This window comes from Antennarius striatus, chromosome 5, assembly GCF_040054535.1.
Source record: "Antennarius striatus isolate MH-2024 chromosome 5, ASM4005453v1, whole genome shotgun sequence".
NCBI classification, from domain to species: Eukaryota; Metazoa; Chordata; class Actinopteri; order Lophiiformes; family Antennariidae; genus Antennarius; species Antennarius striatus.
In genome coordinates, this window is record NC_090780.1 from 12,997,946 (window position 1) to 13,139,206 (window position 141,261).

General features: G+C 41.9%; 11 protein-coding genes and 1 non-coding gene across 19 annotated transcripts in view; 5 read left to right on the forward strand and 7 right to left on the reverse strand.

The window, feature by feature from the left end:
* Positions 1–1,340, forward strand: part of capzb (capping actin protein of muscle Z-line subunit beta) — a 12,108-nt gene extending 10,768 nt beyond the window's left edge. For both annotated transcript variants that reach the window (XM_068314651.1, XM_068314652.1), the window contains one exon: positions 155–1,340. Coding sequence is in view for 1 of the 2 variants with exons in the window: in XM_068314652.1 (XP_068170753.1) it covers positions 155–242 (88 nt within the window). In the remaining variant the exon portion in view is untranslated. The remainder of the gene's footprint in view (positions 1–154) is intronic.
* A 1,982-nt stretch (positions 1,341–3,322) lies between these two features.
* On the forward strand, positions 3,323–60,394 carry celsr2 (cadherin, EGF LAG seven-pass G-type receptor 2). 5 transcript variants are annotated; one of them, XM_068314646.1, is made up of 34 exons: positions 3,323–7,079; positions 22,727–23,434; positions 32,105–32,327; positions 37,259–37,374; positions 37,474–37,562; positions 41,892–42,049; positions 42,410–42,573; positions 42,857–42,982; positions 44,564–44,724; positions 45,426–45,605; positions 45,694–45,807; positions 46,338–46,494; positions 46,982–47,123; positions 47,203–47,323; positions 48,407–48,590; positions 48,675–48,776; positions 48,912–49,006; positions 49,595–49,804; positions 49,933–50,116; positions 50,298–50,616; positions 51,519–51,686; positions 51,770–51,893; positions 51,978–52,178; positions 52,258–52,432; positions 53,148–53,260; positions 53,382–53,464; positions 55,231–55,357; positions 55,436–55,546; positions 56,063–56,193; positions 56,268–56,353; positions 56,427–56,591; positions 57,123–57,314; positions 57,468–57,687; positions 58,861–60,394. In XM_068314646.1, exons 1-34 carry the CDS (start codon positions 3,548–3,550, stop codon positions 58,883–58,885), a joined length of 9,006 nt encoding a protein of 3,001 aa, XP_068170747.1. In that variant the 5' UTR covers positions 3,323–3,547; the 3' UTR covers positions 58,886–60,394. The 5 variants fall into 5 exon arrangements, with proteins under 5 accessions (XP_068170747.1, XP_068170748.1, XP_068170751.1 ...); XM_068314647.1 differs by having other exon boundaries at positions 58,864–60,394; XM_068314650.1 differs by having other exon boundaries at positions 58,916–60,394.
* On the reverse strand, positions 56,908–56,980 carry trnak-uuu (transfer RNA lysine (anticodon UUU)). The gene has a single exon. It is a non-coding gene; the product is annotated as a tRNA-Lys (tRNA).
* Positions 60,395–62,535: 2,141 nt separating the features above from the next.
* Positions 62,536–81,157, reverse strand: dstyk (dual serine/threonine and tyrosine protein kinase). Of its 2 annotated transcripts, XM_068316305.1 has the most exons (15): positions 80,660–81,157; positions 80,123–80,368; positions 78,791–79,200; positions 74,116–74,610; positions 73,822–74,017; positions 69,616–69,854; positions 69,047–69,130; positions 68,790–68,966; positions 66,524–66,653; positions 65,682–65,838; positions 64,883–65,015; positions 64,629–64,742; positions 64,024–64,138; positions 63,730–63,864; positions 62,536–63,391 (listed from the first exon to the last, which is right to left on the reverse strand). In XM_068316305.1, exons 2-15 carry the CDS (start codon positions 80,319–80,321, stop codon positions 63,204–63,206), a joined length of 2,772 nt encoding a protein of 923 aa, XP_068172406.1. In that variant the 5' UTR covers positions 80,322–80,368; positions 80,660–81,157; the 3' UTR covers positions 62,536–63,203. The 2 variants fall into 2 exon arrangements, with proteins under 2 accessions (XP_068172406.1, XP_068172405.1); XM_068316304.1 differs by having other exon boundaries at positions 80,123–81,157.
* A 5,985-nt stretch (positions 81,158–87,142) lies between these two features.
* nuak2 (NUAK family, SNF1-like kinase, 2) lies at positions 87,143–96,098 on the forward strand. The gene is made up of 6 exons (XM_068315004.1): positions 87,143–87,873; positions 90,907–91,027; positions 91,530–91,681; positions 92,783–92,848; positions 93,131–93,383; positions 93,522–96,098. The coding sequence occupies exons 1-6, from the start codon at positions 87,646–87,648 to the stop codon at positions 94,577–94,579; spliced, it is 1,878 nt and encodes a 625-aa protein (XP_068171105.1). The 5' UTR covers positions 87,143–87,645; the 3' UTR covers positions 94,580–96,098.
* Positions 96,099–96,433: 335 nt separating this feature from the next.
* ccnd3 (cyclin D3) lies at positions 96,434–99,301 on the reverse strand. The gene is made up of 5 exons (XM_068315006.1): positions 99,069–99,301; positions 98,771–98,986; positions 98,061–98,223; positions 97,184–97,320; positions 96,434–96,995 (listed from the first exon to the last, which is right to left on the reverse strand). Exons 1-5 carry the CDS (start codon positions 99,258–99,260, stop codon positions 96,834–96,836), a joined length of 870 nt encoding a protein of 289 aa, XP_068171107.1. The 5' UTR covers positions 99,261–99,301; the 3' UTR covers positions 96,434–96,833.
* Positions 99,302–99,600: 299 nt separating this feature from the next.
* bysl (bystin-like) lies at positions 99,601–107,067 on the reverse strand. Its single transcript, XM_068315005.1, has 7 exons — positions 106,696–107,067; positions 106,247–106,391; positions 106,001–106,139; positions 103,537–103,670; positions 103,285–103,445; positions 101,000–101,102; positions 99,601–100,831 (listed from the first exon to the last, which is right to left on the reverse strand). The coding sequence occupies exons 1-7, from the start codon at positions 106,955–106,957 to the stop codon at positions 100,477–100,479; spliced, it is 1,299 nt and encodes a 432-aa protein (XP_068171106.1). The 5' UTR covers positions 106,958–107,067; the 3' UTR covers positions 99,601–100,476.
* A 217-nt stretch (positions 107,068–107,284) lies between these two features.
* med20 (mediator complex subunit 20) lies at positions 107,285–110,379 on the forward strand. The gene is made up of 4 exons (XM_068316327.1): positions 107,285–107,326; positions 107,592–107,737; positions 109,688–109,941; positions 110,024–110,379. Exons 1-4 carry the CDS (start codon positions 107,313–107,315, stop codon positions 110,243–110,245), a joined length of 636 nt encoding a protein of 211 aa, XP_068172428.1. The 5' UTR covers positions 107,285–107,312; the 3' UTR covers positions 110,246–110,379.
* Positions 110,380–111,250: 871 nt separating this feature from the next.
* Positions 111,251–118,441, forward strand: usp49 (ubiquitin specific peptidase 49). The gene is made up of 7 exons (XM_068316326.1): positions 111,251–111,361; positions 112,940–113,062; positions 113,197–114,668; positions 115,299–115,506; positions 116,032–116,140; positions 116,283–116,488; positions 116,565–118,441. Exons 3-7 carry the CDS (start codon positions 113,262–113,264, stop codon positions 116,666–116,668), a joined length of 2,034 nt encoding a protein of 677 aa, XP_068172427.1. The 5' UTR covers positions 111,251–111,361; positions 112,940–113,062; positions 113,197–113,261; the 3' UTR covers positions 116,669–118,441.
* A 1,162-nt stretch (positions 118,442–119,603) lies between these two features.
* On the reverse strand, positions 119,604–125,889 carry tmcc2 (transmembrane and coiled-coil domain family 2). Its single transcript, XM_068315679.1, has 5 exons — positions 125,860–125,889; positions 123,758–124,153; positions 123,028–123,650; positions 122,173–122,308; positions 119,604–120,514 (listed from the first exon to the last, which is right to left on the reverse strand). The coding sequence occupies exons 1-5, from the start codon at positions 125,860–125,862 to the stop codon at positions 120,215–120,217; spliced, it is 1,458 nt and encodes a 485-aa protein (XP_068171780.1). The 5' UTR covers positions 125,863–125,889; the 3' UTR covers positions 119,604–120,214.
* A 3,584-nt stretch (positions 125,890–129,473) lies between these two features.
* On the reverse strand, positions 129,474–132,346 carry cdkn1a (cyclin dependent kinase inhibitor 1A). 2 transcript variants are annotated; one of them, XM_068315419.1, is made up of 3 exons: positions 132,169–132,346; positions 130,217–130,682; positions 129,474–130,132 (listed from the first exon to the last, which is right to left on the reverse strand). In XM_068315419.1, the coding sequence occupies exons 2-3, from the start codon at positions 130,674–130,676 to the stop codon at positions 130,077–130,079; spliced, it is 516 nt and encodes a 171-aa protein (XP_068171520.1). In that variant the 5' UTR covers positions 130,677–130,682; positions 132,169–132,346; the 3' UTR covers positions 129,474–130,076. The 2 variants fall into 2 exon arrangements, with proteins under 2 accessions (XP_068171520.1, XP_068171519.1); XM_068315418.1 differs by lacking the exon at positions 132,169–132,346 and adding an exon at positions 130,950–131,049.
* Positions 132,347–135,678: 3,332 nt separating this feature from the next.
* srsf3b (serine and arginine rich splicing factor 3b) lies at positions 135,679–140,050 on the reverse strand. The gene is made up of 6 exons (XM_068316269.1): positions 139,925–140,050; positions 139,085–139,295; positions 138,850–138,984; positions 136,941–136,979; positions 136,458–136,544; positions 135,679–136,247 (listed from the first exon to the last, which is right to left on the reverse strand). Exons 2-6 carry the CDS (start codon positions 139,285–139,287, stop codon positions 136,220–136,222), a joined length of 492 nt encoding a protein of 163 aa, XP_068172370.1. The 5' UTR covers positions 139,288–139,295; positions 139,925–140,050; the 3' UTR covers positions 135,679–136,219.
* Between the last annotated feature and the right edge of the window lie 1,211 nt (positions 140,051–141,261).

The following is a 141,261-nucleotide window of genomic DNA, read 5'->3' on the forward strand; positions in this document are numbered from 1 at the left end:
TGTGTGATAACTCACGTCTTTCGCACACAGAATAGGATGATTGTTGTGTCTGACACTACCAAAGGTTGTGTTTCTGACTTAAACTCTCACCGATCATATTGGATCTGAAACACACTAATGTTTGTCCTCTTTTTGTGCCCCTCCACCCCCACAGGAGTGTTCAATGTCTGGACGATAAGGCACAGCACGACGCGTTTCGATCTGACCTGCTGGTTGCAATCAAACGCAAGCACAAGCAATAGAGATGCCACCGTTGTTTTTCTTCTCTCTCTGTCTCTCTCTCTCACTCTCGCTCTCTCTCTCTCTCTCTCTCTCTCTCTCTCTCTCTCTCTCTCTCTCTCTCTCTCTCTCTCTCTCTCTCTCTCTCTCCTCATCTTTTCTGTTTCTCTACACCTCTCCCTCCATGCCTGTTTCAGTGCTGCACTCTTTGTTTATTTGTGGAAAAAACAAAAAAGGAGAAAATGCTTAGCTTTTTATTTTTTTTTTCTGTTCTCTGTCAGGTTTTGTTTTACGTGCATCTCATCTGCCATGAAGCCATTCACTCATGCTCCTGCTGTCTCTCTCCACCCTTCTCTCTGTCTCTTCTCTCCCATGTTATGGATATGATTATAGTATTACCACGGTTAATGCTAATCTTACAGTGTGAGGGTCATTGTAGTAATAATCCCTGATGTTCTCACATCTGACGTGTCCTCGATCGGTTTCAAACAAGCCGTCTTGGCCCTGCTCTTCCTCTGTGACGAGGACCCAGACCTTGCTGTGGGGGGTGTGGGCTTGACGGGGCTGTATTATGGACGTCAAATTTATACGTTACATCTATTTTTGTCTACAATACCCTCGTGATATATTTGTAGGAATTTATTACTGTCTTAATATACCTGACATTATTCTGGGCAATGTAAACGGTAAGAACACGACGGCGGCCTTCGTCCTGTGGGTTAAGGGTTTTCCTCTGTATTCCACTCTGTCCCTGTGCATGTGAGCCTGTGTGGGAGCATGGGCATGCAGTGAGTGAAATTATTGACTCATCAAACTTGGGGATGAACTGTTATAATTACGGGGTGATTAATTACACCCACGATATGAACCCCGGCCCCCGGCACCCTGTCTAACATGACACTTCACCTCCACCTCTGTTCTGTTTACTCGTCTCTCTCTCTCCTCACCCACTAAGTCTTTGTTGGGGGTCACAGATTTCGTTTGTGTCCCGGTGGAAACCTTTGACTGTTTCCATCTTGGAGGGGAATCTTCAGTTGTATTTTTGTTTGTTTTTATTTTGTAAAGCTTATGATTCATATTGTATTAGAGCCTCCAGCAACAATAAAAACAGTAAAAAGCTACTCTTGTTCTGACTTTTTTGTGTGTGTGTGTATGTGTTGGTGTGCTGCACAATGCAGGTAGTGGATTATATAATCCAACACTGCTAATTAAAATACAGCTAGAGTTCAACTTTATATCCTGGAATTACTTGTCAGTCATTCAAAAGTTATATCACGAAATAATTTTGACCATTTTAGTGTAGCTGTGATCAGATAACTGTAATTGTCAACCCGTGTATGCAGGCTGGTTAGGAGGTATTGAATGACAAGCATTGGCTTTAAATAACATTGCTTTGCAAATACTATTTGTAGACGAGTCTGTTTAAATTGTTAGTTACTTAAGGGGAAAGTCATTAGGATTAGTTCCTGTGTCCTGCTTTATCAGCTTCAAGTCATTTTATGTCATTTATTTCATGATACTGATTTTATAGAGTAAGTTGGAGCCGACTATTTTTACTGTTTTGCACTGTTTCTACTGAAAACTGCAGATAAGGCTGTGATGTTGTACCTGCTGCTAACTCAGTGACACGTCCATATCTGGGGCAAATTCTTATTGCAGTTACAGTCTTTATAGGTGTAGGGAATTACATTTTCAAAGTTTTTCTTTAAAACCCCCTTTTCTAACCTCTGATACTGTAAATGGATTTTGTTTGAGAACTTGGAGAAATAACTTAAAGAAGAGAAGAGAAATGAAGAGAAATAGTCCATTCATTCATGCCTTGGCACCGTTCTTTAAATACAAATATAATAATGTGATGTAAACACAATTGAACAGGTGCTAATGAAAAAAAGATGACATTTTGACCAGGTTTCATATACAGTATACTAATTTACAGGTTCCGAACAGTTATGCTTTAAAAAAGAAAAGCTGATTATGACAGGACTGCACGATACTCAGAGCACTGAATAAATATCTGCAAGGAACACATTCAGCATTGTTAAAAAAATCCCAACTAAAATAAATGTTAGAATTGAAGCCATTAACTACAAGAATGGCAGGATTTTAAATTTTGAACATACAGCGTCGTCTGGTGGTAGGTTAGCAGGTCGGCAGGGTTTACTGTGTTCTTGACAAAACAACCAACCAACCAGCCGGTGTTCAGGGAGGGAGGTGGAACCTGTGTGACTCCGGTTCAGCCGGTAGGGGGCGGTAGAACCCAACACATTCACAGAGCTCCAACCCTCACATGAAACTTCGTTTTTATCTGAATGATGTTCAAATTTCATGAACATCCCACCGATGTGCTTTAATGAATCAGAAGGACAGATGAAGACGTCAGTAAACTAAAGAAACGTGGAAACAGAAGAGCTCAACAGCTGACGTGAGTGGAAACCAACTGAGCATCATTTCAGAATGTTGTTGGTTTGAAAGATGTTTGAATAATGTTCAGCGAAAGAATAAAAAACACTCTTGAGTTTTGAGTGAAACCACTCTAATCCTTGAGGTTAGTTCCATTTAATAGGTGATGACCAGTACTGTGTGTGTGTGTGTGTGTGTGTGTGTGTGTGTGTGTGTGTGTGTGTGTGTGTGTGTGTGTGTTTGTTGCTGATGCAATGGTAGGTCGTGGTTTGAGGTCGTTTTGTACTAAAACTTTATAAAAACTCATCACCTTCCCTTTCGCCATTTGAGGTCTTACGTTGTTGGATAAATGAAAACGTTTGTAATAACAAAACTCTTTTTAAAAAAAAACCCCCATAGTGATCTCTGCAGAGATACAGGTTTGTGTTTGTGGTATTTACTTCTGCAGAAAACATGTAAATAAATCATTAAATGAAGTGAAGTAAAACGAGTCTGATGAAAGTTTAGCTGTTAAAAATTCATCCTGGGATCGCTTCGATCTCTCTCTCTCTCACACACACACACACACACACACACACACACACACACACACACACACACACACACACACACACACACACACGCACAGGTTTATGATAATGAGGAGCCTCAAGGCGCGGGGGGCGCAGGAGCCATTTTTCTCATTCAAGCGAAGTTCGGCGGACGGAGTGGAGGCGCTGCGTGTGTGGATGAGTGTGCGTGATCCGCTCCGGCCAAGGTTACTGCGGGTTTACGTTTCCCAATCCACCGGAATAACCCGAGAGAAGCGCTTCTGCTGCCGGCATGGCTCCTCCACCACCAACACCAACTCATCGGCGGAAAGTTTAACGGATTCAGGAGCTGCAGAGATTCCCATCAGGAGAGCCGAGCGGACACAAAGTGAGGAGCGATGCACTTCGTTAAATGGGATTTGTTGATGATTTCCTGCTGGTCTACACTGGTTTGGCTGGCGCATTGTTTCACCGTTCACATCGGTGAGGATGCGGGGACACGGACAGTGGTGGCCGCCGTGGAGCGGGGCGCACGGTGCGCCTTGGATCAGGTACTCGCTCCGAAATTCACGGAGGGATTTCTGGACACCGACGCGTCGGCGGGCTTTGTGTTTCTTTCCGGCACTCCTAAGTGTCCATCACTGCCCTCCAACCCATTCACCGTTTACACTGTGGCTGACTGCTCGGGCTCCGGCTACAGGCACCTCCTTATCAGTCAATACGAGGTGCGTGTCCACGGCAGGAACTGTTCAAACACGCCTAAAAGGAAACCTCTGTGGGACATGGAGGTCCTGAGTTTGTCAAACAGCCACAGTCAACACCTCTCAGAGTGCCACCAAACAGGCTCTGCTCTATTTTCAGTGTGGGGTCTGCTTCCAGGAACCCCTATCAGGTGCAAAGTGACCAACAGCCGAGACTTTTACTTTTCTGAAGGAGACTTGTTTGTATCAGAGACGCTGTGCTGGAGGCAGGACACACTCAGGGAGCTCGATCTCCTCTGTGATGTAGTTACAGATAATGCTGAAGTCAACCACATCTCAATCCACTGGCGTGTGGGAAGGGGCCCCTTCAGGCAGGGCCACCTGGGGAAGTTATTAGCCAAGGCAGCTCAATCGGATTCAGGGATTGTGAGCAGGAGGAGAAGAAGCATCAACAACAGCCCCCAGTTTCAGCCTCCGATGTACCAAGTGTCGGTGGCAGAGAATAAACCCGCTGGGACCCCTGTTGTTATTCTAAAAGCTGTGGATGCAGATGAGGGAGAGGCTGGAAGGCTGGAGTATTTCATAGAGGCTCTTTTTGATAGCCGCTCCAACAACCTCTTTGCTGTGGACCAGGATAACGGTGCCGTGTCCACAGTGGAGGTGCTTGACCGGGAGACTAAAGACACCCACGTATTCCGTGTGACTGCAGTCGACCATGGCACACCTCGACGAACAGCCATGGCGACTCTCACTGTCACAGTCAGCGACACCAATGATCACAACCCTGTGTTTGAACAGCAGGACTACAAGGAAAGCATTAGGGAAAATCTAGAAATAGGTTACGAGGTGCTGACTGTGAGGGCCACAGATGGGGACGCACCTGTTAACGGTAACATCCTCTATCGCATCATCAACAGTAACGGTTCCAATGATGTGTTTGAGATCGATTCCCGGTCTGGTGTGATCCGCACCAAAGGTTTAGTGGACAGAGAGGACGTGGAAGCCTTCATGCTGCTAGTGGAGGCCAACGACCAAGGTCGAGATCCCGGGCCCCGCAGTGCTACGGCTACTGTTCATATCGTGGTTGAGGATGACAATGACAACGCTCCCCAGTTCAGTGAGAAACGCTACGTGGTCCAGGTTCCAGAGGACATGTCCCCCAACACGGAGATCCTACAGGTCACTGCCACCGATGAGGACAGGGGGAGTAACGCTGTGGTCCACTTCAGCATCATGAGTGGAAACACCAGGGGACAGTTTTACATTGACGCTCAGACGGGTAAAATGGACTTGGTGAGTCACCTGGATTATGAGGCAAACAAAGAATACACCATAAGAATCAGAGCCCAGGATGGGGGGCGCCCTCCCCTTTCAAACATCAGCGGCCTGGTCACTGTGCAGGTCTTAGATATTAATGACAACGCCCCGATTTTTGTCAGCACACCGTTCCAGGCGACCGTATTGGAGAACGTTCCGCTGGGCTACTCCATCATCCACATCCAGGCGGTGGATGCGGACTCTGGAGATAACTCCAGGCTGGAGTATCACCTCACGGAAACCACACCCAACTTCCCCTTCAGCATCAATAACAGCACAGGGTGGATAGTCGTGGCTGCTGAGCTGGATAGGGAGAGTGTGGACTTCTACAACTTTGGAGTGGAGGCCCGGGATCACGGCTATCCCATCATGTCCTCCTCGGCAAGCATTAGCATGACCATCCTAGACGTCAATGACAACAACCCGGAGTTCACTCAGAAAGCATATTACATGCGACTGAATGAGGATGCAGCCGTGGGAACTAGCGTGGTCACGGTGTCAGCTGTGGACCAGGACATCAACAGCGTGGTCACCTATCAGATATCCAGTGGAAACACACGCAACAGGTTCTCCATTACCAGTCAGAGCGGAGGGGGGCTCATTACCCTGGCACTGCCGTTGGACTACAAACTGGAACGGCAGTACGTTCTCACAATCACCGCCAGCGATGGGACGCTCTTTGACACCGCCAAAGTGTTTGTGAATGTCACTGATGCCAACACACACCGGCCTGTGTTTCAGAGCTCACATTACACCGTCAACATCAACGAGGACAGGCCTATGGGCACTACTGTGGTGTTGATAAGCGCTACTGATGAAGACACAGGTGAGAACGCGCGCATCACCTACTTCATGGATGATAGCATCCCTCAGTTTGACATCAACCCAGACACTGGAGCTGTCACCACGCAGATGGAGCTGGACTATGAAGACCAGGTTTCCTACACTTTAGCCATCACGGCTCGGGATAACGGCATCCCACAGAAGTCTGACACCACTTATCTGGAGATATTAGTGAATGACGTCAATGACAACTCCCCCCGCTTCCTCAGAGACCACTATGTGGGCTCCGTCATGGAGGACGTGCCCGTCTACACCAGCGTGGTCCAAGTTTCTGCCATCGACAGAGACTCTGGGCTCAACGGCCGTGTCTTCTACACCTTCCAGGGTGGCGAGGATGGCGATGGGGATTTCATAATCGAATCCACGTCAGGTATCGTTCGCACACTGCGCAGGTTAGACAGAGAAAATGTGCCGGTTTACAACCTGCAGGCTTTTGCTGTAGATAAAGGAGTTCCTTCCCTTAAAACACCTGTGAAGATCCACGTGACAATTCTCGATGTGAATGATAACCCCCCCGTGTTTGAGAAAGATGAATTTGACATGATGGTGGAGGAAAACAGCCCCATAGGACTGGTGGTTTCACATATTTCAGCCACAGATCCAGATGAAGGCAGTAATGCCCAGATAATGTACCAGATAGTGGAGGGGAACATCCCAGAGGTGTTCCAGCTGGACATCTTCTCTGGAGAACTGACTGCACTGATAGACCTGGATTACGAGACCAGGTCTGAGTACGTCATTGTGGTTCAGGCCACCTCGGCCCCTTTGGTCAGCCGCGCCACGGTCCACATCAAACTGGTTGACAAGAACGACAACGTGCCCGTGCTCAAGAACTTCCAGATCATCTTCAACAACTACGTTACGGACAAATCAAGCAGCTTTCCCACTGGAGTGATCGGACGCATCCCCGCCTTCGACCCTGATGTTTCAGATCAGCTCCATTACAGCTTTGAGGTGGGGAACGAGCTGAACTTAGTCCTCCTCAACCAAAGCACCGGGGAGATCCAGCTGAGCCGAGCCCTGGATAACAACAGGCCCCTGGAGGCTTCCATGAGGATCTCAGTGTCAGGTGAGACAACTTCTTTGTAATTGTACACCACACTCAGTGAGAGAAAAAGTGTATACCTGCTCTAATTCCAATTACTGTTCACCTATTCATGTGGTACCTTATTGCTTCACTTTGTGATGGAAGTGAAGACACAAACAGTGTGACTACCAAATCACAAAACATGAATACCACAAGGTAAATGATTTACTTTGGTAATTGTCAGTGTTTGGCGCCTTCATGTGTACAGGATCCTGATTTAGCTCTGTCCATTGTGGAGATTTAAATAGCTGTGTGTCTGAGAATGAGACGCTTCACTCCAGTGGGCAGACTGATCCTACCCGTTAATTACCCAGATCCCCCATATACAATGAAAGGCCTAATTCAATTATGGTCTATTTCTACACCTTGCACAGAGTCAGTTAAATGTTGATGTTCTGTGCTGTATTTTTCTCTGCTAATGATTTGATCAAAATAACTCACTTTAAAAGCTCCCAGATTCTTGCTGTCAGACTGTTGAATGCTGAGAATTCCTGTTTGATAGTAGTTGTATGGAAAGACAACAAAAGATGTTGTTTGAGAAGTAATCACTATTATTTTCTATAAGTTTGGATGTCATACGGAGAGAATGGAGACAACACTGATGCTCCTCCTCACTGCTGCTGATGTCTTTCAAACAATTGTTTGCTGACCTGTGTTCCCTTCATTTAGTTTTGTATGCCTTTAATGTGACTGAACTTGAATTGCCCCCCGCAGTGTCTAGAGTGGGATTTTTGTTTCCCTCTGTTGGAGTTTATTTGACTCAGTGTGATCTGCTGTAAATCTGTGTGCTCTGTGACCTTGGTACAGCCTGAGACAAAAAAACACAATCAGAGACATTTTGAAGAGATTGAAACTCAAGGTCAAAATGGAATCAGATGCTTCTCTTCTGAGTCTGACATTAGAACAATGATACAGTTATGCCTGAACCAATAATATTCTCTGTGCTCATTGAAAATTTTGTATGAAGAGGCAGGCCTGTCAGTGTGGATTTTGATAACACAAATATTTTGAATCCATGAGTATGGGAGTGTAATATGGAATCTTACTGCTTGCAGTACTTATATATCAATACTTTTCAAACTAATCTGTACTGATGTTTTAATGTATTTAATTTTTCTTTTCTGCAACAAACAGAGAAAACTCAATCTGTGTACATGCATGCGTGAGTGGAAGGGATTTGTTACTAATGTTAAGGATAAGATAATTGTCACATAGGACATGTCAGCTGACAGTCAGCCTCATGTTGTTGTTCCTGAGTGATGCTGATTGCCCTGATAGCCAGTGCTTAGCGTGGGCAGTCACTTGGATGGATTGGAGTTGAGCTTTGCCTCTCTGGAGAACAATGGTGAGATGTCAATTTAGGGGCAGGATCTGGAGCTCATACCAGGTTATGGTTGGGGGCAACAGCTGTGACTCCACCAAGGACCAATTAGAGGCTGTGACTCCCCAGCGAGTCCAACACCTGCTGCTGCTCATGTGTCAGCACCCCGCAGAAGACGGCCAGAGATTGAAGGGGGCAGCAGAATGGAGGGGGAAGAGGTGCAGAGTTAACTTGGAGTTGTGTAAATTGAGAAAATACAGTCAAACGTTGGGAGTGTTGTCAGACAGGGGTTGCTGGAGGAGAAGATGGGGTGGGACGATGAGCTCCTCCTGCAGATCATGCTGACCCCAATTTTCAAAGGCTTTTCCCTCCAAGGACCTCCCAAGTCCTCTCATTATCCTTCTCTTTATGCTGCTTTTTTGTGAGGCCCCATATGATGGACGATTTTCTGATGGGCTCTTTTGTATGCGCTTGGACTGTCATTAACATCGTTCCTGAGCACCACTCCTCACACTGGTGTGGATGTAATGGTCCTGACATAGACACACGCAGCTTTGAGTTTGAACTGTTTGGGGGGGGGGTTTCCAGTTGCTTTGGAAAAGCAACCTTTAAATAATTCACAAAGGCAATTCAGTAACTTTATTCCTTGTATTTCCACAACTCCCTTAGAAAAAATTACCATATAACACTGGATCCCAGTTTGGCTAATAATCATTACAAATATGGTGTAAAATTGTCCATTTCAATTAGACTTATTTTGATCATTTTTAAATCACTTTACACAATGTTCCTTCTCATATTAATTTAAATACAGCATCTGTTGTTGACACGTCTGGGTCCTCAGAAGGGAATGTATGTAAATCCCAGTTATCCTCCTGTGTGTGTTTTTAATCCTTATTTATACCTCATAATGTCAGAAAGAATAACAGAAGATGTTGATATAAGTTTTGAGGCCAAATGACAAGAATCAGTTTTAAAATTTACTTACTTTTATACTTCTGTATTTCATTAGATATGTTTATACTTGTTTATATAGTGTGTAATATCACTTCATTGTTTGCCTTCTCTGTAGAGCCTTTCCACATGTGCTTCATATTCCTCCTTTTTCTTACACAAATGGCCTATAAAGATAACTGCTAACAATCATGCTACCCATCATGCTACCTGACCTGCACATAAAACAAAGTTAAGTGATTTTTGGACTATAGTTAAAATAAGACGGAGTCATTTCATTTAAGTTTATTACAGTGTAATTTATCCCTCCTGAAGCAGCTCAGTTTTCCTCCAGGCCAACAAATAGACACAGAATTAACTCATTTCATTACAGTTTACTTCCCCTATAATCCATCTGTTGAAATGGTCATTATAGATAAGCAATATTTTTCAAAAAGTCCCTCTGGAGTACTGCTGGCAATTGATCCACGTAAAATGTGTTGATAAATATGGAACAAATATCTTAAATATATATATAATTTTAATAAACACATTGTTTCCTTCCAACAGGTGGATCATTTGGGAGAGAACAGAGATCACTGCTGCTCAGATTGGCTCTATATAATTCCAAACCATAAGTAGGCACTTAAAAACCCATCTGACAACCACAAAAATGATTCTGCTCGTGCGTTGCCGTATGCACCGGCATAAAATAGTGCATAGAGCCATTTAATGGTGTTAGATAGTGACTGACATTTGTAGCATTGAGTCTGCCTTTGTGCTAAATGGAAAAGAGAATGATAATAAAATAAATCAAGACTGTATGAATTATAAACCACATCTGTTCAACACCAGCTTTCCTTCAAACTGTGATGAAGCCAAATCTGACATATGTGATGATAATAGCCATCATCTGCTACTTGTGAACATGATGGTCATGCTGTAGAGTCAGGAGCTGTTTGTGATCTGTGGGATTAGATTTGCTTTATCTGCATCCTGAGATGTGTCAGACCTGTGTGGACATACTCAGAGCTGATCTACTGTTCCCAGGCAAGCGTGAGCCTGCATAAGTAGGTGTTTGCATTTGATGGCAGAGATTCTTTTCTTTGATCTGTCATTCTGAAAACCCAGTTAATTTTTCAGTAGGAGGCATGCCTAATCCTTCATTATCCCTAATTTCCGAACATGTAATTATGCTTGGTTGTTTGACTGTGAAGCCAATATATTTTGTTATTCGTAGTGTGTCGTTGTCATCTTAATTTGTGGGTTCTCACACATTTCTTGCATCACAAAGTCCTACAGGAATGACGTGATAATTCTGAACTTCCTGTGTGGCAAACATACAATATATACACGATTACCGCCGTGACGTTTAGGAGACTTTGTCCTTGTTTTGATTAAATTCTGAGTCCAAGACAATATTCAACCTCATGACCACTTTGCCAAAGCAAATACAGAGGTTCAACAGAAACACATCTGCTTTGCTAAAAAACAACAATATTATTAACTTACATCACATCACAAGTCGCACAGAAGCTAAAGTTACATGGTAGATATAGATACGGTCTTTGTCTCCTATTTCAACTGTGTCTGAAGTGCCTGTGGACGCTCCAGGGAGTAGCTGTCAAGCTTGTCTGTGCCAAACCTGCTTGGCTTTAGCCCACTATAGGTTATACTTCAGCAAACAATGAATACGCGTATGCAACAGGCTCTTTTTGTCTCAAAGTTGATTTGGTCACACGAAAAAGTATTGAAAATATTTAGATGCTCAGGATGATTTTCCTCCTCTCCAAGGTTCAGTATTTTCTTTGGTCCACTTTGTTCCAGCCCTTCATATCATAGCATAAGATTATGCTACATGAGTGTAATTTTAATGGAGGGAATGTTCTGCTTTCCTGTGTAAGTAAGAGCCAAGACATTCGAAGTCAGCGTAATTTTATTATAATCTATTAAACCTTTAAGCTGTCTGTGGATGGAGGGACTTTCTGATGTAACACAAGCTGCACAAATCTCTCATATTTCTGTTTGTGTGTGGCCTCCAGCAGTCAGACCACTCAGATTGCTTTTGTCCCCACCATCGTATAATTATTTGACTCAAGTGGAGTCTACCTCAGATTTCTGAGTTCTGTATACCTGATTAATTCCTGTTTGCCTTATGGTTGATTCATGTGACTCAAAGTCACAGCTTGCAAATGTTGGCTCTGTAGTTTGCTGGCTGGAGTCACCCATAATGCACTTCTTTCATTCTTCATGCCTCCCTGGATGGCGTTAGTCACACTTGCCGGCTTGCTTGGAATGTCTGTAGGATCGTTTCTCTTCTTTCTCCTTCTTTAACATCACCTATCACCTTGATCCTGTTTCTCTTTCCCTCTTTTTGTTGGCCTGTCACTGTTCCCCATTTTTCTCCTATCTGCCCGGGTCTATAGTTCTCACCCCTACAACCTCTACCATTCCCATCCCATCATTTCAAGCTCGTCCACCACCCCTCCCTCTGTCTCTCCCTCCTTTGACTGTTGTCCCCCTCCCGCAACGCTCCCCTGTGAAAGGAAGAATGCCTAAGAGAAATGCTTTGTTAAGCACCCAGTTGTCATGGTGAACCCAGCAATGCCTGAGAAATTCCTTGTGGGTGGGGACAAGGACAAGGGGTAAGGTCCCTTTTGTGGAGGGAAGATGGGGTGGAAGGGGAGGGGAATGGAGGCACATAAAGTTCTAAAGAGCAACTGTCCTCCTTCTCTCCTTCCAGTGAAGCATGCAAAGGTTTCTTTAACCTGTAATACTCTCGTCCCGTTGACAGTTTTTACTCTGTAAGCATTTTCCTGGCTGTGCAGCACGTCGCCTCACACCTGACAAATTTTACTGCCATTGTGTTTTTGTCTAGTCTCACATACGTAGACCATCCACAGGGTTAAAGCTCTCTAGGTGGCGATTGTGTCACCTGTAAACTCTGGTATTTGTCACACACATACATTGGGAGGGTGTCCGATTTCATGTCTTGTATCTCAGCAGAACATCCTGTCGTGGGCCTCACTCCTCTACGCTTGGTCGTGTTGGAGATCCCAGGGAGATGAGGTGGGGTTAGAATGCGGGTGAGGTGGGGAGCTGGTATGACATCATCTGTGTTTCAGGAGGGGAAATGATGTTTTGGATTAAGGGTGGTGCATCGCTGGGGTGAGACCTTATGGTGCTCGCGTATATCTCAGCGTTGTCCGGCATTGTCCTGGCCGTCCCGGCAGACAATGGCAGTTTGCTTTCTGGGGCTGCCCCCCCATCTGTCTTTGTGTCCCCTCAGGAGCTTGAGTCCTCACTGACCCTGTTATTCATTTATATGTCATCCTATTTACAGTATACAGCCTAATCCAGACACTCCTCAAACTCTTACCTTCCACCCTATGGGAGCTGCAGTGATCTTCAGCCAGACTTGATTTTGTGTATAACATCAAATGAGTATTTAATTTGGAAAAATAAAAATAATGACTGAGTTCTTTAAAAACAGGCGTCCATTCCTTGAGGCAGGAGGCTTAGAGGAAGACCAAAGAGGAGGTTTATGGATGTAGTGAAAGAGGACATGAAGGTAGTTGGTGTGAGAGAAGAGGATGCAGAAGACAGAGTTAGATGGAGGCAACTGATTCGTTGTGGCGACCCCTGAAGGGAAAAGCCGAAAGGAAAAGAAGAAAAAGATTCTTTGAGTCATGTGTAAGACATAAAACCCAAGATTGGTTGATACCAAAAAACAAAATAGACAAAATCACAAAATCTTTATGTCACAAAATCTGAAGAACAGTGGAAGAATTGTTTTAGAAAAATTTTAATCTAATAGTTAATTGTTAAACAGCTGTGATGTTACTGGATCTGATCAGAATGTGTTCTAGGAATAATTTACTTGAAATGATTCACACCTTATGTTGTCAGAATCAGGCCCCCTCCACACGATGACGTATTTTTTTGAAAACACAACTTTTTAAAAACACATCGGAAACTATTCGCGTCCACACGACAGCGTTTTCAAAAAATCTGCGTCCACACGTAAACACACCAGTGCGTTTTCGAAGACGGCTATAAGCATGCCAAACCATGTGGTGGCAGTATTGAGTAAAATTTTATCCAATAGGAATCCTCCGTGTTTTGTTGACACAACACAAGGGCCCATAAATATGACGTCACAGCGGTTTTCGTCGCATCAAGACGTCAGTGTTTTTAAAAAGTTGCGGCTATACCGTCCACACGACAACGCAGACCCAGCGTTTTTAAAAAAATCCACCTCGGCCAGCGTTTTTAAAAAGTGGTGTTTTCGTTCTGGATATCTGTCTTGTGGACGGAAGGCGTAAACGCAACAGAAAAGTTGCGTTTTCAAAAAATCCGTCATCGTGTGGTTAATAGTTTAGTTAATAGGTAAGCCCTTTGTATTCTTAGCACCAATATCACTCCTGAAATATGACTCGTGAGTTCTTGCATTCCATGTTTAGACTACTCTGATTAATGACTAAGAATTTATTACTGTACTAGATGTTCACTATCTAATATCTATCAAAGATTGGTGTGTTTGCATTGAATGGCCTTATGCTTGGTCCCATTTCTGCATACTAATGTCTCTTTACTTCTGCACTGACAGCAGTTTTCCTTTTGATATGCAAATGTCTGATTGGAAGAGCTCAGATCCTTTTCTCTTGCTCTAAAGCTGTTTCACTATAGAGAAAGAATCTGTGGAATGTCCTCTTCGTGCAGTTTTTAAATGCAGCACAAAAGTGTTATCGGAGAACTGTTATAGCATTAGCAGGGTCTGCAAACGAGTATGAATGTCTCCTCCAACATAGTCAGCTTTCCTTTCAATAGAGAAATCAGGGGCGGGACTGTGGTCTCACTCTGACTCCTCTGGATGCAAATCCGTCGGCTGAAATTGAGCCACACAAGTATTAGAAAACGTCACCGACTTCACAGTCAGCGCAGGAATTGTAGAGGTTTTGTGTTGATTGTGTCATGAAAGCAGATGTGTTTTTTCAGTCATTACATTTGAATTCCTCCACAAAAGAAAAAGTCATAGTCTTCTGGATTTTAAAAAAAAAATCATTTTCAAATCAAGGTCAGAACACATAAATATTTATTGAGTCTTAAGTCTTCCTGATCTGGAACAAAGAACAAACAGGATCATACATGCGTATACCTGCACACAGTGGAATTCATAACTGCTCATTATGTTGTTCAGTGTAATTGGTATAGCCAGCTATGACAGCCTCAACAGTTCTCAGATAATCTGCTGCGTAGGAGTTTGAGCATGCTCTCCGTTCTCTCCTTTTGGAGTGTGATATCCATGAAGGGTTTCTCTTGTGCACGAGCTTTCGTGATGAAGTGTTTCATTTTATGGTTCAGACGTTACAACAACAGAACCGGCAGAACAGTTTTCAACTGGGTAGAAGGGAGGAACCGCAAATTATATGTCATCATTGTGAGCTGAGCATTTCCCAAGCATTGGTCTTTGACAGATGATGTAGATTATATTTCACTCCAGACTACACTATTTCTTTTAAATTATTTTGGGTCTAAATTTTCACAGCGACGTCATATGATTCTGGTGCTTTTTAAGATGATTCTTTGTCGTTAAACTGACGTTTAAAATGACACTTGTATAGATTTTGGTGATTTGGAGAGTTAATATTACCAGTTTTAGTTAATGGCCTGTCATAACTTTGTAGGTGGGGCTACGGACAAGCCTGGGGGCCGGTCTTGATGGTGGTGCAATCCGCCTTAGGTGGATGGATTCCTGGCAGTCATTTAAATATATCACGCACAGTGTTGTGGTGGGCTGTTTCTTGTCTAGTGGGGGACCAAGAAGAGGCTTGTTGGTGTAATGAGATGAAAAATAGTTCCCTCCTCTTGCAACCCTAACCCCACCCCCCAAACCAGTCGTCATCTCCATTCAAACAGCAATTGAGTGTATTTCTACTTTCAGCCCTAGTTAACTCCAGTAGGCTGCTGCATGGTCACATTTTCCTGCATCTCTTTTCAGAAATCAGGAGATGAGATTCAGCCTCTTAACATAAATCAACCCCAGACAGACAGCATTTAGAGGGTTTAAAGAAGGGGGCAAGGGCTGGGCAGTTTAAACGCTAGTTAAAAATTTTCAACACAGTCAGAGTTAAAAGTTTCTACAATTTTCTAAACTTTTTTTTCCATTGACACCAACAACAATGAATCTCCAATATACTAAGCCTCCAATATTCTTTACCAAACCTAACTTTACTTTATGGGAAAAAATTTATCATATCATATTTTTACATTTTCCATGAAAATAAAGTAAACTATTTGAACAAGCCACTTACTTATTTTGCACTTTACCAGATCACATGGTTATTAGGGTTTAGTCTCCTGTAGGGTTTAGTCTCTATTGTAGCGTTTAGTCTCCTGTGGGGTTTAGTCTCCTGTACGGTTTAGTCTCTCTGGAAGGGTTTAGTCTCTCCTGTAGGGTTTATTCTCCTGTAGGGTATAGTCTCTTCTCTAGGGTATAGTCTCGCCTGTAGGGTTTAGTCTCTCCTGAAGGGTTTAGCCTCTCCTGTAGGGTTTAGTCTCTCCTGAAGGGTTTAGCCTCTCCTGTAGGGTTTAGTCTCTACTGTAGCGTTTAGTCTGCTGTAGGGCTTAGTCTGTCCTGTAGGTTTTAGTCTTTCCTGTAGGGTTTAGTCTCTCCTGTAGGGTTTAGTCTCTCCTTAAGGGTTTAGTCTCTCCCTGTAGCGTTTAGTCTGCTGTAGGGCTTAGTCTTTCCTGTAGGATTTAGTCTTTCCTGTAGGGTTTAGTCTCTCCTGTAGGGTTTAGTCTCTCCAGTAGGGTTTAGTCTCCTGCAGGGCTTAGTCTTTCCTGTAGGTTTTAGTCTTTCCTGTAGGGTTTAGTCTCTCCTGTAGGGTTTAATCTCCTGTAGGGCTTAGTCTTTCCTGTAGGGTTTAGTCTCTCCTGTAGGGTTTAGTCTCCTGTAGGGTTTAGTCTGTCCTGTAGGGTTTAGTCTCTCTTGTAGGGTTTAGCCTCTCCTGTAGGGTCTAGTCTCCACATAAAGCGTCAGGAGAAACCAAAACGACCTCTGTGCAGAGGCAAAAGCTTCAGGAGGAACAAGTGAATTGTCATAAATTAACCTGTCACACACACACACACACACACACACACACACACACACACACACACACACACACACACACACACACACACACACACACACACACACACACACACACACACACACATGGTCATTAATGTATGTGATTGAAGGCTCCTCCAAGGTCAGTGTTTAATCCTAATTAGATTGAAGTGTGTGTGTTGTTGTCCCGTCTGTGACTGTCCTCAGGTCAGCCCTCTGTGGTGTGTGTGGTCGGATGAATGTGTTGACTCTCTCTCTGAGACAATCAGTGCTTTTTCTCTATTGTGACACCAATTGTAAGGACTAGACAACTGTTCTGCCAGTTTCAGTGTAGAGATTTACAATCACCAAAGTTGTGTTTTGGATTTACGTGAAAAAATTAAAATAAAATATAGGTTTTACTCCAACTTACCTTTGCTAACTTTTCTACAAAGAGCTATTTGTTGGGGATACTCTTTATCTGTAAATAAGATGATGTCTCTTCATAAATAAGTCAATCTCTAATTTCAACAAATCTTTTTTTTAACCCCAACAGATCTCTTAGATAAATCCGAGCCCGGATCTCAGTGTTTGAACTGAAAGTAGGTCTTTGCTTGCTCTGTTCATAAACTCATTAAAAGTCTATGAGTTTGCAGAGGGGCCCACTGGTTGGAGCTGTAGAGACTGTGAGCTGCGGAGATCCACCGACCGTATCCCTCCAAAGTGATTTTTAATTCATGATCTCCCTATTGATCTTGGAAATGGGACCCCAGCTTTCGCTCTTTGATGTAGTGAATCCACGGTGTGCGCTGCACATGCTGCAGCGTAGTGATGCTGACAAAATAAGACAAGCTCTGTTCAACCTTGTTACATTCTTACTAGAACACCCCCCCCCACACACACACACACATACCCACAAAGTGATGCACTTGCAGGGACACACACAGCCGCTTCTGAAGGAACGTCAACCTCTCTAGATCATAGAATAAACACACCTTGTTTGATTGTACCATTCTTAATGCCGTAACATCAGATGTGTGGTTATTTATTGGCTCTCTATTTTTCATGATGGTAAATAATGTGTTTCCTCTCACCACACAAACTGGAGGGTGGTCTCATTGAACTAATCATCAGGAGGTGGAGTCAGAGAGGTTTCCATCCTATAGAGTTAGCCTCATCGGCTACCTAGATGAATTACTCCCCTGTCTTTTAACCCCTTGAAGAAGAAAAAGTGTGATTTTGAAGTATTTAATCAACAATAAGGAAATTTTTGTCATTCTGCAAATAAGCAGTTTATTCTCCACTTAAAGACTGCCTCTGATTGGACCGCGGACATGCAGAGTAAAACCGCATTCATTGTGCACTTCTCTTTATGTCTACTATTTCTGAACAGAGATCATGATCTCACATGTGTAAGCAGATTAAATATCTCACCTCTTATCTGCAGCGTTCACAGCGATGTGAATGAAGTGTGACATCGACAGGATTCTCTGCAGGTTTCCTCAAACCCATCTACGATGCACGTGTTTGCTGCTACATCAGGCTCAGCTTTGCCCAGCCTCTTTCCATCCCTCCTTATCTTTTAAATTCCATTCTTGACACACACACAAAATATTTCCCACTCTGATCTTTAAACAGAGAGAACAGCACATCTTGCTGGTGAACTCTCCAGTAGAGCTGGAGGTCATCGTGCTGTTCATGCCGATGGCTCTGCCCTCAGTATTTTGGTCACACACTCTGTCTGATCTTTATCCACCAGGACTCAGTTGGAGTTTTCTGGATTGAGCTGGAGGATTCAATGTCAACTTTGTGTTCTAATTAGGCCGACCTCGTCGATTTGTTTTTCGGTCTCTGCTTCTCTTACAGCAGCCCCAAAGGCTCGTCACAGGCTTTATGCCAAAAATCCATATATGTTGCTTCAATGATTGACATTTTTTTAATTTCATTTTTGTGTCTTCCTTCTAATAAATTGTTGTACAACACTTGACACTGAGTATCATAAATATTTCAAAAGGCAGTACATTTCCTTTCTCCAAACTTGCAGGCTGATGATTGATGTTTTCTTTGCAGAGGCTTCAGCATCTCTGTAAATCATAATGAGTCAGCTGGTCTACATGCCTGAGACGTGACGTAGAAGATTTCTTGTCTCAGTCGATCTGCCTGTTCTTATATCAGGAAAAGTAGCTGCGTATTAGAATATTAGAGTTTGATTTTTCACAAAGCATCACCCCTTTCAGATGAGAGCAGTCATCCCACAGCCTTGAGCCTCAAGTTTCTCCCAAATGTGTGGATTCTGCCTTTTGATGTGAAGATCATGAAGCTGTTTCCCTCAGACTCAATGGTTCTGTAATGATTAAACCTCCAGAGCTTCAACATACTCTGCTTATATTGACATTTAGTTACCCCACCCCCACCCATCCACCCACACACTCACCCACCCACACGCACACACACACAAGCTCACCAAAACACATACAATGCCGTACACAGCTTGCCAGTCCTGCACCTCAGTGTGTGTTTAATCTTTTCCCTGGCGCCGCTTCCTAGCTGAGAGCATTCCTGGCACCCGGAGGCCCAGAGTGGGTCACACTCTGGGCTGAAAACAGTGTCACACTTCAAAGTTGGCACTTCTTCTCTTTACCAACTAAGCATCCCTCTTTTCCTCCATTTTGGCCCATAGTGGCTTGCTTACTCCCCGTTTCGGAGTGAAGAATCCCTCCATGGAGAATGACCTCTTTGAAGGATGGTCTGGTTCCTTTCAGACCAGATTCTCCTCGCACCCAGTTTCCCAGCGCTGCATCTACAGGATCTCTGCCCAAACTCTCATCCAAGTATGTGGATTGGCCGAGGATGTAATTTAGGCAATGTCTGCCCATACATGTTGCCTAATTTTTAAGAGCTTCTCTTCAATACCAGAAACATTTTTCTGGCTACAGAAAGAGGATCCATTTTAATATGACCTGAATGGAAGGACCTGCACCTGATTATTTGATCAGTCTTCAGTTTGTGATCTTTAATCCGTTTTTATGCAAACATGTCAAAAATATTAATATATAACTAAATTGTCTTTTGGGTTTTTTTTTTGACTGTTTGAACATATAAATGTCATTTCAAGCCTCAGGTGAACTTTGATGTTAATTTTTCACTACATATGTGTCTTGGCTATTTTGTGATCAAACATTTAATTGGCCGACAAAATTACAAACAGAGCAATTACTTACTAGTGACCATGAATAAAAAAAATGGGTGTTTAGTGATCTTAAACACATGTAAATGTTGCTTGGCGAAGTATCCAAGGAATCTACTGTTATATAGGTTTATAACTGATATATAATTTTAATAGATTAAATATTTAAATAAATGTTTCTTAAATTATATTGTTTTCAGTTTGAACACCAGTCTCAAATTGCCTTTTAAAAACTTGCTGTCAGTCTCTTACTGGTGGACCAACCAAACCAATTGAACACAAAGTCTTGACTGCTGCAAAACTAATCCTGACATTTTTATTACAGTTGTTTTCCAACCATTTTGCTCCAGAAGTTAATGAGGCTTGTTTTTCTTTCTCCCTTATCTGGTTAATCAATCTGTGAACACCTGAAACGTTTGTGACTCCCAACGTGGAGAATCATTGTTTAATCATTGATTAATCAACAGATCAATGATCAGTAGACTGACTGATAGTGAAAGTAATTATCAGTTATCAGCGTATCCTGGTGTAAACGTCTTGTCTCCTGGAAACCCTTCTGCTTTTGTCCTAGCTCTGCTATGTTGTATGTTTTCACTTGTTACCGTGTGTACGCAGGTGCGTGTGTGTGTGTGTGTGTGTTTACAGTACAGTGTGAACTGGAGGAGCGACCCTGTTTGTCTCCGTCTTTTGATTTTCCTCCACTTCCTCCACTAAGGCCTGTATTATTACTGAGCTGGAAGCACTTAACTGAGAGCTGGAGGATTAAAGCTGTGTCGAACATGCTCCTCTGTCTCACTTCCTCTATGACCCTCCCTCCTCCTCTTCCTCTTCCTCCCCCTCTCTTGGCTCTATGTGTTTAAACTTGCCTGGTGCCAGAATGGGGATCTGGTAAGTTGGGCAGCGCTGTTTGTTTGTGTGAGTTGTGCTCGCAGGTTCTGCCCTCTGGCCGGCGTCCAGACGCCTGAAACAAAGCGTCCTATTGATGTTTGGAGGGAGTGGTCGAGGCTCGTTATCGTGACACATTTAATTGTGGTTTGATTCTGTTTTGTGTTTGCTCTTCAGACTCTAGAAACATACATAAAATGAGGTCTGCAACCTCAAAGTGAGACATCTGAGAGAAGCATATTTCAATTGCATGAAGGACTTTCACAACGATGCTGAGCAAATGCATCATTGATTCAGATTACAGTATGTCGATAACCTTGTTAGTGACATTCAGCAGCATCCCCGTCTTACTTGTGTTTGTATGGTTTAAGATCAAGCGTGTCTCCATTATAATTGGACATTTCAGTCAGCAGGGCTCAAACCGAGAGGCAGAAAACCAAGCAAGAAAACAGAATTATGGAAGACAGCAGAACCATTTGTGGCTTATTTAGCAAGAGAAACATCTACATTACAAATGGTTACTCCAGGTCTCAAACAGCAATCAATGTACAGTCCTCCTGTATAATAATAACAGACACAACACCGTGGGATTCTACATGACTACAGTCAAACACCACCTCACTACAATGAAAGCCAAAGAAAATAATTGTTCAGAATGTAAAACCTGTGTAGGATCTGCCATCAAAGCATTAAAATGAAACACAAGAAGGTTGTTGTTCAAAGAAATGTTGTAACTGCTGAATGTGAGACTCTAGGGTTCCTCTATGCCCTGCATTATTAAGTAGCATTGCTGCTTCCGGACGAATAAAAGAAAGTGGTGGCGTGAATACAGGCGTGAAATCGCTGATTAGAAACTTGGAATGTACCGAGAGAAAGCACTTGGCACATATTTGTTATCTGTTCTGAAGCATGAGAATAAAAACTAGTTAAAACTTGTTGAAGCCAAGTATATGTGTCAAAAGAAGTGTTATCCATGATAATGTCCATGAAAATATCAATTTGCATATGATTTGTACCATTTTGTGCTTTGAGTCCTTCGTTTCCAGCTGCATTCAGATTCGGTCGCCACATTGTCTGAATCAGTGATCCTGGAGCCGCTGTCCTGTAAATCCTCCAGCATGCACCTACCTGCATCCTGCATTTACTGTAGTAGCAGCTGCTGCATGTGTTGATGCTTCAGTGCTGGGGACTTTGATTTTTTTACACTATACTGAAAAGGATGAAAACATCCTGTCATTTAAAGTGTAGCTCTGTTGTTTATTGGAGGACTACAAGCTACTTACAAGTGGTTTGTGTCTGTTTAAAGCTGGCTGTGTGTTGTTTTCTGTGCCGTGGAGCTCCAGCCAAAAACTATTTTAAACAGTTTTCACATGCTTACACTGATTATGTGTTGCTGTATTTCCATCAATGCTGAAACTGTTTGAAGCATGTATTACTTCATATATGTATGAGTGGCATCACAGAAAAAAACAGGGTTTCATGTGGGTGAGTTGCAACCAAATCCCCGAAATATTTATTCTAAATATTCTTAACTTTAACAAACTGCCTTTGTCATAACTTACGAGTCTGCCTCTTTTTAGAACGAAGTTGATCTCATGCCTGAAGGCGACGCGACGAAGCCAGGCTTCTGTTCTAGGACTAAGTCCTGCTTTTCTGACACCAGTCAGAACATATCATGTATAGTCATCCTTCTAGACGTCATCATCATGACGACGTTGTATGTGGTTGCTTCTTCTCAGTGCTGGCAGGAACTGGCTGACCCTCACCTATAGGTCTCCTCTATGACCCCTCCATTAATACCTGTCTTCATGTTTACCAGCAAATTAAATCTACAATGAGCTGCACTCACTAAATGTCTTGCACTTGTCTGCTCCATGTGGTCACACTGAATTAGGAGAAAAGTTTACCCCCCCCCCCACTGCTTGGACCATCTCACAAAAGGACATAAAGTTGGCGGTTCTCATTTCTGCAAGTGATTTTGCTGTAACCTTTAAAGACTTAGAATGTAAAAGCATAATAATTAGTAAATAAAGGTTAAAAAAACAAATGAAATCAAATAAAAGTAGTCCTGTATGAGTGGATCGCTGATGATTTTGAAATTTGTTTACCAAATTAAAAGTGTTAATATCATTATTGTATTTATTAATCTCTTCCTCTTGTATATTATTCTGGCAGTAATCATTGTTTTTCTCTTCTTACATGTATTTTAGACGGCGTGCATTCAGTGTCAGCCCAGTGTCTTCTCCAAGTCACCATCATCACAGATGAGATGCTGTCCAACAGCATCACACTGAGGCTGGCCAACACCTCGCAGGAGCACTTCCTGTCCCTGCTGCTCGCTCAGTTCCTGGACGGCGTGGCCCGCGTCCTGTCCGCCGCCCCTGAGGACGTCGTTATCTTTAACATCCAAGATGACACCGACGTCAGTGCTCGAATCTTGAACGTCAGCCTGTCCGTGGCTGTGCCTGCGCTGGGTGAAGGACACCAACAACACGAAGGCCCCGGCCCAGCGGGGGCCAGGCCTGGGAGAGGGGCCGAAAGCGGAGGTGGGGAGTACTTTGGGTCGGAGGAGCTCCAGGAGAGGTTGTACCTGAACCGCAGCCTCCTGGCTAAGATCTCCTCCCAGGAGGTCCTTCCCTTTGATGACAACATCTGCCTTCGCGAGCCGTGTGAGAACTACATGAAGTGTGTGTCCGTGTTGAAGTTTGACAGCCTGGCGCCGTTCGTCTCCTCAGACACCATCCTGTTCAGGCCCATCCATCCCATCGCGGGGCTGCGCTGCCGATGTCCTACGGGTTTCACTGGAGACTACTGTGAGACGGAGATCGATCTGTGCTACTCAAAGCCGTGTGGATCACACGGTGTGTGTCGCAGCAGAGAGGGAGGCTACACCTGCGAGTGCTTCGAGGACTACACAGGTGAGATTTACCAAACTGAATGACGGATGAAGTGCTTTTTCTTTTACAGTCTCAGCTTCATTAACCAGTTGACCTCCCACAAATATGATTGTAAAGATCTCCATGTATCAGTAAAAATACGCTGACAGGTCTCTCTTTCACTTTTTATTGCAAATAATAGCAGACATAAGCTGGCTTCTAATTTATAGCAGCAAGAAGTCAATTTAATCATCTGAAAAAAATAGAAGGATGAAGAAGGAATTCGCTTTAAGTTTCTGCTGCATGATAAGACATTTCATCAGGAAAGGAAAAACCAGTGCTGCAACGATGGGAAGGAGAATTGCTATAGGAAATAGATTCTTGTGAGGCTAAGAGTTAATAACATGTGCAATGTAGATATAAGCGTATAATTTTTTTTTAAAAATGTGGTTTGTGTTAGTGTAATCAGTGTGTTGATCAGACAAGTTGCCAGTCAGATCTGTAACAACTGCAAATAGTAAATGCTCACAATTTAATCACTCTAACCTCAGGCTGGTTGAGAAGCTCATCACCTTCTGATTTAACTGAGAACCATGTAAAAAATTCTCAAAAGTCTCAATTTATGGCCACCTTCTGCCTAAAGGCTGAGGCTCAAGTAATCCACAGCCGTTGAGAATTTGTGAAGCACATGCAGATGAGCAGCCGCGTTGTTTGTAGCGGAGTAGATCTGATTTGTCATGACGTTGTTAATCAACTTTGACGAATGCCTTGTCAGACATGCAAATATTCTAAACAAAAATTACATTCATTATATGCATTTTTGCCGTAGTGCTTTTAATTTTAGTAAGGCAATAAAAAACACCAATCATAAATCATAATCAAAAATCCTAATATAAAGAAAATCACCCTTATTGTTACATACAGTAGTCCTTTAACATGTGGAGCCTGGTTAGCGTAAGCCTTCTACGCTCTGTTTGGACAGTCATTGTTTTAGGTGTCTTTCCTAAATGATGTCCAAATAAAAATGTTCCTGTCAATAAGTCTATCCCAGCTCAAAGGTGAAAGGTCATCGGATTTTCATCTCCTCCACAGAGCTCCCATGAGAGCGTTTACATTTGCATCTGTCGTGTTGGTCTCCTTCACAGATTCTTTATTGGACCTGACTCTTCATAGACGTTTCTGTTCAGTGATGACTGTGGCCCTGCAGACAAAGCCTGAGTGTCAACTTATTGATTTGAGAATACGTTTTGCAGTCAGAGCACAGGAAGTGGACAAACAAGCAGAGTCGCTCTGAATTTCTTTAAATATTAGAAGTATTTCGCCTCATTTGAAGGTGTCCTTAGCCCACTTGTTTTTCTTTATTATTTATCAAATGGTGTTGGAATTATTTTAGTCTGGCATCTTTATGCCACACATACTTCACCTCTGTTTTGCTGCCATTGGATAACTGCATACCTGCTTTGTTATTCACTTACATCTTAATTCCCATAGGAATGGGAAGGTTTTGTATCGATGATGAAAAAACTTCTATTTCCTATTTAATTGTTGGACATTCGCAGAGAAATCTTTATTTTGCGTTACTTGCAGTGCATTGCAGTGTTTCTGTCCGGAGTCGTATTGCTGAATGGAACAACAGAAGGAAACGATGAATTATAGATCTCTGCAGATTGGAAAATTGTCCGTTGGCCCTAAAATACCCTTAATATGAAAATGTGGGGCGGCAGTGGCTCAGCGGTAGAGCAGAGGTCTTGAAGACAGATCGCCCAGCCATCGGTGGATCGATTCCCGCTCCCGCCAGAACATCTCCGGAGTGTGAGCTGACGGTGGGAGGCGTCAGCTCACCTCCCAGCCACTGCCGAGGCGCCCTTGAGCAAGGCGCCGTCCCCCTTACAAGCTGCTCTATTAGGGCGCACTCCAGGAAGCTGCTGCCCGTCACTCTGCCTCCCGATGTACAGCTTGATGTTGTGTTTGTATACTAACTGCATGATTCCAGGCCCCTTTGTGTGCTGTGATTGTTTCAGGGGCCTGTACATACATAGTGTGTGAAAAACTAACACAAAAAAATGTAACAAATGTACACCTGAGTGACAAATGTAATTTCCCCTAGGGGATCAATAAAGTGTATCTTCTTCTTCTTCAAATGGATAGAACACAAGCTTCTAGTTGTAGTGATTGTTGGATGCAGAAATGCTAACCACTTGCAAAAATTATTATTCAGGCTCTGCTCCAAAAATTATTCATATCGTCAAAGGGTTAAATTCTGTCTGCTCATTTATTTTACGGTTAAAGGATGGAAAGTAGGGAGCAGTTGAAGGAGTTAGATGAGAGGAATTAAATTTGCTAATTTATACAATATAATATGAGGGAAGTTGCCCTATCTTTCTGTGTGTAATAAGGTTAAGTGGGTCAAACCCTGAATGTTTAATGTGATTCTTAATGTGATTTAAAGTTTCATCTTGTCCCTGAAGCAAAGCTGGTTTATGATATGAACTGGTACAAAGTAGTGAAACACAGGAAGCGGGTTCTTTTGACTTGTGCTGCTGGTGAATGACCACTTCACTTTTCTTTTTTTTTTTTTACAAATTCAAATTTTTATTAAGTACTGATCACATTTGTACCCATTATCAAAGGTCCTCAGTTAAATTGAAATATATGAACAGCAGAACCGTCAGTTTCCACGTCAGTCATCTTTGTCTCGGTAATGGCCTCGCTTCTGCTCTTACTCATCAAACGCTAAAAGGTTTTCGCTTCTGTTTATGAAGACTGAAATAGTGTCTGTGTTTTGGAATGTGTGGGTTCAGTCATTCAGGGCTCAGGTTGAGTGGCACTCACACGTTCTTGTGCACAGCTGTGGGTGTTGAAGCTGAACTACAGGTGCTTTTAGAGTGAATTGGCAGAGATGTGAGTGAACGCGTGAGTGGGTGATGTGGGCGTACTTCCATTTGCTTACACTGGAAGCAGCATTAAGTACTAGTAGTAGATACAGACTCAGGTGCTATTAGATCCAGAATGTCGGCCCGTTGAGAGATTTTGAACGTAGGTATGAAGTTAATGATTTTTAGATAAGCATCTATTTTCCTCTGTGACCTAAAACTTCCACTGTTCAGCTCAGTGACCGTTGAGTTCACTGGTCATACTGGGGGGGGGGGGGGGCTTTGGGTGTGTGTGTGTGTGTGTGTGTGTGTGTGTGTGTGTCTCGTGGACTGTGGGTGTTGCCAGATGGTAGCAGTAAAAGCCTGCTCCATCTCCTGATGAATGATTTGGGTGTGTTCCAGCCATTCTGTGGATGAGCATCTTGTTACGTATGTTCCTGTTGAAGACGTGCACCAGAAAGCATTTGATCGTTTCTATTAAAGGCTCAGACTTTCTTTGTGAAAACACACAAATCGTCCTCCACACGTTTGCGACGTTCACCAGAGACCCACTGAGTTCCACGTCTCTGTGACTCATTCACTAGTCGTGAACATTTCTATGCAATTCTGATGTGCAGAAGTGCTTTTGGAACAAACACCGGTGAATAGTCACACCTCCGCTTTTCCCCTCATGTCTGTGTTTGATATCCACACCCACAAGCATGTAAAGTCACTAGAATCAGCCTCTGAGAGACGACATGAATATAAATATCTTTGCCAGACACATGGAGTGTTTTTAATATTAGTGCTTAGAGCCTGTTGTTTGTAATCAGACACACCAACCTCCACCGCTTCAGCCTGATCCCCACGCAGGTGCAGAATTCAGATGTAAAATGTATGGGGTGTTAGGATCATTTTAAACACTTAAAAATCTTATAAGTTCGTTGATGAGGATCCTGCGTGTAATGCTGATCTGTCACATCTGGACACCTGAGCAGGTTTATGAGTCAATAAAGTATTTATTTGAAGGTTTTATTCCTTTTTTTAGTTAACAGTAGGGGTGTGTGATAAAACTAGTGTACCAATTTGCACAAGTACAAAATAAAGAGAAACCATTCTGAAGAAATTATACTATTTATGTCCAACAAGACCAGTATAAAAGTTGTCAGCATATAATTTTCTTTACTTGTGTGAGCTCTATAAAAACATTATTTTGAAGAGTATCTTAAGGTAAAATCAGAAATAGTACTTCCATTGATGGCACCAGGATATCCTCTTATGTATTTTCTGCAGTAATACTGTGATACTGAGTGTATTTAAGATTTACAGCCTTAGAAGCAAATCACTTGTAAGTTAGTAAACTCAGATTGTGTGTGAAGAAATATTTCAACAGAAAGGTGCATCTGTTGTTTTGGGCACTAAATGAATCTGACTGATCAGCTTTTGAACGCCTTGTGTGTCGCTGGTGGAGATTCTGCATCGTTCAGTGTGAACCCTCCTGTCAGCCTCCCTGAACTTTTTATTGTCAGTGTGTTTGGGGTGGATCCACTCACCCGATGATGTCATCTGTTACCTAGCAGCCCAGACACACCTGGTCAGGTAATGTGAGAGGATTAGAGGAGTGTTACACCTTCTGATAATGATGTCCTAATGTTAAATTATAGAACATCTGATGACTGAGCAACGCTTTAGAATGTTAACTGGTCTAGTATGAATTTATGCAGCAATGGATTACTGATGTTTTTCGTTCAGTAAGCCAAATAAATGCATGTTGGGTTTATTTGTCACAATTTGTTCATTCTCTCTCTATGTGAAGGTCCTCTGAGATCAATCCATGATTAGCTAGGAGAGCCAGTAAATTATACAAATACAATTATACAAATTTTTATATGTACTACAGTCTGCTTGTAGGATTGATGTTTGAGAAAAATAAACATTTGCTAATGGGTAGGCATGGAGGTTATCTTAATTTATGTTCCATAAATGGATTTGTTTTAATGCTTTGTGATGCTTTTAATTTACATTTACAAATTGATGTTTGTTCATCCAAACCAAAGATAACCAAAGAATAGATCTCAAATGTGAATTACCTTTATGAATAATCTGCATTTTCATATAACGGCTATGTGTGTGTGTGTGTGTGTGTGTGTTGTGTGTGTGTGTGTGTGTGTGTGTGTGTGTGTGTGTGTGTGTGTGTGTGTGTGTGTGTGTGTGTGTGTGTTCATAGAGTATATACATAGAGCAACAGAAAGATTTACTGAAATGTGAACCTTTTGTTCCTGTTGGAATAAAAATGGGATTTTAGTTTTTGATTTGCTGCATTGATGATTCATGCTGGCAGTAAATCCGGGGCGTGGGCACTGGGATGGACTTACAGAGATGTGCAAATAGAGCAGAAATGTGTTTAAATTATTGATCGGGACATTCAGTAGAGTTGTGACTGTGAGCCCATCCCTGCCCAGCGATGAAGCTCACCTGGCAACGTAGAACTGTTGCTCCTGAGGATCCGTGGAGGAGACATCCCAGAGGGACAAACAGTGTGTGGACGGGTATCAGAGTGTTAGACGGTAACTTCTTTTTACCATAATGTGGTGTTTAAAGTGGATTTTCCACAGTAAAGCATATCTCTGTTTCATTGCGACTCCACACATTATGTTCAATGCAGCTGTTTGCTGATGTAATGTTTGACCACTTCTTTAAGAAACATGTAGGTTTACTGCAAACAACAGGCTGATGAATTAACAATGAGCTTCACAGCTATGTAACAGCAAAGCTTTTTATTTTGCAGCCAGCTGGCCTGCAGCACGTGTGCATCATCAGAGCACAAGAGAAAGAAATAGCAGCAAACTGCTTTGGGATAATTTCCCTCTCTGCCATGTTGTTTCACCATGTAGGTGGAAATGTCATGTTTAAGCTTTAACTCCACTTCAAAACAGAGCGTACCTGTAAAGTCATCGTAGGTGGGCTTATGTTCACATATCAGTAATTTGTGTTTTATATATCAGTGGGTTGAATCACTGGAAATCAAATCTAGCAAGGCCCTCAGGGATGTGAGACTGAACATACAAGTCAAAGAAACTCATTAATAAAACCTTTAATAACAAAAAGTTCACCGTATTGAAGTTAAACAATAAGCTGTCAGTAAATCTTTAACAGGTTTGAGCTCGATGCTCCGCTGCTTTCTTCTGGGAGGTCAACAGTTCGTTGAAGGTTTTGTTTCCTGTGAAATTAAGCTCTAAGCAGGCAAAACAAGCTTCACTAATGGAGGACACCAACCAGCTGCTGGCCGACATGTTAGTGTTAATATAAAAAATTTATATTTAGACCCTGATGGTGTCTGAAGATTAAAGAACAATATATTTAAACTGTCTTTGGCGTTTTTGACACAGAGACAGGTGATGATATGCTTCTGTTTTGAGATATTCATGTTTCATCTAGCGTTCCAAATGTATGTATATTATGTACCCATCACCACTACTATAATTAAAAGTTTACTATCAGAAAAACAGAGACGTAGACCAGTGGTCCCCAACCCCTGGGCCGCGGACCGGTAGCGGTCCGTGGGTCATTTGATACCGGGACGCACAGAAAGAAAAAATAATTTACATCCGTTTTATTTATTTCGGAGTCTGAAAGATGTTTAATTTTGAAAAGTGACGTCTGTGTGGAATGACGCACAGACGATTGCAAGCGTCTGTCTTGCTTGACAGGTCCTGGTCATGTGACAGATTACCCGTAAATTAAGTGCCCACAATTGCGCCAGTGCTCTGGATTATAGTCAGGGCAGATTATCCCGAGATCGCCCAAAAAGTATCAATAACCCTGCTTCCATTTCCATCCATTTTTATGCTTTATAAAACATCTATGTCGGAATTTTTGTGGGTTTGGAACGGATTAGGGCATTTGCATGGAAAACTTGTCTCTACTTACGTAATTTCTTCCGGCACCAATTAACTGACTTGGTAGAGTGGTACCTCTACAACTTCGTAAGTAGAGGTACCACTGTATTTCAAAATAAACCTCATCAGTGCAGTCACTGGAATCGAGTTTTTAATATATAATTATTTCTTACAATTATTTCGTTAACAAGGATGTTGATTATCAATTCATGAAAAAAAGTTTTTTATTGTCTGTTGATGTCTGCATTTTACATAAAACCACTGCTGATGATTTATTATTAGTCTACAGCTGTCCTGGTGTCATTAACGATTATCAAGCAAATGAAGACCGGTCCGTGAAAATATTGTCTTAGATGAAACCGGTCCGTGGTGCAAAAAAGATCGGGGACCACTGACATAGACCATATCCTTCACCCTGGTCCAAAAGTCTCCTTTGTTAAAATAAATCCAAATTCTAAATATTAACCTAACTTAATGTGTGATGTTCCCAACCTACCACTAAGTTTCACGAACAGAACAAAGAGAATAACCCTTGAACTGGTTCCATGAAGGTCGGTGTGTTTGTTTTTGTGGAACGTATGAACAAACAGACAGACGGTAGGGAAAACCTACTAGAACTCTCTAGGAAAAGGTAGTAAATGTTCTGTGTGTCAGTGGTGTGTGTGTCAGTGTTACAGCAGCGCTGTAACACACTGACAGAGATCTCACTCTGACTGAGTGGCTTTGACACAGATTCCTGCTCATGCATGGAGGACTTTACAGTCTGGCCCGAACAACGACTGCAACCTCCCAAGTGGAGCATCCAGAAAAATGGGACAAGTGTGATGGAGGAGGAGGAGGAGGATGAAGGCCCTCCATTGTCTGCACACCCCTAGAACACTACTGCACTGCTGTTTGTTGTTTTAGTCGTTGTCGCCTGTCACACTCACAGCTTAGCTCGGTGTGCTCCGTTACTGCGGATAATGACTGATTATTGTGTACTTGATCCTTTTCAGTTAATCTCTATAATCAATCACCTCATCATCAGGAGCTCTCAGGAGAAAGCATCAGTGGAACCTGAGAGGACATTAAACTATTATTTGTTTATAAGATAAATACAGGTCTGAACACCTGCAGCCATGAAGTGGTTTTGGTCAATAGATAAAAGACTTTGCATGCTATTTTGTCAGTAGTTATTAAAGTCATATTCCAAACACAGATGCCTCCAGCTTCTAAAATGTGAGGTTTTGTTGTTACCTGACGTATTGATCAGCTAAACATTATTAGGGTTTGGTTTGCTCGGCCAAACCCCGATAAGTTGCATAAGTTGCACTGACTGACCTCTACCACTACATTGTCTTAATTTTCTTGTTAAAAGGGTTAATTGGGAGACAGATTCTGCGTTTGAGTTGCAGACACAACTTCTCTTTATGTATCAAACATCTGTCCAATGTGAACAAACTGAAAGCCATCATCTGGAGACACCACCTTATGTGGACTGCAACTATTTTTTCAAAGTCAGAACACTTCAGCTCTTCCAACCCTCTGCTTTGAGACATCCCATTTTCCCATTGAATTTTAGATGAAATACTAATTGCAACCGTGTCCTCAGACGGAGGATTTTCACATCAGACTGGTGTGAACAGAAAATCTGAATTTAGACTGTTGTACTCGCTGTACAGCTGAATGTGAGATACCGATGTTAGAATTATTTTCATCCACTTGCATTATACACACACACACACACACACACACACACACACACACACACACACACACACACACACACACACACACGCACGCATAGTGTATATCTATAGGTGGATAATGTTACACCTCTATATAGTCAGCTCCTGTCGGTAGCTAACAGCACAGTCCCTGAGGAGACAACCACAGGGAATTCTGAGGTGATGCTTCTTGTCACAGAAAATATTAGTCCTCATTTCTTCCTCCTCTTCCTCTTCCTCCCTCTGTGTGTACAGGTGAGCGCTGTGAGCTGTCGTCTCGATCCGGACGTTGTGCTCCAGGGGTGTGCAAGAATGGCGGCTCCTGTGTCAACCTCCTGGTCGGCGGGTTTAAGTGTGATTGTCCTCCGGGCAGCTACGAGAAGCCCTACTGTGAGATGACCACTCGCAATTTCCCCCCTCAGTCCTTCCTGACCTTCAAGGGCCTCCGCCAGCGGTTTCACTTCACACTCTCTCTCACGTAAGCACCTGCTACAAGTTAGAGCTCAGCTGCATCCACTGCACCGCTCCATCACCGATCCGATCCACTCTTCAGATGCCCACACATCTCCACCTGTACTCCCTCATCTCACATTTATGTAACCAGTAGGGTGTTTAATAGCAACAACTGGCCCACTTTGCTGTAAATACACATCTTTTGCTCAAAGCTGTAGCCTGTTGGAGGTGTGTGTACTGTATTGATATTAACATCTGAATTCAGGTGAGCTGCAGGCTCTGTGTTTTTGGAGAGGAGCTTTACATAACATGAGTCAGAGCCAGAACAGGCTTCTTCTCCAAAGGGACGCCTGCAAGAGGTTGAGTGTCAGCAGTCATTATATGTCTAATAATGTTTATGTAAAGCATCATTCTACTAGGTCTGTAGAAACATGAGATGTTTGAATGGACAGGACCCTAACAATCAACTCTGTATGGAATGGAGTTCATTTGTCTATAGAAGAATATAAGTATCCAACATCAGTGTGGGTTAAACTATCCAGCCCGAAATCACAGGTTATTCCCAAATGATTCACCTTTAATGCCGCAACATATGACAGATGATACTTTGATCCCAAATTTTTGTATTGAAAATTAGCATAAAGATAGTATAGTAGAAAATAATGAAAGCTCAGACAATATTTTCTTCTCTTAATTATACAATTAGCAAATTTTATTTAAAAAGATGATTAAATTTGTCCCTCATGTCCAACATGCTGCTGGAGCCGATGACTAACTTGCTTAATTTAACTCAATACACACAACATAGCTGTATTTTTAAAAAAACTTTTTATTATGATTTCTTTTCAAAACAGACCGACATGAAATTAACTGAAGAACTTACTGAATAGGGGTATGTTGCTGCTGTTGCATTAGCATTGTTGCTAATGCAACAAGTTAATGCAAGTTAAACCAACACACTGCTGGTTGTAGCTTCATATTTACAGGCTTGAGAGTGGAATCCGTCTCTTCAGCTGACATTGGGAACTTATTTCCCAGAATGTTAAACTACAGTATTCCATATTAGAGGATTATTGGAGGTAATACTGACTCCCTTTTATTGTAGGTCCAGGTAAAACATCAGCAAATGAAAAGTAAAGGTCAGGTATTTACAGACAGAGCACTCCCTGAGGAAGTGATGCAGATTGATGCAGCGACATCACTGCAGACACTGGTGTTTAGTCTGAGAAATGGAGGCGGAATCTCAGAGTTAGCAATCAGTAAAAAATAAAAAAAGATTTCACGCCATTTTCCTACATCAAAAAAGCCGCTATCTGACTCATATATATTAATTTAATCAGTTTTAAAAATTGTTAATTTTCTTTTATTTTCTCCTCCAGTAGCGCCAATAAATTCAATCATGATCCAACATTTAATAATGGAAGTGAAACAGGTTGAGAAACTGAAGTTGAAGCTTTCAGTGTGGTTGAGGTGTGTGCTGACAGGAAGGACTTCAGGAAGGAGCAGATGAGCTGTGAAGACTCAGCACTTGTAGAAGAGCAGGCCTCACAATCTGCATCGCCTCTCTATGTGATGAAACTCAATCAATGATAAAAGCGATCTGTTTTGTTCGGTATCTATCACAACAAGTGACAACAAGTATCATCACTCCATCGGTATCACAGGGAGTGAGTTCTGCCATGTTGTTGTGATCTTTGTCGTTCGTGTCACCTGAGACGGGCTTGGCAGGAGTGAACACTCACAATAACTGCCAGTGGAAATAATATCCCTCTTGTGAGCTTTATGACCTCCGTCTTTCAGCCAGGTTCAGATGACAGTCTTTTTTGATTGGGAACTGCTCAAACCAGTTTTGTCAGTGGTCTATATTTCACAGGCAGGTCACAGGAGCAGTGAAGGTGTTGGTGTGTAAAAGGTGCCGATACTCAGAGCCTGAGGTGGGTGAGGTCAGCGGCTACCTGAGCCTCACAGATCAGGTTCCCTCAGTAACAGCTTCTGTTATGACGAGCCACTCAGGACGTGGATCTTGTTCACTCAGAGTGACGGATAATTTTAGGTCTGTGGCCGTTCAGCTCTGCTGCTAACATTGAGATTTCACAAAATGTGAAATGTTGTGGGATCAGCACAAGCTATGTTTAAACTGTGTGGAACTGTGTTAATGACTCGACTTAGACAGGAGCACATGTTGAATAAGACGAGTCTGTATCCGTTCCCGTGATAGACGTCAGCATCAACATGCTAATAGACTACATTAACATACTACATTGTGACGCTGATACGCTCACGTCAATCATATGCTCTTTTTACCCTCTATCCTGTCATGTTGCCATAGGTATTAGTTTTCAAAGCTGTGTTAAATAGTACAGATGATGCTGATGGATTGTGGGTTTTCAGTTATGATACCATATACTGTACCAGAATACTGATAAAATAAAAATGTTGAACAGATTATTTTAAACAGTTATTAGAATTTAATTTATTTGGAACATAAATGTCTGACAGATATGATTCCAATGTAACAAACACTGCAGGAATTTTAAGTACTGTACATTATTGGAAAACCTGGAAAAAAAATTCAAATTAAATTGGATTCTCTACTGTTCTGTGAATATTAGGCATTGATGAACTAATCTTGGCACTATATTGCCAGGTTTAAACAGAAGAGGAAAGTGTAACACCATGACATGAGCAAACCCCCAGTGAAACCTTAAATAACATAAAACTATGTGGAAGACGAAACAGAAACAACAGGCATTAAAGCAAAAAATGTTTTTTTGTTCATCATTTATCCATTATTACAATTATTGGCTACAAGAAGAAAGACCGAGCTGCTGGTGATGCTTCATCCTCTGTGGACCGTGATTGTTTTTACATTAGTTGTTCGGAATTTTCGGTCTGTGTTTTTAAGTATTAGACCAAAGGCAGTTAATTCCATGTAATATAAATTTCATTTCAAAGAAACTCTGTATCTTTATTTCATACGTAAAGCTGTGAAATCAATGGGGGGGGGGGTCTTTTTTTTCCTCTTTGCTGCACACATATTATGCTTGGCAGCATGCTCGCATAGCGTGACATGGTATCCTAGATAAGGGCAGACTGGTTGTTATTTTAAGTGATGGGTGTCTAATATGTCACACACAGTCAGTATTTAGCTCTGGTTGAGTACTCTCATAGTTCAGAGCGCTCAAGGGGGCAATCTGGACAAGCCTTTTAAATTGATCCATCACAAAGTAGAACATGAGCACCAATAGACACCAGATCATAATTCTAGTTGGCATTCAGTATTTCTTAGCTGATATATTATCTCCAATTGCTCTGTCTGTGCTCTGTCTCTGCTGCTTGAGCATCGGCATCCTCTTCCCTCTGAGGCTGTGATGATAGTTTTTCTCAGTAAGCAGGTCAGCGGTTCCGTGCCCCCTGGCTCCTCTCCAGCTCAAGAATTCTGCAAAAACAGCATCATTTACAGTAGAGCCTCAAACCATCAAGGCTGAAAAAGGGGTGGGGGGTGTTGCTCACTCAGTCTGAGAGTGTGGATAGATTTTTGGATCTAAAAAATGCTTAGCAGGAAATTGCAGCTTTGTTTGATTAAAATAAACGAAGACATTTGTTCTAATGTTGCAAAATACGAATTCAGTAGTCCTTCTGATAAAAATGAAGCTGGAACAACAGAGTCCAGGAAGTCACACATGCCTCTCAGTCAGCAGATGGGCACAACATTGTTCGGTCCCCTTGAGGATGGATAATGAATAAATCTGGGAATTTGTGCTGATTTTTTTTTTCTTATAACCCATTTTTATTCAGAATCAGATTTATAACCACAGACCACAGATGACAGGTAAAGCTTGATATTTTTAAACCATGTGCTTTGCCACAAAATGAGATTTAGGTGTTGTTTACCACCTGGTTCCAGAGTCTGAATCATATGTCTGCAGACATATTGAAACATACATTAATATACAATGATCATGCAATGCGATGCCTCTGGATGATGCGGTTGCAGCTTCAAGGTGCAAAGAGCAATCTGCCGCTGAGGCTGGGGATGCAGCAATAGCAGCTGTGTTTTCTCTACCATAAGAAAATGAGTTTTGAAGCTGTCATTGTTATTCTGAACGTCCTTTCTGTGTTTTTCACAGCGATGCTTCGACATTGCCCCAGTTTTCTGTCTCTGTGTCGTTGTGTGTTGCACTGTGATTTCTATTCATAGCATGCAGATTCGACATTCCTTCATTATTTTCCCTCTGACTTGGCCTTGTGCTCATGATTAAGCTCATTATCTGTTCAGTGATCTTTGGTAGACCTTGGTATTGTTAAATGTTGAGCACATCTTCATGATGGTACGCTGCACCTGACACTGTATCGCAGCGTGGGGGCAGGAGCACAACATGAGCACAGCGTGAGAGAGAGGCAAGGTGAACGTGAGTGGATGTATAGATATGTTTAAATAGGTCAAAGCAGACTTCTGCCCTCTTTATTTCCTGTTTGTTTGATGTACAGGATGGACTGATAGAATACGCTGCTTTACATTAGATCGTTGTGTTAAAAACTGTGACCATGCTTTAATTTAAATAATTTAAAGTAAGATTCTGATTCTGATTTGTCACTCATGTATTCCTAATTCATTAAATTTCATTTCCTAAAATCAAATCACAATTTTTTTACATATATTAATTTTTTTAAAATTCTATTTTGAAAGGATTATCAACAAATACACCCAACATGTCCTGTACTTACAGTAAACCGTGCCAAATTATATCACTGATTTATTACTGTTTTAATAGTCAAAGGACAATAAATTAGCTACTTAGACAATTCCTGTACTGTATTGCTATAAAATAAATCCAGATTTTAATTCACAAAAGGAACTAAGTACCTGAATAGAGCAATGATGAAATTGTGGGATGACAAATGTAATTCAATTCAAATGTCTTGGGGTTTTTTTGGGGGATTTTTTTTCTTCAGATTTGCTACCAAAGAGCCCAACGGTTTGTTAATGTACAACGGCCGCTTCAATGAGAAACACGATTTCATCGCCATGGAAATAATCAACGATCAGATCCAACTCACCTTCTCTGCTGGTAGAATATTTTTTATCATTGTAATCTGAACTTCAAATGCTTTATGCATTAAATGTCATTGTTGTCCTGATTGTTCACTTTTTTTTCATTGTTACCCAGGAGAAACCAAAACCACAGTTTCACCGTATATCCCTGGAGGTGTGAGTGATGGCCAGTGGCATGTGGTGGATGTACACTACTACAACAAGGTACCAGCTGGAATGAAAGAGTTTCAAATGTGTTTTAAATGAATATATACAGTATATATTATAAATAATATAAACCATCTACAGCTGCTAATACAGAAACATAAATGTTGAGCGCTCAGTGCGTTGCGACCCTTCATGTAGCAGCAGCTTATTTGTATAAATCAGTTTTCTGCTGCCGATGACAGACGGACGTTGGCTTCAGGACATTCATAGAGAACTAACTAGCAGTGGTGTGTGTGAACCAGACTGCAGACAGGAAACTCTTGGCTGTGTGACGGCGTTGTGCTGCTGCTCTGGTAGATTAAAGAACCACCGCTGACAGGCCGGTGATCTAGAGAAGAACCAATGAGGGAGGGCGGGCATGAATGCATTGAGGCTTCAGAGTGGAATGGAGGTGTTTTTCCAGACATGCTCTGACTGGACTGTGAATTGTTAATTAACTGTTGATTAATACTTGTCTCTATAAAACATCACAACAGCTCAATCACTGTAGAAATGTGTGGAGATGTTGTCTCTATCAGTGCTTTCCCAACCAAGACCAACACACAGGATGTCACATTGTACTCTACTGAGGAAGTCACTTTGCATCATAAAGATGTTGCCAGGCAACTCCCCCGCTGATCACATTTTCTATTCAGTGTCTGTGATAGCATGGCTATGTCAGATTTTAGCCAGAAGAAGTGTTGCAGGCGGGGGATTGTGTCAACTTGGAGATAGAAAATAGTTGTCAACGGCAAGAAGATGGAACAAAACTGTAAAGTCAACTCACTCTTTAGTGTCGATTGTTCTGGATCTTAGACGACGACTGTGTGTTTTACGTGTACAGTAGAGATGTTAAAGAAGCAACATGTACATGTTTGCATCTGTCTTCTGCAGGTTGGTATTAATGCAAAAAAGCTGGATTCTCACTGATTGTCATGTCACATGGTCTAGCTGTCATAAACTCCTACTAACTGGATTATTTATTACTGTCTTCATACTGAGCTAAAGGAATCCTTTGTCAGCAACATCACCAGTATGGTGCTGATGGTCTAACTGCTCCAATGCTCCACATCCTGTGAGCCTCTGAGGTAGAATCATGGCTCCTCCCACTGGAGGTATCCCATGGTAGCCCATTCTGACCCGTCCCTGTCCGCAGGGGGTGGGACAGGGTGAGTCGGGGAAGGGAGGGAGGCATTTTAGATTGAAATGTGGCTTTCAGGATGGCGGGGGACTGTGGAGAATGGCAATGACCGCTGCCTTTGTGTTTGTCTCTGCTTCCTTTGGGATCATGGGCAGTGAATGATGCGGCCCCGGGGTAGGTGCCCCTCATTCTCTGTTCTCCAGTCAGGACAGAATTGCAGAGCAGGAGAGGAGCGAGAGGAGGGAAGAAAAGCCAAGAGAAGTATTGACTCAGGCTTTGAACAGGGACGCGGCGCTTCAGGGCCGAGCCCTCGTGTTGCTATGGTTTTTCCAGCCAATCTTAGATCCCATATTTGTGTTCCTTGCCGCCATCGTCCTCCCGCCCGACCAGTGTCACCCTCTGTGACATGCAACTCATATTCCCAAAATCCCCTGTAGTGGCGAGTGAGAGCACTGCTCAATGTGTGCTTGAGTCAATATGTGTGTTCCAATCACCGCTGACAGGACAGGGTTTTGTGCAGCCGAGAGACGTCCTGACAGACGGTCATTATTAGAGAGTCAACAGCCGTGACTGATGACAGCAGAGGTCAGCGAAAGGAGCGTCCAATCTGGAGCCATGCCTGTTTCACAGCTCTCACAACACAAAGGGAAAACTGTGGAGAAAAAAAGCATGTCGGCTGTTTTTACCTTTGGGAATTCACATTCCGTGTTTGCTTGTTTCATCATCAGCAAATTTGTAACAAACCTGCTTCAATGAACATTGGCTGAACAGTCTGAACCACCTTCAGCGTCTCTTTGCACCTACTTAACATTCAGTGTTGACCTGTAAGTGATGGGATTTCCTGTGGGAACAACACTTGATAACAGTTCCTGTTGTCCAGGAGCTGGGTTCAGTCACCTGAACTTCACAATCTGGCTCCTTCATAATGAAGAGTGAAACATCTCAGCTGTTCCCATCCTTACTTTATTCAGTCTAGAGTCCAGGATGTAGCCACAAATCTCCATCCACCTTGTCTTATTATGGATAAATTATTTTTCTTTGTCAAATATCATATTGTTTAGTATTCAGTTTTGCATAGACCTGCAGGAGCCTCATAGTACTGACACTAATGACATGTCATCAGGATGTCCATGTGTCTGTTTGTGTAGAAATACATAAAATGTAAGAAAAGGTCTCAGGAAGAGAGTTCCTTAAAACTTGGCTCCATTAGATAATCTGATTATATTTTGGTGGTCAAAGGTCAAAACTGTTGTGAGGTCCCATCCATTGAATGCGATATCTCAGTCCGCCTGGAGGGAGTCACATCTGCCACAAAAGTCTGCTTGGACTCAGTAGTCAAAGGTCAAGGACGCTCCGACCACAGAAAGTACATTTTGGGTAATAATACGAGAATTCATACATAAATTATGATCATTCTCAAAAGAAAGTGATGGCATTTTACTTGCAAAAGTTCAGCTTCGCTGAGATGCCGTACAAAAAAATCTTCTTTATTATTCTGAGCCATGACTCCAGAACACAAAGTTCAGTTAGGACCATATTTCATGTTTGGTTGGCAACTGAACCGGTAACAATAATCCACGTTGAAACTGTAGTGATCCTATTTATCTTCTTTGTGCCGCCATCCTGCAAACAACAATACTAATACCTTTTTAGTAAATTCTTTCCGTCTCAAACTGTCTTGTATCAAGAAGTGTTTACATGATGATTTTGCTCACATAATCAGATGAAATTTTATTCCTCTCATTCACGTCTAACAACATACTGTATAGCGATCACAGGACGCAAAGTGAGCCAGAATTTTACTGACTTCACTCCTTATTTTAAAGAGTCATTTTATTAGCGGTTCACAGATATAATCTACTCAATAAGAAAACCATGTGAGATTCATTTAATTGCAGCAGAGCCTTGGGCTTGAGTTATATTTGTCATTACTGTATTGCTCCTCAAGGAGTTTATTCGTTTTAATAGATGTTGCACCAGCCACTAAATTTACACTAAACTATAAACTAACCCAAGCTTTTTGAGCCTTTAAATGAAAGGACAGACAGTAGACCAGGCAAACATCGTTCCTGATGCTCATATTAATTTTATCTGAGTAATTAACAGATAAATATACGATTAATGTCTCGTTTTCAGGCCATCAGCTGTACTCCAGCTCTCTTAGCAACCCCTTCTCTAATTCCTGTCTTAAACCTTGTCACCGGCTGACGGCTCGCGGTCCGTCCTCGCCTGCAGGCAGCTGTGAGTGGAGATGTAGGCTCACGACGCCAGCCTGAACCTACACTAAAGGTTAATGTGAGCCCTACGTGACCTCAGAGCAACGGCCCACTTTGAACAAAGGTCACAACCTTTTATTGACAGGATGATCTTTTTCTCCCCCGCAGATCCCTCCCCCTTTTCTTGCACCCCCTATTGATTTCTCAGACAATGGAAAAGATCCTTTGTCGATGGGGACGATGTCCTGCAGAGAGCAAGCTCTCTCTCTCTCTCTCTCTCTCTCTCTCTCTCTCTCTCTCTCTCTCTCTCTCTCTCTCTCTCTCTCTCTCTCTCTCTCCCTCCCTCCCTCCCTCCCTCCCTCCCTCCCTCCCTCCCTCCCTCCCTCCCTCCCTCCCTCCCTCCCTCCCTCCCTCCTCTCTCTCTCTCTCTCTCTCTCTCTCTCTCTCTCTCTCTCTCTCTCTCTCTCTCTCTCTCTCTCTCTCTCTCTCTCTCTCTCTCTCTCTCTCAAATATATTTTCTTATCACCAGTCTATTTATAAATGCTGTGTGACAAAAATAACTTAATCTTAAAAATAGAAGCACATCATTTGCTGTTTTTTAGTAACTTTTTCATTATTTTATTATTTAATTTGGTGTCTACACTGACAAACCTTTTCGGAATTCTCAAAAGAAATGACACAATAGGGTGATGACAACTTTTCACTTATCTAAATTAAACTATTTTATTCCTAATCAATGCTCATTCAGTGGAAATAGTGGTATTATTCTGTATTATTCTGCTCATTGTTTCAATGCAAAAGGGCTAAAATACTGAAGGGATGTTTAATTTGAGTGGCTAAGAAAGATGAAACACATTTCTTCAGGTTGTCACGTTTCCACAGAGACTTCAGTGTGTCTAATATAACAGGACGTTATTGTCTGACCAGAGGCTCCACTGAGGCATCCTGTAAATTCTCTTGACGTTCATGAGATTGTTTTTCAATTCACAGCCCATCTTAAACCAGGCCGGTCTGCCGCAGGGCCCCTCAGACCAGAAGGTCGTCGTGGTAACGGTAGACAACTGCGACACCTCTGTGGCCCTCAGGTTTGGCCACATGATTGGGAACTACACCTGCTCAGCCCAGGGCAGCCAGACAGGATCCAAAAAGTAAGGACAGGAATTTCCTAAATAACCTTTTGGTCTTGACCTTACTTCACTCCCGATTACGTCTGTATTGAGTTCAGTATTATTCTGGGTCACGTTCATTGCAGCGACTCAGACAACAAAAGAGTAAACTTGTTCTGAACTGAAGTTTCACATCTCGTGGGTTTTGGCTAATCTTTGCTTTTTCCTGTTATTGGGATGTTTATCCTTGTTTTCTGTTTGCCTGCCCATGGGGAGAACTAACACTACAAAATGAAGTCTGTGATGAATTTTTCATAACCTTCCTCCCCCGTAGTGTTGATGATGTAAAGGCAGAGATAAACATGGAGCATAAACACGTGTTGGTGGGTTGTGTGTTTTCAGATCTCTGGACCTCACCGGTCCCCTTCTGCTTGGAGGCGTCCCAAAACTCCCAGAGGACTTTCCAGTTCGCAACCGACAGTTTGTGGGATGCATGAAGAACCTGCGCATTGACAACCAGCACATAGACATGGCCGGCTTCATTGCTAACAATGGCACTCTGCCGGGTATGTTTTACCCGCTGTTTGGCATCCAAAGCTTATCCGACAGTAAATCTTTTAAATCGTCCTCTGGTAGCAGTCAGACATGTTTGTTAGTCCACACGAGTGAGAGAGACTGGTAAGGAAATAACAAGGAGAATAATGAGCTCAGCAGGGAAGTCTAACGCAGGAAGTGATCATTTTTCCTGATATGAATATTTAATTAACCTTTAACGCGTTGCTAATACAATGAAATTAAAGATGATGAGATCAGATGCGTAGATTGAATCTTATTATCTCAACCTCTCAGGATGCTCTGCCAAAAGACATTTCTGCAACAACAACCCGTGTCTGAACGGAGGAACCTGTGTGAATCTGTGGGGCTCCTTCAGCTGTGACTGCCCTCTTGGATTTGGAGGACGAAGCTGTGAAAGAGGTGAGAGTCAAGTGGGAAAAGCTGCCAGCGTCAGTGGATTTGTGCAGTCACAAGACGAGATCTGACAGTTTCTCTGTCATTTTCCAACAACTTTTTGCCACCTGAGAATGAATTTGTAATTTTTTTATGAAGCCATTCACTGTAGGTGAAAATACGTAGAGTGTGAACAGTGGCAAAAACTCACCTCTGCTTTCGTATTTCAAAATAAGAGTGTTAGTTCTTTCAACTTTGGATGAACACCTGACTTAATTTCAGACATTTATCATCAAAAAAATTTGAATCTGCTGTTTTAATATTTTTTATGACAGAATATCACGTGACTATTCTCTGGTTTGTGTGTTAAAATGTTTATGATGACTCGCCTTTTGTCTTTGGAGAACATACATACCCTATGGTGTGTGTGTTTCTGTCTCGGGTTCTCCAACCATCTGTTTTTTGTTCCAGCTGATCCGCTGCAACTGTTCTCTCTACTGATTTATCGTTCACAGGAATCTGAGAAAACGAGTCACATCTTCTTTTACCTCATAAAGTAATTCTTGAGTGTAAAAGTAAATGTGTTGCTTAGATATGAGTGGAGCACATAATGCAGTGTGATCACATTTAATGAGCTTTGAGCTTGGGTTTATTTTTCCCAACAGCAGCCTTGAACCATCATCTCCATTAGAGGCACATTTTAATTTGCAGTTCTTTATGAGTGTGTGGGAATGGAGAAGAACTGATGGTGAATGAATTTAAAATTAGTATTAGCAAGAATTTAGACAGCCAGGTAATAGTTTGTAGGAAAAATGCTAAAGAATAATAATAATAATAATAATAATAATCTGAATGGGTCCTATTTTACTTATCAAATTGAATTAATAAATATAGAGTAAGCACAATTTAATATGCAATTCTGTTTAATTCAATTGGATAATTTTGCATCTTTATTTTTTGGAATGCACGCGTCTCCATTGGTGCGTTGCTGTCTGGTGGTCATACACAGGTTAGCAGGTGTACGTAAACATCTCCATTAAAACTCAGCTAGATTCTCTCTGCTTGTCAGTCCTCTCACCGGCCACTGGTGACGGCCAGACACACCAGGTTTATTTGCCATTACTGATCATTCCAGCTGAATGCTTTTCCTCATACAGAGGCAGAGTAATGAGAGGCAAACAGTTTCACACCAGACAGACTGTCCTTTTGTGTCCCTCTGTTGATGTGGACGAAAAGAAAGCTTTGGTCTGTTTGTGCACTTAAACGGTTTTGTGATTCGCCAACAACTGAAGCTCTAATTGAAATTTCACTGCTTTACTCAGAGAGAAGTCACAAAGGTTTTGAAATCCCCTCCAAATTTGCTTTAGATACAAAATAATCTGTTTTAAATAATAGTTTGTGTTTAATGGTGTCCTTTTAACCAATTTCCCTACCGAGCAGTAATACCAGCATTGATGACGACTGACGTTTAACTTTAAAATCATTTCTTTGAAGCTGAGGGATCATGCTGGACTTATTATTTTAGGAAATCGCTGTAAAACACTCGTTCATCTTCCTCACTCCACACCTTCTACTTAAATCTCACCTGGTTCTTCACCTGTGCTGCAGTGATGGCGAGCCCGCAGCGTTTCCTGGGTAACAGCTTGTTGCAGTGGAACAACATGGCAGCGTCGGTCCCCTGGCATGTGGAGCTAATGTTCCGCACACGGCAGGCCAGCTCCACGCTGCTGCACATCTCCTCCGGCCTGCAGCACAACATCACGCTACAGGTGAGAAAGCACGTAGTTACACCTTATCTCACATCAAAACACTCACACACACACTCACACACACTCACTGGCTGCAGACAGTGCTGCTGCCGCCTGAGGCTTGAGCTATTCCATACATACTTCTTTCCGCTGACAGATTTACAGTCGCTGAAATGCTGCAGTAAATTCTCATTGTAGTATTTCCGTTTTCTAGAAACTAAATAAGATAAAAAGTAAATGCATTAATAAATAAATAATTCACTTGAAATGTTGGCTGCTACTTTTTCAGAACAAATAAAATAAACTCTGTAAAAATTAAACATTTCTGTTAATAAAAGGCCGTCCTGAACAAAAATGGAACTACCAGAGAGTTGAGGCTCCACCTGTTGGCGGTCTGAGTCACAGCTGAGTGTTTAAACCAAACTCAAACCATCACACACTCCTTGTTGTATCTGAGACATTCGCAGCCCTGTGATCGGCTGCTTTGTGAACTCGTCTAGACTGACGCCTCTGATGTTACATAACTGTCTGATCATCTATTTCCAGCTCTGCACACCTATGATGTGCAGCAGTTCTGGGTTTGAACTTTGAACCCTGTGGGAAAAGAAAGCTGGATGTTTCTGACTGTCATGTGATGCGGTTCCTATTCTCTGTGTTCTCTTCTCCTTTGTTGTTGTGAACATTCTGTCCTGCTGTTCGCTCACCCTCTCCTGTCTGGGCAGCTGCGTGGAGGGAGCGTTCTGATGGGGCTACACAAAGGAGAGGACTCCACTCTGTCCCGCGTGGAGGAGGCGCTGGTGAACGATGGAGACTGGCATCATTTGCAGCTGGATATCAGTAGTTTAGGAGGAGTGGCGAGTCACCATAAGGCGGTGCTGTCTTTAGACCAGGGCCTCTACCTGGTGAGCTCTTGTGTCCTGGATTATGTAAATGACCGTGGTTACTGTTCAACGTTTTTAAGACGAGTCAGTCGCTCTGTGTTCTTTTCAGGCCAGCATGGAGGTGGACAGGAAGCTGAGAGACTCTAAGTTCCAGACTGTGAGTGTTGGTGGTTTAGCGCGGCCTGATGGGAAGATTCAACATGGATTCCGTGGCTGCATTCAGGTCTGTAGATAATGTTCACATCAGCATCTGTAGTCATGTTTGAAACTGTTTCAAGCTTCAGAAAGCATCGTCCTGATGGCTGGCATCTGGATGTAATCAAATTTAGTAAATTATATTTAGAAGTTGTATTTGATAAATGTCATTTATGCTCTTTTTAAGTGACTGTAGCTCAAGATAAAGAATCCTGTAGATGAAAACAATAATCTTTAATCAGATTGGATCTCATTTCAATAAAAATACTTGTCTTTTGACTTTAAATTTATGCTCACTCACAATGGTCGCAGCTAATTTTGGACTTCTTGAACTTCTGAGGGACTGCTGGAAGACTTCTACTACATAAAATGTAGAGACTGGAGCAGCAGCATCTCTCTTCTCAGCACTATCCAACTTGCAGTCTGCAACATTTTTCCTCGCACTTATTTTTGAATCTTTTGCTTTTCAAAGCAAAAACAATCCCTGTAGAAATGACTCATGTACTGTATCTCTGTGCATTCATACATTTTTTTGTTTGTTTGTTTGTTTGCCTGCAGGGCTTGCGTGTGGGCGGAGCTCTGAGTCTCTCTCAGGCGAGGAAAGTGAACGTGGAGCCGGGCTGCAGCGTTCCTGACCCCTGCAGCTCCAGCCCCTGTCCTGTCCACAGCTACTGCAGCGATGACTGGGACAGCCACTCATGCACCTGCCTGGCCGGTCAGTCTGCTTACCTGTCCAAACCACAGTAGCAAAGTTTTTCAGGACTGAAAGAACACTGAAAAACTATAAAAACCCTTCATTTTAACTAAATATGTCCAGTGGTTCAAATCCTAGCATTACCAACATGACGCTTTCTGTGTAAGGCTTACATGTTCTCTCCGTGTCTGAATGAGTTTTCTCCAAATACTTTAGTTTCCCCCAACATCAAAAAACCACATCTTTGGAACATTTGAATATGTTGGCCCATTGCAGCAAAACTCTCCAATCTAACCTTGTAATTTCATTGTACAAATTCTATCATGACAAATGAAGCTGTTTCTTCTTCCTCCGTTAAAATTTTTAACACTCTTATGTAAATTATTTCTGTCACATGCTGTAAATCTTTGTGATTGTTTGTCTTCCAATCACTGCTGTTTAATCGAAACATTCATGTTGAGCAAATCTGAGCAGCACGTTCACATTTGTCACGCCTTTCTTTCCACAGGCTACTATGGCACTAACTGCACCGATGTGTGCTCACTGAACCCCTGTGAACACGAGGCGACGTGCACCAGGAAGCTGAGCTCCTCTCGCGGTTACACCTGCGACTGTCCCAGAAACTTCTTTGGACATTATTGTGAAAAAAAGTATAATTTCAACCGTTGTTCATCTTACCTGGTTTTATCAGTCTGCAGCGAGATGCAGTAACATCTTGTATTTCTGCAGGACTGATCTGCCGTGTCCCAGAGGCTGGTGGGGGCACAAGACTTGTGGCCCCTGTCACTGCCAGACTGAGAAGGGCTTCGACTCCGACTGCAACAAGACGACAGGAGAGTGTCGGTGTAAGGTGAGCCCACACACGTGTTGATCAGGCTGCAGCTGTGTGTCCTACTACAACCAAAAGCATGAAGACATTCACCTGCTGACTAAATGCAGTACATGTAATCATGAGATTTTTATAAGTAATGAACATTAATCCATGTTTTTGTGTTTAGCCTGTCCTGGGTTGATGCCTGCATCAAAGTCAGAATAAACGGGGGTTGTTGTTTTTTCTAAGGAGAATGAAGTTGTGTTGTTTTGCCTTTGTATCGTTTTCTATTGAAAGGAAAGTAAGTTACAAGAATGATCAGGGTTGTATCATCAGTTGTCAAATGTATTCCATCCAGTTTCCATGTTATTCTCTGATCCTCATGTCACAAAACTGTGGATGTTTCTTTAGATAGTTAATTTTTAAATTTCAGTTCTAATGCCATAAAGCGTTTACAATTTTGGCTTTACAGAAGTAGCCATAAGCATGCATTTCAAGTCTGTTTGCATTACGTATGTGATCTTCACGGCACATTCACTGTCTCAAAGAAACAAATCTCCCTCACAGAGCATCGACGACGTGTAAATGTCAGTGGACCTTCTAGCTGAAAAGTAACTGAATAATCCCACACTTGAACCCTGTGCTATGAGACATGAATGCTGATCTAATGAATAGTTGTCCACAAAATTTTAAGTCTTAAGAATTTATGTATTCCTGAAGAAACAAATAAACTTGTCTCTTCAGGGTTTCTTACAAGCCACCAGTCACATGTCCACACTTTATTTATTTCATCTCTTACCAGCAGCTCCTGCAAAAAACAGCTGAACTTACTTTGCATTGTGACTTTTTGGAATCGTTAATGGTGTCACTTACCCTGAATGAGCTCATCCAAAACCTGCTGAGTCGGTATGTAGTGTGACAGAGGAACTGTGGGCCGTCGAACCAGGAAAGGCAGGAGTGATAATTGAGAAGCTCTTCCTTCAGCACCATTTATTCTGGAACGAGCAGCTGCGGCTTGTCAGCTCCTCAAGTGCTGATGTATAAAAATAAGGAGCGGCTGGTGTGAAAAGACTGATTTGAAAATAGTCCATCAGCGCCTCCCTTCTCCCATCCCGTTTCCAGGACAACCACTACCGCCTTGAAGGAAGCGACACCTGCCTGCTGTGTGACTGCTACCCCGTGGGCTCCTTCTCCAGAGCGTGTGATCGAGAGAGCGGCCAGTGTCAGTGCAAACCCGGCGTGATCGGACGCCAGTGTGACCGATGTGACAACCCGTTTGCTGAGGTGTCTCCTAACGGCTGTGAAGGTCAGAGCAGTTCGTATAATCAATATGATTTAATTTTTAATTCACGTTTTTATAGCTACAAATCTTTCTATCGTCTCGTCTCAGTGATCTATGACAGCTGCCCTCAGGCCAAAAAGGCTGAGATTTGGTGGCCCAGGACTAAGTTTGGTCTCCCGGCGGCAGCACCCTGTCCCAGGGGAACCCTCGGTATGATGGTTTTACAGACATATCATCAAATTACCGTAAAATAATGGCAACACGTGGAACTTGCCTCCAGCTGTTTCTGCACCACAGCCTCTTCCTCACCTGTCATGTGATCAGCTCCTCTCTCCTCTGTCTCAGGCACGGCGATCCGACACTGTGATGAACACAAAGGCTGGCTGCCTCCCAACCTGTTCAACTGTACCTCCATTACCTTCAGCCAGCTGAAGGCCCTGGTGTGTCTCTTTATGCAGTTTTAAAATAAACCCAGCTATTCTGAAGGATGTAGATGACAAAAAGATCATTATGCCCCTGGCTATCATTTGGCACCGTGCAGAGAGTGAAACACTTTCGTCTGTGCACAAACATGCTCACAATGGGAGTGTTAACATTTGAATGTGTTCATGTTCATCATAATTTAGCATGCTAATATTTGCTAAATAGCTCATAACACAGAGTAGAGCAGAGGCTGATGGGAATGTCTTTAGTTTTGCAGGTAATTAGTCATGAATGAAGTAATTGGACCCTCTGAAGCTTTTAGATAATTGTAGTTGCAGCATTAATGATTCATCTGGAGGACGTTACTGTCAGAAGTCATTTTTGATCTAAATCTATCAAATAGTCACACAGAATCTCCTCTGTTGTTATCAGAAGGTCTGGAGATCAATAAAATCACAAGGAGGCTTCATTTCAGCTGTTAATCCAAATGCTGAGATCTTTACTCTGAATAAACATTTACATTCCTTGAGCCACAACTTAGCAAATACAACAGAATATTTTACATCTACAGTCTAAAAACTTTTTTTTCCTTTTCTTTTCACCAGTCTGATAAATTTTCCCATAATGCATCACTGCTGGACTCTGGGCATGTTCAGCAGATAGCGGTTCTGTTGGCCAATGCCACTGCGTACACAGAGCAGTACTACGGCAGCGACGTGAAAGTAGCGTACCGGCTAACGCAGAGTCTGCTTCAGCACGAGAGCAACCAGCAGGGTTTCAACCTCACCGCCACGCAGGACGTCCACTTCACTGAGGTGAACAGGACACACAGTACACAGCATGAAACACCATGGAAACGCAGGTCGCTGTGTCTGCAGTGAAAACATCCCAGCTCCCCGTGGAGGGGGTCTCTCCTCACCGATCTCTCCCTGTGTTCTGACAGAATCTGGTCCGAGTGGGCAGCGCCATCCTGTCCCAATCCACACGGCCGCACTGGGAGATGATCCAACACTCAGAGGGGGGAACAGCAGTGCTGCTGCGTCATTATGAGGAATATGCAAACACCCTGGCTCAGAATATGAGGAAGACCTACCTCAGCCCCTTCACTATTGTCACACCAAACATCGGTGAGCTGATGACTTCTGGGAACAAACATGAGAGCTGTAGAGCGTCTTTAATGAACGAGTTGATGCGGGGCAGCAGGCGGGGGCGGTGTAACTGTGACAAGATGGTTATTTTAATCTTAAGGCTCTGAAGCAGAATTAGAACTCGGTGAAGAGAAATAATATTCAGTGTTCTTCTCTCCAGTAATCTCTGTGGACCGACTTAAAAAGATGAACTTTGCCGGAGCCAAACTCCCTCGCTACCAGTCCCTCAGGGGCCCTCGGCCTGCGGACCTGGAGACTGCCGTCACGCTGCCCGATTCTGTATTCCAACCACCTGTAGATATGAAGGGCCACAGACACCTGGACGTCTTCCCAGAGTCCCCTCTGAGGAACCGCTCATCCAACAGGAAGAGGCGCCACCCTGACAACAACCAGCCGGACGCCATCGCCAGCGTGATCATCTTCTACAGCCTGGCCTCGCTGCTCCCGGAGAGCTACGACCCCGACAAGAGAAGTCTGAGGTTGGAAAGATGAAGTAACATCAAACGTAACCAAACAGTCAAATCTGTGTTCATCCACTGCTGAGAAGAGACCCAACACTCCCTGCTGTGTTTGAGTCGCCCTGACTCACAATCCCAATTCCAAATAAGTTTTAACTATACAAAATGGCCTAAAAACAGAATGTTTATGAATATAGACTATAGAATATGGCATAGAAATGGTTTTGAATGAACTCAGTTGATTTCATAAACGAACAGTATGAATTTGATCTTTTCTGTAAATTCAAATTCCTAAAAACCCTGCAAACATCCTCTGAAACAATTGGATTATTTTCAACATGTTTTCATCAAGCATCGACTCACTCCTCACCCTTGCTTATGGATGGCTGAGTCTTTTGAGGCTATTTTGTTCTTCCTCAGTCATGATACATCACCCATCACCACAGTGAACTCATTTACCTGTGGGAAGGTCCAGTCATTTGTTTTCAATCAATCCACAACTTCCTCAGTCTTTTGTTGTCTCCCTTTTAACTTTGATGAGACAAGTTTCTGGCATAAATTCATAATTTCCATATTTTCACAAAATTCAGTCGAGTTGATGTGACTCAGCTGTAGATATATTGTCTTTGTGTGGTTATGATTTTGGTTATAATATGGTGTAATTAATATAATTATAATTAATGTTTTGTTTTTTGGAATTGATCTGAGGATGTTAAGTCAATATCTCGGATAAAATGCTTGTGACCTGATTTTGTAAATTGAAACCCTCAGTAGGAATCAATAGACTTTAGGCAAAAAAACACGTTATGGAAAGGAGAAAGTATTGGGTCTACAAAAATAGAGAAAACCGTCATGTAGGAATAATTGAATAGTCACAGACATCACTGAAGGTTTGCTTTTACTCTGTGTTTTACTGTCCTCAGGGTGCCGAAGCGTCCGGTCATCAACACGCCTGTAGTCAGCATCACAGTCCACGACAACGACGAGCTGCTGCAGCACACGCTGGACAAACCTATCACTGTGCAGTTCCGCCTGGTCTCCACTGAGGAGCGCTCTAAGCCCATCTGTGTCTTCTGGAACCACAGCATCCTGTGAGCAGAGACAGAGCAGCACCACACCGACCATCAGACCACAGCGGGGCTGTTCTCACCCTGCCCTCTGCTCTGTGTTTCAGCGCTGGGAGCGGCGGCTGGTCTGCGAAGGGCTGTGAGGTGGTTTTCAGGAACAGCACCCACATCAGCTGTCAGTGTTATCACATGACCAGCTTCGCCGTGCTCATGGATATCTCCAGGAGGGAGGTGAGTGGGGCAGAAACACTGAAGTAAAACCACACGTCATTTCTCTGTTTGGTGACTCAAAAGTCCAAATCATGTTTGCATCAGAACGGAGAGATTCTGCCAATCAAAATCCTGACATGGAGCACCGTGGGAGTGACTCTGAGCTTCCTCTTCCTCACCGTCATCTTCCTCTTCTGTCTGAGAGCCATGCAGTGCAACAAGACGAGTATAGTCAACAACGGGGTCACCGCTCTCTTCCTGTCTGAGCTCATCTTCATCCTTGGCATCAACCAGGCAGACAACCCAGTAATCAATCAGTTTCCATCGATTTAATCAGTTCAGAATGTTTCCTTCCATCTGGTTTTAACCCGGCTGCTTGTTGCAGTTTGTTTGCACAGTCATCGCCATCCTGCTGCACTTCTTCTACCTCTGCACCTTCTCCTGGCTCTTCCTGGAGGGGCTGCACGTCTACCGCATGGTCAGCGAAGTGAGGGACATCAACTATGGACCCATGAGGTTCTACTACCTGATTGGCTGGGGAGTGCCCGCCTTCATCACAGGTTTGAACTCTCATGACTTCAATAATCACAGAAGTAAACCTGACATGAGGAAGAACAAGTCTGGGAAGTCACTTCACTTGTCATCACGTCAAAAATATTCAAAATTGATTTGCAACTTTTTCAACACTCTCATGTTGTTGAAATCAACAGTTAGAGCCAATAAATGGAAATGAAAGTTTTTTCAACGTATTTTTATTTGCTTATAGTTGGTTTTTACAAAAATGAATTTGCAAAAGCATGTGCAGATATTAGACAAACAAAACTGACAATAAAAGCAAAAAATAAACATAAAGAAAGTAAATAATTACAGATAATTTTTCATTGATAATTCAGGTAAAGTTGTTTTATTGTTTTAAGGTGATACAGTTGTGAACTTCCTTGTTTCATCCGAGATTCACAACCAAAACCTTTTTGTTTGGCACGTGTTCGATCCTTCGGTTATAGTTGGTCAATAATTTTTATCAGTGAGGTGATCTCATGTTGCACCGTAGTTAAGAATCCATCATTATCAAACATCATCTAAGTCTTCCTGCGTAATTTCTGTGAATCAAGTTGGGACAGTGCTCTGAAGTCAAAATAGAAATTTGTACTTGGAAACTAGGGTTCCCTTTGAAATAGAAATTCCCTTTGTATTTGTATGAAACAGATAAACTGTGAATGTGACTTGGAACCCAGCAGACATTGAAGATGTTGTGTGGTGCTGGTTTGTCTCCAGGGCTGGCGGTGGGACTGGACCCTGAAGGCTACGGGAACCCAGATTTCTGCTGGCTGTCTATGTACGACACGCTGATTTGGAGCTTTGCAGGACCCATCGCCATGGCAGCATCGGTGAGTTTTAGCAGTCGACTCATGGAGATGTTGTTTCATTCATGATTCCGACAGGGCAGTAGTGTGATGCTTCATAAACTCCTGCCATGGTGTGTGACGCACTTTGACCTCCTGCCAACAGATGAACATCTTCCTGTACATCCTGTCGTCCAGAGCCTCCTGCTCACTGAGACACCACAGCATCGACAAGAAGGAGTCTCGTGTGTGAGTGTCCAACATGTACATCACATGTACATGTAGATTAGATTATTGTAATACCCTGCTCTCTGGTCTTCCAAAAAAGAGCATTAATAATCTACAATTTTTACAAAACTCAGCCGCACGCGTGCTGATGAGGACCAGAGGGCGGGAGCACATTACACCAGTTTTAAAATCTCTGCATTGGCTCCCCGTCCGCTTCAAGATCGATTTTAAGATCAAAACTCACCGTTTTAATTTGGCTTTTAACTGATTTCTTTTACTCTCTTATTTCCCTTATCTTACTACTTTTATCCCTTTAATCATTTTTATTTTATTTATTTCTATTTTTATTTTAAGCCTTGTGCATTTTATTACTTTAAAATTTTCTAAACCCCAACATTTTTATACATTTCATCATTATTGTCTGTTTTTATTCCACTGTCTTAATCTTTTAGTTTTTAGCTCCACTGTTTCCTCTTGGGGGAACCTCCACACTGGGAGTTTTGTCTGGTCTGCCCACAGGGGCGTCGCCCTGGCGATCCCTCGGGCCCGGGGGACTGGGGCAGCTCTGCAGTTGGTGTGGTGTCTGCCCTGGTCTGTCGGGGTTGAGGGGGGGTTGAGGGGGGGTCTCTGTGGCGGTGCTTCCTGTGGCTGTGGACTGTGGTGCCTCTCGGTGTGGATGGCCCCCCATAGGTGGCTTCTCCTCACCTGGATCCTCGGTGCCAAGCCATGTTAACAGTCTGCTTACTGTGTGTGTGACTGTAGGCGTGCGTGTGTGTGTGTGTTTGTGTGTGTGTGTGTGTGTGTGTGTGTGTGTGTGTGTGTGTGTGTGTGTGTGTGTGTGTGAATGGGGGCGGGGGGGGGCTATGTGTGTCACTTTTTATTGTTGTATGTTTCATTATTTTATCACATTTTATCTTGTGAAGCACTTTGAGTTGCATTTTTTTATGTATGAAAAGTGCTATATAAATAAGGTTTGATTCGATTTGGTATAAACACCAGCGCTGTTAAAACACCGCCTGCTTTTAGAGTCAGAGCCTCTGAACCAGGGACAAACAGGTTTAGTGTGAAACACAAAGGGGACAAGTTTCATCCATAAACATGGAAAAATAACCACAGCAGCTGCTCTGGTATGAATGTTTATTACAACAAAACTACGGAGTGAGGAGGAGGATAGAGGATCTTTGACATATCTGTCAAAGATCTTGTAGATTAGATTTTTGTTAGCAGTTCTGAATCTTTTCCTGAAGGAAAGTAACAAATCTAGAACATCTATCTGTTATTGCAGTAACAATAGTTCTCTTTTAATTTGTCCCGTGTTGTGATTTCTATGAAAAAGTAGAGCTGAAATGATTAGCTAATCAATCAGTTACTCAAATAAGTGGAGTATAATGCTGAAATAATCATTTCACACATTTTTCAAACAAACACAGTCAATAAATTATGAAGAAATCCGCATCTGACAAGCAGCAGGTGCAATAAAAGTATTAAATACATTTGTTTGAAATATCGACTGCAGACATCGCTCTCTGTACAACGTTGTGATTGGCTGCTACAAACCTTTTGACATTTCATGTACCCAGTAGTTTACTAACAAAGAAAATGATCATTATTAATATTGATGCATTTTGTGGGCACAAAGCTGGGATTTCTAAATTAAAATGTAGTTTAAACTATAATAATAAAAAAAGTAAAAAGCATTGATAGAAAGACGACGTTTGTGAAACTTTGTGACCTCTACCGATCCTCCGTAACCATCTCTATTCTGTGTTCTGACTCGTGTTCCGCAGCTCGGGTCTGAAGACATCAGCTGGCGTTCTCTTCCTGGTTTCAGTCACATGTTTTCTGGCTCTGCTGTCCGTCAACAGCGACATGATCATTTTCCACTATCTGTTCGCCGGGGTCAACTGTGTGCAGGTGAGCCTCTCGTTCCTCTGAGTCTGTCTGACGGCTGGATTTCTGTTTGTCTGACCCGTTCTGTCGTCATACCCCCAGGGTCCCTTTGTTTTCTTCTTCCGCATTATTTTCAATAAGGAAGTGAGGAACGCCATCAAATATTGCTGCAGCCGCAAGCATCCGGATCACATGATCAAGTCCAAGGCGTCTGTGAGTCCCTCATCACAGTCTGAACAAAATTTCCATTCATTTATTACAGAAACTGCTCCCAAAACCCAAAGAACTGCCTCTTTTAAGAAGTCGGGGAATGATTCATGTTTCACTAAGAAAGCTAAAGGGCAAATAAAAATTATGGTTGTTTTTTTTAAAATCTGTCAATAATGTGAAGGTTCAGAGTAGTCCAGCCTTTTCTAAGATTTTGTCATTTGGAACAAAAACATCTTAAAATTTCCACAAATTAAGTTTCCTTTGGAGAATTTTTAGTTATATAAGCCACAGGAAGATGTAACACAAAGTATTGATTATTGATTCAGGATTAGTTGTTGATTTGCTTTTAAAGCTTTAATTACCATGACCTTCTTCTACCAGAGAGTAAAGAACCACCCATAACTTACACGTTCGATTCACTACATGTTTTTTGACAGCAAGAAAAAGAGACTAAACAGTCCAGAGCAATTTTTAAACATTTAAATTTAGCATTTAATATTTAGCCTTTAATATTTCTAGGGCTACAAATGCAACACTAACTACATGGACGGCCGGTTGTACCACCTTCCCTTTGGGGACTCCAGCGTGTCTCTGAACGGCACCATGCAGAGCGGCAAGAGCCAGCAGAGCTACGTCCCCTTCGCCCTCAGGTAACGTGAACGAAGCTGCGTCGCCCGACAGAGAGATGGACGCAGCTCTGATCTGATTCTGTGTGTCCTTCCAGGGATGAAGGTTTAAGTACCAGTCAGGCGCACATCGCTCTGAACGATCATGCGTCGCTCTTCACGGAGACTAAAGAGCGGCACGAGGGTAGGTTTGGCTTCAGGCTGAATCAGGTTTGGTCTCTGCAGCGATATGAACCCCTCCTTTGGTGTGTGTGCAGACGGCGACAGCGACTCGGACAGCGATCTGTCACTAGAGGACGACCAGAGCGGCTCCTACGCCTCCACACACTCCTCTGACAGCGAAGACGAGGAGGGTCCGCTCCCTCCAGAGGAATGCTGGGAAAATCTGGCATCTAATGCGGGCAAGAGACCCCAACCACAGGGTACAGTGACTCAGTTTCATCCTAACTCCAATCTGTCCCTCTCATCATCATCATAATCATCATCATCACTATCTACTCATTCTTCTAAACTAGGTCACAATACAGCCGTTCTGCTTTGTTTTAACTGTATCGTGGCTTTTAATGGTGGTTAAAAAATATTTAATTTTCACCTTTTCAGCAAAAAAACCCCAGAAAGTTTGACTCCACTTTTTGTGTTTTATTTTTCTTTTCTGAATACTTAATATAATATCAACATGTATGGAAGCTGGCTGAATGATACTCTTACCACCAAAGCCCCAGCCACCCAAAAGTTTGACGCCTGAACAGGGACTTGAACCCTGGACCCTCAGATTAAAAGTCTGATGCTCTACCGACTGAGCTATCCAGGCTCTGCTATGGTTGTGTAATGACTTAGTATGCCTGTAGCACACTACAATGACACGTAACGTAATCAGTAGTTTCTACACCACCAGTGCTAATATTATACACCTTCCTCCTGTGTTTCCTCATTTGCTGGTTTCTGTTTCCCAGACAACCAGATACTCTGGCCTGCAGACCACGCAGCAGCACTGAGTGCTGACAGCGACCTGAAGCCGGACGTGTTGGTCAATCCAGAGCAGGTTCTGGGTCGGGACACGCGGACATATTCAGAGAGCAGGACGCAGGACCCCATGACGGTCCTGCTGCCCAGTGTGACAAACCTGAGCACCCACCCCCACAAAGGTGACGTTCAGCTCAAGACTTCACAGTTTAAGATGAAAAAACAAGCAAGCAGATTAGACTTAAAAACTTATATTTCTATAATGATTCTGAATACTTTTCCAGTTTATTGTGTATTTATACAAAGATATCCCATCTTGGCTTTACACTGTACAGGGATACTGAAGAAGAAACAGCTTTCTCCCATTGTAGAGAGAAACAGTCTCCACTACACTCCCAGTGAACACTGTGGGAACGTCTCCGGCGCGGCGTCTCCACAGGGATCGTCCTCCAGTGACAGTCGAGCCCCGTCGGCCAAAGACGGCCTGGATCAGCTGAACGGCGTCGCCCTCAGCATCAAGGCAGGGACGGTGGACGGAGACTCGTCGGGATCAGAGTGAGTGTTCCATCAGATTCTACATCATAAATGTGTCACATCACTGTGTGTCAGATGTCATTCAATTGTCAGCCAATGTTTTCATTATTTCCACCTAATTATCCTAAATGTTAAAGTAACACTGAATGAAGACACCCGTCCTGCTGCGACCCACAGGATCAGTGTGATGGGTTACTGATTGTAGTTCACGCTCACTGCTCACATAGACGTTTTACTGTCATCCACCTTTTGATTTGTTTCGGACGTGCAGTTCAAGCTTTTTACCTGTTTAAATGCTGCTGATTGATTTTTTGTGTAAAACATAGCAGCCAGGTTTTTAATACAATTACAGCTCACAGAAATGCATTGATTTTTGGATCATCTACAGGACTTAAATCCTAGCATCTATTACATCTGTTGTAGATTAATCACAATTTCTCAGACTACAGAAAAGTCTTTAATTTAAATAAAGAGTCTGACTGGATTCAAAGTTTTGCCTGACGTAGCAGTAACTACTTAAATCTTACATTATTTACATTATTATTATAATAGTTTCGCTTCTGCATGTCCAATATGAAAAAAGTGGTGCTTCCCATTAACTAAACCTCAGCCTCTGTCTGTATTTCATTAGTAGTGAGTGGAACGCAGTGAGACAGGAGCCCTACATGTTTATTTACAGGGTGCATGAATAATCATTTATTGTGTTATATTAAGAGAAATACATACTGTTTATATACAGTAAATATTAATGTAAGTACAGTAATATAAATATAGAAAACAATATATAGATATGAAGATATAAATTGTAGTTTACTAATCAAATCTCTTTGCTCCTCTCTTTCCAAAAATCATAATAGTTTTTTACTCTTTAATTTTATGCCATGAAGCTCTGATCCTCATTCAACACCATCAGGATCACCGTCTTCAGATTGGTGCATAATTTTACTATCGTGTGTGTGTGTGTGTGTGTGTGTGTGTGTGTGTGTGTGTGTGTGTGTGTGTGTGTGTGTGTGTGTGTGTGTGTGTGTGTGTGTGTGTGTGTTGTGTGTTGTGTTTCATCTCTTCACATGTATTTTCTTTTCTTTTTGTGTTCTCGTGTTGCGCTGCATTGTGTTCATGGTCAACACATTCCTCCCCATCCACCTTCCTCCTGTCTGCTCTCCTCTTCCTCCATGCCCCATCCTGTTTTACTAGCAGCCACTGCAACACCTCCGTGTGACTACACTGATGGAGGGGTGTGTCTTTGCAGGTCATAGAGCCTCCATCCTCAGGACTGACTGCAAACTGGAAGCACCAGACTTCCCCTTTAAAATGTGGGAAAAGAAGGAATTCGTCCTCATCACCAAGATCCTCTGAAGAAATGTGTGTGTGTGTGTGTGTGTGTGTGTGTGTGTGTGTGTGTGTGTGTGTGTGTGTGTGTGTGTGTGTGTGTGTGTGTGTGTGTGTGTGTGTGTGTGTGTTTGTGTGTGTGAGAGCGAGTGTTCATACATGTGTGCCAAATGTCAGAGTCCGTGCACTGGCCCCGGTCACACACACCGACAGAGCGAGTCTCCCCCTCCCCTTAATTAAATCATTTTGTTTACATACTTGAAGAAATGCACTTTTTTTAATTTACCGACCAGATTTATTGGCGGTTGATTCTTTTATTTTATTTTTTTATTTTTAGTGTTTGTTTTGTTACCGGATGTGTGTTTTGTTTAATGACTGTGGAACAGCAAAGAGTTTGTTTGTTTGTTACTTTGTTAGTTTGTTTGTTTGGGAGGGGCATTTAGTTGCAAAGATTCAGGGAAGTTCGTTTTTGTCATACAGAACTACTTTGTGACGTGTTCCTGGTTCCCTCGCTGACATTACTGTTGGACACGTTTGTGTCGGTGCCTGAAGGAGGATCCACTATTTCAGATTCATGACATCGGATTCATTCACACGCCTGAAATGTCCAAAAGGCACAAACCGCTGAGTGCAGGTCATCTGCAGAGGCTGGGTGGGGTCACGACCTCTGAAACCAGGACCTGCCTTTGACTGATGATAAGCTATTAGTGATGAATGAAGGATGAATCCAGAGGCCAGAGCTCCGGTCCCACAGTTTCCGCTGTCCTCACCAAGACAAACCTGCATGGAAATTCCTGAGAAGGACTTGAGGACTTTTGATACATCTTTTTTTTTTTTTTTTTTGTGGTTTTTGAGAGCACATTTTGTATGGACATTAAAAGCTCTCCTGTTTTTCTCTGAGGGATGAACATATTCATTTGAGTTCAGTGACTTAACAGCTGTATTTTAGATTAGCTACAAAGCTTTTTGTTATTTGTAAAATAATGAGACAGATGTAAAATTGTACTGTAATACTATTTGAGCTGTAATCCATTTTTACTGTACAGAGTGGCCTGTATGTCAATCCAGAACATCAAGTGTAAGTTAATACAGTATATAAACCTGTTTTTAGAAATCAATTAAATTGGGAGGAATTCTCTTTTATCTAAGTTACTACTGATGTGATATTTGTGGATGCCATGTGACCAGCCATATGAAGTCCTTATATAAATGTCATGCCATAAGAATCAACACTAGCAGGTCAGTCATACCAGCTCTGGAGGTCCAGCTGAAGATTGTGTCGCTCATGTTTCTACTGATTAAACTGTTTTCTACCATTTCCATCTTACCCCAAATTTTTTGGACTTTTGGACTGACGACAACTTCACCTTTTGAATTTCCGTTGTGATGTAATTGCTTGAACAGCTAAGAGGATGGAAACATCCTTCTGCTGTGCAACTGCTACAATCGGATATGCTGCTATAAAAGAAACCAGCTGTTAAAAAGAATCTGAAGCCTTTTTTATGTTGAAGTATTAATTTAACGTGAATCTATTGATCATACCTGATTATAAAATCTAAAGGGTTTGAAAACTAAGCTCACTCTTCTTTCTGGAAGACAGTTGGATGATAATGATATCAGAACCATATCTAAGTACTGTAACTTGAAGGCTTTGCTGTGTCCAAAGGTGAAGTCCACTCACCAGTTCCTGTTAGTCACACATATTTAATTGGTTTTAGTTCTTCAAGAACCTCCGTTGGAAAAATTTCTTTTCCTAGTTTTATGGGAGAATGTACCAAAATATTTTTTCTTCGCAAGCATTCAGTGTGTGAAGACTGACAAAAAAGTCCATCACATATGATCCATTAGTAAGCTTAATGTTTGGATTAGTGTTGGTAGGATGATCGTAGTGAGACGAGCTGCCGGGTGGAATCACATGAACCCAACAGACCTAAAAACCGTATCGATTTTATCATCCGTCTTTCGAGAAAACAAGCAGATTTATTTACTTTGAAGTTTTCCTTCATGAAACCAGCCGCTGAGATACGAGTCTGGAAACAACAGCAGGTGAATTTTAATGTAGAATAACTAAATGCAAATTATCTGATCAAAACAGAACCAACTAAATTGTGTTGATGGTTAGATATCAATGCTCACAGGTGATTCTTCTGGTAAAAGTATTATTGGATCAAATCAATAAAATTATTGCAATCATGAATGAGCAGCAACAAGCTTTTGTATCAGTATGGGGAATAGTTTTGTTAGCTGATTCCATGTATTACTCTATTTTTGGTGAGGTATGTTAAATATTCAAAGAGTTGCTATAAATTAGCACCTGAAAAATTTCGCAAATGTCACTAATTTACAGTAAAGCGTCCCCGGACGTCTCACCGGGGACGCTGGCAGGATCTCGAACTGTTGGGGATTTGGTGGTTTCCTTGTCACACCTTCACAGGTTTCATGGGGTTTGTAGATGTCACTGCACATTTGTCAGCTTGAGTGGCATTTACGGGTTCCACAGTCATTTCTCTTGCTTTCCTCATTGTCATTCCGACTCTTAATCATGTCATTAAGACTCACATGATGATCCAGGGGATTAACAGATTCCTTGTGACCTCAGTGACCTTAAAGACCTACTAAAGTGCCTGATGGGTCAACAGCACACCTGACCTCAGCAACTCTCGGGGTGTTAATGGCATCACGAGGGGTTAAGATGCTAAAACTCCCCCAACAGTCACTGACGGATGAGGAGAGTCGTCTATAAACCCTACACATTATTTTTACTTATCATTAACGCCAAGAGAGAAATTGTTTTGAATGTGAATGGTGCTGATTGGAGGTTTGTCAGATTTTAACTCCTTCAGCTTTGAGAAGGAATACCATTCCGTCTTATTTTTGGCAATTACAATGTGAACATTTCAATATATTGAAAGGTGGTAATATAGATTTTGTAGATATTATTTTAGGTGGTAATGTAGATTTTGTAGATATTTTAAGGTGGTAATGTAGATTTTGTAGATATTATAGATATTATTTTAGGTGGTAATGTAGATTTTGTAGATATTATTTTAAGGTGGTAATGTAGATTTTGTAGATATTATTTTAGGTGGTAATGTAGATTTTGTAGATATTTTAAGGTGGTAATGTAGATTTTGTAGATATTATAGATATTATTTTAGGTGGTAATGTAGATTTTGTAGATATTATTTTAAGGTGGTAATGTAGATTTTGCAGATATTATTTTAGGTGGTGATGTAGATTCTCAAACAACGTGCAAAAACACCTTCGGGTTTGGTCTTCGGTTTCCATTGTAGAGGAGCAGGACTGATCTGATGAGTGACTTGATGTCAATGGACTGACTTCACACACACTTCTTGTACCCTGGCAACATTCTGCAAAGATTACTTCTAGACAACGTCAGGAGAAAAGAAGGCATATCAAATCCACTAGATGGCTAAAATGCAGGTTATCGTTCTTTATCATTGAAATCCTCTTCTGTATTCCTTAATCTGAACTGTATTTGAATATATTCCACTGATGAAATTAATCATTACCCACTGAGAAAATATTTATGTTTAATCAATAAATACTTAGTAAAATGGTCTCTTAATTAAAACCACATTTACATGACATTCCTTAACACAGAATGCAGACAGAAGTACTTTCCTCCGCACAATGTGTCCTGAACTTGTGGTACTATGACACTTGACATCGGCCTTGAGGTGGTGCAGGAAGACGATTCTTTTTAAGGAGTCATGACGTTCTCATACCTCAGACCGGCTCAACAACCTGTTTATGACACACTTGTGTTGTAACAGATCGTTTTATTAAAAAAAGATGTATTTGTATAGATGCAGACATGTTCACTTTAAATACAATCTAAAATTAATCTTTTATATATTTATATTTTTTTCCGTAATACTGCGAATGGACCGTGTTTAAAACAATCTGCATCTAGTAACAATCCTATAACCAAGTAGCAATGAACATGGCACCTACAACAAAAGAATTTGTAGTTTCTATACAAATAAACAAAGCACAAACAATAAAACAAACACATTTGCGCACCTCTAGTATCAACTCTTCATAAATAATGAAAATCCAACATCTGTGAACACGGAGGACAGTTTGAGACTGTAAATCTGTTCTCTGTTCATAAATACAAAAGTCTTCACTGATCAGAATCACACACACACACACACACACACGTTAGTCTGTCTGAAGTGTTTTCAGTTTGAGTCCTCAAGGCTGCAACTTTTTTGTTCCGAGTTGCCGTTGCAGAGCCGCACCATGATGCTTTGCAGGCTGGGCTCCACTATTCCAAGCAGGGGGCGCTGAGAAGGGTCGCCGTTCCAGCAGGCCTCCATCAGCTGCCAGCATTCCTCATCGAAGCTGGGTAAACGCTCCGGTCTGGCTCCTGGAGGACAGATGAGCACGACTGAGAGTCTCAAATGACGTGTTCGTCCTTCTGAAGGAGACCGCCTGAAAACTAGCTCGTTCACAGACGAGTACTCCGCAGAAAAAGACAAAGAACCACATGCTTTGTTGTAATGAAGACGAATCAAGAAATACTCTGCTACAAATATGAAGCTGAGATCCTTCAGCTTCGTAACCAGAGCGCAGACACATGAATAACTTATCTGTACACGTTAACACCATTCTGAGGTTGTTGAATGAAGTTTTTTTCTGTTATAGACAAACCCGGAGGTATAGACAAGAAGTCGTGTGTGTGCAGTTTTGTTTTTTGTTTTTTACCTTTCTTAACATTATTCCAGAGTTGGTCCTTACTGGAGCATTTCTCAAAGGCTTCTGGGAGTTTCACTGATCCAGTGCACAGGTACCAGAACAGGATCCCAAAGGCGTAAACGTCCACGGAATTATCGTATTTTCCTGTCAGCAGAGGGGTCGCAACAAAGACAAAAACCTCAGAGATGTACTTATTGATGATCCCCCATCGCTGACAAGAATTATTATACAAAGTGTGATTCCTGTTGTTCCTTGACATTCATGTAACAGGATATTCCTCTGAAAGTAAAGAAAGACCTGTACCTGTAAACAGCTCTGGAGCCATGTGGATGGGGGTTCCCACGATGCTGCCGGACATCATGGCTTCTGGTTTACAGAAGCCCAAGTCGGTAATCTTGGCACGGTTTTGTTTGTCCAACTAGGGGGGAAAAATAGATAAAAAATGAACCCCTGTTTGTGAAGTTTTTTACTCTACTAGTTTTCTGTGATAACAGGATAAACCATCGGTTGGAAAAATGTCATTTTCACTGTAGAGACTTTTTACAAAAATCTTTCATGAAGGAACAGAACAGGTGAAATGCAGCTCTGAAAAGTTATCCTTCATGAATGATCAGAATCAGAACACCTTTATTGTCTAGGCTATAAGTATACCTTTATACATTGGCGTCCCAAACTATACGGTCTTATGGATAAAAGTTATCCGATAGAAAACCCTTCCCTAGATAAATTCTTCCATGTCACTCTATTGTCTGAAAAACGAAAATTAGAGTTGTTGGGAGTTTGTTAAAACCAGACTGATCTCTGCTTGTTCATATTTAGACTTTGTCAGCTTTTTCTCTGCTCCTCTTCCCATGATATCTACTGTACATATATAGTGCTTGCAGAGTTACTATTGGGTCTGAACTTACCAGAACGTTCTTTAGCTTTATGTCTCTGTGAAGGAGGCCCTGACTGTGCAGGAAGCGGATCCCCTCCACCACATCCAGAGCAATCTGAAGCCTCTCCTTCAGCAACAAACCAGCCTGATGCAGACAGGCAGAGTCAGACAGAACCAACCAAAATGTAAGACAAGAAAAACAAAATTAACTGGAAGATGAAGATGGCATTCCTTATGTGGTAAACACCGAGTGATCTGGTTGTTAGCTCGGCGCTATGGGCTCACCTTCAGGCCCGTGTACAGGTCTCTGTGGAGTCGCTCCATGATGAGCAGCACGGCGATGCTGGAGCCGTCGGCGTAGGTGTGATCGATCACAGAGCCGTGGAGGTCGACGAGCCGCTCGTGTTTAGGAAGAGTCCTGAAGCAAAGGAGAATAAAAAAAATAATACACAATGTTATCTGGTAGTGAGGGTTCTTTGAGTAAGAGCTAAAATCCCATAAGGCCGTTCTGACCTGTGCCCCTGATCAAACTCAAAGGACTTGACCCACGCTCACTGACCAAGAGAAACCTGACATCGGTTTACGTTCCCTGACAAACCACTGCATCCGATGCAGAATGTGTGTGTTCTGGCATAAAATGTGTCGTGTGTGAAAGTCACCATCTTGTGGTGGGGATGAAGTACTGAAGGACTAAGATCAGGATTACTTTCCAGATTTCTTTAATGGCTGTTTAATCCTACACTGAGGGGTCTGCAGCCAGGACCTTGATTTCGGGCACTGAACAGACATCCTTCATCAGAACAAACTGACACCAGGTTAAATCCTGGATGGAGTATTTGGCAGTGAGAGAAGTCAAGCATTAATAAATAACTGGTATGTTCAACATGCACACACAGCATTGCTCCAAGGCGACAACAGGTAGAACTGTTTTCAACACACTGGGTGGAGTCGTACTTTGAAGTGAGTTCTGCCCTGAACAAGCATCTGGCTGAAACGAGTGTCGGGTTCTGGTGCCAGCAGAAGTTTGTTCTGAATTGTTAAAATACTTCCTTTGCATGTGTGTGATGTTTCCACACTCACTCACCTTGTGTAGTGAAACTCCAAAGCCAGGTCGTTCCAGTGTTTATCATCGGGTGGGACCACGGACTTTAACGCACATGGGTAGCGTCCCCCCCAGCTGTCACACAGATACACAACTCCGTACTGGCCCCGGCCCAGCTCACGCCCCAGCTTAGGCTTACCTGAAAGAAATGAAGTGGAGTCACTTTTAAAATACCTGAACCCAGGATGAAGAGTAGAAAATAGGTCAGATGCTCTGTGTGTGCTGAACTGATGTTTGAGCTTCACTCTGCAGGAAGGTGCAGAGTTTAAAACAGTGGCACTGTGTTCACATTCGATGCTGAGGAGTTTCTCTGTTCTGAGGTGAGACCTGCTTTCACACAGTGACCAGCGAGGACCACCCCCCGAGCTGGAAATCCTCCATGTGCAGATTCCTCCACATGTCCCTGGTTTTACTCTACTAGAGTTGACAAGTTGTGGAACTCATTTCTGGGTTGTTTGCAGTTGAAATGTGATTCACGTGAATTTCCAGTTGGGAAAAAATTAAAACTAAGCATTTTTTGGGGTTTTTTTTTAATTAAAAAACAAATAAAATTGAAACTAAAGCATGTCAAGTTGACAGTGAAGCCTTCTTGTGTTTTATAGCAGATGTATTTTAGATGAGCAGTACACGCGTCATTAGAGACTCTTTTACTACCTTAACTAACCCTAACTAAATAATATTCCAAACAAGATGTTTTTAATTGTCACATGGAAACGATCCAAACAAACAAGTGTAACAAAACTTCAAACAGGTTTGTGTTAGAGTAGTGGATGCAAATCTGACTGGATGTGTGTGAACAACGGGAGCCTTTGGCGGTGACTCACCGTGCAGTAAGACGTCACGCAGGGAGCGGCTCTCCAGAGACAGGCGGGCCAGCCGGGGGGCGTGGTCCTTCCTCACACGCAGCCATAGGTCCTCAGTGCGCTCCAGTCGCCCTGTGTGTCCTTCCTCCAGCTACGAGCACCAACACATGACGAGACGTCTCATGGTTAGTAGTGTGAACGGCTGCATAAGAACTGGTGCTGTTCACCAAATCACTGTAATGTGAATTGTTAAAGCTGTTCATTCCCTTTGGAGGGAGGGAAGGGGGTTGGGGTCTTCGTCATCGGCTACCATGGAACCTCAGTGGTTCTCACTGCCTACAGGCCAGGGGTCGTGACCTCTGTGGCCATGTTGTTGTTTATCTGACTGATTAATGCAGAGTCTGAGGCCCACGGTTACCCACGTTCCCATGTGTTCTGTTTTTGAGCTCTCATTGCCGCCACTAGCTTTTCTCTCAGGCAAATTAGAAACCTGATAGACTGTAAAGTTTGGGTCTTTCTCTATGTGATTCACCATCTGTCTGCAGAATGATAATATAATATCCTTAAAAACGTGTGGCTATAATTTTTCTCTATTCCTGTTATTAAATTCATGCTTTTAGTCACATTTGCTTTACTTGTCTCCAGTTCCACAGATTTCTAAAAAGAGGAAATGTGGCAAATTAATTAGAAATTCATGCATCTTTCACTTTTAGTAATCTGTGAATTAAAAAGGCAGAGAATAAGAGAAAATATTCCTGCTGCATTAAAATAAAAAAGGATTCATATGGATGCATGTTTCATCTCTTAGGAACTGAATTGCTATATCTTTTCAATGCAGACAAAAATGACTCTGCCCTTAAATTTCAGGGACAAGAAAAGCTTTCTCCTGACAATCCCCCCTTTGCCTCCTTCACACGTGTTGCATTCACATTCATAGCACCTCCTTTATGGCAATAATGCATAGCAACATATTAAAATGACATTTAGTAGAGCACATAACCATGCGTAGGTCCATCAGTCCTTGTTTAGATCATGGCTTTGGAACAAAAAAATGTAAGATTACTGATAATAAGCCAAACGTTTTAAGATGGTGGATCCTGGTATTTATTTGGATCCATATCAAGTTCTACAGATCCCCACGTTAATCGCTGAGAAATTACATAAAACATAAAAAAACACTCAAAAAAATGTTAAATTAAGAAAAATCAAATATCCTGTAGTACTCCTCTATCCGATCTACTTAAAGATTTTATCAGGACTCTGCCCTAAATTTACCCCCCCACTAAGTATAATGTAAACCCAGTAGTTCTTTGCGTAATCCTGCTGACTGACAAGTAAAAAAACAAACACAGGAATGAGGGTGGGAACATAACCTCGCTGATGGACGTGACAAGACTGCCTTAGTTTATCAGTGTGTTTGTGTGACTGCATGATGAGAGAAGAACAGAAAACATCTTATGTGCACTACGCTTTCCGTCATGTGATAATCATCATCAGAGCGATCTGACTGACACCGACTGGTCAGGGACTTCATGACAGCAATTGCAGCCATCAGTTTGTGCACATTAGCACTCAGAGGACCAAACGGTTCAAGTGAGGAAGGAATAAAGATGCTGAAGCAAGGCTGCACCTGAGAGCACATAGACATGATCTGTAGATGGAACTGGACATTTCATTGGGCTGTCAGTCATCTTAAAGTGTGTTCAGAAAAAAAATATGAGGAAAGAACAAGCAGCCACAGATAGAGTAGATTAAAAATTTGAATCTATTAAGATGATTCAGCAGGACAGCAGTCAGGTAACTGAGGTCATATTCAATAGAAATCAAAACAGCAGTAAGGTGAAACCCCTCTAGGATGTTCTCTTTGTGCGAAAAAAGCTGAGCAAAAAAAACAGCAACTAACGATCATCAGTCAATTCATTGTAGAAGTTATCATCTCATTCTCCCATCTGTCTTGTGCCACAGGTGTTTTAAGGTATTGGATTTCATTACACACACAGGGAGAATCTTCAGATATCATCTTCTCTTCGAACAAGATTTTAAAAAAAAGGAATGTAGCTTGCATGCACTGCAGGATTTTATTCAGATTCTCAGGAGGGATCTGACTGCACCTCCTCAGATGATCTCTAGAGAGGCAGCTGTGAGTACCGACACAAAGAACAACAACCGTGGTGATTGGCCCACTTGAGGAAAAGTGAAAACAAAAGAAAGGAGTGTAGATGAGGAATGGATGAGAGGTGTCTATCTGTAATTTTACAAGAACGCAATAAAGAAGTGATAATGTCACCTGGCGCAAGGAGGCTGCAAAGGCCTCGTGGGAGCTGTTGAGGCGAGTTCTAAACTGGGAGCAGATGCTTCTGGCCAGTTTAGCAGCACTGAGACTCTCGATGGCGTCCTGTGCCACCTTCCTCTTCCACTCCGGTGTGATGGAAGGAGGGTTCACAAACGTTATCCTGTGAATTATCTGGGAGAAGGACACAGAGTAAGAACTGCTTCTTTACAAGTTCTCTTGATTTGAAACCTGTGTCACTTTCCATTACTGACCTGTTTGATTTGCTCCCAGAAGAGTCTCGTGACAGAGGATCCTGAATGAAAAGTGACCTCCACATGGTAAGCAGCATTTAATAACTGTGACAGATGAGAAACAGAAGCATCAATATGTAGTATTATTATGCAGGAATCTACACACACACAGAGGTAAAGGCCACAAACAGTTAAAGAGGATTGTAAAACGTCACCCAGGTCTGTCTGTTAGCAGGATTACACATATCCTGACATGTTTGTATGAAACTTGGATTTAGATAAAAGGGCTGGTCGTGGAATATTTCTTCCCACTTCCCTAAAACTTTTTTTTTAATCACTAATACTTAAACTAGTTGAGGGATTTCTGATGTGTGAAATGCAGAAAACCATTACACTTTGGAGTGGATTTGAAAAAAGGACCTGTGAATTTTTCCTCTTTCATTTTCTTTAACAGCCAGTTTCATGTTTCATATGTCGGAAATGATATTTGGGTTTAACTTGGATTGCTGTGTGTTGTGATGTCATCATGTTGAAAATGAGGAAATATAGAAAACACTGTTTGTTTCTTTCCCATCACAAAGTGCACCCACCTGTTTGAGGTGATTGGACGTGACGTTGTGGACAGAAGAATCCATGTTGGACTTCTCCAGACTGTTGAGGCATCGCTCCAGAGTTCCCACAAAGCTCTCCCTCAGATAGTCCACAGAGCTGATGAGCTTGTTCGCCACTGCCTGGTTCAAACGAACCACGATAAGTTCCTGGATCTGGTGGATGCAAGATTTGATGTCCTTCGATGTAACAGGGTCTCCGTTCGTTGTTACGATGACGTCTGTGGGCACAAGAAGAGTTTGGTCAGCGAACATGTGGTGTGTGTAACCTCTAAACAAATATATGTAGTCTAGAAAGTATTTATGAGGTTAGTATTTTACCTTGTGTTTATATTTAGAGAGTTTGAATTAAGACAGTTGTCAGTTTCCTCATTAAAAATTTAAGAGAGAACAGAGAAATATGGAAATATGCAGTCCTTTAACAGAACGGGTCCGATCCCACCATCAGCCCTTAGCTGAACGCATTCAACTTTCTCCCTTATTTCCTGTCTCATTCTCAGCTGTCTCTAACAAGAAAGGCTGGAAATGCCCCAGAAATTACCTTTTTAAAAGAAAAATAATCAAAGTTACTGTGGTCCATTAAACCACATCCCATTTTCTAGGAACCAAAACTAATTACATAAGTGCGGAACATGCTTTTACTTGACTAGACATCTCTCATTGTGCTATTGAACAGGAGTTTAATCTGTGAGATGAAATCATCTTTATCACATGTTCATGTACAGACATGAAGGTCTTCTAGAACAAACTGGCACATTTGATTAAAGCATCTAGAGAATCATAGCTCCTATTCTGAAATCACAATTTGAAGCATGTGAGAAAAAATAAAAGCATGTGTTTGAGAAACACATGAAAAGTCATCTGCCAGCAGCAGAGTTATCCTCACAGAGATTTAGAATTCCTGAGCTGAGCTCAGAGCGTGTGTGAAAGCAACTACTATCCCAAGAAAAAAGTGTAGATAGTTATCTTTTGACCTGGGCCGGGAGCCCCTTAGTGTCCTCTGTTATTTGGTGGGGGCCCAGGGCACACTTCACCAACATTATCTGGGCTTGCACTAGGAGCTAGTATGACGAAGCCACTGTGGCTCAGTGTAAAAGAATTGAGTAAGCCACAAAAAGCCACATTCTGTGTCCAAGACAGTGGCGCAGCGCACTGACGACCAACGCTTGTCGCAGTGGGGTGTAGGGGGGATACCCCCCCACAAGGTGGGTATGGGGGGCCTCCCCAGGGAAATTTTTTAGAAAATGGGGTTGTTTTCCTGCATTCTGAGGGCAAAATCTTCTGTTCAGTTTACCTACAAAAATACACTAAAGTCAACAGTTCAAGCTGAATTGTCTTTATTTCTGTCCTACTTTATACAGGCATAAATGTGAGAGTCAACTATTGAAAACTTCCATTCACTATGTGAAGATACAGTCATACAAAATATTACTCAATGTTTACTTGTAAGTTTTACTTAGACTAGAAGACATTTTAACTTCGACCACCACCACTGGTATGCCATAGTTTAGTTTAGTTTGTTTTCTTTTAATTCGATACATGATTTTTTTAATTTTGATTTAAAAAGGAATGAAAAGTAGTAAGCGAGGTGAATACCCATTTCCATGCATCACTGGTTATTCCTGCCGGTCATAGGGATCAAAAGTCTAAGACTACAAAAAAGTATTGATAATATCTTTCATTTACCTTCTGATCGGTCTGTCACCACTCCTACCCCCTCTCAGCATTCACCTTTTGTTGTTTAATTAGGATTTTAACACAAACTCTACTATATAACACTGTATTCTTAATTTCTTTCAATCGATCGTCTTTGCCTTGTCTTACACCAATTCGCGGGTTCAGCTTGTAAAAATAGAATCTCTTTGTTTTTCATTGGACGAAAGGAGGTCATGACCCGAGTGCATATTTAATGATTGGGAGCGATACCGGGAATTTTGGTATCGATCCGATACCTAGTAAATACAGGGTAGTATCGGCCGATACCGATACAATACCGATACTTTTTGCTTAGAAATGTCAAAATCATTGAATAACTGAGTGCTCTTCTTCGACTTTTCGAGTGCCTTCAACACCATCCAGCCCCAGCTCCTGCAGGATAAACTGACCTCCATGGCTGTGGACCCCTACCTCGTGAGCTGGATTACGGACTACCTAACGGACAGACCCCAGTACGTCCGTATGGGGGACTGTTTGTCTTCTATGGTGACCAGCAGCACGGGGGCGCCACAGGGGACCGTTCTATCCCCCATTCTCTTCACCCTCTACACATCAGACTTCAAGCACAACTCGGATACATGCCACATACAGAAGTACTCCGATGACACCGCGATAGTGGCATGTATCCGGGAGGGTGATGGGGGGGGGTACAGGGCATTGGTGGCTGACTTCGTGGAGTGGTGCCAACAGAACCAGCTCCAGCTCAACGTCTCCAAGACAAAGGAGATGGTTCTGGATTTCCGGCGGGCACCTCCCTCTCCACAGCCGGTGATCATCAAAGGCAGTGAGGTGGAGGTGGTAGAAAACGATAAGTACCTGGGACTGCAGCTAGACAGCAGACTGGACTGGTCACTCAACTCCAACTGTGTGTACAAGAAGGGGCAGAGCAGGATGTACTTCCTAAGGAGGCTGGCCTCCTTCAACATCTGTCCTAAGCTCCTTTTCATGTTCTATCAGTCCGTAGTCTCCAGTGTGCTGTCATACGCCATTGTGTGTTGGGGTGGGGGGGCCAGGAAAAGAGATATGGACCATCTGAACAGACTCATCCGCAGAGCGGGCTCAGTGGTCGGGCTGAGCCTGGACTCTGTGGATATGCTTCTGGAGAGCAGGACCATGTCTAAAATTAAGGCCATCATGAACAACACCAGGCACCCCCTACACACCACCTTCTCCCAGCAGAGAAGCACCTTCAGCGGCAGACTGCTGTCACACAGCGCCTCCACAGAGAGGCTGAGGTCCTCCTTCGTGCCCCGTGCCATCAGGGGGTACAATGACTCTCTCAGGAGGAGCGGGGGGGAGGTGGCGAGGTCAGCACGGGGTTGAAAATGGATTTAATTTAATTTAATTTTATACTGTTGTGTGTGTGTGTGTGTGTATATATATATATATATATATATATATATATATATATATATTTTATTTATTTATTTTTTATACTGTTTTATATTTTAATTCAATTTTATACTGTTTAGATTTTATTTTATACTGTTTATATTTTAATACTGTAATATTTTTAAATTTTATACTGTTTATATTTTAGTTATAGTTTAGTATATAAGTCCTGTTAGTGCTGCATGTGTCTGTCTGTTAGTGTAATGTATGTCCTGTGGTATGTCCTGTGATGTCAGTGTTTCCTTTTCTCCTGGTGTTTATCCAGTATTATTTGTTATGTAATGCCTGAGCAGTGGATATATGCAATATCCTCCGGGATTAATAAAGTATCTATCTATCTATCTATCTATCAAGCCCAGGCTATCATAAATGAAACGCTAAAAAGAATCCTTTCCGCGCATTAAAGGAAATGACAGAAATTCATGGATCATCCCTTTGTCCAGATCCATTCCAAAGACGGATTCCATGGAACACGCTCAACGTGTGTATATATGTGTGTGTGTGTGTGTGTGTGTGCGCGTGCGTGCATGTGTGTGTGCGCGTACATGCGCTCTAGAGTACATGTATCTTTGTTGAGTGTAAAAAGAATTTGCCAAATAATAAAAGTCATAAAAATAAAATCATAAATAAAAGCCCACAATAATTTATCAAAACCTCATATTTACAACATGACCACTAAAAACATGACCACTATAAAATTTTCCCAGTTGATATAATGAATGTAATATGAACCATTATTTGCTTAGTGATTTTTTTACAATAGACAACATAATTTATTAATGGCTCAACTTCGTTTTTGTGGTTTGTCATCATTTTTTTCCTCTATGTGATAACAGCAGAGTCATTATTTTGACAAACATAATACTGACGTTCTTCTGGTCTCTTCATGATTCAATTAATATCAAAAAGGTTTTAACTTAATCCGTTAACAAATTCACGATCATTGGCAAATTAATTGACTCCAATATCTGGACACCAGCTTTATTGTTTATGTCATTGTCACGTGTTCTACTACAGACGTCCACTGAGAATGTCTTCCTTAAAAAGGGGAGCCCTGGTTGATCTGGGGCGCTCACTTACCTGTGAACTCCAGGTTCTCAGCGTCTTCCAGCAGCTGCTCCTTCATGCTGCTGAGGGTCTCCACAATCATCTCCTTCATCTCTTCCTGTTTGCGGTTAGCGATGGTCATGAGGGAGGTGAACAGTTCCCCCTCTTTCTCACGCGTGTACTCCAGCCTGCGTGGAGTGATCTGCAGGTCCCTCTGCATGTCGAAGGCCTGCAGAGACACGAGGGACGGAGGAATAAGGGTTGTCAGTTATATTCTGTGGGCATCCTGGCTCCAAACAGACGGAGCACACGCAGTTCCCTCCTCACCTGGTTGATGAAGAGATCGAGACAGCGACAGTGGAGCCCATTCAGCAGGTTGGCGGCCTCCACCTGCTGGTTTTGAAGAACCTGGCGAGCAAACGGGACGAGCAGCCGGTGTAATCTTTCGAAACTTTCCCCCAGCACGCTCTGGGGCTTGGGCGTCTGCGTCGGGGCGCCGCAGGAGCAGTTTCCTGTCAGGCCACTGAGGAAACTGAGGGAGAGGAGCTGCTTGTAGAGGGCACTCTTCTCCCTCTCTTTTTCCTTCTCGGCACGGCGACCGGGTTCTGGGGAGGCTGCTGGAGTGGAGTCAGGGATACGGAGGAAACAAATGGGGAAGGAGAGCATCTCTCTGACTTTCCTGATGACAGCGACGTGTTCGTTGCTGAGGGAGTCCTGGTTAATGGCATAAAGGATGATGGGGATCATGTTGCGAGTACAGTCTTCCAGGACCTGTTCTATGGGCTGGACACTCTGACAAGGCACCACCATGACTTTTGCTTCCTGGAGAGAGAAAAAAAAAAATCAAAAAGAAAAATTATTTTATTTTTATTTCAAGCACACTGCTTTGAATAAAAGCAATTAAAACAAAAAACGGTTTGGTGCAGAAAACCAATTCAAATTCATCAAATTCACATTGAAATCCAGGCATGCAAATGAGATCAGAAGAAAATCTGAGTTCAGTTGCAAAATTGTTGGTGTGACAATGACGCAAAGGAGATGAAAGGGTTTAAAGCTTGTTAACTAAAAGGATAATTGTACACATAATGTGTTTAATCATCTCCAACAATAGAACACATATTTTAATAATAGACAGTAAGTTTGGATGACGTGAAAAATAAATAAAATGCACATACTCAAGTATTGACTACAAATGCCACAGTGAGTATTTGAGGCAACTGAGGCAGGTTCAAACCAAAGTCCACAAGAGGTTCAAAAGGATAGAGAAATATTACAAAATAAAAGAAACTAGTGCTTCTGAAAAAAGCTGAAATTTTGGCTGGATTTCATCAATACCAAACAAATGGACACGTTCTAAGAAAGGCTGATAACAACCGGACTGTAGGCCGGTCAGAACGCTGCGTTGTTACGCAGTCATGAGCTCAACGTAGTAGGAAATTCAAATTCAAACAGATGACAATGTTACCCTGACGCAGCATTCCAGTGTTCGCTGTCCCCCTTTTAGCTCTAATACAGTATTTTTTGCACTATAAGGCGCACCTAAAAGCCTTTAATTTTCTCAAAAGCTGACGGTGCACCTTATAATCCAGTGTGCCCTGAAAAAAGCTTTAAAAAAGGCCATTCATCAAAGGTGCGCCTTATAGTCCAGTGCGCCTAATAGTGCAGAAAATACTGTATATTTTGTGAAAACATCTGGAAAAACTCCTCATTAAGTGGTTGAAACATCTGAGAAGATAATTTATATTGGCTGATCAGCCATAATTAATTGAGAGAGAACTACTGAGCTCGCAAGAAATCACCACATTCTGACTTGCTTTTGATATTGAGTTAACGTTGTATATTTTTGGGGAAGGAGTCGTCACAACAAAAGTTCAAATCTGACCACTGACTGAAGGCCTTCAAGGGACCAAGAAGGCAGATTGTTCTTGTGAATATTATTGTCTACAATGTACACATTCTGAAATGTTAACAGAAAACTAAAAACATGTCAGATCTGAAGGATTACCAGTTCATAAAGTAAAGCAGCACGTTTAATTTCACTCATATTAGCATTCTGTGACGCGTCCTCCAGCACCAAATGATGGTGGCCCTTACAGAGTAACCATAGCAACACACTACAGCAACACAAATAGATTTAGTGAGTAATTTAAAATTTTTATTTTAAGATGACTAATAAAAATTAAATTCCAACGTGTGGAATAATTTTGTGGTTAATGATATAAAAACTATGTTAAAAAATGTTTGTTTAATTTTAAAGAGCTACTACAACCACATTGGAAAAATGTTAAATGATATTTATTGTTTGTCAAACCTGCTGTACATTATCCAAACATGCCATGGTGACAGGGTTATAAGGTTGACCTGTTTTTTGGACAAAACTATCAACCGAGTGACCAAAGAACGGAGGAACGATGGCACAAAGGAACCAAGTTCAAAGAATAAATCCCACCCAGTGCCCAAAATGCAAAAACACACGTCACATGCTCCTTCTATTTCTGAACACATAATAGAAAATAAATACTTTTACTGATCTTGGGAATGTCTGTGATATGTTTCATTTTTCATCAGCCTAAATAACAACACAAACAAAACCGTCTCAGAGACCGCCTGAAGAAGCGATCATGACGACGGAAAAACAGTTGAAGAAAAGAGCCAAAAACGACCAGCAGCTACACAAAGGAGACAGTCAGTCCTATCGCCAAGAAACAAGAGCGGAGCCCATCTGAACGGTCTCTCTGGAACAAAGATAGCCTGCAAACATTTGCTCACATCCAATCCAAACCAAGAGAATGTTTCAGTCTCCTCAAGACATGAAACTTCCAACAACACCCTTTGAGAGAAATGGCTGTGACCTCTTTCAAACTTACTACTTTGTTTTCCTGTGTGAGGATGTGAGGGTCTGACCTAGTTTATGAAGGTCGAAACAAACGACCACATAAGAAAGTAGACCTTTCGGTATTTGCATATTTTAAGGGTGGCTACTAATATCACAGCGCTCTGATAGCAAGCAAACCTTCTCCTGTATGGAGCGACAGCAATTAGCATAAACACAATCTGGACCGGCCAAGAATTTTCGGGACGTTTCTAACCCGGTGGCTTCTGGTGTTGGCCTCCACAACAGGTTGCTGTGATAATTACAGGAGAGTGTGAAAACCACAGTTAGTGGAGAGATTCTGTTGCTCTGTTCACTCCAACCTAAACTAGTTCATGTCTTATTGATTAAAAGTAAACCAAAGACAAACAGCGCACTGCTTTAGTTTGGGTAGGTTTTGACAATCCCGTGTTTCTGAGCCTGGATGATGCAAAATTATGACATGACAATTATTCAGAGTTCTATATTGTAAATTTTCTTTGAGCATGAGGTTAAGGAAATCAAATAGAAGAAAAAGTGAACTTCGCATTCATTCATTATTTTTGTTTTTCATCCATGGTTAATTTTTTTTTTACTAAAATTTTAAGAAACATCTCAGTAAAACATCAAATATCAACATAAGTTCTCACAAATAAAGATATTCCACAGTATTGAGCCTTTGCAATAAGGACCCTTACGTAAAGCACATTTTGAACAAACACAACATTCTTTCAAGACGCGACCGAGTTCAACACAAACATGTTAGTCGAACTTGTGAACTGGTCTCCTCTGCATAAATATCAGTGATTAAATTAACTGTAACACTCAAAAAAAAAGTTTTTGTAATCAAGTGAACCAGGGTCCCATAATTCAGCTGTATCCATAGCAACTTTATCACAGCAAAAGCTCTGGGTTTTTTTTATCATGACCAGGTCATGTGAATTGCACCAGACTAACAGCATTACATAAGGGGGTTGGGCGCTGGGCTGATCTGAGGCCGAGCCCGGCCTCATTTATGGGGCTTTCAGATGCTCGGTGTGGCGGCCTGATTCGAAAGAATTTCAAACAAATTTAAATGTGTCCCACATGATGAGGCACAAGTACAATCCTCATTCGAACCCTTCTGAATCAATTCACACTTACAACATGCTGAGATTTTCAGGCTGTACGAGCTACCGTTATGGCCACACCACTGGAGTGAACAATTCTTCCCTTTTTTTCCATGAGACAACTGGTCTCCCTACCTGGGAATCAGTTTAAAAAATGCTTTTTCTTTTCTTTTTCTTTTTTTGGAAACTACAAACTAGGAGAAAGGCGATTGAAAAACAACCCACGAGTTAACAGCAGCACAAATTAAGTAAAACACTCAACACAGGAAATAATCAGCTCTGGAAAGTAATCTGCTTGTGGGCTAAGTTATGTGTGAACACAACGGCTACAGGAAGAAAGACGCAAATTTAAACTAATAGCTGTGGCCATAAGACAGAAATCCATCATGTAACAGTGTAATAGGGACTTTCATTTTGTTATGATAATGCAGCTCACCACATGACTCCAAAGCAGATGTTTTTATTCTAAAACTAGCAGTAATTGAATAAAACTTTACTAGTAAAAATTACTTTCCTTGAATTGTTTTAAATCTAATTTTAAGTGGTTATGGAAAAATACCGTTTTGACAGGGCAACAGTAAATAATCTGTTCTTGACAAAACATATTCCCAGACATGCTCAAACAAAATAGGAGGACATGAGAACACCATTAATTCCATGATGTAACTAAAATGAAAAAATAGCCCCATCAGTCCGCAGAAATGACTTTCACTTATTGTTAACAATCAAAAGCGAAAAAACATTGATAGAATTAAGCCTTGCAATATTTCATTTTGTGATACACAAAAGAATCCCAGACAGCGTTACAAATTTAAATAGGTTTACTCACAGAGACTGAAAATGATTTGTGTTGTGTTTAAAGCCCAGAATTAGACAGCAGTGTTGTACGTCGTTTTATTCTCAGATGAAAATAATGAAGTCATGGAAGAAAAGAAGAAGCACACTAAAAAAACACACACACAGGCACACGACACAACACAGCACCCTGGTGACCACATCGCCAGATGATGAATCACATCCCCTGCCAGTGATTTAAACTCACCTGTAGCAGAGGGTGATGCAAGGTAATCTCCAGTTCAGCCAGCCTGTGTGCCGGGTCCTCACATTCTGCATGTATTTCCAGGTCTTCCCTGGGCACCGTATCCCAGCGGCCGCGATTCGCCACCAGCTGGTGCACCAGCTCATACTGGCCCGGTAGCGCCAAACTGAGCCGTGTCTGTCTTCCGTGGGTGAAACAAAGCTTCCGCCTCTTGCAGACAGTGCCTTGGATTCCTTCACATGTCTCTCCGGCGTCGGGACCCAACGGCAGCAGCCTCTCCCCCAAAAGGCAGTTAAGGAGCTGGTAGCGGGCAGCACAGTCCTGGCCTAGCACCAGGATGTATGGAGCAGCACCCACAGCGTTATGCAGGAACTCTTCTTCATGGCTGGGAAAGGAGATCCAGCTAAACTGTCCTGGAAAAACAAGAGGTGCATGAAGCTGTGAGTTCAATTAAATAAAACCTTATCAAAGTTGAAGCAACCCTTCTCTCTTCTACTCGATGACACTTTATCCTTTATGTAAGCACACAAACACATACAGTAGAAAAAAATTCCACGCTGTGGAGCGTACAGAGCAGAATCAGTTCAACCTCATCACTGTGGGATACCAGACATAATCCTTAGAGATGCTGAGTCATGGTGGAAAAAAGACTTCAAGTTAGAGCAAAAAGGAGCCACACTATCTTAAAAAATACTATTTTATGCCTTTCTCATGGTTTTACTGTAACTCTGTTTCTCCCATTTGTTTTCACCCTAAGACTGAATAACCTGTGGGCAGTGATTAGACTATTCTTAATGGAAAGGGATGACAGACATCAGTAAATAACTGATCAAGAAATATTGCAGGGAAAAGATCCTTATGCCTGAACACCATGTGATGTTAAATGTTGAGCAGATAAGAGTGGAACCAATATAATATGAATCTGTTTAGCAATGGAACAGATCTTGAGATTGACGTCGTGGAGTGTACAAGTCACATTAAAAAAATTACACACAACACCAAACTAGTGCAAAAACTGAATAAGTGTATGATAGATTCGGCTAGAGGGTGTCGAAATCGCAGCATACTTGTAGAACTTAATCTCATGCTTTTCAGACAGGGCTTAATCTCTTCAGATTTCCCAAATCCCAGTTGTCCCATTTCACCACGGGACACAGCGGTGTAACGTGGTTATAAATACATGGTTGACAGTGACATCGGATGATTTAAACGTGGAAAAAAACGAATTTAGATGCAGTAATAGAAAATGATCAGAAGTTGTGTGTGTGCGTGTGTGTGTGCGTGTGTGTGTGTGCGTGCGTGCGTGCGTGTGTGTGTGTGTGTGTTCACACCTACCTGTCTCCAGAGACGCTGAATCGGAGCTCATGGTTGATGCACAGGCGTTGCTGTAATTCTGCTTGATTTCCCGGAAGAAGGCGTGTGTCTCCTTCAGGTTCTTCTTCAGCTGGACGGTGTGTTTGTTGTAGCTGCTGAAGATCCTCGTCAGCTCCCGGGCTAGCGGAGTGGTTTTCAGCTGCTGGACGTTTCCCTCCATGGTGTGCGGCTTGTGTCGCTGCCTCCTCCTCGGTGTGGTCTGCGGGGCTGACGCAGAAGAAACACCCACAACTAAACCTGTTAGCTGACTGACAATCAGTCCAGTTTAGTGTCCGTGAATGATGATTAGATGTTCGGTTAGGCCATACTAGTGGAGGTGAGCAGCACGACTAGCTAGCTTAACCCAGTGGCTGCAGCGCGATAACCATTGAATTTAACAGGAGAGTTAGCTAATGAAAAAGTAGCATTAAAGCTATTTCGGAATCATGTGTTTGCGATCCTTTCCAGTTCGCACTGACAGACGACAAACTGAGGAGTGTCCTTGAAACAAAAACATACCAAAGACCACAATGATGTGCTAGTAGTCGGGTTTCTGCGACCTGGTTGTGGTGCAGAGAAAGTTAGCGATGCTAACCAGAAGTCATCTCCTGTCCGTCGTCGCCTTGGCCTGGCACAACAGACATAGCCCAAAAGGTTCACGTAATTAGCCCGAAGCACCGTTTCACACACATGAAGTCCTCGGCGGAAGAGACCAGGTGACAGTTTTAGGAGTTCTTTGTAAACTGATGGAGGTGGGGGGAAAAAAATCACGACAGGATTTTGCTGATGAGGCTTCGCGGGAATCTTTCTAAACTGGCTCCGGTCCGGGAAAGCTAGCGGACATCATCGACACAAGAAAGAAACGAGAGAAGAACGAAATGACATTCGCTGTTTTTTTCCTCCGGTGATGAAGCTGAAGAGAAGAGCTGTTGGTGGTGCAGTGCGAGGTGTGTCCGCGTCAAATCACATCGATGCGATCCAGCAATCAAATCACTGCAAAACACTAGTCGTCACAGCCAAAAGTTAGGCAGAAGAAAGGGCGGGGCTCGGGATCGCGCACTGCGTGCTGGGAAATGTAGGAATATTGGTTCTCACGCATCAAACGCTGCAGCGTGTGGATGTTTCAATGAGTACTGTACTCTATTGCTCTTCAAATGGCAAAAAAATAACTATGACTACTAAACTAAATGTTAACCATGAGATTACAAAAATTCTCATCTCATGATTGTGTAAAAATGTATAGATCTGTTGTGATAACCTGAGAATTTTCTGTTGTATATAGTTTTAAATCACAAGGCAAGAAAATTTGCAATATGATACTTTCTGAAAGTGCAAAATAAAACAAAACATGATGATGATTAAAGTTAAAGTATTAAATAATAACTCAGTCTCAAGTTAAAGTTGATTGATTGATTGATTGATTGATTGATTGATTGATTGATTGATTGATTGATTGATTGATTGATTGACTGACTGATTGATTGATTAAATTAGATTATACCATGTTGTTATTTTACACATGAAGGACTTGAACACTGTTTAGCATCTAACCAAGTAGCGAGGTTGCAAAAATACATTTAAAGATGTATAAAAACGAAAATTTCTACAGAATGAAATACAATAGCAGATCAGTGTGCTTCAATCTTGACAACTGTAGCAACTTATTTGAAATGAAAATGTCAGGATACAAGAAATATCCATAACTAATCAGTTCATTAGACTTCAATATACTTTCATACTATGTTTTTTTTACTTTTTTCTATTATTCCAATCAGATTCCTTTTGATTACAGCCCACTGGGCAGTAAGACATATAACCCAGTGTATTCCGTCAATCTTCTCTGTTGCTACACTATTTAGAGGGGTTACTATGTCGTTATCAGTTGCTCACACTTTTATCAATCCATTACAGTTTTATATATGCAGCATAAGTAACGCTCCATCCTCACACTCCACGCATGACTCTATAATTGCCAATGCAGAAACAAACCATAGAAAAATAGACCTATACAACAGCATAATATTGGCTAAATATTTTCATATCAAATTATTACAGAAAATTCTTATAACAGAGTAAATGAAATGTGAATGTAAAGCTACAATATATGATTTGCTTAGAAAATTTAAAGTATGACACTCAGAAAAATGAGGTCCACCCTTATGAATGTTATGAAGTCATATTTTTGAGAGAAATCTTATCCCACAAAATCAGCCATTTGTTTTCATAAAATAGTTAAATAATTTGTTTTAACTCAGAATTTTAACTCTATTTTCTGGTGGTAATGGGTTTCTTTATGAACTAAAGAAATCTAAGGGCCATAAAAATGTATGCTTAATATGCTTGAATTACTAATTAGTTTCCTCAAGCTGATGGATTATCAAGAAGAACAAAACAAAATCAACTGGGCTTGCTTTTGGTCGGTTGAAGACGTCATCAAGTGACCGAAAGCAAACCCAAATGATTCTTTTTTTGCTCTTCTTGTTTTACGTTGACCTAGGTGACTGAGAACCTACACAGACACAACTGATGGATGACCATTGAACAGTGTGAAAGGGCAGCGCTTGAAGCATGGAAGAACCCTTCAAACTCTGGAGTGGATCTTGGTAAAGGGGTGGAGCCATGCATTTTCTAAGAACCTTTAGGGCAGTCATTGGGACTGAACACATGTCTTGTTGAAATATGAGTTGCATGAATTAGGGTTTCATAGAATTAAAAGAAAAAGTTTAGCCCCGTGTGATTTCCTAACTATTCTTCTAAATCTGAATGGATTACTTTTTTCTGTTCGTCTGTTAAAAGCTTAGATGCTTTAATTTAATAATTTCAGACAGGCTGGTATTTATGCATGGTGTTCCTCTCCAACGGCTCATCTAATAATAGATTAATTCATGTCTGTGCACTTTGCTTTGTGTGTCCTAACTAAAATGATATGTGTATTTCATTCTGTTCACTTAAGACAACATGTTGGACCATTCATGTCTTTCGGCATCCAAAGCTCCTAATTTTACCCAGTGTTCTTCTGCATGCATGAGCGAAAATGGACCAGCACATTGTTTAGAAAATCAGATGGGATAGGAGGTCAGTTTACGTGTTGAATCTGATCTGTTCTGGTCTGGTCTGTTCTCTCTATCCTGATTTAAAAATCTACATCACCTGTATCTGACCTAATAGTACATTTAACCTTAAATTAAATATGTTACATTCTAAAGCACGGTTTACAGTAGTATTTAGTGAGAGATTGTGTGTGTCAGGTTTAATTCAGGTTTTATCAAGCCAACTTTTTGCAAGTTGTGACTGTATGCTGACCTCTAGCGGCCTGCAGCTGTGATGACGACACTTCACAACGTTTTGCTAAAGCTCTGCTATAAAGTTAACATAATACGTATTTTAAAAAGTCCTCTTTCTATTGTTCTTTTTCTCTCTTCTTCAGTGTACTTCAGAATAACACAACCAGTTTTCATTAGAGGTGTACAAGTCACATAATATGCTTATGCAAATAAATAACCAGCTGTAAAAGTTATACTAATGTACTATATACTGTATATTGGAGTATTGGATTAATATAAATAGTGCTTTCGTGTGTATTTGGTGTTTACCTGGTCAAACTGAAATAATTTAATTTCTGCATAAAGGACCATTTAATACAGAAATTAAATTATTTCAGTTAATAATAATAATACTGAGGTGTTCCGGGCACGTCCTACCGGGAGGAGGCCCCGGGGACGATTCAGGACACGCTGGAGAGACTATGTCTCCTGGCTGGCCTGGGAATGCTTTGGGATTCTCCCAGAGGAGCTGGACGAAGTGGCTACGGAGAGGGAAGTCTGGGCTTCCCTGCTTAAGCTGCTGCCCCCGTGACCCGACCCCGGATAAGCGGAAGAAGATGGATGGATGGATGGATGGATGGACCATTTAATAGCTCATTTAAGTTTACTGATTTATTTCAGTTCAGCGCACGGTTTTTTACAGGATGATATTTTCCACATTTTGTCTGCAAAATACTGTAAAGCAATCAAATTAACACAGTGGAATATGAAGCTTGGTGTAATTTTCTGGTGCAAGGCAGCCAGACAATATTTTAGTTTACTGCATTTGCTGAAGAGTATCATGCACTCCTCTTGCTGTGAATGTTCTGTTTTTCATGGTAAAGTATTAATGAAAAAAAGGTTTTGATTTTGATTAAAAAAAAGTTCTGCATTCACACCACAATGTTTTGGAATTAATCTTCATCCACACAGTCCTGCTGAAAATGGCTGAAAAAGATATTCATATCAAAGCAGTAATCTGTGATGCACACCGTCAGAATCAGAGTAAGATCACAGTATTGGTTCAGCAAATCTGCATTGGAGGAGTAATAAACTCAACAGAGTCTGCACCATAGACAAAGAAGGTGGTCTTGCATTGGTTTATTTTTTAATGTTTTTGGTCCATATTGTTCTGTCTGCCCAGGCTGGAACTGTATGTATGTCATGCATGAAGTAGGTCTGCATCATCAGCATTTTCAGAGGAGGGCGATTTTTTCCTGTTGACACTGGATGGTATGGTGGCATTTTGAAATGATTATACATGGAATACAAGAAAAGTTTTCTGTGTCAAGGTGAAATGTTTTATTTTTTAATGTAAATGGCTTCTAAATTGCATTTAACCATGGTTTCTCATGGTTGAATATTGTGAAGGTTATTTTTTTTCTACTTGTTGCACAGTCACATGGACAATGACTGAAACACTTGCAACAGTATTCCTCCCACACTTTTACTTTGCTTAAGTGACCGTGATATTAACATACTGCTATAGCTTCAGAAATTAAAAATGTACCCCTACAATGTTTGTCAAATATGAGAGACTTTCTTGTACAGTATTTTCTGCACCATAAGGCGCGCCTAAAAGCAGTTAATTTTCTCAAAAAAATGACAGTGCATCTTATAATCCAGTGTGCCTTATGCTGTATATGAAAAAAATTTGGAATGGGCCATTCATTGAAGGTGCACCTTTTAGTCCTGTGAACCTTATAGTGCAGAAAACGCTAATTAAAATGTGGTTGTAGATGTAGGTCAGTTTGAATGAAAATCTCATACAAATTTGCTTGTCTGAAAAGTGTCTTCAGATAACATTGGCTGTGATTTTTGCACTATATAAGACAAGACAGAATTAAATGAGTTCTAAGAAAACAAAATTTCTTGTGAAACAACTTCAATGCTTTTATCCCAAAACAACCACTGCCTTGCTAAAAATTCTGGAAGATTGAGGAGAAAAACACATCATGCTAAAAGAGTCACGCATGTGTTGTGTGTGTTGCCAGTTTCTGTTGGAGGATGATGTCACAGATTTGGAGCCTCAAACTCAGTAGCAACTCCGTCAGCTCTGACCAAAGAGTGGGCACCGTCCCATAGGATGACATCAAGAGGTTGCATCAATGAGGTGGAGGATTACTGCTAATGAGGACACACTAATGACGGTAAAGCCATGTGGGTTCTCTCAGTGACGACTCTGTGGCTGATGTTGGCTAATTTTTTTCAATAGTACGCAAATAAACAAAAGTTGGGCCTCAAACAAGATCGCACAGATTCCAACATGCTCTCTGATTAGCCAACACCCTCAAGTTCAGCTTCCTACTGCAGACAAGGGAGTGAGAGAAATCAGTATCACACAAAACAACTGTCCTTATTCCCTGTCTCTAAGCCAATTTACTGAACTGCACCTACACACATTCTTTCACCTGATACTGAAAATGTTTTTGTTCTGTCTGGTTATTTTTTGTATAACTCCACAAAGACTGTTGAGCTTCCCTGTTGTACGCTCCACACATTCATAAAATGTTGAAATCAGTTTTGTATTTTTAACACAATTAGGGACACTATCAAAACACAATCTTGTCCAGTAGATCTCAAACAGTCGTTCCTTGTGGGTCTTGATAAAATGTAATTTATATAGAATTGTTTTGTAAACTCTGGCATGCAGAGAAGATGTATTGGTCTCAAATGGCCCACTGTAAAAAGTAGTTAGAATCTTCTCAAGGATAACAAAAATCAACCCTGATGAGAAATGCATGTGATGCTGTCTCAAAAGCCTCTCGGCAATGTGATTCTCCAGGCGTCACACGACTGAACTGTCAGTTAATATGGAAAAGGAGGACAAGCCAGTAGCTGCATGTGGACAGCCTGATCCATATGAACCGTCTGTGTACTTCCAGAGGTCAGGCAAAAACAAAAAAGAGCGGGAAAAAAATCTGAATTCATATGTATTTTATACTATCGTGTAATGTATCCTCCTATCACACCTTTTATACTTTAAGGTGGAGTGATCTTATTACTTGAGTGACCTGAGGAAACTCAAATGTTCTCAGTGTGACATTCACAGTAACACAGCAAATATTATTGCCTCCAGTTCATCATTGAGCCATATTTTCAGTAAAAAAAAACCCCAAACAAACCTGGGAAAACAATTTAATGAGATAGTTCAATGGTAAAGAAATGACATACAGTATTGCAGTTCAGTCTTTGCACATTATTCATGTTATTTTCAAACAAACAATATTTATAAAGGAAATTCTAAAAAATTGCTGTATTTGACTTTGAGGAATATAGAAAAGTTTTTTTAAAAACACTTTTTCGGGTTTACATGAAAATCTAATGAGATATTTCCCAACTGATGTAGTTTCAACATTATGCTGCTGAACAAGGAACCAATCCTCCGGACAAGGGTGAAAACACAATATAAAAATATGTAATATATTGTATAACATAAAAAAAATTAAACCGATATAGAAATAAGAAAAACTTCCAAGAAAGGTAAACACCAAACACACTTTCTCTAATAATGAAACTACTAATTGTTGAGCTGGATGCTGCATCTAGCGAGAGCACGCTAAGGTGCGTGTCGTGACAAAAAAGACAATCAATTAAATGGTTAAGAAAGTTATGAAACTTTATTCATATCCAGCCTTTTGTTAATCGCTGCCTATTAACGCAGGAATGACTGCCAGGTGACAAAGACTCACTCAAAGAGCGCATGCGCCATTAAAATCGTCTTTAATTGACAGTGCTGTTGACGAAGTGAAGACCTCCCTGGATAAAGAAAACAAACGCTCCGTTTAGCTGACACGCCCCTCGACCCTTTGACGTGTCCGCCGCTGACGGCGTTCCGCCCCGGTGTTCCGCCTCTAAGTTCCGCCTCTAAGTTCCGCCTCTACGTTCCGCCTCTACGTTCCGCCTCTAAGTTCCGCCTCTAAGTTCCGCCTCTAAGTTCCGCCTCTAAGTTCCGCCTCTACGTTCCGCTTCGGTGAGCGCGTGCGGCAGCTGTGAGTCTCGTGCAGCGTCTGAGAGGGGACGGACGCGCCGCCTGTCTGGTTTGTCGTCACCGTTTAGCTGTAGCTCCGTCCTCCAGGTTGGCACTGCGTTAGGAACCGAACCCAACACAGCTTCAGAAGCAGATCCGCAGAAAGGAGCGCTCGTTTACAATGACACCAGATTCCTTAGCATTATCGCAGTAAAACACAAGGTGGTAACGAGATGGACAGCTTCGGTTCCAACCGGCTGTCTGCACACCGCAGGCTGTCTCTGGGGGACCTGACGCCCGGTGACGGCGGCAGAGCTCCCACGCAGGTGACCGTGAGAAGGCAAGCCGTGAAGAGACACCACCACAAGCACAACCTGAAGCACCGGTACGAGTTCCTGGAGACCCTCGGAAAGGGAACCTACGGCAAAGTGAAGAAGGCCAGAGAGCGGTCCGGCAGGCTGGTAAGGTTGGACATGAACAGTCTGCTTTATGGTGTGTGTGTGTGTGTGTGTGTGTGCGTGTGTGTGTGTGTGTGTGTGTGTGTGTGTGTGTGTGTGTGTGTGTGTGTGTGTGTTTGACAATTTATGGATCAGGTTTCGGTTCAAGTGAAGTTAACAGAAGATCTGAACCCGCAGCCTGAGTGTGAAACAGGTGTTGTCTGTAGTTCAGGTGGTTTGTCGGTTGTCAAACCAGCTTTAGTTTGCTTTAGTGATCATTGTTTGTTTTGGATGAGCGCTCTGCTTTCTCCAGGCCTGGCTTTGCACTTAGTATCACTGAATCAGCTGGGGTTTTTTAAAAAACACATTTAAGTTTTTTTTTATTCTCACCAGTTTATACACACACACACACACACACACACACACACACACACACACACACACACACACATATATATATGAGAGAGGGTGAGGGAGAGAGAGGTTGTAAAAAATGGAGCTACTTGTGTTTGTTTGGGTTTTCAGGATTGAGAAACTCCCAATGAAGTAAATGAAAACTACTAATACAGAATCCAGGCGCTGATAATCTGTGTGTTTTCGTGAAAGTGAATCACTGGATTATTTTACAGCTGTTACTTTTGTGTGAGGTCCTCCTACAAATACTGCATCCAAAATGTATTTCTGTGAATTTGTCCATTTGAAAGAAGAAGAAAAAAGTGTTTATATAGAAGTTTCACATATTCACTGAATTATTTAAAGGAAAGTGGAAAGTAAGTGTTTGGGGATTATGATGGGAAAAGTTCAATAAGTTTCTGAGATTCCAATGAGGGGGGGATTGCCAGCAGCCTTCGAGGTGGTTTCCAGTTCTCCATAACCGAAGGAGAAACTGAAGGTATTTGGATGGAAGATGTTATCTCCAAACAGCATAAACAAAGGTCAATGAGATTTCTCATCCATGAATCACACTCATAATCTGTGTTTTATGTTTAAAGTTTAAGATTTTATATTTCAAGGCAAATAAATTGTGTCCCACATTGTAATATAAAGATGGTTTGACTATTAAAAATGCCTGCATAAGAACTATCAGTGTGAAAAATGACCTTTGTGAACATTTTACAGAGTCACTCTTTGTTGGTTACGTCATTATGCACATTTTGTTTTGGTTGTTTTGTTGCAAACGCTCTACACTTCTCAGGTATAAGTGACTCATCAAAGAACAGTTAGAAAACAGATACTCATCCATTGAACTCTTTGTTACACCTTAGTCATGTTTTTCGGATTTATTTCACTCGTGTCAAAGCATCATGTTTGTTACGTGTGATCACTCTGGGAAGTTAAGGAAATGAGTGTTAGGAATTTCCCCTCTGAGCCCGAATCTAGTGATACAAGTTCAGCCTTGTCTCCACACCCATCTCTGTCTGCCAACTCGGTTTTTATGGGATAATGTTGGTGCAACGGTCTGAACGCCACACTTAAAATCCATGTTCATAATACTAAAACACTGAGTGGAGCATTTGGAAGAACATGCAGTTTAGCAGGAAGTTAATATTGGCTGCAAATAGCAACCACATTCCCTTTTATTTCCTACTTCCCTTTAGTATTGACAATATGAGTGAGATGACAACGCATATTCCTCTGTCATGCATACCGTGTGGCCCTACAGCTGTTCCCTTTCGCTAAGTGTAAATTGTGACGCTAAGACACTATTTAAGTACCATAATTGTGCTGACCCACATATAATAATTCTTTGACATTTTTCTTTGGGATAGGCTTGAAGGGATTAACAGCAGCAGCTGGCAAATTTCAAACTGTTGTAGTCAGTCAGTGTAACTGGTTGCACCATTAATAACTGAATTCAGTAAATTATATATCCATTATATGCAAAGGTCGCAAAGGTGCAATTATAAAAAAATTATAATTATAAAAAAATTGCCTTAAAATATGAAAAAAGATACATTTTAGAAAAGTCAGGAAAAGAAGTGAAGAAAATGAGAAGCCAGAACTAAAAAATGTTTGAGACTTTTGCTAAAGACTGTCAAATCATCAAAAGCAATTAGTTTATCCCCTTAGCATTACCTCTACAAATAACCGCTGATGCAAAAATATCTGTGAAACTAGCATTCATGTATGGACTAATAAGTATATATATTGTTAAACGGTATGGTTCATGGTAACATTGGCTTTGGTGTTTGGATCAGTTTTTTTTGATTACGTAAGATTCTGATGGTTCAAGAACTCTCTTTAAATATGAAAAACTTTGACCTAAGTGACCGCTGCATGGACTGAGCTGACGTTAACAAAGATCGCACACATCCAGATAACTGCACAGGGGTGTGAGCTCATCATGAGTTTGAGTTCAGCCTGTCTGACAGCTACGCAAACAACTGCAGGAAACCTCAGATCCAGGAATCAGGAAAAAGTTCAAGGTGGTGCGAATGCAGCCACATAATGGAGGAGAATCTGAGCCAGACAGTGACTCATGACGGGAGACAATTGAGTGGTAGAGAGATAAAACACATCTCTGCTTTACTCATTTCCACGTCTGGAAGCATCGAGGGTTAGAAAGGAGCAGAAACAAGGACGCCCCTCCACCCATGCCATCTGGTGCCTCACGGCACCCTGCAAAGTTGGGATAGACTGATGACGCACTCGGTGAGAAAAGGAATTCCAGGCATCTGAGCTTCAAATGGGCAAACACAACATGAAGACGTGTTTACACACTGGGCAAAGCTTCTCTATGAATACAGACCCAAACAGGGACTATTCAGATTTTAATTTCCTTCGTCTACATATTTCACAGACTCTACAGTTCATAACAAGCACACAATAGATGTCTTTGGCAGCAGACAATACGTGACCCTCTGCCTTGTTGAAATCCCGTTTCCAGTTGGCTGCCTGTTGTTCCTCTCACAAGAAGACAACCGTCCTAATTGTTCATCAGAAGAAACAACGCTACCATTTTAATGATTAGCTCCAAGATTCTCTCTTCAGAAGAAAATACAAACTTAATTATTCTTATCACCAAAAGCCAGATCTTTTTTCTCTCTCTCCTTTTAGGTTGCCATAAAGTCAATCAGAAAGGAGAAGATCAAGGATGAACAAGAACTGGTTCACATTCGCCGAGAAATCGAGATCATGTCTACACTGTGTCACTCGCACATCATCACCATATATGAAGGTATAGCTGTGTGTCTGTGTGTGTGTGTGTGTGTGTGTGTGTGTGTGTGTGTGTGTGTGTGTGTGTGTGTGTGTGTGTGTGTGTGTGTGTGTGTGTGTGTGTGTGTGTGTGTGTGTGTGTGTGAGAGAGAGAGAGAGAGAGAGCTGTTTCTGACTCTGAAAAGAGTCCTCAATCAGCCTCTGTTTGAGAGTCAGAGTTTGGTCACGCAAGTCTTTGTCTTGACAGCTGACCCCAGGTTACATAAGCATCACTATCGTGTCATGACTCGTCGGTGCTGCAGGGTAATTCGTAGTCCCTCGTGTCTTCAAACGCCCCCCAAGCCTAATAAGAATCCACAATCCACATCAGTGGACTCCATGGGGCTCCATGTGTGGAGCCCCATGGAATACTGAGTGTTGTACTGGAATATAAGGATGTATTGATTCAATCCCATTCTGGTGATTGTGTTGAATTTGAAACCTTGAAGTCATTCAGGTGTTTTTGTTTTATTTGTTATTTCTAGTATTTGAAAACAAGGACAAAATTGTGATTGTGATGGAATATGCCAGCCGAGGGGATCTGTACGACTACATCTGTGATAGGAAGAACATCTCTGAGCGGGAGGCCAGGCATTTCTTCAGGCAAATTGTGTCAGCTGTGCACTACTGCCATCAGGTAAGGTATCCTATCTATCCAACACTCTCCTATGGAACATGTCACAGAATATACCATGTGGAATGTGGATTGTTAGTCTCACACAAGAAGTAAAAGTTATTTTTCTGCTGGAAATTAGCTCTCTCTATGCCGCTGCTACGTCACACTTAATGGTCGCTGCTCACTAGTTGTACTTTTCCAGGGCATTGGCACCCTGAAAGTTACATAAGGGGCATTACTCACTGTCAGGCTGCTGGCCTGAATAGGGAGGCTGTGAGAACGATGCAGGAGGAACTGAACACTTGTGTGCAGCGAGGTAGCATCGGGGGCTAAAGGCCAGCACACACACGCATGGTCTCACACTCTAATGAGGGTGTCATGGAACAGAAGGGCTCTACACACACACACACACACACACACACACACACACACACACACACACACACACACACACACACACACACACACACACACACACACACACACACACACACACACACACACACACACACACACACACACACACAAGTTCCTGTGGTCCATAGCTGTGTAATTACATTTACAGCACACTATTGTTTAGTGTATTTGTAGAACAGTTTGTATTCACACATTTTGCCTTATCATACAGTCTTACATAACTGACCTTTTCAGGTTTTTTGTGTACTGATATATTAACAAATTTATATTTTTATTACAAAAATCAAGAAGGGGCATTTAATCCCTTTTTATTATGTTACTTATGCCAGCATATAATACTAATTCCAAAGTACTGACTGCAGTACTTATTTATAGAATTCTATATAACACATCTCGTAAAGAAAGTATGAATGCTTCCACCTCAGCTTCAAGTTTCCATAAGTAACAGAAGCAGTTGCTGAATGTTTGAAAGGAAAACAAATTCAAAGTGCTTGAGTCAAAGTTATGCCCCCCTGCTGAGTCGAGGACAATGAAGCATAACTGAAGTACCAGGAAGAAAGTCTACACTGTGGAAAAAAATGGACTGATCTATCTTTTTATGTAATATGAATGGCTTCCAGTGAACTGGGGTGTTGGGACTTAAGTGGAGAAATCGTCATTGTAAAATAAATCTTGTTAAATTCAAAACTCTTTTTTTTTTTCCAGAATGGAATTGTACACCGGGACCTGAAACTGGAGAATATTTTACTAGATGGGAACGGCAACGTAAAGGTATGAAGTGGCACACTGACCATGAAAAGGAGCATATAAAAATTATTCTACTTCAAGATGATGATTACAAATGTTCTTTTGTTTTGTAATAGCATCTATTATATATACTCAGCATTATAAATGAAGTTAATAAAGTCATCAGTGGGAAAATCAGGATATTTTGTCTTAAGTGTAAATGTGGTTCATCATGATTTACTTAAAAATGTACTTAAAATGCGAGAAGCAGGAATAAATCATGACACTGATGATGCAGCTCTTCATGGTCCCTGCTTCATCTCACAGATTGCAGACTTCGGCCTGTCGAACCTTTATCATGGCGATGGGTATCTTCAGACCTTCTGTGGCAGCCCTCTGTATGCGTCCCCAGAGATCGTCAATGGACGTCCATACCGTGGGCCTGAGGTGGACAGCTGGTCCCTGGGTGTGCTGTTGTACACGATGGTGCACGGGACCATGCCGTTTGATGGCCAGAGCCATAAGACACTGGTTCAACAGATAAGCACAGGAAATTATCGAAAACCCAGCAACCCTTCTGGTGAGTTCCTCCAAACATTCTCTGAAGCACAGATTTGATGTTTACACTTTGTTGTTCAATTTGTTTCATTGAGATCATGTCTCGCATTCTGAGTTATAAACAAAAAGGACGACTTCAGTGTTTCTTCCTCTCCCTCAGATGCTTGTGGGCTCATCCGATGGATGCTAATGGTAAATCCTGAGCGCAGAGCCACCATTGAAGACATTGCAGGACATTGGTGGCTCAACTGGGGCTACCAGCAGCCGCTACTGGCTGAGACAAAGAGCAGTCCAGTTGGACAGACCAGCTCACCAACCTCTCCATCAACACACCCTGCTGGGCTAGCAAGTGTTGCTAACTGGCTACGTCGCACTTCTAGGCCTTTACTGGAGAACGGCACCAAAATGCGCTGCTTGCTCCGCTCTCAGGGTGGAGGAGGGGAAGTAGTGCGGCAGCGTTCTCTGAGAAGGTCACGTAAGGAGAACAATGTTTCCCAGACCGCTCACGAGGCTGGTGCAGACAGTCGTCCCTGTAAAGGTATTTTAAAGAAACGCAACAGCTTGAAGCAGAAGGCAACGACAGAACCCCCTGCTGTAAATCCAACTCGAAGTGCTTTGACTTCACCTGAACCATCCAGCACCCCGTCTGCTGCTTTGCTGCCTCGCAGAGGTATCCTGAAGAAGCCAACGGAGCAGGAGTCCGGGTACTACTCATCCTCCCCAGAAAACAGCGACTCTGGCTGGGTGCCGCAAACGAAAGATTGCCCTTCAGCACCAACATACAGAAAGGGCATCTTGAAGCACAATGGAAAATTCTCCTCAAGCGGGCTGCAGGACTTTGGCTCTCTGGACCAGCTGGCTGTCTCACTGCCCCTGGAGGGGGGCAGGTCAAAACCAAGCGGGGCCATAAGCGAGGACAGCATCCTGTCTTCAGAGTCTTTTGACCAACTGGATCTACCAGACTGTGTTGGACCTCTAAGACAAAAGGATCATCGAGTCAAGGTCAGCATGAGAGGATCAGTCTCTGCTGACAACTTACTGGACATCCAGGAGGACAGGATTCTTGGGGAGGGGTCGCTAAGGCCTTGGGATTGCTACAAGGCTGGTGTGGCAGACAGTGCCTTTTCCATCACAGACTGCGATAACGTAACCCAGGCTTATAAACAGGCCATTGTTTTTCGAGGCTCTGCAGCAAGCCAAAGACCAGAAACTAGTTAAGGATTCTGGTGAAATATTTGTTTTTAATGGACTTCACACCGCTGAAGACACGATGGCCAAAGTAGATTCCATGAACTCACCAACATACCGGTGATAATCATATCGACTTACTTCAGGAATCGAACGGCACCAAAAAACGGACGTGGCTTTTGCGTCAACATCAGATTGTATTTTTGAAGGTGATTGATAAATTCATCCTAAAATTGATTTATGAATAGTTTATCGTTCGAATGTAAGGTTTAAAATAACCTGATGGCACAAAAATGATAATCAACAGCCAACAAGTTCCATTTCAAAATCCTCAGGAGGAATAAGATGCTGCTGTTGGTCATTCAGGAATTTTGGTGTTCAACACGAGCTTGCTGTCAAACTAGTTATTGAAAAAAATTACTTCAAACCTTATACATCAGAAGTAAGATTTGGTGAACCAGGATGCTCAGTTGACCTAAACAAGGAAACTGACATTTTACTGTCACAAAACCGCTGAACATTCCACCACCGCTAAAGTCAGTGCGTTGTATTGTCAGTAGACTTTTTGAGAAATGTTTATGGCTTAATGGTTCTATTGGATTTTAACTTGGACATCTGGTAACCCTAATGTTTACCTGAGATAACGACAGTAACACACTTTCAATATTAAGGTGGGTTCACTCATACAGGTTTTATTCTTTCGATTGTTGGGGATATTACATTTCATGGGTACCAAAGAGCACATTTGCTGTTGTAGGAATTTTTTTTCTTATTTAAAGCACCAAAAAAAAAAGTACAAATTAGATTTGATTTTGGCTTCCAGCTCTTACAAGTCTTTTTTTATGTTTGCGTGTTTTTTTAAATTGTTTTCTTGAAATTACTTTTGGATAACGACTTGAATAATAATCATGACACAAATCAAGCATAACCAGAAAAACCTGCTTTTGTTTCCAAGCGCACAGGAGGACATTCACTCTTATGTATGCAGGTGGAAGTTTCACACAAGGGAGGAGCTCATGAATGTTTGAAGGTCACAAGCTGAATTTTGAAAACCAGTAATGTGAGTGTAAACGTGGACCATGAGTCCCAGATAACAACTGTGTGCAGTGCATAATGTTGCACACACTTCATGTGCAACACATCAACTGATTTTTCAGGATCACTCATGAATGAAGCTCAGGTGTTTTGAAAAAATTTTTTAATTCAAAATATCCACACACCCTGGGGCGGACAGTATTTCACAAAGCTGGATCGAAACCGATAAAACATTTGTTAGGTTTAACGTCAAAATTCATGACTAATACAGGGTGATGATCATTTAAGACAAGATTTCATATCACTTGTAATAGTTATCTAACTTGCTAATTCTGCTTCATGAAATATGTCCTGATGTTGAGACAGAGGTACATCAGTATATTGTGTTCATTTTGTGTTAAATTTCATGTTGCACACTGGAGATACTTCATTTTATTAACATGCCTGACGTTAAAGTACAGCATCAAACCAGTAACTGGAATAGTTTTAACAGGTAACAGAATACCAGGTAATCTTTAAATTTATTTGTTATTTTGTAATAAACGTTGCACAAGGCAGAGGCCAGTGTCTTGCTGTTGGTTCAGAAACTGGAATGTGTAAAGTTTTTTAATGTTATTCATGTTTTGAGGATAAAAGCCTGTATAGAGTAGTAAATGAGGAATTCCTTCATTTCAACTGGAAGTTTTGTAATTTCTCACAGATTACTGATCATTTCAATAATCAAGTGTGGTTAAAAAAAACAAAACATTAACCTTTCAATGTACATTTTTGCATTTTTTAAAGTTCTTCTCTCTCATACCAGAAGCTCTGCAGACTTGCAGACTATTTATATTTTTGTTCTTTATCTACGACTACAACTGTGTTTGACACCAACTGATGTTTTACTGGCTGTGTGACTGGGATGAAAAGCAAATCATTAAAAATTCTGGAGAAGTCAAGTTCTGTCTAATGTTGTTATTGACCTTTTATGCAAATGCTTTGTTGAAACGGTACCGGATACAGTAAACAAGTAGTGACAGAATAATTGTACTGAAACTCAAAGAACATCTATCCAAATCTATCACAACTGTGCACATATAAAAAGTAAACATGAACTCAAAATACCAAGTTTGAAATGTTTGAACATGCAGAGCAACAATTTGATTAAACATTTAATTTAAGATGTGTATATTCTGGTAGTCTTCGTGTTCAGTCTCATGACTAAATTTGCAAATCATTCAAACCGTCCATGACGGGGAAGAGGAGTGTTTTAGCTGGATGTCATCGGTGTCAACGCAACGTTCTGAGTGTCAGCAGAGGTGTCGCTGATCCCTGAGCTGTGTCCTGGTCTGCAGGCACTTGTGTGGAAACAAGAGGGTAAGTTGTGCTCCAACACACTCCGTAGCTGGTGATAGCAGAGCAGGACAGAGCTCTGTTCAGGGTTGGATAGAAAGAAGAACGTCCACAAGTTCATCAGTAGATCGCATTGCAGGTACACATTTTCTGTTGCCTTCTAGAAAAATTCTACTCTGGTTGCTCTTTTAAACATGAATTTAACTATATCAGAAACAAAGCATAGTTAAAAAGAGATTTCATCTGATAACGTGTGTTAATCCTTACCAGATCAATAGACAAAAGCTTGGCCAAAAACTTCATAACTGAATCAGAGGCAATGTCCGTTATCTTTAGACTTGACATGGCAATGTTGACACAGGAACACGCAACAGTGGAGGGCAAGAACAGAGAAAACCTGTAGTCTGGAGTCAGAGAGGAAGACCACTTACACAAAAAATGAATAGAATCGGCACCAATATTTCTGGTCTACTTAATTTACTAGTAAATTTTCAACAGTGAGAAAGTTATCATTATCTACGTGTAGACAATTACACGGATGTCACCATGTGGACCCACCCTAGTGGACAAAGCACACACTTCAGGCACCTAAACCTGATCATCTGAAACTATATCCTCTCTGCTTCAGGCAAGGCTGCTAGGACAAAAGGTCAGTCCTTCAGTCCGTCCTCAGATGCCTTTTTGAAAGAAATTCCACTGTCTGCAGTCTGGAATCGCCCACATTTTATGGCCTGTAAAGTCACAGTTCATCGATAACGGCCCAGGCTGATGGTTTAACTGTGACCTGTAGCCTCAGGCAGCATCACAGAGATTTGTGGGAAATCAGTCAGCTGAATAGTCGGACGTAGGTCTTTCATAGCAGACAATGCAGGATTATACAAACTCAGCTCTCAGTCAACAAAATGAACTGCTGACACATTGTGACCAAAGTTATGGCTGCTTTGCATCCACTGCCCACTCAATGAAGAGTCATTAAAGCATTACTGTTAATGCTCTCTAATCACAAAATTCTAATTCAGCCACAGGGGAGATAAAATATCTGTCTTTAATGCATTAGAATCATAAAATGGCCTTGAAATTGAGTACATAAATAAATTTAGAGGAAAATGCATCTCATGTGTTGTAACTCCGTCATGTAACTCACCAGTAGCTGCCAGGGCGATGTAGGCGTGAACATGTCTGCGTATGGCAGGAAGATGCTGAGGTCGACAAAAAGGAAGGACGGGAAGAATCGGCTCCAGGAAGTCCGAGGGGACCACAGAGGCCAGACACCAGTCCAACCTGGACACCACCGACACCTCCCACTGCTGCAACACACACACACACACACACACACACACACACACACACACACACACACACACACACACACACACACACACACACACACACACACACACCATCTGTAAACAAGCTGAAGCTTGGGACTTAGTGGACATCCCAAAGACACAATAATCCCCACCATACTTTAAGGTCCACCTAAATTTGGTTTCAGAAGTCCAGTCAAAGTCAGCTGGCTTAAAAGTCATGGACGCTTTAAATTGGGGTTTAGGTGGGAAGAAGGTGGTCGCAGCGTGCAAACACAGAAATATTACAGAACCAGAGATCTTTGCCGTTGAGGAAAAGACTAAGATTACTCAGTCAAGTAAGCATACTTTTTCAGCAGGTCATATCAGCTGTTAAATGTAAGTGGTTATTGAAAAAAACAAAACTAATGTATAATGGGGTTTAAATGATTTTGCTTGCAGATCTGTATCGTTGGTGGTTAACATGGTTTAGTGCTGCTGGTATTGTGAATGAGGTGGTCTATGCTGTGGTCTCCAATGTAGAGTGTGGTAGAGGTGAAACAGTTACCAGGATGTCTGAGACCGACACCGAGTGGTCTGTGTAGACGCACAGCTTGCCGGCGGTGAGGGGAACCGTCTCTCTCATCTTGGAGGCCAGCAGCAGGCAGACGGCCCCCAACAGCTGCAGGCTGGACCTGCGGACGGATGAGCGGCTCAGGTACCGGTCCAGGTAGAGCACCGCCTGCGGGAGAACCTCCTCCTCACATTTCTGCTCCTCACACACCTGAACACACACACACACACTCCTGTATGTCACTTATGACTCCTGACTGTGTGGAAGTTTTACTGGACACCGATGCTCATACCTCAAACATCCAGACTGCCAGCAGCGACCGCATGTCCGGGTGGATGTCCGTCTGGACGCCGTCGAAGTAAGGCGACACCCGGCAGGTGGTCTCCATGGCCGTCAGATGGCGCAGCGCTCTGGGGTCACCGGTAACGGCGGGGTCGCTGGCGGCCCGGAGGATCGAAGGGCCGCCAGGTTCACCGAGATCCATTCGACCGGGGTTAGAGCAGTTCAGACGGGTCAGCGTGGGCACTGGTGTGCTAGCTAATGCTAAGCTAACAGTGAGTAGCAGCCGGTGTGCTGGTTCACACCCCCACGTGGGTCTGTTCTGTCACTTCTGATGAATTAAAAATGTGCACAGTCCAAAAAAAAAAAAAATCTTTAAGTGCTAATTTAATCACCCTAACAAGTGAAATGACAAATACACAAGAATGCTATTAATAAAATTGGCCGCCATCTAATTTGGGGTTCATTATTTGGGTCGTTTTTCAGTATGTTTTATTTCCCCATCGTCCCGCAGTCCAAAATGACAAAATACAGGTGGATTAGTGTTAAAATGCCAGTGGGTGTGGAAGGTAACATGGTTTTCTGGTGTCAGTCCTGTTATCACTGGAAATGGTTATTTAAAATATACTGTATATATAATGATGGTGACACCTGAAGATAACCTTCGTCTCCTGCTGAGGTCCGAGGCCTGTAACAATATTATACCCCGAGATTAATTAGAAAAATCACAAGATTCTTCGGTTGTTTGGGTGACAATGGTTCTGACCATTGACCATCAGAACCATTATTACATGTTAATGTACAGCGAGTAAAAGCATCTCATCTTCTTCAGTCAGTGATAACAAGAACCCAATGTCTGCTGAAGTGTTTGTCAGTCCTTTCAATGACGAATTTTTCCTCCTCATTTCAAAAGGTTTTGCAGTTCACATCTGACCCCTTGTCCCCCAGGTGGGGACCCTTGAGTAAAAGGCTGTCCTGATTTATTTGATCACTAAAAAAAAAATGCTAAGGTGGCACATCAGTGAGACTCATGCATTTCACAATATGTGGTGTATTTCCAGTCTCCAAATGAACATACCAGGTCACAGAGGTCAATCATTTGTAAAAACAGATAGTGATTAATATGCATGTCAACATGGCAGTGTTTCTGTCTTAACATTAATGTTTTGTAAATGTTTAAAATTTGTACACAAAATGTTGAAAAGGTGAACCCCTGACCAAATTTAAAGCATCTGGGTTTGTTTTTAATCAAAACTGCTGCTTCATTACAACAAAGTTGCTCTTAATTTACATCAATTACCAGTACTGCAACTGCAGCAACTATCTGAATATGATCATACAAGGAAATTACAGTATCTCCATAGCTACTGATGACATCCTTACAGGTTCAAACCTGTAATGCACCAACAGAGTTTTAATCCTCAGTCCATTTCAACCGTGACAGGCAGCCCGATTTCCACATCTCTCGACTCAGAGTTTTGCAGTTCTCTGCGAATCTCAGCGGAGATTTGAGGGTGTGTTTGTATCTTCAGCAGCTCCAGGAGTGAGGCCTTCTGTTCAGAGGCCAGGTCAGCCTTGTAGCGCTGAGCCAGCGTTAGGAAACTCTGATGCCACAGCACAGGAAGTACACGTTTTTCATTTCGGAAGGACAGGAAGTGAGCCACCAAGGCATCTAGTACACGGAAAGGCAGGGCGTACTTTTTATCAAGCAAGAGTCGCAGGAAAATGCTGTTGGCACCGTTGTACTCCATTTCTGCCAACTTAAGCATTGCAGCGCTGAAAGACAAGAAGAGGTGTGTGCATGTTATATAACTTCTTGTATAATGCAACCTTGATCTTTCACCTGCAAACACCCCACAAAACAAAACTTTTAGTAATAACTGATTGCATCTTCCATCCTACAACAACAGGCTGAAATCGACTACTGCTGTGTGGAAAGGAAACCTGGAATGGAGCACAGGGATGGAGCACTTGGTGAGGATGCTTCCAATGATGATGGCTTCCCTGAGGGTACACGTCCCAGATTCACACAGAGGGATTAGTATACCTGTTTGACAGAGGATGCAGCAACTATTACTATTCAAGCACTGAGGGGGGAAATATCACAGTTGCAATAAAGCACCAAAACAATGAATCCCACACGTCAAAGACTGCAAACAAATAAAATCTTGCGGTGGGCACATCTTAGATATATAGTAGGGAAGGGAACGATTCCTATGTGTGGTGCTCAAATGCATTCATAGCATTAAAAAAGTAAATATGGTGGCACGATTATCTGAGTTAACTTAAAAGAATATGATGTAATAAGTCAGTTTTCAATTGATTGGCAGTTTGTAGTTTAGTCCAACTTAGGATCATTTAACAATTCAAAAACTACAACCAAGGCAGTCACTGACTGCAACATCCCACGACACCCTGATATCAAAATTTTACCATGACCTACTTGCATAGGTCAAAGATCAAAGCTAGGGCTCTGACCTACTGTCATTGATCAAAGCACTAGCTTTGATCTATAGTCTTACACTGGCCTTCTTCTTCTTATCTTATCTTATCCTGTTCCTTGGATGGATCGGTGGGTGAGTAGGTACTTTATTAATCCCGGCGGAAATTGCACATATCCACTGCTCAGGCATTACATAATGAATGAATACTAGGTAAACACCAGGAAAAAAAGAAACACTGACATCTGAGTGTACCAAAGTTAAAATTTGACCTTGACCTACTTTTCTCAAGGTCAAGGTCACCATCTCATTTTCATCCCCTTTGCTGCCCGAGTAATGTGCTTTTCATTTCACCTTTCTATCTGCAACGGTTGTGAAGATATTTGGTGTACATACTGAGGATGAATGAACAGTGACAATCACAATACATCACCGATCTGAAGCGGGATGTATTGTGTCAGTGTTCGTCTGTTCATTTGTTCGTCCGTCTGTCTGTATGTCCACCAAATATCATCGCAACCCTTGCAGATATAAAGATGAAACAAAAAGCACATTACTCGGGCGGCAAAGGGGATGAAAATGAGATGATGACGTTGACCTTGGGAAACTAGTTCTAAGTCAAATTTTAACTTTTTTACACTCAAGAACTGGATAAGATAGAAATAAGAGGACGAAGGCCAGTGTGAGGAAGACCGTAGATCAAAGATCTACAGTCAAAGCTACTGCTTTGATCTATGAAAGTAGGTCAGAGCACTGTTTGAAATTTGACCTATGGAAGTAGGTCAGGGTAAAATTTTGAATTCAAGGGTGTCGCGGGATGTTTCTGTCAGTGACTGCATTGGTTCTTGTTCTATCTGCAATGTTTGCGAAGAAATTTGGTGGACATACGAACGGACGAACAAACGAACAAACACACGAACTCTGATAATTACAATGCGTCACCGTTTTGAAGTGGGAAACTATTAAAACATGACAGAAAAAAAAAGATTGCTGTCTGCCGATGTGAATTAAAAATGATAAAAAGTAAAACATTCTCACAAAACAAGTTAGCATTTTTACTGGTACATGGTAATCAACTGCGTACAGCAGTGGAATACAATAAACTGGATGTGTCGGTAGTGAGCACACAGTACGTACAAAGTAATTGCAAGACTGCCACCTAGTGGCATATCATTATTCAGATATCAAAATATGGATCACAAGATGACTGGGGAACACGGTTCCCATAAAAGAAAAATATGAAAAAAAAAAGGATGTAATGTAATCTAATCCAAGTAGTTTAATAACTACTTACAAAACCAAAGGTTTGCACATACAGTATCATGTTCCCACTCTCACAATTTCCTTTTACACATCTTTAGATGTCCAAAAAACATAAAACAGTTTATTATTTTTTAAACTTTTTTTTTTCACTATTTTTTAATTATTTGGGTCATCGTTTTTCAGTATGTTTTATATCCCCATCGTCCCGCAGTCCAAAATACAGGTGGATTTTAGTGTTAAAATGCCAGTGGGTGTGTCGCATGTACGTATGCTCAATGCCCAGCATCTGCAGCCCTACGGGGGGCACAAGCAGTGTCAACTGTAGGTTGGTCCCAAGGCCAGACAATTGTAGAGGGTTGCCGAAGGAAGGGCATTTGGAGCAAAAAACTTTGCAAATATGAGTGTTCAACTAAAATGGAAAAAGCTATGGCAGCCCCTAACTGGACAAGACAAAGCCATGTCTCCCCTGCCCCATCTATCTTAAAACAGCTTAACAAGCTTGTAATTGGTTTGATGTCCTCTCACCTTTAAACCAGGCCCCTGGTTTGAACAACGCCTTCTTTAAAGCACTGTACAAGTGAAAGTTGAGTCGCTTATATTCTGCAATATCATCCCGGACTCGGGGAAGCAGCACCAAGTTGTAAAAACGCTGAGCCATTCTCTCCTTCAGATTGGATGAGAATATTCTAGGATGAAAGCAGGAATTAACAAACATGTCATCACATTGAAGTATGTGCAGAATAAAGTATTGTATAACTCAGAATGACAAAGATTTACCTTGTTGCTTGGTACATGGCAGCGGCTGTCCAGGTCTCAGGCTCAGTCAGATAGAGAACCTGCTCCCAGTTTGAAAGTGCTGGAATTATTTTAAAAGCCTTTGGCAATTTACCACTGCGGTATTTTGACAAAACCTGAGGCAAAAATAAACGAATTAATTACTTTTCAGTCAGGCAATGAATCAATGTTTGTTCAAGTGTTCAGACAATCCAGAGCACCTCAGAAACACAGGAACAGAACATTTGAGCAACATTCAAGAGACTTGTTGTAATTTGACTTCTGAAAATGGTTAGCTGCTCTGTCTGTAAGATGCGTCATTTTTTAAAGACCTGTTTTCACTCAAGCATTAAATTTTATTTTTTATTTATTAGTATCCAAAAAGAAATCACATTTATTATGTGAACCAACCAAAGATGAGACCTCCCAGAGTCTCCAAAAGCAAATACAAGTCAAAATCGACTGGAATAAAAAAATCTACAGCAGGATGAGAGCCGTTCTTCCAATACATTTCTATTAGTTGGTGTTTTTAAGTTGGTGTGGTTGAAATCAGTCCAGTCCAGACCAGGGGTGTTCAATTAAAAGTCACAGAGGTCCGGTTATAAAAATTTCCTCTTCGTAAAAGGTCTGAACCCAAGTCCAGTTTGTGTCTTATAGCCGGCCCCTATATCCACATTATCATTTATTGTAAATTTTCAATGCAGTATATGTTTCAGTGAGTGCACAGCTAGCTCTTTTACCTCACCACAAATGAAAATAGACCCAGGCAAATAATTTTAAAGCCTTTATGTTAGATTGACACCTCAGAATTAAAAAATAAAGTGCAAAAGGAGCTGAATAATCCTTTTTCTCGCAAATTAAAACGTCCCGTCCTAAAGAACTGAAGGCCTACACTTCAAGTAAAAAAACATTAACATGTTCAGAAAGCATGAATAAAAACTGGCTCTTTCTGGGGAAAAATGCAAACAGGACTTTCTTCATAAGAGAAAGGGGCATGTGGCCAGCCACTAATTTACTTGTACACAAGTAACCTTATGCACACCTTGTGGTGGTCTCTGTCATGTGTGGTGAAAGAGACCACTGGACTTTTTCAGCATCTCTTTTATTGCCTCATGTATGTCCTCTCCCGTTGTGTGTGTTTAATAGTGGTGTTACACTCAGCAAAGAGCTCCTTATCTTTGTGAAGGAACCTGACACACACACAAAAACTACAACTCATCAATGTCCACAGATATGCATGGTGCTCTCTGAATAGCTGCATAGAGCTGTTAATATTTCTGATTTTCTGGTTGCTGTTGAAGCTGACGTTGGGGAGTTTTTCCACACATCTCATCTTTCTGTTTTCCCTCAAACAATGTGTCAACAACAGCTTTTAAGCACTTATTCACAACTGTCCCATCACTAAAAGATTTTTTATGTTGCCCCAAACTCCACCATGCCTTTAGTGAACATCCGTTTGCAATTTCTCGGTCATTTTGCCCTCAGCTCGGACTTCAGGGGATAATTTTTCGCAAAAGCTCTGTGCTTTGTTTCATAGTGGCGCGTCACGTATTTATTAATTAATTAGTGCTTAGTGTTCAGACTATATGAGGTAAAATGGTTTGAACTGCCTGACGGAAGAATAAACAAATTTCGTCCACTCCTTGTTAACCAGTGGTTTTCCTCATTAACCTCCCTTCGTTTGGAGCTATGCTGTCCTCACCGTCTCCCTTCCTCTGTGCTCCTGTAGCGGTTAACTTATAGCGGCAGCGAGCTGTCTCACTTCCAGGTGTGCTGACAGAGCTTATAAACAAACGATCTGATTGGCTGAACTGAGTGGAGCTATTACCGTATGAACTGGAGAAGCAGCGCCCGCCGTCTGTAGCCACGACTGTCATTAAAAATGCGCCAAGAAAACCCATTCGTGAATTTATCATGAAGTGGTCACGGGTCCGGACAGAACCATCACGACCGCGGTCTGCCATTTGGTGACCCCTGACCTAGACTGTCATTTACGTAACATATTAAATCATAGAGGAAGTCCTTTTTTTTCTTTTATCACAGCATCCAGTCATCATTATTTTTATTCACTCATTGAGGTGTTTCCTTTTTAATAACATGTCTTTATGTGGTCTATGACACATAATTTTTGCTTAATTTTTCTAAATTAATCAAAGCCTGCTAATTTAGCTGTGCTGCATACACACAATTTCCACATGGTGGGCCTCACTCTCTTCAAACACCATGTAACATAACCTCCCAAGTGGCCTACTGTAGAAGAAGCATCAATGTCCCATCTATCCTCCTGTTTGCCAATGTTGCCATGTCTACCTGGATGTTTAGTCCCACTACCACCCCTGCGTCCACCTGTAGGCACCAGTTAGGGGGTTCATGATGTTTGTTCATCATCCCAAGTCTAAATGTAAACATATCTAATGTTTTGCGGTTGTGATAACAAATATAAACAGACTGGTCTGATTGAACCTACCTTATGAACTCCTCTGTACACTTCAGTTATCCTTGGGTCCAGCTGGGGCATTTGACACCCTGACACCTCTGACATCACTGTTCCTACCTCAGTCTGCTTCTCTGTAATTTTCTCCATGATAATATCAGCTAAAGTCCGTCTGCAATCAGCATAAAAAGGGTACAAATAGCAAACTATTTAAAATAAAAACTGAGTTCATGGGTGTAATCCAAACAGTTATTTTTCAGAGAAAGAGCTCTGTCTTGCCTCATTGGTGGGTTTTTATTCATGAACATCTCAATGGCTTTCTCATCATCAGGGTCAACAGCAATATCAACATCTTCATCCCCAGCGCCTGCTGCTCCCAGAGCGGGCCATTCCTCATCAGAGTCTGCATCCTGGGAACCAGCTCCTTTGTTGGATCACAAGATAAAGATAGTTAATTAAATAGCCACATTTGTGGAAAAAATTAGAAACACTCATCATAGACAAATAATGTTAATTAATAATAATAATGTTAATCATCTGAAGGAGTAGAACTATAGACCAGGATGAAATATGCGATTATGACGGAGGAAAAGACTGGGATATGATTTTTTTCATTATCTAATTACTATATGTTTAGCAATGTGCAAATAAACTGACAGTAGTTTAGTCTAACGTGACAATTTCTGTACTTAATAATGTTAACATAGTTTTCACATGTTAAGCGCTACCGAGGCTGGTGGCTGGTGCTTTCTTCTTTGGCACCAGTCCATATTCGGTCTGAAGCTCCTCTTGTTGAATTCGGGCCTGCTTTAAGATCTTCCGAGACAGACGTTCGTCCACGTACTCATCGACGGCTTCTACGCGGCCGTCCCTGCTCTTCACACGGCCTCGACCTCGGACGGAGTCCGCTTGTAGTATCTGGTCGGCCAGAGCCACCGAGGCGCCGGCCTTCTCCCCTCCTGAACCTTTGGATGATTTCACTTTAGGCATCGCAGTAGTTTGTAGTTGCACTATTCTTGATAACGAGACCGACGTAAGTCCAGAAATAACAAGAAATCTACTGTAAACAGCAGCTTTGTCAACACGTGAGACTAGCCATAGTAAGAGGAAATGACGTAATTTACGTCACATTAAAGCGACGCGATGTTTTAATGGGATTAAAATATTTCTTCATCAATTTGGTGTAAATACAGATAATTTTCTCCACTGTAAATGACAGAATTTTGCTTTGAAATATATTAAATATAATTTCCTTATTTATTAATTTATAAAGTCCTCTGAACACTCACTTTTTACCCGGAAGTATTCAAACGACAACCGGGGGTGAAATTGCTGGTTAAACTCAATGGGGGTTACTTGGTGAGATGATCTTACCTTTATCTTTATTTATGTTTAAAACGTTAATTTCATAAATTATATATATCCTCGGGAACTTGCCTCAATAATTACACAGACTTTATTATGAGGTTTTTTCTGGGGGGGGGGCGTTCACACACTGCTGTACGTAACATGGAGCAGTTGTGAATATGTTAACGGTGGACGCGGATCGTGGGTCATTCCCTGGTGATTAAACTGTTGTTTTCAGTCATTGCATGTACTGTAATGACATGTACATGTCCTGCAGTGTGTGCCAGGTGCCCGTGGCTGAGGGAAAGAGTGTGCAGCAGACAGTGGACATCCTGCACAAGAAACTGGAGCAGCTGGGTGCTGTGAAGCAGGGAAGCTTCTGTTTAGACTGTGAGACGTACCATGCAACAGGAAACGTCAGCGGTAATGGTTCAGGCTTCTTTTTTGACCGTCGTTCTGATAAAATGTTTGAAAACACGCGAAGAAAGGAAATCTTCACCTTATTTTTTTCTACATTTCAATATTTCTTTTTAATTTTTGATTAATGCAATGATAAAATGTCAGGAGATATCATATATTTCATCATTTGGGGTACTTAAGAATCATCCCTCATACTTTCAATACAGTTGATTCAGTCCTCTGTCATCTTTCGGCTTTCTGTTTCATGCATGTGTTTGTGACCTCAGTATGGGAAGATAAGAGATGCAGAGGACATGAATTTCACATGATGTTTGGAGACTCACTGGTCATTATTGTGGTTACAAGGGCATGCTAGCAAAATACAAAATGATAAAGTTGCACTATAATTCTATGCTCTAGTAACACAGTGAGAAAATGTAATAATATTTTGGTCATGGGTGTGATACAGTTGTCACAATAAGACATTCTGAAGGCAAATATCAAATAAGGCTGTGGACTATTTTGTGTCATCTTATGGAATCTCCATGCAAAAATGTATGGGAACCACTTCCTTCATAAACTTAACACATTGAACTGTATGTGTTATTAATGTATAGTCTTCCATCTCGAACAGTTCTATATATACTGATCTGATCCCCGAAGGGAAATTAAGAAAGTACACTCTATTTAGTAGTAGTCAAACGCATGCATACATATTGGTGAGTACGGGCCCCTGTAGCAAACTCTCACACACACACACACAAGAGGACCTGTAGGCATGCAATGGGAGGCAGAGTGGTGGGCAGCTCCTTCTTGGTGCACCCCAAATGAGCAACTTATAAAGGGGACGGTGCCTTGCTCAAGGGCGCCTTGGCAGTGCTCCGGAGGTGGGCTGACACTTCCCACTGTCAGCTCACACTCTAGAGGGTTTTTGGGCAGGAGCGGGAATCGAACCGCCAATCTCAGATCATAGGACGACCCACTCTACCGCTGAAGCACTGCCGCCCCATAAACATATATATAAACGTATTTTAAACATATATTTTGTATGGTGGAAGATCTGTCTGTCTTACATCATCTATTTATATTCTTCTATCAATCTAGACAGACAGACAGACAGACAGACAGACAGACAGACACACAGACAGACACACAGACAGACACACAGACAGACACACAGACAGACACACAGACAGACACACAGACAGACACACAGACAGACACACAGACACACACACACACACACACAGACAGACACACAGACACACACACACAGACACACACACACAGACAGACACACACACACAGACAGACACACACACACAGACAGACACACACACACAGACACACACACAGACACAGACAGACACACAGACAGACACAGACACACACACACAGACACACACACACACACATCCTCTGATTTCAAATGTACACACTTTACACCGTTTATATACATGACACACGATAAATTCACAGATAAACCACAACTACACAGCAAAACAGCATGTAGGTACACCTATGTTCATTTGCTTTACTTTACTTTGACTTTTCATGCCTTGCAATTTCACCGTGGCACCTGGGAACATTGTGATTCTGATGTTTATATGATATGTGTGCAGCCTTACTTCATGTTATAGCAGTATTTTTCTGCCTCATCATTCTTCAAAGGGATAGGAGATATTCTCACCATATAGCCTACTCCCCTACAGTTAAAGATCAGAGGTCAAATAACTGCAGAAAATGTCCTGCTTCAAAATCTGCAAGCCCAATGTTTCTTACAATATTGTATTGTATTTAGTACTTTCTTACAGTTTTGCATAGAAAGATATTTCTTGTAACTATACTGTCAAAATATACAAATTTTTTGTGTATAAAAGTGTTTCTTACAGTAAGAATACTTTTGATCAGTAGTGTGGTACTTGACTGAATAATCTCCTTTACATGACCAGTCGTTTTGCTCATCTGTTACAGGTCAACCCTCCAAGCTTTTATACGTGATGCACAACTCTGAAACTCCATTGAGCTGCCTGGCTCTGTTTGAAGGGGGACCCTGCCTGATAGCAGATGCAAACTTTGATGTTCTCATGGTGAAGCTAAAAAGTCACTTCCAAAATGCAAAGGGGCACAAGGTGGAATGTCGTGGTGCCAGATATCGCTACTGTGACTTCTTGATAAAATTCGGTACTGTAACAATGAACTGCAGTGCCCGAGGAATTTCAGTAGAGGTTTGTCATTTAATGAACATTATAAAGAGTGGAAACATATTTCTTCACTGTGACTGCATCAACTCTTCATGTGTTTCGTTAGGTGGAGTACTGTCCTTGTGTGGTCCCAGGAGACTGCTGGAATCTCATTAAGGAGTTCATGCAGTCTTTTCTCAGCTCCAGTGTCCCTGAACTGCCGTCTGTGTTTGCTGCCAAACCCGAAGGACTATTTGCACCAGCAGATTCCATTGACACCATGACTCAGTACTTAGAGTTGTTCAACAAACTCCGCAAACTTCAAATTCCAGGAGGTAATGTGCGTTGAGTTATTGGTGTCAGTGGAAATACTTAAATTTGATGCAGGTATTTTTTTTATTAAAGAGCCACAAAATAATAATGGTTGTCAGAGTTTTATTTGTATTTTATAACCCTAATCTTCAAATTTAAATTGTTTTCTAACCACTCAATGTATAAATGTAGATTATACAGTATACTTTTCCTAGGAAAAACATGCTGAAGTGCACATGAGGACGTAGCACTGCAGGACTTCATGACCTCATTTTGCCAATGGTTTACACATGGGGGACATTTCAGGGAAGAGATTTTAACTTGTAATACGACGTGGGTAACATGAATGACAAGCAAACCTTTTCACTTATTTGCTTGTTAGAGCTGGAAAACAAGATTCATTAAATAACACCGGAGATCAAACAAGTGTACTGTGACAATTAAAGTACACAATGGAATTCATCCACTATTCTTTTCATTGTTTACACCTGTGCTTCCAGTCGTGGCATGTAAAAGTGTTTTCCATGAGGACTGAGTAAATCAAAGATACATGAAAAACAAACCTGAGAGGATTTAGAAAGTTGAAATCTGGCTGAAATGTAAACTTGGTAGACTGTGAAATATAGGTCAGAATTTTTATATACAAATTTAAAAACATTTTCAGCAAGTTTTAAATCTTGTTAAAACATTTACTAAAGGGTAAACAGAAGCCTTATAATAGTTTTCTACTTAGCAGCAGTTTCAGTTAACAGACTTTAATCTGTAAATCTCTCCCGTGACTGCTTCCACTCCAACGTTATAACTATTATGTGATTAAAAGTTCCCGTCCCCTGTGAACTATTATGTCACACAATCCGATGACACACAAGCCTTTCGTAGACACGGGTCAGATGCTCGGGCGAGCTGCCCTCTTTGACCGTCAATCGGAACCGGAGCCTCCGTTATTGTTCCATGTGGCCTCGGTGGGTGGAAGGACGGCCGGTCCATCCTGCTGCCTGTTGTTCAGCCATTCAACCAATCAGAGCGCAGCTTCCGCTTCGCCTCCGTCCAATCAGAATACGAGGCTCTGGACTCGGATTGAGAGTTGGGTTGTTCAATCTGTGGAGGACAACAACCAGAGCTGAGTGTGCCGGATGGATGCATGTTGGCGATGGTAACGTTACGCAGTTTTTCCATTGTCAGACGTCATAAATGTAGTAACGAACACAGACAAGGCTCGGCCTAAACGTGGCTCCACTACATTATTCGGTTTTCTGTGATAAAAGTCACCAATAAGTTTTATAAACGCTGAACGACGCAGCTCGCTGCCGAGCTAACCTGTGGTGATACTCACCGCTAGTGGCTCACAACAGCCGTTAGCTTCACTCCGATTGTGATCACCGAACGGGTTAGCCGTTAGCTAACACTTGCTACCACAGCAAGCTAACAACATAAACCGTGGCGACTTGGTGGAACGCGAAACGTCTGTGTTCAACAAAATACAAAATTATTTAGGAAAGGCGACAAAGGCTCGGCAAGGCTAATCCTTTGCCTGGCTGCGGCGGCTAGCAGCTAGCGGCGGTAGCTAACTTAGTGCTTGCGGGGCTGCCTTCATAAAGTTGTTGGCTGTTCCTGGAGAGTGGCTGGCTGACTGTTCTTTGTTCTGCCTGAACATGGTGATTGTGGTGCAGCACAGCGTGGCGTGAAGAACCAGCCTCTGGACTCCAGACTAGAGACTGAAGAGCGGACAGAGAAAGCAGGTTTATTGTAACACGCGTATATTTCACTGTTATATCCATTAATACAGGAGATGCTTCTGATAGAGCAGCAGACACAGGAGGTGCAACTGATTTGTAACCAGTTGCACCCACTTACAATCTGATGCGGTGCTTTCATAAGATATTTTTGTTTTAATGAATAAGTGGATGATTTACACAATGGAATTCATAAAAGAAAACAGAAGGGTGTGGATCAGTGTTTTATCATGTAAATAGACAGACATTCTCCTTAACATCATCACCTTCAAGTTGGGACGTTTAAAAGCTTAGATGTTGTCTTTGCAGAAATAAGCGCCTTATGTTGCTTTTCAATTAGAAAAGCTCATTTTCAAAGTTTATCGTTACCAACCCACGTATGAGATGCACAATGATCACACTTCATGTGTTCACTCCCAAGTTTTTCCGATATTCTTAAGTATTTATCATGTGTAGTTTATTTTTATTTTATTATTCATAGTCTATGAAATAGAACTAACGCCGCCACATTATAAATATGTATAGTGCTCATTAGTAAATTGGTATAAATGGTCCACATTAATAATTTGGGTTTTACACATCCGGTTGGCTTTCTCTGTCTGTTCAAGCGCTTTGAAATGCCTGCTGATGTGATTAAGCGCTATATAAATAAAGGTTGATTGAATGGAAATTCACCATTAAACTATGATGCATCGTTTTATTTGTCAAATTCAGTTTTCGGTTCTTGTGGTTTTTTTAATACAATAAGTCACTCAGTTTATTAAATGTTTGTGATCAATAACTATGTATTTATAAAACAAACACTTGTTGAAAAAACAAATTTAAAAAAAAATTTTTTTTCTTTTTTGCATTGTTTATAGAAAATTTGTAGTTGTCGTTCTTCCCAGTCTTGTTGCCTTTTCTACAAATATAATTGTAAATCCATGAGTAAAACAGACAACGATTGTGTAAATGCCCAGAGTCGATCGTTATTAATCTAATTTAATTCCTTTCCTCAGAATGTTTGTGTTGGTGCTGTTGGTGACAGCGGATATGGGTGATCAAACTGAATGGTGCTGTTGAGCTTTCTGCAGATGTTGTGATGTATTGTCCCAAACCTACTCAAGTACAATTCGTTAATAGTAAGTACACCTTTTGCGTTTCCTATCATTTTCTGTATAGCATAGGGTGTGTGTTAAATTGAAGCATAGCATTGGTACAGGATCTTTTGGTCAGGTGTTAATCTTTGTTTTTTTTCCTCTAAATGTTCTTGCAGAATGAGTTGCAGCTCAGCTACAGGACGTGTGTCCTATCGCTGAGGCCACATGTGTATCAGAAGAAATGGATCGTTGTAAACACGTGGGACGCCTTCGTTTGGGCCACGATCATTCCATCCTCAACCCACAAAAATGGCACTGTGTCGACTGCAGTACCACCGATTCAGTGTGGGCCTGCCTCAAGTGCTCCCATGTGGCCTGTGGACGTTTCATGGAGGAGCACTCACTCAAACACTTCCAGGAGTCACGCCACCCACTGGCTATGGAGGTGCGTGAGTTGGATGTCTTCTGTTTTGCCTGTGGTGACTATGTACTCAATGATAACGCTGAAGGGGATCTGAAACTTCTCAGAGGGGCACTCTCTACTGTTCGCCATCCTGGTAGACGCTCACTACGCTCCTCCACTGGAAGAGAGTGCACCCCCTGGGTTGGGCAAGGTGGGCCACAGCCGGCCATGCAACTCGCCCTGCATCACAGGAGGAAAGCGCTTCTCAGGAAGGCACTTCATACGTGGATCAGTAAACATCAGGGGGTGCAGAATCAGCGGAAAGAGAAACTTGAGGAAGCTAGAAGACAAAAAAAAGATGTGAAAAGGAGACTTATGGAAGAGCTTAGCAACGTCCCTCCCAGAAAGAGTGCTCGGCTTCTCACTCAGGCACCACGTTCAACCATCACACTCATTCCTCGCAAATTCCGTGACCCCCCAGAACGCCTACCTCCTCCTCTAAAGAAGCCTTCCCTTCTGACCCTGTCCCAAAAGGCTTCACAGAACAGCAGAGCTGCTAAACTGAGACGATATTACTCTGCACACTCAGCAACCCGCCGGAGACTCGCTCCAGGCGTCACTGGTCTGCGAAACTTGGGGAACACGTGCTACATGAACTCAATATTGCAAGTGCTGAGTCATTTGCAGAAATTCAGGGAATGTTTTCTGACTTTGGACCTGTGTGAGACGGAGGAGCTGCTGGCTAAGACCAATCACTCACAGGGGATGAAGGGTGTGACAGGAGGTGTGGTCGGCCTTGGTAACACTGCCCTGTCAGGTTGCCCTCTCGGAGGTATGGGGCAGACAGGCAGTTGGAACCTGCCAATGGGCAAGAAAGAGAGTCCCCTGCCTTCCCCACGAGCTGCAGAGTTGGTCCAGCCCAAGGAGCCCCGCTGCTCCACCCGCCAGCAGATGTCTCTGTGCCATGAGCTGCATACACTTTTCAGGGTCATGTGGTCGGGCCGCTGGTCTTTAGTCTCTCCGTTCGCCATGCTGCACTCTGTGTGGAACCTCATCCCAGCGTTCCGTGGGTACGACCAGCAAGACGCCCAGGAGTTCTTGTGTGAGTTACTGGACAAAGTGCAGCAGGAGCTGGACACGGAGGGTTCCAAACGCAGGATAGTTATCCCCATCACCAAGAGGAAACTGTCAAAGCAAGTGCTAAAGGTTCTCAACACCATCTTTCATGGGCAGCTACTCAGCCAGGTGGGTCTGTCCACACAACCAGTATGCAGATACTGAAGTCTTGTAGATTGGTTAACATTATTTGATCTTAAACATTCAAGTATGACTGCATTTGTTTCACAAAACATTAACTTACTGAGTCATGAACAAGCAGTGATAATATAATCTGGAGAACTGCAGGTTAGCTCACATGTTTTGAAAACTTTTGAAAAACATTTGCTGCTTTTTATCTCCGCTCTGCTACACACCTAGTTCATGAAATAGCTGTGCAACATGTTCTTCTGCTCTGTCCCTCTTATCTGTCCCAAACCTGTATTCAAATCCTTGACAGTAAAAGGGTGAGACCAAGTGATGAGGGAATTAATCTTTATCCTTTCTTATAAAAGAAAAAAGAGTTTTCTAAAATGTTCCAGAGATGTCCAGAACGCTTCATCCATGATGTGAAGCCGCACCAATGTGATGTAACATAATGTATTCCACAGATTCTTTGGCGACTGTTGTTTTCTACAACACCATAACAATAATCTCCTGTTCTAAAATATGCGTATAGTCGGATGTCTTCTGAAAAGTAATTTCTTTACTTATCAATGACATCTTTTCTGTGTTTTAACTAAACTCTCATCTGCTTTCTTTCTGTTGTGTATATTTTAGGTGACGTGCCTATCCTGTAAGCACAAGTCAAACACGGTTGAACCGTTCTGGGATTTGTCTTTGGAGTTTCCGGAGCGATACCACAGCATAGGCAAAGGCTCCGCCTCCACAGCCTACCAACAGAGCTGCACCCTCACCGAGATGCTGTCCAAGTTTACAGAGATGGAGGCTCTCGAAGGCAGCATTTACGCCTGCAACCACTGCAACAGTTAGTATAGTTACAGACAGACACAGTCAGCACAAAGCTGCATGGTTCTTATCTCAAGGCATTCAGTTCAGTCTGGGCATATTTTCACATCACGTTTTCAGATCAGATCCTGGCCTGTTCAGCTTTAAATACCAATAAAAATGTGGTTCTGACAAAAGCTTTACTTCCATATTTAAAGAAATTCAATCAGAAAAAAAATCGGACTGAAGTAACAAATACACTTATAAATAGACTTAGAAAATTTTACACCACTCTGAACTTTCTAGGAGACACAAGTTTTGCCCTAGTTTTTACAGTAACAATCATCATCGCGATGCTAGAATTTGATCAGTGTTAAGTTTTGATAGAGAAGCAGTGGTTTCAGTGGTGGACCAACACCTCTGCTGGCAGCTGAATTTCAGTGCTGACTCATTGGATGAGTGTGTGACTCAAAAATCAGAGGCTTTTCATGTTTATGCGAACCTGGTCATCTTTTCATTTCAGTTGATGTCTGGATTTCATTTAAATGCGTCTCTGTTTTGACAGAAAAAAGACGGAAGTCGTCCCACAAACCCTTAGTTCTGTCAGAAGCACGGAAGCAGCTTCTGATCTACCGTTTACCTCAGGTTCTACGGCTGCATCTCAAACGCTTCAGGCGAGTTTCGGTTCCAACTGATGATTTTACACAATGTAAATATTTACAAGAGCTTGAAAAACTGGCTGTGTTTTGAGGATTCGTTCAGAGTGCTCAAGTGCAGCAGTTTGTCTTCATGCTAACTACTTCCTGTTTACGGCAGATGGTCCGGGCGGAACCATAGGGAGAAGATTGGCGTCCATGTGGCCTTTGACCAAGTTCTGAACATCAGACCGTATTGCTGCACAGACTCAGGTCACTCTGTCCACAGAGGAGGCTACACCTATGATCTGTCTGCTGTAGTGATGCATCATGGGAAAGGCTTCGGCTCAGGGCACTACACTGCGTACTGCTACAACACAGAAGGAGGTGAGGAAGACTTTTCTCTAATCAGCCATCCAAGTCCTGTTGTTCTGCTGCATGATGAACATCTTTGGTCTTTCAGGTTTCTGGGTCCACTGTAACGACTCTGAGATGAAAGTGTGTAGCGTGGAGGAACTGTGTAACACTCAGGCCTACATTCTCTTCTACACCCAGAGGTCTGGCTAGGAACCTCTCGCTGTGATGTCGACCTGTGCGCAGCAATAAAAAGCTGCATTTATGAAAATGTTGTCATTAAACAATCATTATCAGTGATTTGCTGTAGGACATCCACAATCATGAGTCAGCGTAAAAACTGTAGCAGCATCATTTAAATGAGGAAGATCATCATATAGTTAGATTATATACCAGTGTTGCCAAGGAAAGTGGTTGATTAGTCAGAATTCAAATGTTCTCATCTTTGGGTTAAATGGTTTTTAAAGGTTCTATATGTGAAATTATGAGAATTTAATACCAAACCACTGCTGCCATGTAAAGAGTAACTGAATAGTGTTACTGGGGTCCTGAGCAGATCATGACGTCTCCCTCTCTCTCTGGGCTGTAATCTGACTTCCTTTCTCTCTTTGTTTTGGTCATTGAGTCCATATCTGTGAAACTGATTTTTAAAATGAGGATTTAATTTGCAGAGAAGACAGAAACCATTGAACTTGAGCATCCTGGGTTTATCCGAGGAGTTCAAGCAGATATAAAACCATGTTCCATGGATTTGGGTAAAATGATATAAAACAGAAAAAAAAGGGGGGGGGGTCTCATATATAGAACCTTTGAACAACAACAAAAAAAATCTTTTCCAAACGAGACGACTGGTTTCTCAGCATACTGGTAAATGGCCTGAGGACTGTGGTTAAAAATTCGACTGTCTAGTCGAACACCAAGTTGTTTATCTGAAAGATTTCATTATTTTTTTTACAATAAAATCAGGCTCCTGTCTGAGTCAGGGACCAAGCAGGTGTCCTTCTGAGACAGCATTCTTATATCCAGTGACTGGTCCTCATTTAATATTTAACTACATTTGATGCCAATGTCATTAAATCCTTGAAAGTGTTTCGCCATTATTGTTTGCAGGTGGTTCCTCTCATAGCAAAAATTAATCTCATGACGGAGCTGACACAAGTCCAGAGTCTGTTGCCTCTTACTAATTGTGAATCGTCACTTCTGGAAGCTTTTACTCTTCATCCCTGTGTTTGTATTTCATCACGTCCTCTCCTCAACCGTACTGTAACGACTGGATGCTGTGTCCTGCGCTTTCTAGTGAAGAAGAGTAGTTTCTGTTCATTCTGTAGCCACTCTGTTTCACCTCCATGAAAAGAAGCAACACGTTTGATTTTCACTTTGATGACTGATGGAAAGCTGCACTTTTGAGAAGGGACTAATCCTGTTGGTCCTTTATTTGTGATTGTTCATCTTTTTGCTCTGTTGTCTTTAAATGGCAGCTCCCCCTGTGGCGTAACGGTTAGACTAGTCTGATCCCGGGTCAGAGACACTGCACCTGTTGATTTTCTGCAGGACACGAAGGGGCAGACTACGATACTAAAGAATGTGTTTCTGGGAGACTTGGGGTACCATTTTTTGTTGAGCACCTGAAAGCAATATATTGTACATCTTGCATCTTGACAGGAAATTAAGATTAAAATCAGGAATTCTGCTTGTTATACAATGTTTTTTTTTTCTACTCTGCTGTTTCTATCAAGGTCTTTAGAATTTCCTAGTTAATCAAGAAAAACTTTGTGTTTGATACGAGTCAAACGCAAAATACATTTGTGAACTCTGTAAAAGTTTGAACAATCTAATGACGATGAATGTCTTACTTTTTAGTGGTCAGGTGTGGCCATGCCACCAGCTCTGACCTCCTTGAGTTACGTCTTGTACTGTAAGAATACCTGTCATAAATGTAATGGTCACATGGGTTTTGCCTGACAGTAATTATTAAAAAGAAAGAAAATTTTAAACCTGTTTTAAAGTTATCTTTATTTTTTTAGTGATGATTCTATAGTGTCTAAAAGATGGAGCTTTCAGGATGAGAACATTTTTATGTGTATTTTCCCCCTAAGCTAAGAGAAAGATGTGGTCGGAGTCAATAAAAGGAGATTGTAGAACTGAACTGAAATAATCCCACAGAAATAGAAAAACATTTCTGCTTCTTTAAGATTTGTAATCTAGAATAGATGTAATCTGTTCCAGATGATGAAGATGCAAAGGCATTAGATGTAAATAATCCCTGAAGACGACTCTTAGCAGCAAACTGCACCCAACCAGAGATTTTCGCGTTGCTCTGTCATGATTATTTTTCTCCATCTTAGAAATTTTAAAAATTCTCTTTGTTTGAAGGTGTTTGTTATAAAGTGTTTATTATCTTAAGTTAAACCTGAAGTAAGAACGTGTGACCTTTCAGAGAGATACACATTCCTTTTCTTGAAAGGTTGTCTCTCAGTCATTACATGAGATGTTGGTCATTATGATGCATTCAGAGGTTTTGCTGTGTTGTGACCAATTGAAGGTTCTTAAATATCACCATACATGTAAAATCACTCACAGCTCAGCACTTTTCAATAAATGCTGATTGTTTTAGAAAATCACTTAAAAAGATGGACCTTTGAAAGCACACGTCTTCAGGCCAGAGGTGTGTGAAGAGCAAACACTGAAGAGTTCATGCTCTCACGAATGAAAATTGTTTCTATGTCGTTTGGGAGAAACATAATCAGTAATGCTCACATGAAGAATTACGTGTTCCTGAACTGAAAATCACATCAAGTCTGCTAATAGGGCAGCTTCATGTAGATGCAATTAATGCATAAGAGATTTATTTATGAAATGAAAGAAATAATAATATTTCGTCTTATCGATGACTAAAAGAAATGTATGAATGAATCTATGGGAAACATATCTACAAATCCGACTGATAATCTCTACAGACGAATAGATCTTATGTGATGTTAGATGTTGTCCGCTCTCCCGTACAAGAACATTTCAAACAATACAGTTAAAGTCAAACTAGCAAATCATTTATTTCTTATTTATTAAACAGCAATCATTACTTTTTGCAAACTGGATAGAAACTTTACAATTTGACATGCCAGTTAATCTGATGCTATGGACGGTAACAGTTCTGCACTAATGGTGATGAAAGAACATCTGTGGACAGAACAGAATTTATAGAGTTGAATTCTTGTGACGTTTTCACAGATATCACCAGAAAAGAGATGAATGCATCGGAGCGCCGCCTCAATACACAACAGGATGTGAAACGAATCTTTAGATACAACATATCTGACAACAACATGGCAGTTATCAAAAATCCATTTTGTCGTTAACAAAATGTTAAGTCATGCCCGCTAGTGCTAGATGTGTCTGAGTACACAGATGAATACATGCGTGATCACATGACATTCATGAGAAAAGCTTCCTCCTCTCCAGTGCAGTGTCAGCATGAAAGTGACAGCTAACTCCATCAGTGTTTTAAAGTCATTGTCAGTGTCTCTAGAGTTTGTAATTCTAGAAAAGGATGATCCATAGACTTCCAAAAAGGTTTTTTGGTGACAGCAATGCAATCAACGCTTCCACTCCAGTGGATTTGGGTGACGTGATGTCTTTTGGCAAGCAGAAACCTTCACCTGCTCCTCTTCTAAATTTTACCATATGTTGCTTCCTTGGCTGTTTCAGTGAGAGTGACCTCATTTGAACCAGTCTATGTTCTGGAGTCTCTCCTTCAGAGGCTCAGCTGGGCAGCAGCCACGGCTCCACATAGTCCCACTGCTTCCACAGGATGAACAGGAACAAGGTCAGCAGGATGGTGGCCGCCACCCGAGCTCGCGTCTTCATCAGTGGCGTGATGAAGTTAGCCAAGGTGGAGACAAAGACCAGCAGCACGGCCATGAGCGCCAGGATGACGTTGATGAGCTTTCCCAGCAGAGCTCGAGCGTTGGCGTTCTCCACTCCCTCCAGCTGGACGACCTGCTGCTGCTGCTGCTGCAGCTCCAGCTTGGTGATGCGGGTCAGACACGACTCCACAGCTTCCTGCAGGTGAAACACACACAGCAGCGTCAGTGGAAGCAAGACTCCCAACGTACAGCCTCATCCGCTGGTTATTTCATGAGAGATCTCTGGATGTGTCCATCGTTCACAAGAGCTGGAGGTGATTGTATAATAGTGTGTACTATGTAATAGTGTGTACTGTGTATAATTGGATAATAGACGAGATGTTGAACGCTGTAAAAGTTACTACAGAGAACGTCACAGCACGGTCAGGTAAAATAGCTTACAGTAGTTAAAGAAAATATTAATTAGAGAGAAAAAGAAGGTTAAGAGAAAAAGAAGAGATATTAATTAGGTTAAGAGATAAATGAAAGACGCAGTGGTTAGCACTGTCGCCTCACAACACGGCGGTTCTGGGTTCGAGTCCCGCTCTGTGCAGAGTTTGCATGCTCTCCCCGTGTCTGCGTGGGTTCTCTCCGGGTTCTCCGGCTTCCTCCCACCTCCAAAAGCATGTGCTTCAGGTTAATTAGTTGGTCCCAAATTGCCCGTAGGAATTAGTGTGTGTGTGCGTGGTTGTCTGTCTTTGTGTGTGGCTCCGCGGTGCAATGGCGTCGTGCCCAGAGTGTCCCCCGCCTCGCGCCCTATGCCAGCTGAGATAGGCTCCAGCTCCCCGTGACCCGTTACGGCGGATGAAGTGGCAGAAAATGGATGGATGGATGGATGGATAAATGAAAGAGATAGTAGTTGGGCCATAGGAAAGTGAAAGAGATAGTAATACAGGTAGTGTCTGGGAGTTTAGAAATGCTGTTAAGGTGGAAAAAGCATCAGTAAAACTTACGATTGTTATTTATTTCATTGTTTTTATGTGTAAGCGAAAACAAAACAATGTTACAATGATTGGTTATTATTTTCAAGTGTTTTTATTTATTGCATCTGGAAAACGTGTTTACATGTAATGTCCTGTGTAGATAAAGAATGTCTGGATCTGTAGATGTGAAGATTATTTCTTTTGGTCTGCAACCAGACGGGAAGGATTCACAGGGTTTTGCAAAAAAAAAAAAAAGAAGCGAAGACGAGGACAAAGAAGTTGACGAGCATCGTGTGGATGGAAGGATGAAAAACTAATAACATATACACCTCTGGATTAAGAAATACAGCATTGCTCATGTGGTGACTTTAATCCCCCTTTTTCTGGAGAATAACAATCGCAAATGTTTGAATGTTTCTTTGTTTGTTTGTGGGCAAAAACTAATAAAATGTCTTTGGATTTTGACAAATTTCATGATAGGATTGTTTTTGGACCACAGAAGAGTTTAAGAAATGTTGGGGCAAATCTAAAATACAGATACAAATGTGGCATTACTTTTGACTCACTTTAACATCATGAAGTTGGTCCTTTATTTCTAAATTTTTCCAATATGGTTAAAGATAATTATCATAGGACAATGATAATAAAAATAAGCATTTGGAACTAATTTTCTTCGACACCTATACGGGATCCTGATATAGTAGATCATAATCACGATCTGTGAGGTTGTATTTATTTGGAATAGATGAATCTGCATTGAATCACATTATGGTAACAGAAATTAGTGAAAACATGGCAGCATGTAGCTGAGATATTTTACATTCAGATTCATTCCTAAGGATTTCAAAGTTAAATATTTACTACTTAAAGCCAGGCTTTCAGGGCATCTCACCTGAATGTCTCTCGCTCTCTCATAGGACTGGTAGGCCACTTTTTCCTCCATGCTGGCGAGTTCCTGTTTCAGATTTGTCATCTCGTTCTGGTGCAGCTCCGTTAAATCATTCAGCTGCTCCTCAAGGCGCTCATACCTGAACGTACAGCAAGAAACGCAAAGAATGACCAAAACCAAATCAGGTAGTAGGCAAAACTTCACTTCTCTGTTTCAAAAGTCCAGTTTTCTCTCTGCTGTCTCTATTTTTTTGTTTTAAGATCATTTTTAGGTGATTTTTTTTTAAACTTGATCTATCTGTTACTGTAAAAAAACAACCAGATGTGTGTTAATCTGCTGCTGAAAGAAATCCATGACAAATTTGATTTTTACTGCAATCTGGGTGAGGTTTGATAAAAACAAAACGAGACTTTTGAAAAAAAAATCAATAAAATAAAACTATATTTTTTTTACTTATTACAGTTTTACTTCTGTAAGAATGAGGAATAAAACCTACAAACCTAGATATAGTTTTAATGACGACGCTCAGGTCATTTCTTCTTTTTTTTTTGGATTCAGATTAAAACATTTAAATCTAACCCTAACCCAAACACAACAAGAAGGTTCTGGATCCAAATCTCCCTGAGGCCCTGAAACTTATGTGTGGAGTTTGAACATGTGTCTGTTTGGGTTCTCTCCGGGTCCCTGAGCTTCCTCCAACCACCAAAAACATGCAGTTTAGGTGGATTGGTGACTCTGTGTCCACAGAAGTGAATGTGAGTGTGGTTGGTTGGTTTTCTTTCATTTGACTCTACCAATATATAGAACCAATAGCCGTATCTGTAGAAAGCAAATGCCACCCTGTCTTTTGACGTGTACCTGTATCTCTCCTCTTGCAGGCACTGGGTCATGTAGGAGTAATCGCTCTGCAGCTGACCCTTCATGTCCTCAATGGCGTCCTCTGTGTGTGCCTGGCTGGATTTGATTTCCTGCAGACTCTCCAGCAGAGAGTCCCAGGAGCTGTGCATGTGATGGTGGTGGTGGTGGTGCCCGTCCAGCCTGGGACTTCCCATCGTTGGACCTAACAACCCCCCTCCTCCTCCTCCCCCTGCCCCACCGGAGTTGCTGCCCGCTCCGGAACCCGATGAGGCGCTGGAGCACTCGTCATCGCTGCCATACTTTGGGCTGGAGACCAGAGTGGCACTTCCACTCAGGGCTCGAGGTGTGGGGGCGTCGTCAGAGTTGCTCCTCACCCCGTCCTCAAGCGTATCCTTCAGGTGAGCGATGTTATCCGCACTGCCAAACTTGTTCCTGATCAGACTGGCGAACTCTCTGGGCTTGGAGACCACGGCTGTGTGAGTGAGAGCAGATACTCCACCTTTGACTCCTTCCACTACTCCACCTCCAAAACCACTGATCCCAGCTCGAACGTTGGCACCAACGTCCTTCAGTCCCTGCTGCATGTCCCGCAGGACATCTTTGGGTTGGCGGGCTGGTCCATTCTGGAGACATGGAAGAGAAATGAGAAGTGGACAATCTCAAAGGAAGGAAAGAGGTGATTAGGTTTATGGGAGAACATCACACCAGCTGTACATGAAAGCACTTTTACCTGTTCAATCTCCTTTAGCTTCTTGTGATAGTGCTCTAGTTTCTTGTGCAAGTGTGCGATGGTCTGTGCTGATTTCTGGTTTTTCTTCTCAAACACCTGCTTGATCCGTGACGCCTGCTGCTTGTCTGCGTTGTGGGCCAGCTTCAGGTACTCAGCCACGTTGTCATCACGGGCCTCCTGCTCCACACGGATCTGCTCGGTGACCTTCAGGATCTTCTGCTGCAGGTGCTCCAGAGCAGCACGGGTCCTCTGCGGCTCGCCGGCCCCCGAACACTCGGCGGCCCCCACCACAACTCCAGACGCTGCAGCCGCTCCGTCTGCACTGATGTTGCTGTCAGACCCTCCATGGCTGGCGGTGGAGGGCACTCCTAGAGTTGTCACCTCACTCTTGTCCAGCTGAGAAGAGGAGAGGACCAGGACGTTAATCCGGGGAGGAAAGAGAAGTATAAACGGTTTGGCAACCTTGGAATTATTAATGCCTCCAATGTGTAAAAGTCAGTTTAATGTCAAATTTAAATTAATAGAAAAGCTAAAACTGAAAGTTTTTGGTGTTTTGCGAATTGTAATTCAATATGTCTGCATTTTGTTAAGCTTTAATGCGATTTACAATAAAAAAATATTTATTTCGGGTTGAAATACAAGACAGTGCATTTGGACATTAGAAAATATTGTTAAGATTCAATTCAAAATGACGTAAAATAACATTCTCAGAACTAAGGAGTCAGTTTAAGGAGGTTATTCTGCTATCGTGCCCCTGGTGGTCCAGTTCCTGATTGATTTGGTGGCCACATCACAGATCATAGAGGCCACTGTGCATTAATGAAATAACACATTACCCAGCTTCCTGTGCAGCACTGCCTCAGAGAGTCAGCCACACAAGTTATTTCAAGACACCTTTCTTTGACGATACACAAAGCACACATGTGGAACAATGTGAACCCACTGCATGAAGCATTTTAATCCATGATGGTGAAGAGACTGACAAATCCAGTGATAAAACATTCGTGGGACAGCAGCACATCTGGAAAGTGGACGCTTTCAGACCAACACAGATCGGGCAGTATGGTTGCAGGAAGGGGGCAAATTCTCCTCCTGGGTGTTGCAGATGTGCCCTTGAGCAAGCTACTAACCGACCTAAACACTGACAACATGACAGACCACCGCCTCTGAAGACTCTCCATTCATTATCATCTGAGTAACCTGTTAGTAGTACAACAGCAGATTTTTAGAGTGTGTAATAGTTATATAATTAAATTGATATTTTCTGCGCTGCTTTGTGTCCATGAATTTACATTTCTCTAAATCAGCCTGATTCAAATTCCGCGTGAAGTTGTAACCTCTGCAGTGAAGTCACAATCGAGGGGATCCCCTGGTCAGTATTACTTCTATATGTGTGGCCTGACAGATGGAGGGATGGTTAATGACCCTCTGCGTGACGTCAAAACAGTGTAATGAGAGCCTGCAAACATGAGCTCAGGCAGACACATGACACCAAACGTCTCACTGCGCTGCTCTCATTTCTGCAGATGGGACGGAGCGAGGATTATTCTGTGTGTTTGATGGTGTGAAATGAGCACAAGTTTGAGTATCATCTCTGCATATGCGGTGGTAGTCTTTATTATCATCATTATTATTATTATTACTATTATTGACGTACATACACATTGTAATGCAGAGCAAACACAGATGGTGCAGGCACTGGTGGGTAGTCATTCCTTGATAATGTCAGAGATGCTTATGCAGTAAGCGATGGCTCATACGAGGAGGTGATGCGTTGTCCAGCGTTACATAGCTACTGGGTGGAAAACAGACAACAAATAAACAGACAACAAAAAAACAACACGGAACAGAGCCCTAAAGCTTGTGGAGGCACATAGATCGACGCTCCAACGGAGGCTGGAAGAGAAGCGGGTCTGTGGTGAGGATGGAGATGGCAGATGTCTGGAATAAAAAAAACAAAACACGGCTGGACAGGGGTAATTCCTGCACCCCCCCCCTCACTGTGACACGAGAGATGGCCGATGGATGTCAACAAGAGTGGATGTGGACACATGAGGATGAGACGCGAGCAGCACAGCAACAAATTAAATCAGAAACATTACCATACTGCTTTAATCCAATTTTTTCAGTGCCATTGCAAGTCTGTGTTCGAGGCCCATCCTCCTCCTCCTCCTCCTCCTGCTCCTCCCCCCGTCCTCACTGAGGAGCCCCCCTCCTCAAATGGCTTCACCCTCAGCCGCTGTTGGGCTAACTGTACCCTCACGGATCCTAACGCTCCATGGATGAAGCCATCGATATCTGCAGCCTCCCACTCCCACTCCCTCTCTCCTTTGTCTCATGTGCTCCTCCTCCTCCTCCTCCCCCCTCCGTGTGACTCTCCCTCCTCTCTCTCACTCCTCTCTCTCTCTTTCAGTCTAAATACTGTCCTGCCCTGTAATGGATGTGGAGCTAAGGGACAGATGATGGAGGGAAAGGGGCGGGGGGATGGGAGAGTTTGGCGCAGGCGTGCAGGTGCCTTCAGAAAGGAGGGAGGTGGGGTTGGGGTAGGAGATGGGGTGGGGGGGCAGAAGGACCCTGCTCGAGGCCTTCCATCCCCTAAACCCCACCATGCTAACACCCTGTATGCACTGATGCAGGGCTGCAGTGGCCCCCTTCAGCTCTGTCCCTCTGTGCTGATGCGTGTCTGGATATTAAAAAGATATGAAATTGTTTGGTTTTGGTAAACATAGTCATACAAAGTTAAAATCATCACCATATTAAGTTCATTCAGGATTAAACTTGGAGAAGAGTACACATCAGAATGGGCTTTATAAAGCGGGGTGTAGCTTGACCCACTTTACTGGGATGTGTGCCAGATTTGTCACTGGGTTCGTTTAGACTGATAAAAATCAGAACAAGTTATATTATAGCAGAGCAAATCATCCCAGAATAAAAATACTGAGGTGCAGAGCTTGAGGACCAGGTGCAAAGGTTAAGGGAATCAGCAAAGATAATCCTCATCCTGGGTTTAAATAAACCCAGTTTGGTGGTTTAATCCACCTGCTGATTAAAATGGACACGAAAATGGACATGTGGTTTTAATCCAACACTAATAAGGTCAATAATCAGTTTCATATCAGTTTTGTGAAGACTCAGCATCATCAGCCACCAACATTACCCTGACAACTGATATTAGCTGAGGTTGGATATCAAGAATTTTGCCACAACTCGCAATAGAAATCATCATCATCATCATCATCATTCCACTAAGGTCAAGAAACAGAGAAAGTGTTTATATCAGTTATAATGTTACATTTCTACTCGTGCATTCTCAGTACAGGTGGAATTTTATTTATGTAGGTGCAAATAACTTTAACTGTATTCTGTATTTATGTAGACGCAGTGGCGGGCCGTGCATTTCACACCTTCACACCTTCAGTGATGTCCTACTTAGTCAAACTTGCATAAATACATCCCATTATATTGTAAGCGGCTCCCTCTGCTGCTACCAATGTAGCATTCAGGACTGAGGCGTTTATAATGTAACAAGTAGCTGTGATAGTGTACAGGAACATCTATGCCCAGTATGGACTAGAAGTACCCAAATCCCAAAGGGACATACCACCAAAGGTGGTTGAGAACGACAAGGCTAAGATCCTGTGGGACTTCAGCTTCCAGACTGACAAACGGCTGCTGGCTAACAAACCGGACATAGTGGTGGTAGACAAAGAGCAGAAGAGAGCAGTGGTGATAGATGTGGCGATTCCAGCTGACGCCAACATAAAGGAAGAAGGAACACGAAAAGATTGAGAAGTATCAAGGGTTGAATGAACAGCTGGAACATATGTGGAAGATCAATGTTAATGTGGTCCCCGTGGCAGTAGGAGCACTTGGGGCAGTGACCCCCAAACTGGAAGAGTGGCTCCAGCAGATTCCTGGAACAATATCTGAAGCCTCAGTCCAGAAGAGCGCAGTCCTAGGAACAGCTGAGATACTGTACAGAACCCTCAGATTCCCAGGCCTCTGGTAGAGGACCCGAGCTTGAGGATGACACACAGATACCACCCCACAAGGGTGAGAGGGACATTTTATATATATATTGAAATATATTTAAGGAAAATGCTTTAAAATATAATTAACTTTTATCATAAATATTATGATTTCAGGTTGTGTTAGGCCAACAGAGAAGAGTTGCTGGCCCTGACCACCCACCACTGTGTAGACGTCAATAACAGAAAAGTGATCAGGCCTCAGACGCATCCAGAGGCTGAAATACCCAGATTTTCACCCCCTTGACCACGAGGGGGTGCCATAGATTCTTACCTTTACACCTTGTGTCTTTTTGCCTTCTCGCCACCAGGAGGAGATGCACTGGATTCCATTGTGTAGTTGTGAGATTACAATAACACACCCATAATAATAACACACTCATGTTACTGATAGAGGGTTCCACATTGATCATGTCTCCCGTCTCCCGTGTTCTCCTTCCTTACATCAATGACCAGCAGGTCATCCTTCAATCCATGAACCTCCTCACTGTTCTCATGCCCGGCAACAGTTAATTCTCTTCTATTCTATGGGACGCTACGCAAAACAACCCAAATAAAACAAATAAATCAAACCCACTACATTCCAACATTTTCATCATGGGTTTGTTTGCTTGGGCTCTCTGAGCTTTTGGGCAAGACTGTTGGTTTGACTTCAGACAAAAGGTTCATTGAATTATATGTTAGGATGGTAAACTGCTGTATGCCATCCTACGTTAAAGTGAGTCAGCCAGAGACTACTATATTTTCATTTATCTTTATCAATCAGTCACACACACAAAAAACAACAAAAAACAACACAGTAGTTACCGCATCCATGGGAATTTTTTATTTGACTTCTCAATAATTAAACAAAAACAGAATTAACATGAGGAACAGTATCTCACAATAAATAGAATAGAGCTTTTCATTTGTCATTTTTAACATAAAACAATAAGTAGGACCTGTGCACGAGCTTCTATCACCAGAAGTGCATTCATCGTTTTGGGTCATGCTGTCGTCTCATAACGGTAACGTTCTACCATCTGTCTGTGAGGACTCATGTCACAGTGACTCCTGACTGACACCCTTTCCTTTCACCCATAGCAGCAGTGTTTGCCAACACACACATTAATTACTGTCATGAACACACATGCTCTTTGTTTTTGAGGCAGGTAGTAAAAATAACACAAGGTCTGATAGAATTGCACTATGTGTCCAAATAGGGAAGAAGAAAAGCAGTTAGCTTAGCAAGATAATAAATTTGTGTCTGAGAACACTGATTGTCCTTTATGGAGATTCAAATACAACAAACACCATAAAGGCACTGGAGACTTGGTGTAACGCCACCTTTTAGATGTGTGTGCAATGCTGCAGTGTTTCCTTATGATTTGCTACTTCATAGTGCTGCATTAAACTCTGTAGATAATTCTCTTACATATCTGAATATAACTGTTTTTACCTGACATGGTAGTAAATTTCTAATCTACAATATCTGGTGCTGTACATAAGTCAGTATGTGGGCTGGGGCACTTTAGAAAATCACTTGACATACAGTAGATGCAACAACATGATGGCACTTCTGTCATAATAATCTAAGCAAAGCAACAGCACGTTCAAGACATCGTAACGCTTCAAGTGTGTTCTGTGAGTACATGATGGTAGAGAAATACAATACATTTAAATATATAAAGTACAATGTTTTGTTTAAAAAAAAAAAAAGACTCAAAACCTGCTTCATTTAGATAAAAACAAAAAACACTGACTGAAAAGAAAAACATTAGTGGATTTGAATAAAGCAGCCAAAGGTCTTCATCTGTTTTCTACATCTGAAGTCATTCTACAGCCACGCCTTGATGTCATCATGAGACAGACTGATTCAAACGGACACAAAGCAAGTTTCAACCATTGACAGTGACGTGTTGATCCATCACATCTGAACTGGAGGAGGTATAGAGACATTCTTCGTTTTAAGTTGAAAGTACAGTAGGAAAGGTCAGGTAACACTCGGACATTCCCGTCATCTGGATGAGATGAAGCCCACTCGATCCACAGATTCTCATCGAACTTCTGTGCTCATATGTCTCCTCAACACTGGGGGAAACACCAAAACCCTCTGAGTGATTCCAGCATCCAAACTAACCTCTTATTGATGGCGTGCAGCTGAAGTCCCTTTGGCTTCCAGATGATTCAACAGGTACAAAAAACCCTTAATATGTGACAGTGGAACATATTGCAGTATTCCTGAGTACAGTACAACGTGGGTGTGTGGATTTTAGATGACAAATTTTAGGATAATGGCACGTTGCTGAAAATCACTCGCCAGATTTACGCGGCATCCCAACTACTCTTCTTTTTGCCTGATAGAAATCTGTTGGGATACAGAAAAGGAAAATTAGATCATGCAAATATGGAGTGACAGCTCTACCTCTGATCTCTGAACCCAGACAGGTACCTGTAATGTTTGTCTGTTTCCTCTTCAGTCCTGTCCTCTCTCCTCTCCTTGGAGTCTTCTCCAGGCTCTCCATGTTGAATCCACATTTCTGTGGTGAGCATGGGATGTTTTCCTTCTCCCTCCTTGGTGCCACCTCCCCTTCTCCTCCCTTGGGGGTCACAGCTGCTTCTGCCCCCCTCTGGCTCTGCTGGCTCTGCCTCTGCCCCAGGTCAGACATGCAGGATCTGTAAAGCAGTGGCACCTTGGTGCTTGACACGCCTTCCCACTGGAAATCGCTGCACTCCAGAGGCCTGTCTGACTTGAAGTCGAAGCCCCAGCGGTGTGAAGCCTCCTCCAGATCTTTCTGCAGGGCAGCCTGGTAATCCTGCTGCAGCTGCTCCCGGTCCACAGGCCCAAACAGGCTTCTTCGAGCCTGGCCGTTCCCCACTGAGCACAACACCGCCTGGTGAGTCGACATCATTTTGCACTGGAGAAAAAGAAGAGAGGAAAACAGTTGGTTTGAGAACATCACAAATCAGTTCTGAGTCAGTGATGGTGACCGTGATAACTTATAAGACTTATAAATTAACATGCTAAACAAAGAAATATCAAAAACATTAATTTTTTTGTCAATAAACATTTAATATGTTTGCGAAGTTTTAGGATTTACTCCAATCTAAATACAAGGCTCATTCCCTGCACCAGTTTGTTTAAAAAATGCAGAATAAAATATAAAAGCACAAATCTCTCTTACCATGATTTAACTCAGCCTCTACTTTACTCTACAAAGACTAGACAGCATCTCAGACTGGTGTGACTGGGAGGCTCTTTATAGGGCCAACCGGTAAGTCACTGGGCCCTCCTCCAGACGGGACCAGTACATGTCTGGACATAACCTCACGCAGACATGTGAGGACAAGTTCACAGCAGAGGAGAATCACAAAGGAGCCACTAGGTGGCAGTGTCACACCCCCACGCATTCAGCCCCACTGGTGAACATAAGGAGTGGCTGTGGTTTATATTTATTAACCTCTTTTTAAATCACTGAAATGTAATTTAATTCCAGTTTGAAGGTTGGATAGTAGTGGTAAATAACCTAAGAGCTAAAAGGAAGGAATCAGGACAATGAGTCACTACATCCATCCAGGACGGGCAGGGCAGGTTTCCCATTTGAGGAAATGTTCCAGAGAAGTATGCCCCCGCCCCACCCAACCAGTATAATATGAGATAATAATGACTTTACATTTCAGAACGTGTTCTCGTTTGTGTGAATGATACTATATCCACACAAACGAAGAAAAAATACAAGAACAAATTTTAAATTTGAAAGAATGCTTTAAAGCCTATATGACATTTGAATAAAACATTGCAGTTCTTCCAGGACTTATTTTTGCAAACATTTTACCAGTCCTCAAGTTAAAACTTGACACAATTTATATATTATAATGTCTATTATTCCAAAATCAAAGTCGATTTCAAAAATCTGCTAAATCCCCGCCCATAAATGGGTGGAGTCATGTTTGGTTGCGTGATGTGACGGTCGCCCCACGCTTCTTTTCCTGGAAGCCCGTCCAATTTCTCAACTTCCTGGGTATGACGTCACACCCAGAGGGGGTGGGCCCGTGCAGGGAATTCAAGGCTGTGGCGGGAAGGTTAGTGGAGCACGCGCGGCGGAGACGCCGGCTCTAGAGTCAACATGCTCCACAGACCCTGCCCACTTTACTACGCGACACGTGAGGCTGGAGCTCGTGCCAGACAGTCAAACTGGGCTGTCACCGGGGCACGAGCTGACCCTCCTCTCCCTCACCACCACGGACATGGGAAAATAACTTCATGGTAGTGGGTCAAGTTCTCAAACTAGAACACGAAGTCAAATGTAGTCATGAATCTACATAGCAACACGTTATGACCTCGACACAGTTAACCGCATAAAACGCTGAACTAACTATAACAAGTGGACTAACTTTACTTACATCAAGTCCAGTCGAGGTATTCTTATTCCAAACTTGTTGAGAAAAGCTGTTCTCCTTTCTTCTTAGTTTTATTTTATTAACAGCTCTGGTGTAAAACGTTCCAGGCTGCTGTTGAGAAAAACCACTGGAGTAAACGGTATTCAGTTAAACGACACAACGCAGTACAGTACTCCGTAACTTCTTCAAGTATTCTCACACACTGGGAGTTGGACGTAAACTTTATAAACTCCGGGGAACGTGACCCCGCCCATCTCTTGCAGAGGCGGGGTCTTCGGGGACACACACGTGGAATTCGCCCGGTAAACACATTACTACACGTGAGGCTTTAGCCAGTTCAAAGGAAACTCCAGCTCGGACGACTCAGTACCGCGGCTCCCTGTGCTACTGCGCATGCCCAAAGGAGTAGTGTAAAGTCCCGGATGTGTTTTCACTGGGAAGATGCTGCAGAACCCCATCTCTCACTTGTTTCTGATCATGGCATGCTGTCGTGTTGAGCTGTCAAGTGGGGGGGGGGGGTGTCGTGCCGTGTCGTGTTGATTTGCCGATTTGATAAACTTTAGTAAAGTCTTCTTCTTTTCCTTTTGGCTTTTCCCTTCAGGGGTCGCCACAGCGAATCAGTTGCCTCCATCTAACCCTGTCTTCTGCATCCTCTTCTCTCACAAGGTGATAAACCTTAGTAAAGTATTGTTTTTAGTTTTTATTTATTTTATTTTATTTTTTTACTGTTTTTATGAGTTGAATAAATTCCCTTACAACAATGACTTCATTGTTGCCGTGGCCCAGACACGCAGTTTCTACCTTCTGTTTTATGACAGGCATATTTCTAGTTTCTGTTTGTTTTATGAGAACATGAGATGGGATTTCTTTCTCATCACTTTAGATATACTGTACATAAAAAGTGCACTTCATATTTATCTTATGAATTTTGATAGACTTTTACAGATTGGCTGTAGAATGTACCCGAATCAATTCACACAAGTAACCAATAAGTAAAAACTTGAAGTATTTGTCATGTACTTGAACATTTCTGTTTTATGATATGCTTCTTCTTTTTGAGGCATATACAGTATTTAAGTTTTGATTTCAATGAATTCAACTCATGTCTTTTTCCATACAAAAGGGAATGATTTTGTTTCTGGACAGTCTTGTAACACAGCAGTAGTAGTTCAAAACTCTGACACTTTTCTTTGTCATTCTAGCCTTACAAAACTTATAACAATTTGCTGTATGCAATTCGCCTATCAGTTGCATGCTTTTGGAGGTGTGAGGATGCTGGAGAATCCAGAGAGAACCCACGCAGGCAAAGGAAGAACATACAAAGTCCATACAAGAAAGAATCAAACCCTGAACCTTCTCGCTGTGAGGCGACAGCGCTACCCACTGCAACACCATGCTGCCTAAATGTGGTGACAACTTGTGTGTTATTTTGAATAATAATCTACAATCTCCAGAGACTGTGTCCAACGACAAAATAATAAATAATATGGCCAATTTTTGTCTTTAACGCTTGCTGTGGTAGCTGGTAAATACTATATTCTAGTAAGACAAAATAATAAAAATGATTAGTGAAGTTAGTATGACAGCTTTGGGATTTTATTTCAGACATTTAAGATCAAGAATTAGCTGCAGTTTTATTAGTTATCTTTCCTCAAGGTCACTTTATCCAAGCTGTGACTTTGCAAATTAGTCTCCAATCTGTCCAAACAGTCCTCTAATTCCAGGTCTCTTTATCTCATCAAAGGGTTAACAGAGGCAGCTTGTCAACAACAACAGCCCAGCTGTATGACAACCAATGACAGGTTTGTAATAACTTTAAGAAGCGTGTATATTTGTGCAGCTGATCGGACGCCAATCCTCCGCTACTGAGGGGCCAAAGTTAAACGAGGTCAGAGGTTTCCAGAATGTTAGGACCTGAACACAGAGGCTACAGGTGTCACAGGCCACGGGTCTCACATAACAGGGTCAAGGGCTTCCTCCTCTCTGAGACCCGTCTTCATGCTACCATGACTCATCGGTCCTGTGACGTCACACGGCTTCTGCGACTCAGTGAAAAGCGCGCGCAGATTTGAGAAATGTGTACATTAGAGATGTCTGTTCACGTGGACCGTGTGCGTGAACAGGGAGCCGTGGGCTTGATCGGGGTGGGGTCAAAGTTAGCAGTTCGACAGTGTGGAACTCGTGGGTAGACACACACACACACACACACACACACACACACACACACACACACACACACACACACACACATACACACACACCGAGACTACCGCTGGAGAATACCTACCTATACGATACATTCACTGGCTTCCACTTCAACAAGTTAGAGTCACAATATGTAAAAACTTAAAATAACCTTCAAGATATGGTGATAAAATATGGATAATATATTTTACTGTTTGTTTTTTCTGCCTTAAAATATACTTAGGCAGGAAAAATGTACATTTTCAATACATTTTCACCTAATCTATCTGGTTCCACTGTTCTAACAAAACGAACCAATATTTTGTTTGATATAAAATCCAATTTCTGACATTGAGATTTCGAGGCAAGATTGGTTAGTCCTTTTGGGTAGAGATATTTTTAAATAGTTCTTTAATACAAGGACATTTATTTGTGGGATGACATTTTATCAATGAAGATGGATCAGTATCTGGACTCAGTATTAGGGGTCACTTTCCATTTTAATCAATGTTACCTCGAGATGAGAAAGACTGTTTTCTTCTCCAGAAAAGAAGTCAATTAAACCCCGCGTTCGTCCCTCATTTCTGAGTCTGACAGACATCAGGGTGTGTGAATAAAAACTGGAATGTGAAACTGGAACGCTCTACGGGCCCCATCTAGTGGTAAAATTACAGACGCCATGAAAATATCAATATACAGGTACAGCAAGTCTGAAAAATAGAATATGATAGTTTGGGAGAGGGTCTCTGCCTAGGATTTGTGGTCGTGGGTCTTGATGTCCTCGTTCCAGTCTCAGTTCACTCCCTGTGAAGCTCCTCCAAATTGCTGGATGGATTTTGCTGGATAATCCTCTCCCGGCTGTGGGAATCCTTGCGGCTGGTGCACCTTTTCCTACAGCTTTCTATGAACGGCTTGGACACATCACTCAACAAGCTTGTTGAGCAATGCCCTTTCATGGCTTACCTTCCTTCTGGACATCAGTCTTCCCCATGACAGACCTGAACTGATAGACCACTGAATGTTCAGGAACCCTCTGGTGTTCCGAGGTAATTTGCTGTGTGACACCATAACTTTACAATTTTGAACTTGATCACAGTATTCCAAATTTCTGAAACACTGAATTTGGGTTTTCATTATTTCCAAGTCATAATGATGGAAATGTCAGTGAATTAAGGCTTGAAATACTGATGTATGTGAAATAAACCTGCAAGTTTCACTTTCTGAAAAAACAAATTTTTAACTTTTTCATAATATTTTAAAAACATTTTTTAGATGTATTTGAACTGAAATTTCTCAAAATACAAGAACAGAAAAAACCTTAACTTATTTTGTACTCAGCTGGAATTTTTATTGAGACTCTTCCATGTGATACCAAACAAAAAATGACAATGGAAAACGCGTTGATACACTTCTCACATCAATGTCATGGTGTTGCATTTTGCGTGAAACATTGAGAAAATAGTAACTAAGTAGTTGGTTGAAAACATGTAGGCTTTCTTACAAACCCTTAAAAAACAAATGCTGGCATTTACACAATGGAAATAAGGAGCTAGTCAGACTACACTTTACATTCACTGAAAAATAACAACGACAACAAAACATGGGAGTAACTGGTGAACTGGAATGCTGGGCAGTATAAATATTTCAGGACTGATTAGATGGATATATCAGTACACATCACATCTGTACACACCCACTTAAATGTATTTGATGATTCTAAACAAGGGGCAAAAACACTAAACTGTATGACTGTTTAAAAAACAAAAACGCACAAAAATGACCTTGTTGGCCATGCTGAAGTCCATCATACAAAACGGCAACAAATGTACAACCGTACACACTCCGCTCCCGTCAAACCCGACGTGTCAGTCTACTTTCTGTCGGTGGACCTCGAGCGACTGCAGAAGATAAAGAGAATTGACAATGTTAGCTAGAATTAGATTATATGGATAAAACATCATTTTCAGCATTAATAAACTAAAACATCAGTTACATCAAGGATGTCTGGGTCTGTACGCTACGACCCAACATGCCTTAAAGCAGCTCCATCTTAAACTGACAAACTTACACTGGAACACAAATTTAAATGATTAAATTATCAAAATTACCTCCTTGATCGTGAGAAAGACCTCGAAGGTTTGTGGTTCCTGTCCCGGGAGAGGGACCTCTCCCTCCTCCTGTCTCTGGAGAAAGACCTGTAAAAACCAAATCAACCATCTCATGAGGTAAATATTACAATTAATACCCTGCAAACACCTTGACACCCCACGTTTTGTCTCAGACCGTAGTGATTTGTTTCATGAAGAAACAACTGACAAGACATCTTTTGTTGTGGAGATCTGTAATATCAATGAACCAATCCACTGTGTTCGATTCTGAACATTTACACACAAACCCTTTAAAACGATCATGTGCTATCCTGTTCAAGAAATACACTTCAACACACAATAGAACGTGACTTTAGACTAGGCTAAATGTTTAGCTATACATCAGTCTTAATCCATTCTTGTTTTCATCAACTATCATAAAGAAAAAAAAAAAAAAAGCACAACACCTCCACCAATCAACTTCATCAGAGTCCTTCCACGTACCTGCTGCGACTGCGGCTGAAGCTCCTCCTGCGTGGGGATCTGTGCAGGAAAAACACAAAGCGTCACGACCAAACACACACTCTGCACAGAGCTGCACTGTCCTAACCCCTTTCTTATATGGGCCTCCAACACAGCCGTTTGTCAACTGCAGTAACTGAGAATGGAAATTAAAAATTCTGCATGTTTTTCCAGGAACGCTATCTCAACCTGAAAGTATAACTCACTCAATGGACCTGTACATAAAGATGGAAGGTGCTTAGAACTGTTCTCACCTATCCCACAATGCCATGTGTATCTATAAGTGTCATCAATGTGAATTACATTCCAGTTTTTAATTCCTGGTGGTAGAGCAAGACATTCTCTAGAAAGAATGTCTATAAATGTTTGGGGTGAATGGGAAACAATGATAAGAACAAAAAGTGAGCGTCCTAACAAAATTAGCCTCATCAAAAAATCGAACGCCGCAATGTGGACTGGCCATGGTGCAGGAATAAAGAGGCACACTCAGAGGCCACCATCTGTATGAAACTAGTTCATTACATGTCAAAGGGACCACAAAATGACTTAACCTAGAAACTGAAGCAATAAACAGGTCACACGGAATAAGTTGTGAAGTGACCAGACCAAAACAAAACCAACCATTAAATCGCACACAAAAAAATGTGATACTAATTTGGAGGTTGAGAAGATTTTTGGATTTGTATGACCTCATAATTCTGCTCAGAGCCCCAAGATACATAAGATGAATGTCTAATTGTAATATCTTGAAATGTGAAGCTCCAGACTGATCCAAATAATAATAACCTTAAAAACCAGCTGACTCTTCACTTTCAAAATTGTAACCAGCAGTGTACTGAATGAAGCAGGAAAACTTACTAGTATTTTTGGTTTTCAACAAGCTAGATATGACGAAAAGGAGGCAGACTGTCGACCGGGTAGGTAGAATTGGTTGATTAGGACTGGCCAGATGCTGCAAGGTGATTAGGTGGCAGGCAGATGGGGGCTGGCTGTGGCTTTTTTCCTGCTTTAAATGGTTAGCCGAGGCTGCTGTTGGTAGGTTGTAGACATTTGGGAACATAATACGCCGATTGGTCGAGAATGTGAAGTGGGCCGCTGCCGTTTGGGTTAAGGTTGAAGGAAGAGGAGGTTGAGAACGGCATGCTGAGGAACCAATGGGTTGGTGGAACCTGATGACTGGCCATGCCTGGGTCATGTGACAGCACCAGCCAAGCTGATTGGGGCACGATGGTCAGCAGTCACATGATGCTGAAAGAGGGCTAGTTGACTGACTCAGAGGATGGTGAGAAGAGGCATGGTGGTGGCTCTGCAACGGGTTTCATTCTTATTAATATAGATGAAAAGTAAAAGGCATCCTCAAACAAAAGAAAAAATCATTACATTTGGTAACCCCCAAAATGTCAAACAGATTATACTTATTCCAACATAGGATTTGCCCAGTTCTTTTTTTTTTTTTAAATAAAAGTAATTTTCCATGTTAGGAAGTTTTTAACCTTTTTGAGAATGCACAAAAATATAAACCCCCAAAAAAGCAGCTTAACTGCTTTACACATATGTACAGTCTCTAAGGCCGAATTCAAATGCATTTGCAATGGAAATGCTTCTCTACAAATATATATGATAATGACTTAGTCCTACGTAATTCTCAAGTACCTGAATATGTGTAGTAGGCTTCATTACTAAAATGATTTCTAAAATCAATGATAATGAAACCTTAGACTTTGGAACAACTATAAACGTATAATCAGAAAGTATATAGAAATGCCTATACTGGAGAAACTTAACCAATTACCAGGACATAACACGTGGGTCATTGGGTGAAACCATTAAGTCACAAAGCACAAGAACACTGTTTCCTGTGACGGTCACTGTCAAACAACAACTGGGTCACCTTCGCCTGGGCGGTGGGCTGCGTCTCCTGTAGTCGTCCCGAGGTCGTCTGCCCCACGATGGAGGAGCCCCACGGGTGCGGCTGCGCTTCTCACCGTTAGATAGCTCGACTCGCACCCGGCAGCCACACATTGTCCTAATAAAATAACACATAGCATTAGTTTCACAGCACAAACAATGCTGACCAAACTTTTCTATGATTTGCATGTACTGGATCTGTATGGACAGGGCCCTACCTTCCGTCAAGCTCCCGCACTGCATCTGTTGCATCTCTGGGGTCTTCAAATTCTACAAAGGCAAACCCAGGTGGGTTCCTGGCCACCCACACACTGCGCAGAGGACCATAGTAGCCAAACGACCTCTCCAACTCGGTCTTGTTTCCATTGTTGCCCAAATTTCCAACATAGACTTTGCAGTCAAGAGGACAGTCACGATGCATGATTGGATCTGAAAGTAAATGACAATAAGGTGGATTGATGGGGCGACAATGGCTTAATCCTTGTTCGTGTGCTTCACGTTACACAAAAGAACTAAACTATATCTAGCTTGGTATTAAACGTATGTGTCGGATAGAATCCAACAAGGATGGTTCAATTAGTAATGCTTGAAAAAACATATTGAATTTGTTCAAGAACCGCCGCCGAAATCAGTGCTAAATGCCCAGAAACAAGGGGAGGCTTCTGGGCCTCCAAACCCGACATTATGCTAACTTTAGCCAAACAGGAAAAAGTCTACAGTATTCCAGTGTAAATTAGAAAGATCACATTTTAAATTTATTCCACTTTGGAAATTCTCTGGTTCTCATTTGTGCATCAGGTGATCAACAACTAATAATGATGAGCCAGGTTCATGTTAGCTAACGGCTAATCATCGAGTGCTAAAATGGCGGACGTCTTTCTCCGGCCGGGGAACGAGGAGACGCTAGCAACGTTAATCAAAGACTGGATTAAACTGGTACGGCAGTACAATCGATTTAGCACAATATTACATTTTAGAAACTTCTTCTATGAACATAGTTTAGAAGTAAATACAAACTCCACCATGATAATAGTTGGCAGCTGAGACTGAACGTTTACCTTTTAGAGCCGTTCCTCTCGGTAGTCGATGGAAAATGGCGTGACGGTTACTTTTTTGTGAGCACCGTCACTCGCTGGAGCGCTCTAAATTTTGCCTTCTACTATGGTGAAGGAACATCCCGCCTCTTTCCTTCTCTGATTGGATATCATATTCTAATATGGTGATCATTGGTTGAAATCAGAGGAGACCATCAGACTAAACCAATAAAAACTAGAATAGGACCAGCTATGGCTTTGCCATAGTATGACATCTGACATCACTTCCTTTCTATAAACACGTCTGTTATAATGAAAGTAACGTGAAAAATCAAACGATAGATAAAGCGGTATGAATTTTACCCAAATCAAATTCATCAGTAATTTGGTGTCAAAAGCCCAATCTTTAATATATAATGAAGTCGACAGCATTTGACTTGAAACTACTGTGTGAATTGAGGGAAGGAAACCATCTCAGATCATCAAAGACCAAATTAATGAACCTTTGCCCAGAACTCAATGGATTAAAAAAAAACATTTTGTTTGCCTGAGTCTTCTTCTTTTCCTTTCGGCTTTTCCCTTCAGGGGTCGCCACTGCGAATCAGTTGCCTCCATCTAACCCTCTGATGTGCTCATTCCTGATCCTATCTATCTTGGTCCCTTACAAAGAGAACCTCAGCATCTTCATCTCTGCTACCTCCAGCTCTGCCTCCTGTCTTGTCCTCAGTCACACTGTCTCTAGACCAGGGATTCCCTCACCTTGTTGGAGGTACCGAACCCTGCTGGTTTCATATGCTCACTCACCGAACCCTTTAGTAAAATTTATATTATTTTTTTTTCAAATTTAAGACATAAGTATATGTTTTACTGGTGAATTTAATGAATTGTGCAATAATGTCACCTTTTTCAAAGAACAAAACCAAGACAGTGCATGAACTCACATGAAATGACCTAGCTGCAAATCAGTGTGACTTCTGCTGTTATTGAGAGACCAGTTCAGATATGTGTGGCTTCACCTTGGCAAGTGCTACTCTGATGTCATTTTCACAGCAAAGTCTGTTTCTTTTGTTTTCCATGCAGCTGAAGGAAGTGTTCCTTTACTTTTGCCAGTGCGAGACGAGAGTTGCTCAACTTGACATTGCAAATCATGCAGAACGCTGACTACCATCACATTCCATTAAACAGTACATGTAAATTCATGTCCGACCACTTTATTTTTTTGCTCAACATAGTTACTATGAATTAAAATATTAAGAAAGCAATCAGATGACATGCCATCATGACAGGCATAAATCAACTACTGAGTGCGCTAAATCCCATGTAGCACAGGTAGGCTAATCAATGTAGCGTGATCACCGGCA

Bases quoted from the DNA above. Each gene is read 5' to 3' on its own strand.
- usp49 (XM_068316326.1), top strand. From the start codon at position 113,262: ATGGATCGTTGTAAACACGTGGGACGCCTTCGTTTGGGCCACGATCAT. The intron at 115,507-116,031 runs GTTAGTATAGTT...CTGTTTTGACAG, and splicing joins CGCCTGCAACCACTGCAACA to AAAAAAGACGGAAGTCGTCC. The intron at 116,141-116,282 runs GCGAGTTTCGGT...TGTTTACGGCAG, and splicing joins CTGCATCTCAAACGCTTCAG to ATGGTCCGGGCGGAACCATA.
- srsf3b (XM_068316269.1), bottom strand. From the start codon at position 139,287: ATGCATCGTGACTGTCCTCTTGACTGCAAAGTCTATGTTGGAAATTTG. The intron at 138,985-139,084 runs GTAGGGCCCTGT...TTATTTTATTAG, and splicing joins GTGCGGGAGCTTGACGGAAG to GACAATGTGTGGCTGCCGGG. The intron at 136,980-138,849 runs GTGACCCAGTTG...TTTCCTGCACAG, and splicing joins AGCCCACCGCCCAGGCGAAG to ATCCCCACGCAGGAGGAGCT.
- med20 (XM_068316327.1), top strand. The intron at 107,738-109,687 runs GTAATGGTTCAG...CATCTGTTACAG, and splicing joins TGCAACAGGAAACGTCAGCG to GTCAACCCTCCAAGCTTTTA. The intron at 109,942-110,023 runs GTTTGTCATTTA...GTGTTTCGTTAG, and splicing joins CCCGAGGAATTTCAGTAGAG to GTGGAGTACTGTCCTTGTGT.
- celsr2 (XM_068314646.1), top strand. From the start codon at position 3,548: ATGCACTTCGTTAAATGGGATTTGTTGATGATTTCCTGCTGGTCTACA. The intron at 51,894-51,977 runs GTGAGTGGGGCA...TGTTTGCATCAG, and splicing joins TGGATATCTCCAGGAGGGAG to AACGGAGAGATTCTGCCAAT. The intron at 57,315-57,467 runs GTGACGTTCAGC...TACACTGTACAG, and splicing joins GAGCACCCACCCCCACAAAG to GGATACTGAAGAAGAAACAG.
- cdkn1a (XM_068315418.1), bottom strand. The intron at 130,133-130,216 runs GTACCTGTCTGG...GTATCCCAACAG, and splicing joins GAAACAGACAAACATTACAG to ATTTCTATCAGGCAAAAAGA.
- tmcc2 (XM_068315679.1), bottom strand. The intron at 123,651-123,757 runs GTAAAAGTGCTT...CCATGTCTCCAG, and splicing joins AGCTAAAGGAGATTGAACAG to AATGGACCAGCCCGCCAACC. The intron at 122,309-123,027 runs GTACACGTCAAA...CTGTACGTTCAG, and splicing joins CTGCAAGAGGAGAGATACAG to GTATGAGCGCCTTGAGGAGC.
- dstyk (XM_068316305.1), bottom strand. From the start codon at position 80,321: ATGGAGGGAAACGTCCAGCAGCTGAAAACCACTCCGCTAGCCCGGGAG. The intron at 65,016-65,681 runs GTGAGTGAGTGT...CCTTTGCTTCAG, and splicing joins TTGGAGTTTCACTACACAAG to GACTCTTCCTAAACACGAGC. The intron at 63,392-63,729 runs GTAAAAAACAAA...TCTGTCCTCCAG, and splicing joins CTGGAATAATGTTAAGAAAG to GAGCCAGACCGGAGCGTTTA.
- bysl (XM_068315005.1), bottom strand. From the start codon at position 106,957: ATGCCTAAAGTGAAATCATCCAAAGGTTCAGGAGGGGAGAAGGCCGGC. The intron at 103,446-103,536 runs GTAAATCTTTGT...CTTTCATCCTAG, and splicing joins GCCATGTACCAAGCAACAAG to AATATTCTCATCCAATCTGA. The intron at 101,103-103,284 runs GTGAGAGGACAT...TCTGTCAAACAG, and splicing joins ACCAGGGGCCTGGTTTAAAG to GTATACTAATCCCTCTGTGT.
- ccnd3 (XM_068315006.1), bottom strand. From the start codon at position 99,260: ATGGATCTCGGTGAACCTGGCGGCCCTTCGATCCTCCGGGCCGCCAGC. The intron at 98,987-99,068 runs GTATGAGCATCG...GTGTGTGTTCAG, and splicing joins TGGCAGTCTGGATGTTTGAG to GTGTGTGAGGAGCAGAAATG. The intron at 96,996-97,183 runs GTAAGGATTAAC...AACCCTGAACAG, and splicing joins AGCTTTTGTCTATTGATCTG to AGCTCTGTCCTGCTCTGCTA.
- nuak2 (XM_068315004.1), top strand. From the start codon at position 87,646: ATGGACAGCTTCGGTTCCAACCGGCTGTCTGCACACCGCAGGCTGTCT. The intron at 87,874-90,906 runs GTAAGGTTGGAC...CTCTCCTTTTAG, and splicing joins GAGAGCGGTCCGGCAGGCTG to GTTGCCATAAAGTCAATCAG. The intron at 93,384-93,521 runs GTGAGTTCCTCC...CCTCTCCCTCAG, and splicing joins AAAACCCAGCAACCCTTCTG to ATGCTTGTGGGCTCATCCGA.